The following is a 144,179-nucleotide window of genomic DNA, read 5'->3' as shown; positions in this document are numbered from 1 at the left end:
CAAAAAAATTACTTATATGCCTCACTTAAAGCCAACCACATTGTTGTCCTTTTCAGTTTTCAGAATCAGTACTTTGCATAGGTACAGACACACCTTGTGTTTTTTTTTCTATAATCTCTGGATGAACATACGGTCCCAGCATAGCCAATTTCACTCGACTTGACTACAGAGAAATTTGTTCTTGCCTAAGGGGCTCCATAAATTGCACTTAATACATCCCTAAAAGAAGCAGTTTTCCCAGTTTTCTTACTTGCATATATTTGTATGAGCCTGATGTTATTTTACAGTTCATAAAAGCAATGTAATGATTATTGGATAATGAAACCCCAGGGAAGAAGACAAACTGAGCCAGAATCAATTCGGTGGCAGATTTTTTAATGTTTATTTAGAAATACTAGGTGCATGCAACCGAAGCTCTTTCCCTGTTTTTTTTTTCTCTTTTTGAGTCATATAAAAGACCCGCTGCACCGCTGTAGCGGGAGAAGAATGAGGGGCAGCAGTTTGAGTCCTGCCCTCGAGTGCGGTAATTCACCTCAGCTGATCCAGGCACAGTCCAGCAGCAGCGTTAAAGTGCTGTAAAATGCATTCGATCTGTGGGCCACTCTGGATAAGAGCTTTTGAATGATCTCACTTTTTTTTTTCTTTCTTTCTCGCAGAGGTCATGTCCCTAAATCAATGTGGAAAGAAAAATAGTTTTTTGGGTACGACCACTCAGATCACTGGTTTGACTGTCACCACTAGAGAGTCCTGTTCCTGACTCAGTGTCAAGCAAGGACAATGTTCAGCTGACTTGGAGAAGCAATGCTGATACAATATCAGCACCATCATACCACTCGGTCTGGCAGAAACAACCCAGAATCCTTGTATAACACAGTGACACAAAAGCGTCCTTTTTCGACAGGGGCTGTTTTGTGCTTTGGAACATCAGCATTCACAGCAGTGTTGCCTTGTTGAACTCGGGGGCATTGGTTTGTTATTGCTGTGTACTAATCCTCTGGTGGGAGATGAGAGTGATCCCCCGTGCTTGAAGACGCCTCGGCAGCTGCTGGTGAAAGACAGAGGCGGAGACGGGGGAAAGACTCAAACAGCTTGTTAAACCGTAGCCCCGCAATCCCCCGCAAACAGCGGCAAAGTTCAGACGCTAACAAAGGGAAGCGCTTACTGCGGACGGCTCAGGAAAACATTCCCCTCTTTGGAAGGAATTCACCATCCAGAGGAGCCCGCCTCTTTCAGGGGAAGATTCTGCAGTCTCCCACTGTTCTGGGAGCGTCACAGGCAGGTTCATCCAAAAACCCAGATCAAGTGTTTCTTCTCTGTCAAATCCCTCAGTTTTGGCACAGGCAGAGCATCTGCAATGGCCACAGCATTGCCACCGTGGGCAGTGAATATCCCCCCTCAAAGGGGAATTATTCTGCACTCTGCAGATACACAGAGACATGAGACTGCAGGTTCCGCTGTTCGGTAAACTGCTATGCGCAGGGAAATGCCGTTTCGCAACCTGCGGTGCGTGCATGTGAAGCTGTGGTGTAGCTCTTCGTGTTTTTGTTTTGCATTGTTTTTATTGGAGATCATATGCTGCTGTTCAATGAAACTAAAGCGAATGCAATAAGAATGAGCTCAATATACCTGGCAAAACACACACACGCGCACACACACACACACACACACACACACACACACACACACGCACACACACACACAGACAGACACGCTCCCACACACACACACACACACATATACACACACACACACACACACACACACACACACACACAGAGTCATTTCAGTGTAGGAACTGGCCTTTTCCCAGTGGCTGTGGACTTCCTCTGACACACGATGGAGATGGTGCCCAGTCTGCTTCCAGTCCCAGGTTCGAGGGTTGTGTCCCATAGGTTAGAGTTACTGGGCCTCGCCGTGCTGAAGGACAGCCCCTTTCTCACTGTAGCTCTGTGGAAAACAGCCAAACACAGCCAACGATCAATGACACACACCAAACACAGCCATAGATTAACCACATATACACAGCGAACACAGCTAGTAAATTAACTCACAGATACAGTATACAAAATGCAAACGGTGACCCAAACACACACAACCAAATAAAGCCAGCATCTGTAAATGAACCTCACACACCACGCATAGCCAGCATCTGTAAATGAACCTCACACACCACGCATAGCCAGCCTCTGTAGATTAACTAAAATGTCAATGCCATGAAGACCATTACAAAACAAGTCCTTTAAGACAGGCTAATTTACCGTAGGACCCTACAGTCTATTTCCCAGTCCACCCAGACAGCTTTGCAGAGGCATTAATCTTCTTCAGAGAATTTAACTTGCACTCATCATTATGTTAATATGCTTTCAGCAGGGACGTTAAACGCCACATTAAAGGAGAAGCTGACAGCCATCTTACTGGAAACTAATCAATCAGGCTCCTGGATTGATTAGTCACACCGGAGGAAATGGATCCGTGTTTCCCAATGGGAGCAGCCATCCAAACTGATTCCAGGTCAGCCATTACAATATGAGTGGACAGGACAGAGGCGGTGAACGCTGACTTGAGATCAGCAGGGACCTAGAGGAGTCAGTTTGGCATCCGACACTAGGGTGCTCTGCCTCTTCTGTCGCGCTCTTGAAAATCCATAATCTCATAATAATGGTCTGAATAACCCATAATCTCCACCCCCCACCCCCCCTCCACCACCCCTGTGGGAACACAGAAGATCGAGAGATAGACAGAGGGCCCTGGGAAGCCAGCATTATGCCAGAGTCGAATGCTACTCCTCTCCACTCCTCGTGTCACCAATCTAACACACCCACACCAAACTCATCCCCCATAATTCAACACACACAGCCGCCTGCAGGCAACCCTTTGAAGAATTCTCCCAATAAACAGTGCAAATAAGAGTATGAACATTTCTGAGCTATCGCTCGAAGGGTAACATCAGGTGAGGGCTTTCCTATAAACATTTATTTTGCCTGTAGATGTAAATAATAAAAATTCAGCTTCCTGCGCAAGCTCAAGAGCAAATACATGAAGTGAAGGGTCATTGGCTCATAGTCTGGGTGAATTATCACATATACACATGAATCATTAAAAAATACAAACGATTAGTGCTTTCTTTCTCATAGGCCTGCAACAGATACCGTTGTCTCACCGCCCCATTGATGCAGGACAAAATGCCTTTGGCCAGCATGGCTGCAGAAGGAATTTGGTGTCTCCAAGCACATTACCATTTTACATGAGAGAAACACTCCTATTCCTGGACAAAACAAAACGTTTAAAAAGCCCTGAGATTGTAGTAAATACTGTGTGTGTTTTGTGCCATCATTGTCAGATACTGTAGTTTATTTTTTTGGGAATCAAGTTAGATTTTACACTGGAAAGAATACGCATATTTTAATCAGCTTCAGCAATAAGAAAACAGTTGTAAAAAGAGCAAAAAATTGAGTGGCGGTGGCTGACATTCTTAAGAATTCATAATGTTTTTGCCATAGTGCGCCAAATAAATTTAATACATATGGAGTGACACATAGGAGAAGGAATACCTCAGCTGCCTTTAATTGCCTGTGTCTACCATATCACATAATTCACCAAACTGCATCCCAATCTGTCCAACTATATTTAACAGTAAAGCAGGTCACTCCTTCATGTTTCTACACACACAGAACACACCGCGTTGGCCGGCTTCCTCATGAGCAGAAATTACGGATTGATGCAGAAACTGAAGCAAGTCTGGCCATGAATCAGCCATCGCTAACGATCGGAGCGCTTAGTGTCTCATTTGGGCAGTGCGTTGACACATACTTCGCTCAGAGGGTGAGACCGGCATGATCTTGGCCAGATGGAAGAAAGCCTCCTGTTTGGTATTCATTAACAGATGTTGGTCGTCTATGATACTGTGACACCAGCATTAATCATTCGCTGGCCTCTAATTTGTAACGGATGAACATGATCTGATGGGGATGAAGCTGCCGGAGGGAGGCCTGGAATAACGGCATGCTAACACACATGGGATGCTAACACATATATATATACACATGGACACATACATGCAGGAGAAAATACATGTATACACACAAACATACGCACACACACACACGCACACACACACACACACACACACACTCATTAAACAGACAGCTCAGACACACACAGACACACATGGGATGCTAACACATATATATACACATGTGGACACATACATGCAGGAGAAAATACATGTATACAAACAAACATACGCACACACACACACTCCCACACACACACACACATACATACACACATACACACACTCCCACACCCACGCTCTGGACAGATAAATGAGGGCGGGGTGACAGCGGCCTCCAGCTGCTGAACAGGAAATCAATAGAGCGCATTCTCAGATCACATGTAATCATGTGCGTCCCAGCTTGCCTTCCCAACACCCTGCCCGGTGCACTGTGTGCTAATCCGGGGCTCCCCCCCAACCCCCTGACTCCTGTCAGCGAAAGGGCTCGGTGCCATACACTTCACCCTGTGAAATGACCCCAACGAGGGGACAATCTCCCCCCTCACTGTGGGAGGGCAGCAATTACAACAGCAGTCAGCACAAACTAACCCAGCGGACACCTGAGCACAGCTACAGCAAACCAATCACAGTGTTCCTGAGGAGCTGTGACACATACAGGAAGCAAATCAGAGCAGGCGCCAACTACCCATAAACAATACAGTAGAAAACTGTATGCAGGCATTTCTAAAACCACCACGTTTCCCGCAATACACCAGTCTTCCCTCTCCTCAAGTTTCTCAGTCAGGCATTGTAAAACAGTACCAACTTCATCATTTGTGTCATAGTCAAAGGAGTATTTTTCATTTATACAAGTAATTTAACCATCAATACAAATGAGAAACAGCCAAAAACTGTGCCAACAACTGCATCAAACATTCAGAGTACAGAGATGGATAGGAAAGTTGTCCCTTGTAGCATTTTTAATAAATCTCTCCTGCCAGTTAGCTAGCTACTCTGTGGACATTTGCATAGCTAGCTATCTAACCTAGTAAAATAGAAATAAATGGGTCACTTTGAGATGACGTATAGAAATTGATGGTCACAGAAGCTATTTTCCATGCGTTATTGTTTCTGTGTGATCCGGTGACCTCCATGCCAACTGCTGGAACAACAACAACTGATTATTAGAAATGAAACCATGCAATTCAACAGCAAAGCTCTCTGTGCTGATTTTACAGACCACTTTTTTCTTTATCATTGAATCCACTTGCGATCAATAGGCCCTTTCTTCAGACACTGGGACATTTGAGGACACCCAGAAGAACACCACTGCTGTATCTAATCTGGTGTTGCAGGGAGGGAAAAGAAAAAGGTTTAACGGACGATGCCAGCCATTGTAATTTTCTTCTCCACATGTCTGCTTTTAAGAGCATCTAATAATCAAGTCTGTTGGCTGTAAGGCTGGAGGGTGCCTTAATCTTGGAATCTCCGCAGGCTTCTGTCAAACTGTGCCACTCGGGTCTTTGCCAAAGCACCGTAAGACAGAGCAAACGCTCCCATTTCTCACTCAGTTCACAGGGGATGGCCTCTCTCTGGCGCAGCACAGTAACCTGATCTCGGGTTCATGCGAGACCTGGGCATGGCCAAGACCTCTAGTGCAGGCCAGCTCCTTTTAATATGACATCTCTGACTTGGTGCATGCAAAGTCAGAAATGATTTTAAAATCATTTTAAATAAAACAGGAGGATCGCACCCACAACCCCAAAGCTGAAAGTAGGAAAATGCCACAGTGCTGCTGCCAAACTTTGGGCTGCTACCTACCCCTCCACCATTTTGAGGGTGACCTTCCTCTGACCCCCGTGATGCTGTTTAGAGATTGTCAGTTGGACAATGACAGGTGCTTTCTATGCTGTGCTGTAGAGGAGAGAAGATGCCCTCTCTCCGCTTAGCAGAAGAGAGCTGATGCAGTCTGATGTGAGGAAGATGAAGAGGAACAGTGCTTTTTTTTCCCCAGAATCCCCAGAGAGGGGCTGGTTCAAACAAAGCCCCAGGCAAGCAGAGAGAGATGGGGGGGCGTATTAAGATAATAAAAGTCCGATCAGTCTCATTTCTCCCTGTCACATCCCCTGACTATCAATCCGACACTTCTGCATCTTCCTTCCGATCCTTAGACAAAAAATTAGGAAACATGTCAAAAAGGTGCAGGTGGTAGCTGCAAGGAGGTAATACCACCAGGACAGAAAGGAGAGGACATCACCAGCTGAGCTGCCACAATGAAACACGGTCCTGTACGAACACAACATGAAATTACATTACACATTTGCCCAGCTGGGACTCTCATTAACAGGGATCTGCAGGGCTCACACCACATCCATTCATACAGCTGGATATTCTACCGAAGCACCTGGCCCAAAGCTACTGCCACAGCTCTCCATGGGGGATCTCAACTGTGCGCCACTGAGGTCACAACACCTGCTGCTTACCAGCACAGCAAACTGCTGCTGCAAGAACGTTGGGGGTTCAGCCAGATCATGAAGCAGATGTCTAACCAGCAGGGAGGGTGGCAGATACAGCTTGGCAAGTCCAATCAAATGCTTCTCCCAGTACGTAAAAAGTAAAAAGCATGTAAAAGTACGAGAACACTATTAGAATAATGTCTGGTCTAAACATGCTAAGCTAAAGCTAGGGCACATTCACTGTGTCTGTTAAAAGAACCTTAACAGAGCCAATGTTCCGTCTGGTGCCATGGTAGCAAAAGATAACGGCACCCCCTCAACACATTCACACTGTCACCTGGCAGACACTCTCATCCAGAACAAGGGTACATCCATGTATCAACGGTGCTGTGGAAATGAAGCTATTATTCAGGGTAAAATCTGATCACTCCCAGTTCTGTTCCCACCCATCACCAATATACGGCTTTCTCTGTTTAATGTCTGACATGAATATGAATCATTCAAGTGCTCCTTTATTCCGAAATCCTGAACGCTTGCGCTCCATTCAGACTGGCTCTGAGTCAAACATGACGGTCTCTCCTGCCTGGGTCCCGCAGGTTTTAGTGTGTTGGTATGTAGGTTGCGCACTGCGGACGCAGTCTCACGCACACAGACCGCGCCATCTGTCACATCTGCGTTGCAGTAACACTCACCTTGGCCTGACCTCCGACAGCACACACGCACACACAACCCCAGGGAGGCGTCTGGTTGGACGGATGCAACAGCGGCCAACAGCGTCAGCACAGTTTTGGATGCTGGGTAGGCCCAACCTTTTTCCCTGGGTTTAATATCCAGAGATGAGCGTGTGGAGGCATAGTATTAAAGTGAAATACTGATGTTTTCTCAGGGGATGAACCCTGCTGCCCTTGAAAGCGGACAGATGGAGCCGACCCGGGTGATTAGATTAAATATGCAAAAAGCAGGCCAGAGCCATACTGTCGCCCTGCTAAATTGGGTGTATGCTAATTAATGGAGTGCTTAAAAAAAGGAAAGAAGGAGGAGGAGGAGGGGTAAGCGCTAGCAGAAAAGCCATTACCCGGAGGTCGCGTCTTAAACAAGGCACACACAGTGAGGTAAATAAAATAAAAAAAACAACTAGCAAATGCAGACTGGCCTCAGTCTGATCTCAGGCGAGTTTTTCGGGTGGGTGGGGGAGGACCACATTCATTCCATTTCACCTGTCCCTCTCATCTCTGTCATAAAGCGAGGGAGGGCAGGGGATCCTCCTCTCTGATTGGTCTGTGAAATCCTCTCTGGGTCTGCACTGCACTGATTATCACCATTCACATGCATATCACTGCAGGGGAAACAGGGCTTCACCAGCACTACAGCCTTTCTGTGCATTAGAAAAGAAGAAACATGACATGAATATCATCACCTGACACCGAGTATGTCATTACTCTCCATAAAAAATATCGGAGGGTATTAATGTCATCATGAGGCTGAGAAATAGGCTCGCAGTGCTGAAACGAGTGTCTGAGGCATTCTGAAAGAGCGCTCATGTTTTTTTCAGTGTGAAAAACAGCAGATTAAAAAGCTGATCTCTCTTTTCTTCCAGTCCCGCAGAAGATCCTCTGGGATTAAGTAAAGCAAGAGCAGAGAGCATTAGCACTGGAAAACCTCATCACGTCTGACACTAAGGGTTCCCAGCTACAGGCAACTGTGATCTGATCTGTGTTTTTTTTTAAAGGCTGATAATTTGTCTCACTCACATGGTTGAGTGGGCCTTGCATATCAGTAACACACACACACACACATATACACGCCAACACACTTTCTTCAAAGAACGGTCTCCAAGTAACAAACTAGCATCATCGTCCTACTGTGATGAAATCCATAGTCCCACACCATGGTCGGGTGCTATGCAATGTTACTCTATTAACAACACATACACACACACACACACACACACACATATATAAACACTGAAAACATGACTCTTGTCAATCATTTCTTAATGAAACATTCATAGCACAGCAGGTGTTTTTCACTCATTCGTTTGTCTCTGTTTTTTATTGTAATCAGACGGTCCCAGCAAGACCAAACAGAAACGCTGGAGAGTTGGGATGATCAGGCTTGCAATGAGATAAAACCAGGACTTCAGTTAGAAAGCCGTCTCCGGTGTTAATAATTTACAAAGCACTCAGCTGAGAAAACAGGGGACATTTCTGCACCCCGTATATCAAAAATTCCATTATTTGGTTATTTATCCCCGTTCAGACTTCTCTGATGGAATGATAACTGAAGATGAATAAAATTAATACAGTTTTCATGATTTACATATCCGAGTCTTAGTCTTTTCGGCTTCCTCTACGTGGAAAATTGAGTTGAGGCTTGGCTGTTAAATATGCATAGCAAGAGCTGAGAGAGGAACTGCAAGGCAATTGGCAGCCATCCCAAAATTCAGAAAGAGACAGTGAATGCTGTTTTTTTCATTATTATTATATTACACAAACAGATAAAAAAAAACATCATAAATGCCGTTAAAACTCCCATAATAGCTAAACTTAACAGAAAGAGTACTCCTGGCAATTTTTTTTTTTTTAAATTGAATCGTCATTAGCATCCATTTACAGATTAGGATTAAAAATGGAATTGAACAAATAGTTCTGGAATCTGAAAGATGAATCCAGGTAAAATGACCTCTGTTATGTAAACTGGCACCTGCTGTAACAGGTGTGATCTGAGCCGCTGATCAGAAGGACCAGGGTGAACTCTGACCCCCGCTGGCCCCGGGAGGAGCGGGGGAACACCACAATGCCAGCCGAGCTGACCTCTTCGTGGATTTTTTTCTCTGAAAGCGCCCGCTGACAAACCAACCCCTCCCCAAGATCAGGCCTGGAGCTTCATGAACAGGTGCATAAATGTATTCAGCTCAGATGTTTCCTCCCCACACCTGTGGCGTTCTCCTACATTGCAAGGATGATTGACAGATTGACAGGTGGGCAGACAGCTTCAGATTCATCAGACGTGCCAGATTCATAACGCATCAACATTTAACGTTTTGAAAAGCATGTACTGTACAGATGTATACTTGATATTGCTTCTTCTATTACTAAATAGAAGAATAGTCCCCCCAGAGATCTGAGTAAAGCTGGCAGCAATCTCTCTTTCCTACACACTTAAAACAGAACGGCAGCAGAGCTATGGTTTTCATGCTATTTTCTTGGGCCAAACCCATTTATTAACAACTGTATTAATATGAAAAGGTAACATTAGTTAAAATGTTATTTTAACTCCCCTCCTCTTTTGTAATGGCATTGGGGGAGCCGGGCTCCAGGTTGACGATCCATGTCTGAGAGATAACAGGTCTTCCATCATCAGGAAACCCCGACAACCCAGGTTAGCCTTGCACGCAAATGAGCGATTTTCACCGTGCGAATGCATTTTGTGTGCACTGAATCTGCCACAGCGCTCCACTGCTGCTGTATACACCATGCCATTGTATATGACATTTAAAGGGCAAAGCGTGCAGCAAATGATCTGTTTTTAAAGAATGTAAATACCATCTGATTCCCCTTTCTAAATGCTGCTTCATACTCATTTTAGGTTGCCGGGCACCAGCAAAAGAGACCTCAGAAATGAAACCTGGGGAAAGCATTCAACTGGGAGAAGCAAACACGCTTTAACGATGCTGCAGGGGTCAGATTCGTAAACCTGTGGCAGGTACAACTGATTGCTTTCTCGGGAATGCATTTTCTCAGTGAACAGCACTTGTTGATCGGAATAACAGTGTGGCTCCAGTTGTGTTTAAGTGTCATGATACTTGATACATTACATTAATGGTATTTAGCAGACGCTCTTACCCAGAGCAACTTGCATAGGTTACAATTGTGATGGAGTCTGTCCTCCATCGCTATGAGTTGGTGCATTGTGACAGGGCTCCAGGATATATCCATTTCAGTTCTCTAGCAGTTCTTCTATCCCTGGCCTCATAAGGATGTGATGTATTGTGACCTTTGCATTACATTATTAGCAATTAGCAGATGCTCTTATCCAGACTTACATAGATTACATTTTTTTACATGTTACCCATTTATACAGCTGGATATTTGCTGAGGCATTTCTGGGTCAAGTACCTTGCAGAGGGGTACAACAGCAGTGGGAATTGAAGGCAAAACCTTTCGGTTACAAGCCCTGCTCCTTACCACTATGCTACACCACTTTCGAGCTTTTCAGAAAAGTAGCCAGGACACATTACCTGAGAGTGAAGCGATCCAAGGAGGCGGCACCAATCACGGAGACGGAGAAGGTGGCCACGTCGCTCTTCTTCAGTGGCTTGGAGGATGTCTGGATGACAACGGCACCCCCTAGCCTGAGCCGGGAGATGGGCGCGGCACCCGGGGGCACCTGAAACAGGCGCATGCTGCCGAGCCGTTTCACAGGCGTGGCCAGGGCGGCGCCGGGATCACACCCATCCTGCTCTCTCATTGGCCGGGCCTGGTAATAGAGCTCCATGGATCCAGCCTGCCTCTGGTCCTGCCTCTCCCTGCTGGAGGCCCCGCCCGGGGGGCGGAACCAGCTGGCTGCAGGTTCGAGCTCCGCTACGCAGAACCCCGCGTCCCCCCGCAGGGAGCAGGCAGCCCTCCTCTCCTGGGTTTCCCAGAAACCGAAGACGGTCACGCAGGAACGCTCGTCCCTCACACCGCCGCCCCCGCCACTGCCCCCGCCCCCGCCCCCGCCGCCCTCTCCCTCCCCCTCCCGGTCCCGCCTTCCTGCCGCATAGAACAGCACACGCACTTTCGGCGCCGAGGAGAAGACCCGGCGGGCCAGGACGTGAGAGCGGATCCTCGCACTGAGACCCACCCCCCCAGAGGGGAGGAGGGGCTCCGGAGACTGGAGCAGGTCCAGAGGGACAGCGCCCTCTACAGACAGGGGCCCGTAGCTGGCACTGACGGCGGGTGGGCGGCTGGCCCGCAGGATCACGAAGGGCTTGGCGCTCGTCTGCAGGCTGGAGTTGCCCGTCACGTTCTGGCTGATGTCCCTCAGGAAGAGGGAGTCCGCGTACAGGACCCTGTAACTGATGGGCAGGGCCACCGGGGGCAGCAGAGAGCTCTGGGCGATGTCCGACAGCTCAGCAGAGTCCATCCCTGGCACAGCAGTGTGGAAGAGAGCAAAACCTTCCGTCACAATTCATGCTCAGTAACAGTCAATTTTCATCTACAATGAGACATTACTTGTATGAATTTGATTGCCACATTACTATTGTTTTAACAACAAAATTTCTTTATCTGTTAGGATATATATTTACACTCTGCTTAAACAGATTTATACAGTGGATAGCAAATTCTGATAATTCTGCTGGTGATTTTAGTCACTTATTCATGCTCCTAAATGGTGGGAAAATTCTGTGAATACAACAGAAAGTAACAGCAGCTATGACAAAAATGACACCAGTAACTCAATCAATGCTTAAAAACAGGCAATGACTTCATGTGATACAGCCATTGGTGTTCACAAACTATTTTCAAAACATCCCTCCCCCCATCACCTCAACCACACACACCCTTAACTATGAATTCATTCACACATTAAAATAAAAACATTAAGCATCAGGTGGCCATTGGGTTTATCAATGGCTTTGCTTCCCCTGTTGAGAAATCAAAGTTGAACCCTGCAAGGGGAAGGTGTTTTTTTGGCCGAACGTTTCAGTAAACAGCAACACTGCATAGCTTGTCATGGTTCATTCCTCATATACACAGCTGTAATGAGGAGCTCTGGCGGAAGATTAGGTTTGTAATTGCAGGAAAAAAAGGATAAAAAAAGCTTTTTAAATAAAAATATGTCAAGTTGAGTAATGCTTTCTCATCTGATAAAACAAAGTGCTCTTTCTCTCTGTTGGTAAATGCTTAAATAGAGTACACATACATAGAAGCAGCTAATACCCACACAGACACACAGACATTGAAATTGCACGGCCAAACAAATCCTCCAGGTGTCTTTACACATTGGTTTGCTCATAAGTTGGAGAAAATAATCTAATTGCTGAATTACACTTACTAAACAAATGAAGCCCTTGTGTTATTATTATTATGAATGAACTACCCCTTTGATATTTCTGTGCATCAGTTACCAACATTTGCCAACAGAGTTTGCTCAGGCAATGAAGAATTTTTAATCATACCTCCCACCCGCAAGAGCTCTTCGGATTTTTCGATGAAGAACCTTCATCACTCAACTCGACATTGATTTTTTTTCTCTCCGTTTCCCTCTGGTTCACGTGCCTGGAACCTAACGATTGTGCTGATTGTTTTTAGGCTTGATGATCTGTCCCCACACGATATCCTAGCCCTGAAGCACTTCGGAGTTCATTTTATTTCTCTTTGTGATTTGTGGTTACTGTTGGGCTATTTAGAGTTAGTCTGCCATGTTTTGTGAGTGAATTAGTCCCCCCCGGTGAACCTAGCTCTGCAATGCATGCTGGGATGCAGCTCAGCATAACACAATGTTATTAGGCTTTGCTTGTATTCATACCCAACACAAACAGTAGCTGTCAGCAGAGCACATGCATTAAACACGTCAAAAATGACGAGATAAATAACTAGACAGACAGAGACAGATAAGCTATGACCTGTCTTGAGTGGTTAAATCATTCATCTCACCACATCTCTGTGACAACGATGAGCATGCTCAAAATCAACGATCAGTCAACCAATCAAACCTAGCCAATCATCCAGGTGTAAGCATTTAAATAAACCTCAGGTACCGAGCCTGGGAGAGGCATGCAAGAGATGAGAGCGGACCGCCCCGGTTCATAACCCCCTCGGCCCCCCACTGACATCACTGCCCTCAGATGATTGGAGGAGAGGAGAGTGACAAATCCTTCCGCCAGATGTTCAGAGCCCAGACGCTCTGCATGTCAAGTATGTCATCTGGGAGAGACGCTTAACCTATCCCGCGTGACAGACGAACGCTCCCGCTGCTTCCTGCGTGCTGATTGCTGAGCGAAAGTGCTGGAAATTAAAGGTTAGTCCTGACATGCTCAGCGGCTGTCAGTTTTGACAGTTTGGCAACTGCCAATTTGGGGCTGGATGGATGTAGGAATATGCCTCTTTGAATGTGAAGGGAAAGGTCTACATAAACAACAGTAATGCAGGAAATGTGCAAAAAAAAGTGATAATCACCTCTGGGCTTGAACAGATTACAGACTCAGGGCTAATGAAATCTCCTTTTCAGACCTCCGCTGAGAGTCACCCATCTTTGCCTTCACGTGTCGCACAGATTGGTTTTAGGCTCCCATCTCACCAAATGTTGCCTTTGGGAGTTGAACAAAAATCCTCATCCTCCCATCACTGAGTCAAACCCCTGCCAGGGGACTGCCCTAGCACAGACTGCCCTAGCACAGACTGCCCTGGCACAGACTGCCCTGGCACAGACTGCCCTAGCACAGACTGCCCTGGCACAGACTGCCCTGGCACAGACTGCCCTAGCACAGACTGCCCTGGCACAGACTGCCCTGGCACAGACTGCCCTGGCACAGACTGCCCTAGCACAGACTGCCCTAGCACAGACTGCCCTGGCACAGACTGCCCTAGCACAGACTGCCCTAGCACAGACTGCCCTGGCACAGACTGCCCTAGCACAGACTGCCCTAGCACAGACTGCCCTGGCACAGACTGCCCTAGCACAGACTGCCCTAGCACAGACTGCCCTGGCACAGACTGCCCTGGCACAGACTGCCCTAGCACAGACTGCCCTAGCACAGACTGCCCTGGCACAGACTGCCCTGGCACAGACTGCCCTGGCACAGACTGCCCTAGCACAGACTGCCCTGGCACAGACTGCCCTAGCACAGACTGCCCTAGCACAGACTGCCCTAGCACAGACTGCGTTTCTCAGTCCCAGCGAGGGCTGGACAGTAGACTCCCCTGAGCCAGAGAGAAGATAGCGTTTTGTTCAGCACTTACAGGTGTGATACTGAATGGATAATTGAACAAGGGCGGTGTAAAACTATATGGATTTGGGCAATCATGGTCATTTAGTTTATCCAACAGCCTCCTGTTCCCTGCCCCACGGTGTACTGGGCCTCCTACCCCCAAAACACACACCCTTCCTCAGGCTTCCCGGGACACCAGGAAACAGGCACCAGGACACTCACATTACATATTAAATTACATTAGTGGCATTTAGCAGATGCACTTATCCAGAGCGACTTACGTAGGTTACAGTTTTTAAATGTTATCCATTTATACAGCTGGATATTTACTGAGGCAATTCTGGGTAAAGTACCTTGCCCAAGACTACAACAGCAGTGCTCCAGTGGGTAATCAAACCAGCAACCTTTTGGTTACCAGTCCTGCTCCTTACCACTGTGCTACACTGCCACTTTTTCAGGAAAATGGAAAGTATTATTGTATTCCAATTCTAAGTTTTATTCCAGTAAATATTCCAAGAAAGCCGATCAGTAAAATGGATGACGTTTGCCTTCACTAAGAGAGCAGACTCAGAGGTCATCACCCGCCCCATGCTGACGCCTTTGCGACCAACCCTTTAGCGCAGGTCTCAAAACGGACACAGCAACATGACTGCCCTCTGTTCCCTTAAGATATGCCCCTGGATCGTTATTGACAGGCAAACTCCTAAAAACTAGGCGCCTAATAAACTAATCCAGTCGACAGCAGAATCCATGACGTGTGAAATGACTGGCCACAGTATGTAGGTTAATGGTTTAAGGCCGGACGGGGGTAAAAAAACAAGGCCGTTTCCATTAATAGCCTATATCGAGACAAATGTAGCCAACTGCACGTGAGAATCCGTGCACATTGTGAACCCAAGTTACCACCAACGTTTAATGGCGAGAAGATGATTATTAAATCGTGCAGTAGGCCTAGATTAACGTTTAACTGTACAATTTTATGCTCTTTTCATCGTGATCGAAGGCTGACCACCTGTTGTCGCCTTTACTGGTGAGTGGATGTCAGAAAAATAATAATGGCTTAGAATAGGCCTATTAGCTAATTTTACTGATATTTAAAGCACCATTTAGCTCTTAAAATAGCACACGTTATTAAAAGAAAAAAAAACATTTAGGGGTTGGATTTACCCAAATTAAAAATTCAACCTCTATGAACATGGGGTACAACTGCATTGTACACTCTGTTTTCAGTGTCACACCCTGAAAGTGTGAAAACCTTCAACAAAGGAAGAATTAATATAATAAAATTACTACATAATTTTCCATTTAATGTCTACTATTACAAGAGACATGAAGGCCACAGAATATATTTTGATAATTTGAGGAAAGAGACGGGAAACGTTTGCGATTGTTACCGTGTGGGTGCCACCTCTGACCTTCAGTGTATAGGCTAATTAAGTCTTAAATTGCCAGCTGCATTTTAAAAGTTAGCCTAATGAACCGTGTGTAAAAGTTGTGTAAAAGTTAGCCTAATGAACCAATGTGTACACTATTACAATAGTGTACACATTGCCTGGACCCAGTAACGACCCACATGAAATTCCCTGCACTGAGATGAACATTACAGAGTTTTCAAACCGAAAGTTAGCGTACAGAATCAACGCTGCCGGCGAGGTATCGTGCCCTTTCACAGGCAGGCAGGGGTCAGAAACGGCAAGTTGCAGTTCAGTCCAAATGACCTACCTTGGATGAAAACTGTGAGAATCACCACTGAGAAAAGAGGCATCATCCTCCAAAAACGAGAGAAAAGGATTACGTTAGCGGCGCGTCTGATGATCAGTTTACAGTAAAGGTATCTGGCGGGGAGAACACTCTATGCATTGCAAATGCTGTTCTTCCAACAGAAGACCGAGTCTGACTTCGCGCTTCCCGTGTAAGAAGTTCCAGCCAACGATTCCCCTCGAGGTGCAATGTAAGCACAAAAACAAACTGGCAAAAATCAAAGCTCCAACTGTCAATCGGAATAACCACAATTAGGAGGAATTTCGTGACCGACTTTTCTCTGTACAAAACTGAAAAAAAAAATCCCCCAACTTATTTCGCGTGAAATAGGTCCATTAGAGTCTGAAAAGTGTATACTAATTGTGATATACTCTTTATTTTATTCACCAGGATTCACCAAGTAAAATACCTACATCTATCCTACATCTATGTTAACCATAAACCTATCCTATGTCCTATATCTATCATAAACTAACTGTTACAGTCCGGAATGTTTATAGCGTGTGTGGCGGCGGTGCGAGGAGCGCTAGATTCGTTGCCAGCTGTACTCAGAGCATTGACTACAATTCTCTCCATCCGATTAGAGGACGTCCAGCCTGTGGTCGCTGGGATAATGCGCTTTCAGCAACCCGAACTCACTACAGGCTAATATGAGAGCGTAAGCAAATGGATTGTCAGCATCTGGAAGGGAAAGGATGCGACAGAAAGTCTTACTTAAAAGAATATACATTAAAATAAAAAAAAACCTCAGACGTCGATACAGTCAGTGTCGTGTATTGCATTTGATGGGTTAAAGTTGTGTTCCATCACTGTGCTCATCACTAAATTACATTAGACATTATATTTCATGATACATACTGTTAGAAAAAAGAGACATATTCTATCTTCGTTGCGAAAGACAGTTCATTGTCTTCATATAGAACGAAAAGACACCAAATAGGTTCTGGGGATTTGAACGATTTTTGCCCAAAGCTGGCCCAAGGGCAGTAACGTCAAGCACAGGGAAATGCTGGAGGTATTCAAGAGCAGTCATTTATCAAACCATCTCGTTTCTGGTGGAGAAAATACATACTTGACAGCATAAATAGTTAATGACTTTGCGTTGCGGCTGAATTGCTTTGGAGTGGAAACACTCATTGGCAGGTAGGCTCAGTGCACTTCTGGCAGGATCGTAGTGTGTTGGCGCCCCCTGGCGTGGATGCTGTTGAATAATCGTGTCGGACGGTTGACCAACGGTGGGCAAAATCCGCAATGGACGTGCATGCAGTATTATACAAGTGCCTTTGATTTTTAACGCATTCTCTAAAAAGCAAAGTACTTCCATTCGACTCACTGAAATGCAAATGAGAACATTCAGGCGTGTGATTCAAAAACACGTCAGTCAAAAGTTTTTGAAATCGTCTCCAACAAAGATGTGGTCAGCATTGACACACCAGTCGTTCAAACAAGGAATGTGCATTCAGAGCCCGATATGATCACGAATTCCCTCCAGCCTGCTGTTTACGGAATTGGCTCAATGAAAACTAAAATGATTGGACGCTTCAAGAATGATGCTTGCGCAGCAGGGCACCACCAGTTGCGTGTGCCTTTTAACGGTGGGATTCATGAAGATATGTCGAAGGTGAAAGGACGGATGATCGGAGGATGATTTGCAAACTTGCAAACTCAAGTTCCAATTTTATCCATTTAAAAAGATGGATATTTACCAAGGCAATTGTCGGGTCAATACTTTGCCCGGGTGTACAAGGGCAATGGCCTTTCAGGCAATCCAATCCACAGCTCTTTGATTACAAGCCCTGCACTTTACCATTACTCCACACTGCTGACCCCCGGTGTGTTACATTACATAGTATGTCAAACACGAGCAGTCATACATATTCATGCAAAGCTGGCAGAGCGGGATGATGTCATAATGCAAACATTGCACATGCTGCATATTGCATTGAGCTCATAATCTATAGATCCATTCTGACAGAAGCATACACCTGGATGAGGAGTAATGCATATTATGACTATAGCTTTATTGTACCTCTGCTTCATATGTCAATGTCATTCCTGAATATATGATCAACCCACAAACATGCTCCGCGGCAATAATGAGTGGACCAAAACATCCCCCCATTTTGTGGATTTTGTAGCGAATGCTATCACAGGGACCCGATGTGTGTCTTGTATCTTGAGTCTTGCACTTTTAAATGATCTTGTAGTCCATCTAGTGATGGTCTCACTGGAAAAAAATGTTTTAGTTGTTAGCCTTAAAATTACTATGTATCAATTAGGCTCTATCTACAGTAATTTGGAACTTATTTCAATTTTCGTGGAAAAAAATATGGGAGAAGGAAAGGAATAAACCCAGGGAGCATGTGTGGGCAGACAATCCAAGCCACTGTACCACCCCACAAATCTTATTTATTAACAAAATACTACAAAAATATCTTCCCATGATGCCACATTGCATGTCCTTGAAGCTGTGTGGCTTTGATCAACAGATATCACTTTTCATTCTAGTACAAAAATATGATTCAAATCTATTGTCATCACAGACACTGAAATAGTGTGAAATAAGTCAGGCCAGAATGGGGACAGTTCAGGCGCCAGTGAAGACACATTGACCCATTTGGATGAAGTTGTTGATGTCTGCAAGAGAGACCAAATGTAATGAGGTCTTAATCCCAGAGAATGATAAGCTATTCTGCTGACACACACACACACAGGCGCACACACACACACACACACACACTTTAATGGTTGCTTTAATTGTCAAAGCTCCTTAGTGGGTGAGGGCAGTGAGTTTCAGAACCTTGGACAGAGGCTGCATCGTGAAATGCCAGAGGATACGAGATCGATTAATGACGTCGGACCATTTGAATCAACCAGCTCTCGTTTCGTTTTTTATTATCATTTCAAGAGTCTTTCTTCAGAGACTGGCGTCCGAAACACTCAGCGTGGGGGTCAAACGAGCATACATTTCAGAGATGTGTTCCAAGAATTTCCTTAATTGATTATCAAGATATATGCGTTTCTCGTGAATCCATAAAGGACTTCCACGGATTGTTGCAAATTCCCAGTAGACCAAGTTTCTAAACTGATATTCGGGTACCGGCTTTCCCCAGGGTTTACAATTCCAATGCCATCTTCCTTTTAAAGGATCGCGTGGCTTTTTAATTATCGCCAAATTAATTTTCATGGGGAATTTTAATCATGGGGAAGCGTCTGCTTCCTAAAATTGGAGCAAGGACGAGCGTATAGCACATAAAATCTGCAGGAGAGTGTGAGTTAAGGAATTTACAAAAACGTGGGACAATAGCTAGTGACTAAAATAATAAAGAATTCTCTCACATGGACACAACGATGCTGTCGTATGGAGCTTTTGCCATCTTGTGGAAAGAAGTAGTTATAGCATACATTGACAGCTTTAAAAATCTTGATAACTCCAGTCGTCTGGACAACGAATTCAGTGCATCATCGACAGATTTTTGTCGCTTTACTTATCTTATAGCGATACGTATTTTCCGTTTAAGAAAGGAGTGGTTAATGAAGCAATTCAATACATTCTTGTGCTACCTGACAACGGACTGCAATGGGTGTAACGTCGCTTTCGTACAATATTGCACTGGCGCCAAAATCCTTCCATCATACGAATTCATTCGAGCCATTTTTTTTTCCCGTAGTAACTTTTCTCTCTGGATTAGTAACGTTAGTAACGTCCTCGCGAAAAGGGGAGGGTGGTTGTTGGAGCTGTTTTGGAAACATTTACATTACATTTACATTTATTCATGGCAGACGCTATTATCCAAAGTGACGTACAAGCGAAAGCCACACACGAAGTCACAATATTGGAAGTACTGCATGGCCAAGTTTGAATGGCTGGCCAGACAAGGTATAAGCTATCTGGTAGAGACACAAGTGCATTAAACCATTTTAAGGAAAACAGTTTAGGACATAAATTGCTTTAGGCGGTAGTGATTCTGGTGATCAGGTGAGTGCCGAAGAGCTTCAGAAGTGTCTTTAACATAGTAAGGGATTCGGCAGAAAGGATGAAGCGTGGAAGGTGACCATACGTCCTCTGCATGGTTTAGGTCCCAAAACGAGGACATGTCCCGGAAAAAGAGGACCTACACCCTACATTCCACCGTCGGGGGGCAACGGCAGAGAAAGTTCCGGATTTTGAAACAATGTAACACACGCACTAAACAAATAATTGTTGACAAACGCCTTTCAGCAAGCAAACCTTTGCCAGTGAACCAGTTGCCAACTTGCCACACATACACAGCAGTGTGTAAAGTCGCTAGACACACGACATCATCCAATGTGCTCAATCCTTTATCCAACCAATTTGAACGGTGTGAAGCAAAAATACATCTCAACAAATGTGCAACTGTTGCGTGGATAAAACGAAAGAGTTAGCTGACTGTTGCCATTTAGGCTCGCACGGCAATCTTTACCGCAGTTCAGTGGAGTCACTCATGGTCGAGGGGATTGGCTGTTACCATGACAGCGCTTCCAGGAGATGATCCACTGGGGCGTTGGTGGCCAGTCTCAACAGGAGCATGACGCAGTCAGTTGCACCTCCTCCCGTCTCCCCCTCACAGTGTCAATATATGTTGGTGGCTTTACTCTTTGAAAGGCACATACGTAAGAATGCATCTTGGCTGAAGTGTGCTGTGTGCTGTGGACGGGTTGAACAAACAGAGATATGGGAGCAAGAGACTCACCTGCTCTCACAATAATGCCCCTCTTCCAGGTGGTACTCCAAGTGTGTGCTTCAGAGCTGCGGGCAGTACCTCATGAACGGCCTGAAGGGGGCGCTCCAAGGTACATGCGGCTCCATTACAGCAGGGTTCATCTCCTGGAAACAGATGCATCCCAGAGCCCCGACAATCCTGACCTGGAAAAACTCCTTCCCATCCCGCCTCACCAAATATGCTTTACTGCACTGAAGTGCCACGTTTTGAAAGCTGTGTTGTAGAGGCTGCAGGTAGCAGAGACGAACTTGTCTCGATGACTGAGTTTTCCGTTTTTGCACCGTTTAGCTGCTTAAAGGGCACATTGATTACATTACAGTGCATTATTGCTATTTAGCAGATGCTCTTATCCAGAGCAGCTTACAATTTTACCAATTTATATAGACTGATATTTACTGGGGAAATTCTGGGTTAAATACCCTGCTCAAGGGTACAGCAGTGGGGAATCAAACCTGCAACCTTTCGGTTACAAGCCCTGCTCCTCACCATTGTGCTACACTGGCACCCTCAATTCCATTTAGGAAGGTGCCCCCCACTTATGGCACACATTCTCACCCCCCCCCCCCCCCCCCACACCTACATCTCCACATGAGGCTCGAAGCCACCAAGGCACATTGTTGTGTACAGGGAAGGGGTCACAGATGGCAAGCTCCAGGGCGTGGCCAGCTACGAGGCGCCCCAGATCCTGCACTGCATCAAGCCCGCTGGCCTGGAGTACCAGTGAGTGCCTCCCTGGGCATCTTCAAGAAGAAGCTGAAAACTCATCTCTACAAGCTTTATTTCTAGTCTTCCTTCTGCTCTATCCTAAGCTGAAAACTCATCTCTTCAAGCTTTATTTCTAGTCTTCCTTCCTCTCTATCTATCCTATCTATCCCTATTTTCTATTAAAAAAGCATTCTACAGCAGTTTAGCACTTAACTCAGTATCTTACTGACTTCTTGTACTACTTCTTGATAACTACTCTTAGCATAGTGATGCACTGATTTGGAAGTCGCTCTGGGTAAGAGCGTCTGCTAAATGATGTAATGTAATGTACCTACAGCTGGTGGGGGGGGGGGGTTGCTTGACCTGCTGATCTCGCTGACCTTGTTTGCCCTCTCTGATGTGTGCACTGAGATGTTAAACTTTAAGTTTAAAGGGATATAATTTACAAGCCCTGTTCTACTGGCTTAAACCTCTTTGTATTTCTTGAATAAATGTTCCATTGAAATGAACAGTTGACGTATGTCACTTCCCCACAAACCTGCACAACGTGTGATATTGTACAAAATATCAAATTTATTTTGATTTTAAAAAAAGTTTATACACATGCACACAGTACTGGATGACCATAAATATAGGCCAATGTTTGTTAGTTTCTAGCACACTGTTGCAAACTTATTTTCTTTTCTTGAGGTCAACATGGGGAAAACTTGCACTGTTTAATTATAAATTTGAATTTACAAAAAAAGGCAGTCTGAAAATCAAGTATAAACATTTAAAAACAATTTACAAATGGGCAAGGTACAAAAAGGGCAACAACAACTCAGACTAAAAGTTATGTGGAATCACAAATGCATGGCTTTGACTTCTGGAAATGTACAACTATATTTGAATATTTTAATTTTTCTCTTTCTGGCAGATGAAAGCTCTAAATATTTCATACTTTGGCAGTCACCTTTAATCTGTTGAGTGGGTGTTTTTTACACTCAGAGAATGTAAGCTGTAAAGATCGGAGGGAATGTAAGGGAGATAAAGGGGCATAATGTTCTAATGGCCTTACAGTCTGAGAAAGTGTACATGAGGTCTGAACACCAGGTCAAACAATGGCTTTCCCATTCGTGACCGTGAATGAAATACATCGACACTATTGAGCAATCGTTCAACACTCTATCCTAGTTTTCCTGTTGGGTTAGAATGATGGTTTTATGTTGTCGTTTTTTTTCTAACTACTTTCGGCAAATTGAATTATGTAGAAATGCCTTATTTGTCAGAGGTGGGATTCTGGGTTCTCTCAGGAAAGATCCTGTTTACTGTATACATGCCAAAATGGGTTTGGTGTGCAGTATCATTTGCTTAGTAGCCAGACTTATCCAGGACAGTTTGCATAGCTTGCACATAATTCTTGTCTCAGTACCCTCAAGAGATCCAAATCCCATGTTAGGATTTGTACCCACAACCTTCCGGTTTCCAGCCCAACTCCTTAACCTTAACAGTATTGCACACCGTCACCCACATAAACACGTTGATGATTGCGCTGAAGTTTGGTCAAATCTAGTATCGTTAAAGTAGACCACAATTCTGTGTGGTTAATTGTGCACATCACGCCTAACCCAACAAAATGTTGCTTGAAGTTGTAGTTACAGTAGCAGCACGTCACTAAATCACATGACTCGTAACTTTTTTTTTTTCCCAAGGAATGCACACACAGGAATGCACACAGTACATACAATCTAGTCTTGCTCCATTTACCAGACGAAATGCAAATTTGCATTTAAGGCAAACACATGGAGGTTGGTTTGAATTAAGCATTTCAGGACCAACACTGATTAAGTAGAGTTTTTTTTTTCTTTCATTAAACTACTAAATGTACATTGAGTATTTTTTTTTTTAATTTTTAAGTTTAAGTTTCATTGATTTGGTCCAGAGGTTGAGATGTTTTAATAGAGGACATGCACTTGAAAACTTCTTGGCAGAGATTGAAGTAAGAGATTAAATTAAGAGAAGGAATGTTTTCTTTTTTTTCCCCTTCCAAAGGCAAATCATAATCACTTCAAAATGGAAGTCTCAATGTGCTACAGAAATTAGCACAATACTACCAACAGTCTCGCTACACTGACCCTTAAAGATAAAGTCATTCTGGTGAGCATAAATACAGCTCAAATTAATCACAGCAAGTTTGAGCTGTCCTGGTCGTTCACTGGTGTAGGGACACCACGATGGTAAAACTCTGCTCTTGCCAAACTGACTGCAGAAAGCAAGCTATGACATCCTTTAAGACTTCCCTCCTGCCTTAGCTTTATACTCGTTTAAGATTGCACAGCCCTTTTCGATCACTAGTAACACTTGGCTGAAGACAACAGTTCTTGAATAACTGCTGATAATCCAGTTCCCATAAATCATCAGCAAGCCCCAATTTCATGGCACAGCCTCGCAGCTAGAAATGAGTACCAGTCGACAGTCATGGTGAAAATCCTAGTTTTGACACCTTTAATACAGTATATGTCTATGTGTTGTATATTTATATTTTTGCACCACTTTCATCTGGATGAGAGTAATGGAAGAGTAGGAGCCACCTTGCTCCGGAGAGAGTGCGGTTGAACGCACAGCCGGGCGGGGAGGGTGTCGGGCGGAGAGCCTCTACTTCACCTCGGCCAGCTTCCTTGCTCCGGAGAGAGTGTGTTTGAACGCACAGCCGGGCGGGGAGGGTGTCAGGCGGAGACCCTCTACTTCACCACGGCCAGCTTCTTCAGCAGGTTCCTTCCTTTGGAAAGCAGTCCCTTCTTCTTTTTGGAGGACAGCTCGCGGGGGCCCCTCGCAGGGCTGCTGAGTGCTCTGATTGGACTGTCTGGCGCCGGGGTGATTTGGGGGCTCGGGGTGATTAGGGGTCCCGGGGGGATCTGGGGGCCCACAGCGCCCGCAGGCGTGGCAGGCTTAGGCTCCTGCGTCTGAGGGCCCAGGTTCAACGGTGAGGCGGATCTTCTGGGCTGACCCGCGGTTTCCGTGGGGACCTGGCAGGACGGCCGAAGGGGATATTTCAGGGTGTTATCTCCCCTCCCAACCCCACTTCATAAGCTCCATACTTATTTCTTCCTCCCTGCTTCTCAATATTATACCATACCTTCATGCACCTGCACCTACAGACCACCCATCTCTGGAAATCATAGGATACAAACACCCATGTGCTTCAGTGACCCCACCCCTGCCCATATCCCTGCCCTCACCCCTGCCCTCACCCCTGCCCTCACCCCTGCCCATATCCCTGCACCGTCTGCTTCCTGACCTGAGAAAGAATGGCTGCTTTCACGGTCATACCCCTTTTCCACTGGAGAGCTGGAACCAAACTTGCTCATTATACCCCTTTCCCACTGTAGAGCTAGTACCAGAGTATAATCAGCTTGCCAGGTTGCAGTGGAAAAGGAGTATTCGAATGTAGACGAGAGGCTAACTCCGTAGAGAAGGTGCAGTTCAATGCATTTGACAGGGTGAGAGAGTTCAAGGCATGAAAGCATCTACCACCAGTTGTGAACTATGAGGTGATCAATTCAAGTTGCAATACATCCAGAGGTTCTGGAGTGAAGCATAACAAACTCGTTGCCTTTATTCAGTGTTCATCTTGAAAGGCTGAGACAGTTACATAACACTAGGATACAGTGGAGACAACCAGTATCCAAATAATCCATTTGTAACCATAAGCTAAAAGGCTTCTTTTCAAGTGACACCATGATGGAGAGAGAGAGACATGTCTCTATAGTTAGAGTTCCTTCCAGTTTAAGGATTGAAAGTGTGCTTATTATTTAATACCGAAATATATATTCTGTTGAAAAACAACAACAAAGAATAGTTTGCATTCTTCTGGGAGGTAAGTGTCACGTTACACTGAAGTACCTTAATCAAAGTGGTTGGAACCAATTCAGCCTGCATTACAAAACATATAATCATTTGCAAAGTAAATGTCTGGCTGCAACCTCTGTCATAACAGCAAAGTATAATTAAGTGAATATTAAAGATTGCTACTTTCTCCAGCTGATGGAAAAAATAAACAAGAGCAATATTACTTCTGTCATTCCATGTCAGTCCTTAGCTTGTGTGATGGCCGGTGCTGTATGGGATAAGCTATATCAGACCTGTTTGTATTGATGGATCTTCCAGGTCTTTCAGGCCACAACACAACAAAATGGAGGCTGAAGGGGAACAATAATGAAATCCATCAATCTGGTGAATATGAAAATATGAAATTTTGTCCAGTTTTTTTTCTGGACAGGGTTCTGTACCAGGGCAGGGACTGGCCAGGTAAAATGATAAAACCCTTAGATGAGACGGGCAATGGAGATGTGACTGGAAGGCCTTTTAGCTTACCATGAATTACAGCAGGGATACTCATGGTGCGGATGGAACGTCGTAATGTAAAACATTCAGAGAAACAACAGAGGGATACCACACTTCTCATCTAATGCCCTGGCTGGGGTTCTCGTGTCTGAGCTACTGTAGCACTCTACACTTACTGAGCCAGATCTCTGTTCGAAATGTGAAACAAATCAAAATGTAGTCAAAATAAATACAGTAAATATACAATATAATAAATGATATCAAAATAAAAGGAAGTCAAATAAAAGGGTATATCCTTTTAAGGACATTTACACCCTAAATCAGAATATATATATATATATATATATATATATATATATATATATATATATATACACCTACTGTATGTATGTGTATATGTATATACACTAGAACTAAACTATAACTCAATTCATTCATTCAGAGGTTTATCACAGTGATTGAAAACACGTACTCAATATATATTTTCTGAATGTAAAGTTTAGTTGTACTGTACATATGTTTGTATGTATATGTGTGGACTGTATTCTTGCTGGTTATCATACAACCTGTATATGACCTGCATACGACCTGTATATGACCTGCATACGACCTGTATGTGACCTGCATTTGACCGAAGGCCAGAGAAGTGTGAGTCGGGTATCCTCAGTTGTTCACTTACGTGATGGAAACAGAGTCTTTACGGTGAGAAATGAACACTCTCCTTCTGTTTTGGCACGCGGGTGGGAAAAGAAATGAAAAATGAATCTCCCACTATGAATATGAAAAAATCTGGGTCAAAACACATAGAAACAAAAAAAAACTCAAGTGAAACCTGCTGGCAAATAAAAGCTCTTCTCTCAATTCTGTCTCTGTGGTTTTTTTATGCACAAATCATTAAAGTTATTCCATTGTCGTAACTACTACACTGGCATCCTTGTAATTACTGTTTCTAACATATTGCTTTGTTTTCTTACAAGCTGCAAAACTGGAAAAAGCCTTTCAAGGTAGTGTGTGGTTAAATGAGGAATAAAGCATTTATACATTGTAGTATGGTCTTACGATACATCTGAATAATTTTAAAATGTGAGATTCAACAGGGATTAAACACCTTCCGGATGAATTAACCAGTGCTAAATTTACATATCAATAGCTTCTTTTTTCCAGTGCAACGAAAATGGCAACAAAGAAATTATTCTGTCGGCTATTATACTGTACAGAGAAAATGCATTCTGCTTGGCAATATTTTCTATCTCTCTCTCTGAATGGTTTATGAATATGTCCATTCATAAAACAATAGTGTTGATATTTTCTCTCCTGTTACATGTTCTGTAGCCTGCAGCCTGACAGTGAGAATGCCTCTGTCATGTACGTGACAGTTTGCCTACACAAGGTCACACCCAAGGTTTTAAAATGCCATCTCTGACTGAGCCATCATCACCATGCACACAGACAGGGGCAGAAAGTAAGCAGGTAAAAGTTCAAAATTGAAAAAGAAGTAAAAAAAAAAAAATGCAAGTGGTAGGCGTGGAGATGGGCGTGTACCCTCTGGGGCTCAGTGCCTCCGGGAGCTCCCTGGCTCTGGCTGGGCGTGTCCGTGAGATAGACCTCCACGTCTGCAGGTACCTCTTCCAGGAAGTTGGAGGGAACGAGGCCTCTGTGGCCATTCAGCTCACCCTGTAGGGGGCGACAAAGGACAGCAGGCTGGTCACAACTCGTCTGTAACTGAAACACTTTATTTTGACCTTTGTGTCCTCTTCAGAGTGGAAAAATCAATTCAATTTATAATAAATTTACCAGCAAACAATGTAAAAAATCAGAAAGGTGTAAGTTGGCAAAATTCACCCACACATAACTCTTCAGACTAGTGTCTGCTTCAAATTGCTACTGTGCTTCAAATTAACTCCATAATTTCCATAAGGACATCCGAATAGATTGGCAATGAAGCAGCTCGAAGTGCACCGTGGCTGCAGTACTTACATAGTAAAACCCGTCTTCATCTATTTCTCCAAAAATGGCAACGATGTCGCCCGCGCAGAAAGTCAGCTCAGCCTAAAATGTCCACACAAGACATTTGAGACACACTTCATTGAATGTTCATATGCTTCCTCAAGCAGCATAATCATAAACCTCTCTGGGATTTTTTCAAATTTTCTCAGCCATGAAGTTATGTGTCAACAGAGATTTTGTGTCCTATCTGACCACTAAGCATTTGGAATGCTTGTCATACTTCAGCTACATGTCATGATGACATCACAGAAACATCCAGAACACTGCTGCCATCCTTCTGACACAAATTAACTAAACCAAACCAAACACAACCACACCAAACCAAACCAAACCGCATCCAACAAAACACACAAACCAAACACAACCACACCAAACCAAACCAAACCGCATCCAACAAAACACACAAACCAAACACAACCACACCAAACCAAACCAAACCGCATCCAACAAAACACACAAACCAAACACAACCACACCAAACCAAACCAAACCGCATCCAACAAAACACACAAACCAAACCAAACCAAACCAACCCAAATCAAACCACATCAAACCAAAAACACAAACCAAACTCAACCACACCAAACCAAACACACAAAACCAAACCACACCAAACACATAAAACCAAACCAAACCAAGCACACAAATCAAATTAAACCACACCAAACCAAATTCAACCACACCTAACCAAACACACAAACCAAACTACAGCACTGACATGTTGTGATGTGAGGTCTATATAGACATATTGGCAGTAACTAGTAAATGCATATATATATTTATGACCTTCATTGTGAGGCGTTACTCCATTGACAGTACTGGGGTGACCGACAGGTAATACCAGTGTGGGTGATGGTGTGTAGTACGTTGAATGGAAAAAAAGAAACATTGCAGTACCTCCACGTCGACATTAGGGGAGCTCTCTCGGGGGTCGTAGTCATACAGGGCCACCATCCGTCGCCTGGACACAGGGGGCTGTGGAACACCCCGCCGATTTCGATCTGTGAGGCAGAAGGAGGAGAGGAGTGAGGGAGGTTACACTTCTATTCTGCAGCAGTTCCACCTCTGGGGTCTGTTCAATCTAAACACAAAGTAAAAAGCCACAGGACATCCACGAATGAATAATAATTTCAGCCAATTTTTATGTTTTTGTTGTTTGGTTTCAGTGGGGAAATAAATGCGAACATGTTATATGTAGAAACTGAAACCAGCACAATATTTCTGAAATTTGTTAAACATTTTTTTAATCACATGAATCACATCACTGTGGCTTTTTCGTTTGGTGATTTGTCAGAACAGACCCTATCGCTAACGATGGGACGGCAGATATAAAAGGACTGGTGTAGGGCATGAACACCTGTAAATGCAGCGTACATCTCCAACCAAGCCTTCACTCAGTGCAGCAAAGATGCATACGCATGAACACTGCGAGTCAGTGAAAATGAAGGTGTGTGACTCACGGGGGGCAAAGAACACGCGATGCTCACGACTACGTGGATACGATGGGAGATGGGGAGGTGGAACAGGTGGGGTGGGAGAGGCAGAATGGAGGAAGGGGCGGCTCCACAGAAGCACAGACCTCTCTTGCACCTTCTGGACCTGCGGACTACTGAACGCGAGCCGTCTTTGAAAGGGTCGTGGCTCACTTCGCGGGCAGGGGGGGGAAAAATAGTAACAGAAAAAAAAAAAAACAGGAGGGAAACAGAGCGCAGAAACTGCAGACAGAGGCATTGTAGAACGTTTCAGCAACGTTATCTCACTGTTACGGCAGCGTTTCAGCAACGTTATCTCACTGTCACGGCAGCGTTTCAGCTATGTTATCTCACTGTCACGGCAGCGTTTGAGGCCTTCATATGCAATAGCATGTAATCACAGTGTCTGATAACCTATTGACAGTTTGGTGTTGGTCTATACACTTATACTAAGGTAAAAACAATGCTGCCTCCAGTGGTCGGTGGTGCATACTACACTCATCTGATAGCAAAGAGAATGGAATCAGAGTGGGGCATTTTTGTGAAAGATAGGTTAGGTCTGTTTAAGGTTGAAGTAGAGGCAATTGTGTCAGAGAATTAATCAAATGTCATGAAATGCCAGGAAGTGGACGTGGATGATGACTGTGGTGTTGCCTGGACGTGTACCCTGCCAGCTGAGAATAGCACTGAAAGAAATAAAGACGCATGGAAATGCATCATGGAGGTAAACAGAGAGGTCTGCTTCGATGAAAAAATGAAGAGGAGAGACGGCAAAAAATCTCTTCCATGTGGAGGGGCACAGAGATCTCATTGGATGAAAACTGAGGGGAAAAAAATCTAAGAGATTTTATTGGATTGATATCTCATCGGAGAGATCTCACTAAATTGAAATCTCAAGGAGAAACAATGACAGTCACTTCATTGGACGGAAACTGTGAGGAGAAACAGAGATAAAGAGAGATATCATTGGATGGAAACTGTGAGGAGAAACAAAGAGAGAGAGATCTCATTGGATGGAAACTGTGAGGAGAAACAAAGAGAGAGAGATCTCATTGGATGGAAACTGTGAGGAGAAACAAAGAGAGAGAGATCTCATTGGATGAAAACTGTGAGGAGAAACAAAGAGAGAGAGATCTCATTGGATGGAAACTGTGAGGAGAAACAGAGATAAAGAGAGATCTCATTGGATGAAAACTGTGAGGAGAGACACAGGCCTCACTAAATGGAAGCAGTGAGGGCAAACAGGGATGGATGGAAGCTGTGGGCAGACACAAAGAGAGACATCCAGGGCACACTTGCTGGAAAGGCCTGGGGGAAGGTAACCGCTCCCTACGCACCCCACAGAGCCTTATGGTAGAAATGGAGTCGGAGTTGTGCCAGAGTGAGTCAGGTGGGGTGGGAGGTGCTTTCATGTAGCAGGTTACCTATTTTATCCACAGGCGTGTTGAGGGAGAGGAAGCCCTGCTTGATGAGCTGATCCATCGTCTCTTCGTCCTCCGCCTGGATCTCCGAAACCATGTTACAGGGAATGAGCCCTGACCTTCCTCCGATCTCTCCCCGATAAAACCCATCCGTGTCCTTATCCCCAAACACCTAGGAGACACAGCCAATCAGAACAGAGAAAGAGAGGGTTCCCTCTGCACCTTGCCCCTTTTCTCTCACCTGGGAACAGCAACCTAGCCCTAACCTTCACCCCACCCCACAGAAACAATGTCACCAAGACCGACCTGGGATCATTGCTATGGGTCTGTCTCTACAGTTCCCTGTATGAGGAGCTCCATTCAGTTATGATCAGCACAGAGGCACAGAAAGGGAGCGGAGAAACCCAGACAGAAAGCCCTCAAGCTCACCCTGATGATCTGTCCCTCCTTGAAGGGCAGTTCCTCGTCTGCGGCATCAGGGTTGGGGGACATCGAGAGGGGGTCATAGTCGAACAGCGCCACGAATATCCGGCACAGATCCTCCGGCTCTGATTCGTCCAGGTACTGAGGGGAGGGGCGTTCCCGCCCACCGTAGCCATCTACCACACGGAACCAGAATGGAAGCCTGGGAAACTGAGTTCACTAAGGCCTCAGTTCAAGGCCAGCACCTGTCCTTAATGTCCTCTCACGATTAAATGCAAGTGTTACTTTTTTTTGTCAGAAACATGGTTTGGGAGTTCAGCCTTCACCAAAATGAATGAAAAAAATATTGTAAATAAGAATAAAGTAACACTTGTGTTTAACTGTGAATCAGGATTAAGGACAAATGTTCACTTGATGCAGGTGTGAGTAAAGCTAACAGGAGGTAATGTTTTCAAGCAGAAGAGTGCAAAAACGAATGTGTAAAAAGTCAGTTCTCCCTTTTTTTGGTTCACTGCTACCTGTGCTGTCTTTGTATTTGTCTTTAAAGGTACAATATAAAAAGGGTTTGTTGTTACTGTTTATTATTACATTTTTTTATTGAATGGAAACTCAATGGAAGGCTGCAAGAAGCTAAAACTTCATTTCATAAATAACTTCGGGGTGGCATCATTTTGAGTCTTTAGGTGAAATATTCAGAGACTGAGAGACAACCAGTAAACATTACAATGGCTGCAATTCAATCACTGCAAGTATAAACCAAAAGCATATCGATACTGAAAGCACAATTAACGGTAGTTAATTACTGCAGGTAATTAACAATTTACCTGCAGTGCTTCTTTGCCCCCTAAAACACTGATTAAATACTGATATTATTAGGTCTGGAAATAATGAGTAGCTTTACAATAATCATTTTGATCCAGTTTCAGGCTAATTTCAAATAATTATCAAGGTTCCTGAATGAAGCATCCTCCCTTTTTGAATTTCTGCACATGGACTGATCTGTTGTTGCCAAGGTAATTAATACTTTAGCTTTTCTGCACCCACAGTTAGCTATTATAGCTAGATAATATTAGACACACTTAGACACAAAGTCACATTTTTGACATTACAGTTTGAGTAGCGATCACAATGCAAGACAATTCCAGTGAACGGTGAAATGAAACTTTAGCATGCATGACCTGTGTATTTGACCGACGAGTGGCCTTTTTATTAGAGGAAAAAACCAAATGCATGAATGTGCACGCACAGGAAAGACCCCAACCATGCTTTCGACACACACAACGTTCTGTCAAATGTGGGGAGACACAGGCACACGAGCAAGAGGATTCCGAGACAGAAATAACTGTGTCATGACACGCGCTAATGAGTGAGGTGAGGGCAGACGCCGCAGACGAGGCAGAGACAGCATCTGTTCTCTTATAAACCATGCGCATAATGAACCCCCTTGAGCGCGGAACGTTCCGGCAGCTGGGGTCCTCTTTTGGCTCAGTAGGAAAATGCATGCGCTATCTGAGTCTGAGTGACTCAGCGAGGTGGACGATGCTTCCAAAGGTGTAAGAGGAGTAGAATATTCTGAGATGTCATCAACCTTACAATCAGCAGCATCAAAAAGCAGAGGGGTAACTCTATTCATAAACAGTACTTCCGTTCCTAAGGCGGAACCATAGTTTTCTACTTGAGTTTCATTTTGTTCATTTTTATATGCTAATATTAGATGAATTACTAGTTACTACTAGTTAAAAATATATAAATACAAAAATAATATAAATATAGAATAAAAATATACATGCATATACACTGCCTGGCCAAAAAAAAAAGTCGCACACTCCAATATTTTGTTGGACCGCCTTTAGCTTTGTTTACAGCACGCGTTCGCCATAGCATTGTTTCGACAACCTTATGCAACGTCACAACATTTATTTCCATTTGCATTAATTTTTGGCCGAGATCTTGTATTGACAACGGGAGAGTCGAACCACTCCGTAAAGTCTTCTCCAGCACATCCCAAAGACTTTCGATGGGGTTAAGGTCAGGACTCTGTGGTGGCCAATTCATGTGTGAAAATGATTCCTCATGCTCCCTGAACCACTCTTTCACAATTTGAGCCCGATGAATCTTGGTATTGTCATCCTGGAAAACGCCCGTGCCAGGGAAGAAAAAATCCATTGATGGGATAACCTGGTCATTCAGTGCATTCAGGTACTCAGCTGAGTTCATTTTATTGCCACATAACATTGCTGAGCCTAGACCTGACCAACTGAAGCAACCCCAGATCATTTGCTTATTTAAATGCAAACGGCAACTTTTTTTGGCCAGGCAATGTAGAATAAAATATAAATAAAATATAAATATAAAAATAAGCCTATTAAGGGTCACATTTCCCAAAATAAGGTGCAACCATTTAGGCTGCAAATATTCACTAAATCTTTTTTATATTGCAACATTACAATAACATCATAAACAGACAATACTATAATATATGAGTGAAAGGCGTCAATTTAGTTCAGAGTCTGTGAGCCTTTTGTTTTAGGACAGGCCCCCTCAGAGGGTGGCATTTCCCCAAAGGCCCACCCTTTTGAGTAACCAGTCATGCAGCAGGAAAGTAAAAGTAGTGGGTGTGGTTAGAAGGATGGGCAGGGTGCACAGGCGTTTCCTGGGGGTCAGACCCAGGCAAGAGCATACACATTCATATGGCCATTCCTCAGCCAAGGGAAGCAGCCATCTTGTCTTCCCCCACAAGCACATACACTGAAGTAAACTAATACTAAATCAGGGTTGCCAGATCTTACACATTCCCTATGACACTTCTGCCTTGCTGAGGCCTGTTCTTACAGTTCCAAATCATCAGTGTGACGGTGAAAGTGTGGGAGCTGGCAACCTCAATGAATGATCAAAAGGGGAATTCATTCCGACTGATATGGTACTTTGTCCTTAACTTTGAGTCTTGGATTTAAGTGCTATGATTGGTATGCTGCTTTTAGTAATTGTTTTCCATGTCCCATTATTAGGACATGGATCATTAGCTATTATGGATCATTACTGGGTAATATGTGTTTTATGATATAAGGTAATGTTATTCTATGGTCACTGATAGGCACCATTGTATATTTATTATTACGTACTGTATATTAATGTTTCATGATCATTGTTAGGCTCTCTGCGTATGGTAAAATGTTGCTTTTACAAGTGTGTAACTGTTTTAGGGTTTACTCATTACTTATTTGTTGAGTCAGTGTCCTTAATGTCACTGCTCGTAAGACATCTTACCTCGATGATCTTGTGAGATATTCTGTATAAGAGCATCTGCCAGAAAAAGCTAATTAATTAAAACACATCATGGCTTTAAGAACGGAACATAACTGAAATACTGTGTAAATCCCAACTAAATGAAATAGTTTATATGTAGTGCTTCAAGTTGAGGGCAAAGTATCACAGCAGTTAGATTGAATACTTCTTTTCAGTTTATATCTAGAAATCATATACTGCTCTGTATATATGGAGTTACCAACCCCAATAAAAGTATGTGAAGTAAAACCTATACTTTTGAAGCCTTTTTAGTCATTAATTTCAGTTTAATTACCCTTGCGTTGCTTTGAGTCCCCGGTCTGCAGTAAAGAGCCAATCTCGTGTGGCGCTACATTGCCATAGTAATGATCCATCTCCACTGGAGAGGGCTTCCCCTCACTGTTACTCTCAGTGGTGATCTCTACAGAAAACACCAATCAGAGCGTTACATTCCCAGGGCCCTCCCCACTCTGCCACTCAGCCTATCAGCTCTCCCCTCTGGGCTTCTGATGACGGGGCGTGGCTTTGTGGGAAGCTAGATCTCACCCTATGGTGTCCTGTAATGTTTGATGTAAAACTAACAGTCTCTTTTGGTGAAAAGATGAGGTAATCAATACATGAGGTAATCAATAAATTGGGTTTTACATCAATGAAAACATGCCATTTCTTATTATGTGTGCAAGAAATACTGATCTGACATCTGTGAAATCATTATCTTGATACAAGAGAAAAAAACCATTTGATTTTTCAGGATTATTTGTAATTTTGAGGTGCTTTTGATAACATATTGTGAGGATATGAGCATGGTTCAGAACAACAGACACACACAAGACACAGGATGACACAGGATGACACAGTAAAGCCTTCAGTTAGGAGACTGAAAGATCTAAATTTTGTCTTCAAAGGGAAGAGTGTCAGAACACGTGAAAGGGAAGAGTGTCAGCACACGTGAAAGGAGGCAAAGAGGAAACAGAGAGACACAGAGAGGGCACCTCCCCTACATCCCGCTCTGGGAGGAGGGGGTGTACTAACCAATGGAGGGGACCATCACGGGTCGGCGTTGGGGGGGCCCTCTCCCCGAATCACGGTGATGTCGGTCTCGACGTGCTGCAGAGGTGTTTCCCAAAACCTTTAAAAAAAAAAGAAAAGTTTGTCTGGACATTCCACAAAAAGCGCTCATGGATGGTCCTAAATGGGGTTGCTTTGGACTGACCCTCCTGAAGGAAGGCTGGGGACAGGGGGACGAGGGAGTTTCCCTCACCTTCAGCGCTCCGTGGGGGCCGACGCTCCGCCGGCGACCTTCCTCCAGCTGCATCTCGGAGTACAGCTCCTCCTCATCCTCCTCCATGATGTCGGAGAGGTCGGAGCCACGGCTGCTCTCCGTCTGGTACTCCTCACTGTGGCTGTACTGCAGCTGGGAAGCACAGGCAGAGGTCAGGACAGGAAGCCACAGACCCCTGACAGGCACCCCACACCAACGGGGTGACAGGTGTACCCCTGACAGGCATCTCACGCCAACGGGGTGACAGGTGTACCCCTGACAGGCATCTCACGCCAATGGGGTGACAGCTGTACCCCTGACAGGCAGCCCGCGCTAAGGGGGTGACAGGTGAACCCCTGACAGGTAGCCAGCACTAACGGGGTGACAGGTGTACCCCTGACAGGCACCCCACGCTAAGGGGGTGACAGGTGAACCCCTGACAGGCAGCCCAGGCAAACCCCTATCAGGTATACAGGTGCTGAGGAAGTGACAGATGAACCCCTATCAGGCAGTGCCGCACAATGAGGGAAACTGTTAGCTAAGTGCTGAAGATGGTGATGGGTGTGGGTGCGGCATACCTGTCGTCCGAGCTCAGACCCCCTGAGGAACTCATCCACAGAGGCACCCCTCCTCGTATGAGCGGACTCATAACCTTCCTCTTCCTCCTCCTCCTCTTCCTCGTCTGAGTTCAGGGCGTGAACGGGGTGGACAGTGTTGCTCCTTTCCTGATTGGACATTAGTTATATTACATCATTGTTAATTTGACTGACAGACTCCCATTATCCCTATAGACTCGCATAGCTCACATTATTTTATCTATTATCCGTATATACAACTGGATAATTACTAGGGCAACAGAATGTAAGTACTGAACTCAGTCATTCAGTGGCAGCACCTCACCAGGATATTCAACCTGAAACCTTTCTCTTACTAATAACCAGATACTAAAACCACTAGTTACTAGTACCTTCACCTCTACTACAGCTGGCTAAAAAATGTTTTCACTTCACATAGTTAACTTGTGACACCCTTATTTAGAGAGACTTGTATGTCATGTGATTTATACAACTGGGTATTTTCTGATGCAGTCTGGGTTAAGTATCTTGCCTTGCTCAAGGGTACAACAGCAGTGCCCCACATGGGAATCAAACTAACAACCTGTTGGTTATGAGCCCTGCTCCTTGCCACCGCCCCGTCGCCCCGTCGCCCGGTCGCCCCGTCGCCCCGTCGCCCGGTCGCCCGCACTCACCCGGCTGGTCTCGGCCGCCACCCTCTGTGCTGCCTCCCGGGCGATGGCCTTGGCCACGGTGTCGGGGATGGGGGTGCCCCGCGGCTGCGGCAGGATCCTCTGAGGAGAAGGGGAGCGTCGCCCGGGGAAACGGGGGGCGTCGAGGGTGTGGCCGTGGGGGGCGGGGAGGGGCGAGGGGGACCGCGCTGTGTCCCAGGGCTGGGTGGGGGGGCGTACGCCTGATTCCTGCTCTTTGGTTTCTGGCTCTCCGGCGCTTGCTGCGGGCTTGGGGGTGGGGTGGTGAGGGTGGGGCGGGAGGTGTGGCTGGGGGTGGGGGTGTGGGTGGGGAGGCACGAGGAGGTTGCTTGGAATGCTCGCCACAACAGAGTCCTGGGACTCCCCCTGCGTGGACAGAGTCCTGACGATGACCTCTCTGGCCTCCAGACACTGCAACTGGTTCAGCTCCACCGTGACGTAGTCCGCCATGGGGTACAACACCTCTGCGATCTGAGGTAAAAAGGAAAAAAATAGCCAGAGAACCCTGCTTTTAAACCCTGCTGACTGTTAGCATAGTGTCGCCTCACTGTATCACCGAGATTAATGCTCTTGTTCCGTTCGTAGGCGTATTTTATAAATAAAATGTTATTATGTTATCAGAGAGGGTGGGATTGAGTGCATTACACTCATAGGAAGATTAATTCAGAGACAAGAATTAGACATTCACCCACGTGAATTAAAAACAGGCTAAAGACGCATGTAGCCACCCACATTTAATGGACTAAAACCTCATGCGTTTTCCCTCGGGAGCAAGAGCCTTGCAGCGTTATACCTGCTCACTCATGCTCAATGTCTACCAGCAGAGGGCACAAGAGTGCCACACGTTTTTGAACAATAGCACCACAGCAGATGACTGTAGATTATCTGTGGGTGTTCAGCACTGCACTCACATCTTTTACTAAGCTGACTGCGGGATGTTTTGGTTTAGGATGCAAGGGATGTCACCTTCTGTTCTGTTCACCACCTGTTCATACAGCAGGGTTTTTAATCTGGGCTTTGAACCCGCAACCTTCTGGTGCGGGTTACAGCGCACGCTCACCCTCTGTCCCTTCGTGCAGACAGCGTAGCCAATCACGCTGGCTCCATTGGAGGTTCCCGTGGCGGTGAGGGCGGGAGGGGTCCAGTGGACCTGCAGGACTCCGGGGGCGGGGCCACAGTGCACCTGGACATTCAGGGGCGGGAAGGGGGGTCCTGGGGTGGGAGGGGCCAGGAGGTGTGCATCAGGGAGGGGGAAAACCCACCAATGCCATGTAAATAAGCATTCTCTTTAACCAGTGAATTCCATGGCCCAGTACTGAGCATGTAGATAATCTGACTAAAAACTTTTCTGCTTTGGAAAAAAATACAATTTCAAGATTTATCTTATAAACTGAGAAGAACTGTTATACAGATTTCTTTAAGGCATGCTCTTCAAAGTGAGGACAGCGGGTGTTACACAGTGCCAGAAAGATTTTCACAAAGTTTGTTAAACGACGTACGTCTAACTACAGCCTTCTTGTGTCTGCTTTTCTCATGCAATAAACCCGTGTTTAAGATCAGTGAAGGTGAGAGAAACGGGTTAGCTGTGGTTCACTGACCACACCACACAGCCACAGTCACACAACAAACGAGCCCGTGACAGCAGAGCTTCATCAGGTCTGTCCCACTCGACCCTGTGTCGGTCCCCAAACCTTCACAATGCACCGCATTCCTGTACTGTGTCAATCAATACAGAAGGACTACTGGCAAGACATGACTTTTTTAAACCACCATTGTCCCCAGCAGACTCATCACAGAGACTTTCGCTGAGCGATTATGTGTCGCTTTCTGAATCCGTGAGCCGTTCCTCCATCTCCGCCTACTGCCACCAAGGGACGGGAAGCTAACAGCCAGTTACTGTCGCTGATTTAGATTGAGCAGACACATTTAAAATCATTATTTACTAAATGCTGTTATGTTCTTGCCGTTAGGGGCTACGGGTGATTAAGTAAGAGTCATGAACGCTGCGGGATATCGTCTTTTAATTTCCAGATCTCAGCTTCTATAATGTCAAATTACAGAGCAGAACTTTGTGGTCTAACTGTCCCAGGGCCCGGTGTGAACGTTGTTATCAGGTAACCATGTTAAAAGGCACATCAAAAGGTTCATGAGTCACTTGATTAGATTGACTGCACTGAGTGTATAATGTGAATATTTATAGAGAGTACAACTAAAGGTCACACCTTTCCACAGAGTGCTGAGTTGGCAACACCCCGCCTCATGTAACAGCAAGTGCCTGACACCTGACTGAACAGGACACAGGCCCAGGGCCAGGATGTGTTTCAGAGTACTACCAGCCATAAATTTAGAGAAGTTATTCCCCTGCCGTGAGCTGAGATTGCCCAAATATTTCCTCTGGATTGAGCTCCAAAGATGAGCAGAACGGTAATCTTGACCAATCCCTCCTCATCAAGGATAAGCACCAGAAATCGCCTGTGACTGGACGGCTCTATTGTGATGTCACAGTTGGGGGAGGGCAGAGATTCTGACCTGCAGCCTGGGTGCAGAACTCCAGGGACATCTCCCTCTTCTCCCTCTGCTCCAGGGGCAGCTGCCAAGGCATCTGGTGGGGCTGGGCCACGGCTGTCACCTTGTAAACAGTCATGGGCTGCAGGTCCGAGAAGCGGTAACGGTAGCTGGCGGGCCGGACCACGTGGTGCTCGGCGCCATTGAGGAAGACGGCGTGGCTGTAGTTGCTGTTGCTGGGCATCCAGGAGAGCAGGGCGGAGACCTGGGTGATGTCGTCCACCCGCAGGCAGTAGGGCGCCACCACCACGCTTTTCCCCACCAGCAGGGTGCAGCGCAGCTCGTCGGAGACGCCCCGCTCCATCACGCACTGCACGGAGATGCGATAGGTGCAGGCCGCCAGGTTCAGCTTCTCCAGCAGCGCCTTGGTGGCACTGCCGAAGGGCACACTTGTCCGCACCTCTTTGTCCACCAGCACGTTGTAGGCGCTGATGGGCCCTCGGCCGGGTGGCACCAGGGGAGGCTCCCACGCCACGATCACGCTCTTCGCCAGCTGCTTGATCAGGGTGATCTTCCTGGGGTAAGGCACGATTTCCTCTCCATCCTCGTCCACACCGGCGTCCTCGGCCCCCGTCCCCTCAGGGGAGGCACCCGTTGGGGCTGCCCCTGTGCTGTTGAACCGCCCATCGCCATCCGTGCCCCCGTCTGCAGCTTGCAGGCCCGCGTCGGCATGGTTGAGGTAGCCCGACTCCTTGTCTCCGTCCGCCACCTGGCTGGACGCTGTCTTGTCCTTGTCCTGGACAAATTCCACAAAGTTGGAGGGGACCAGGCCTCTCTGTCCATCCAAAAGCTCTCCTGAGACACACGGAGAAAGAAAACATGACAAAAATCAAAAACGCACCTCAGAGAAAAGGTGACAATAATTGAAAACCAAGCATTTACATTCTCATATTAGATGGCTGAATGTCAATGAGGCAAGCATTTTTTTGTCACTACGGGCAAATAGCACATGCAGGAGACCAGTTTAGCTGTCCCTTAGACATCTCAGTCTTTATTGTCTTTCAGATGTTGGTATTCAGCGGCTCATATCTACTAATGAGTCTGCTTGAATTTCTGCATGAAAGAATGAAGATGAAAGAACAGACGTTTTTTATAGAGTAACAGTCAGATACAATCAAAATTTGACCTACTGTAAAATGCTGAAGATTATGCTGGATGCAAAGTACTCTCATTTGCAGTGTCTATCTCTGTCAGTAGCTAATGAGGAAATCTAGTTTGTTCCCCAAAGCGAATCAATAAGATATCAGTGTGAACTGGATAATTTTGGGGGTGGATTTAACAGAACATTGCAGCCGAGCCGTTCGTGAATTTCTAAGAAATGAGGCAAGTGTCTAGAGTCTATACCTCTCAAAACCATAAAGATTTGCATGAAGTAATATTTGAATCATATTTACTAAATATGACCAGACTTCAAATTAATCTAAATTAATCTTCATGTTATCTGACCAATCATGCTGAACAATTCCAAAGAGTGTTGGAAACCACATAGGTATGAAAGCCGCCCGTGTCATTGTTTGAATTGCAAACGTTGGGTATTATTGGCTAAGAAGACTGTCACTCATTTTAGGCTTGGTTGCCTCATAGTGGGGGGAGGGGCACAGGTTTACAGATCTGTGAAACTACAGCATGTGAAGTAAACCACAATAAGAGCAAGGCCGGGTCTCGTGGCGGTTTGAGCTGGATTCCCCTGATCCAACTGACGTGTCCCCTGACATTTATGAGATTAACAAAAATTAAATCCCCAATCATTTCCACAACTCGTTCCAAAAACCCCTCAAAAAAAGGTGGGGAGGAGAACAAACTTGTGCTTTAGTGTGATACTAATCACCACCATCTGCGGATGAAAAGCCACAATGCTTAAACGATGCCTGCTGTAATGTCAGCGTCTAAAAATAGAAAACCCAATTAGCAAAGATAAAAAATTAATTGGGCTCAAGCGACTCCTTGCACGCGCACGCTGTGTACGGAAATTTCCGTGTGGATCGCATACTTGTCCCCAGGTCACCGGGCCGAGTTTGGAAACATCACGACCCGCCCAGCCGTGGGGAAATATGTCAGTAATTAATCATCATCAGATTGGACACATCATTAAAAAGAGAGCTGAGACTACATCTTAACAGCAGGCTCTGACCTAACCTCTGTTCTGCTTGTGAGGACTATCTCTACTCTACCTCCTCCAAGCAACACACAGTGTTACCCATCAGTGCTATTTACTCATAACTATTAAAATCGTGTGCTGTAATACCATGGGATTATGATATTTGCAGATGAATAATCTTTGACAATGTATTTAAGATTAACTGCAATTAGCCATGCTGTTTGTAATGCAGTAACACTGGGGAGGAGGTTAAGCAGACCTTCGTAGAAGCCATCATCGTCCATTGACCCGTAGACGTAGAGATACTTCCCCGCCACAAGGGGGAGCTCAGCTTCCGGGTGCTCGTTGGGTCCATCGTAAGGGTTATAACTGGACACAGAAGAAAAAGATTTAAGAGGACTTCATACTTGAAACTTACAGATAATATGTCAAAAAAAGACTTAGTAGATTCATGACTGTGGCTGGAATGAGTGTCAGTGGTCAGTATGGAACTCCAAGACCTCCATGCAGCCCCATAAATGATGTCCAATACTAACTGATATCACCTCACAAACATAAAGGTACATACCTGAAATTTTCTTTGTGTGAGTGTTTGTGTCCCAAAGCATTTACAGAGAAGTCATAGACCAGTTTACCAATATGTGGTTCCAGAAACATTAGCCTGGGCCCTGACCTTGGATGTTTCAAAATTCTTGAAAGGCGATATATAGCTATTATCTAATCTTTCATTCACTCAGTGATTCATTTACGTTATGAAAGCAAAACAGGTGGAAGGAGACTAAAAAAGTAGTGGATTGTGGCCATATGTAAAGCAGACTTTAACGCTAACACAAACCACTAGAACTCAATTACCCACAACACCTGGTAACACTAAACAACATCAAAGACCTGGAAGACCACAGACTAAGCTGGAATTGCTGGCACGCTTATGACCCAAACTCAGTGTTCCAGAATGCCACACAGGGTTCCATTTCCCTCACCTGTACCGGGCGGTGCAAAGACGAACCTTTCCTGTGTACTTGGGCTTGGACCTCCGCGTAGGGCTCACATCGCCATCCATCTGAAACCCAGAGATAGTTTCACATTTAACAATGTAATATGTCAGAAAAGTCTGAGCAGTCAGGAACCTCTCAGCATATGGGACTGAAAAACAGGAAATAACACACCACTACAGCCCTCAGATTTAAAAATGGCTGACCTGTGGCAGTCTTGGTGGCGAGTCCATTGATGGGCCGGGGGAGGGGTTTGTTGTGGGATGCAGACCAATCAGACACTGCGAAAGAATGGGCTCTGAGGCTGAGCAATGCCTTGGTCTCCAGGAGGACGTTCTCAAGTTCCTTTGACAGAAGATTGAGCTCTTAAGGCTGTGACCGACATTTCTGCTCCAGGTCTCGGACTGTTGTGACCTACAGGAAGAGAGGTGGAGAGAGAGGGAGAGAGAGAGAGAGAGAGAGAGAGAGAACGAGATGGGAGAATGAAAAGGAATCTGAGAATGACAAACATGATCTCAGAAACGATCTCTCTGTGCCACTGCATGACCAAACTATTAAACAGCTGTCACCAGTAATAACACGACAGCAAATACACAACAAATAACATTATTAAAAAAAAAACAACCAATCTATCCACAGCAAAAAAAACACACTTCAAATCCCACTAAATTTGTTATTTAACAAATCACAGATTTTAAGCCTCACCTACCTGCGCAAAACAAATGCAAGTCTAACTGCAGTATGTGGCTGCGCACAGCGGCTACACTCTATGCCTACAGAAGCGTGCAGCGTTCAAAGCGTGGGCAAAGAACCGAAGGCGGCCAGACTACAGCGTTTAAGCAGCTGTCACTCCTGTAGGAGCTCCCAGCATCCCACGCAGTTGCCGGTTGCCATGGAGATAAAAACAAGGAGAGACCTGACAGCGTGGTGACCAACCACAGCTAATATGTGCAGCGCACATCACAACACAGAGCTGTTATGACTGCTAGCAATTAATGTGGGGTGGAACTAATGACCAGCCAGGACCATCTGTTATGGCTCAGCTGGCTGAGAAACATGTTCAGTTTTATACTGTATAAAAAAAATGTAGAAAGGATAAAGCATCTTATTATTTTTCTTAAAATAAATAAAAGTAAAGTTAAAGCTTGTTTTGTTTACACTGTGGGCCTCATAAAAAACTGAATCATTCAGATTACTATTGAACGTAATTGATATTAGTTTCTTTAATTATTTAGGATAGGGCCTACTGCAGTTCATTAGCTGAACAGCTCATTTATCTGGAGTTCCACATAAATTTGCTTGATCGCCCTATTAGCACAGTAACGCTCCCAACTGCACGTTTCTAATTTCAAAACAGCTTAACTCTCGGGAAATGTCAAATGAAGACGTGTATCCAATTAGTGTCATCAAACCCACAGCAGTCAGACATTAAAGGAAAACAGTTCTGAAATATCTAAATTGTGAAATACCTGCAATACCTCAAATCCTGGTTCTTCATGCAGACACACACACTTACACACAAATGTATGCACAGACGCACACACACACACACACACACACACACACACACACTCTGCTCTCACTTCCCCCCTCACCTCTAACAAGTGGGCCGCGGCCTCCTGATCCTTCTCTGCTTCAACCTGAGCCTTAAAAACACGAACAAAACACTGTTCTCATTTAGCAGAGCGTCAGATTTTAGAGACAAAATATAAACGGCCAAACCCAAACACCACATCCTATTACCTTATCTCTCTTTGAGCAGAGGAGCGCTTTTATCATTTTCCCCAATTATTTTACCATGTCAGAGAGCCCTTCTGACGTGGAGCCGGCACTCCATTCCAAAATAAACAGGTGAGAACAGATTAAACCTAAACCGGGAGAACGTGCATACCGTGCGATAAAACGGAAAATGCAGTTATCCAATATGGAATTATAGGGAGTTGAATGTAAGCCTTATATCGTCAGGCCATATACTGACGTGTATTAGGATGGGCTAAAACTTTAATAATGAACACAGCATGGATGTAGAGGGACAACAACATCAAGCCAAAATCCCCCCCCCGTTCCAAACCCCCGAGGCCCACAGTGTACCCAGTCAGAGCAGGATGGGCTTGCTGTTTGTTCGGGTGCCTCCTCACCTGTGAGGCCAGGCCGACGGCCCCTCCTACCTGCTGCAGTAGGTTGCTGTCCTGCTGCTGGGTGCTGGGTGCTGGGAACGTCCAGGGCGTGCTCATGCTCTGGCTTCAGCTGCTGCCGACGCACCGTGGCCTCCTGCTTACACTGCAAGCAGAGGCAGCGCGTCGGGGAAAGATTACGGCCACACTCCCATCTCTGTGCCTTCCGTCCAGCGCACCGCGTAACATTGCATTTACATTACAGAAATGTTGCAAGAAGGTTTTTTTGCACAAGCTAAATGCAGGCTCAATGGCCTGTGTCACATCATTGTGTGAGCTGGGGGTGTGTAAAATCCACTGTGAGCTGGGGGTCTGTAAAATCCACTGTGAGCTGTGGGTTCTGTAAACCCCACTGTGAGCTGGGGGTGTGTAAACCCCACTGTGAGCTGTGGGTTCTGTAAACCCCACTGTGAGCTGGGGGTGTGTAAAATCCACTGTGAGCTGGGGGCTCTGTAAACCCCACTGTGAGCTAGGGGCTCTGTAAACCCCACTGTGAGCTGGGGGTGTGTAAACCCCACTGTGAACTGGGGGTTCTGTAAACTCCACTGTGAGCTGGGGGTGTGTAAACCCCACTGTGAGCTGGGGGCTCTGTAAACCCCACTGTGAGCTGGGGGTGTGTAAACCCCACTGTGAGCTGTGGGCGTACAATGACAGAAACAGACGGAGATAGATTCCTGGTTGGGCAGTGTGTAGATTTACAGAAAATTATTAGAAATTATATAAAGACATTAATTTAGTGAAATAATTTATTGGGCAGCATGTAGAAAATCCTAAACTAGCTGTATTGGCTGTTCCGCTAATCAGTCTTTCCATTGGAAATATTCTACAAGTAAAATGAGTCCTTAATCACACAAGTTCATCTCAATTTATTTTATCCATAAATGCAACAGCTGCACTTGTATTGAAAGACTGTCGTTATAGTATTGGGCAAGACAATTGATCTGAGTGGAGGGAACTTGACAATACACTTTACCTGTTGGAAAGGCAGATGACAATACACTGAATTTGATAGAATGACACTTAATAATACACTTGACCTAAGAGAAGGGCACTTGATCGTGTCCCATACTTCCCTGCAGCTTTGAGGACCTCAGAGATAGAGAGGGAGGTTAGAGAGGGGCTCCCATACTGACAGTCAGAATGTTAACATGTATTTTAACATGTATTTTAGTGTCAAGTAGAGAAAAGACATAATGCCGAGAAAATGTTACTGGCTCAGGTTAATTTGTCTCATGCGACAATCTATGTCTACTTCCTCAAAACCGAGCTAATCCAGTCTGCAAACTCATCCCAGCTCTGCAAAAATCTTACAGTGCTGAACTACTGTAACTTTGTAAAGGTTACGTAACAGTTTGCAGCCAAAACTTCACCAATTCCGTTGGCTTCTTTAGTGTTAAAAATAGCAAGACATGAAACCCTGAATACACAGTGCAAATAATCTTTCCAACACCTCTCTCACCCTGCCCCCTTCCATCTCTCTCGCTCTCTCTCGCTCTCTCTCGCTCTCTCTTTATCCTCTCTATGGCCTCTCTTTTTCTTTTTTTTTTGTCTTTTTCTTCTCTTCCTTTGCAAGAATTAAACACCACAGAGAGAAGCACAGAGCAGTGCTACAGGGGATGAATTTCCAGAAGCAGTTAAGTGGTGATTGCAGTAATGGACAGTGACAGGTACTAAATGAGCTGACTGAAAATCAATTAATTCATGCGTCCAGGCTGGTGACTAAGCCGCTGAAAATGACAAACGATGCAATCCTCTCGCCTCCGAAGAAACTGAGCTTCCTGTTACTCCCACAATGCACATCCAGTATCGACATCGGTGTCCCGCTCGGAGCCGCCCCGCGATGACAGGATACGGCCGAGTTCTGTTTCGCTCACCCCAGACAGGGCTAGTTAATGTACAGATGCTATCACTTTATCAGACCATCGACACCATGATCTGCCATTTTGTCTCAGTCAGAGTTGCACATCTCTAGTAACGTATAGTAGCACACCACCTCTTTTTAAAGCCATGTTTTTTGGCTTTTTTCTTGTGCACAAAAAGCGTTATCTTCCAAAAAAGGAAGCGTTATCTACTCCTAAAGATAGTACTATCTACCATCTACTATCGACTCTAATATCTACGACTAAAGGCCAGAAACAAATGTCAGAAAAAAGATCTTTGGCATCTACCCATAACACATTGCAGCTTAAGCTGGTAATTCTATCACTGAGGAGGAAGAGACAGGCTCCCTGGTGTTAGACTGCAGCAGGGAGACATACTCTTTCCACTGTCCACATCTGTCTGATTTTTTCCTGGATCAAAATTTGCCTTGGAATGTACTATTCCCACATTCCACTAGAGGGTGATGTCTGTACCACCTGCATGGTGAAACTCACCTTCAGCACCTGTTCCAGGTTCTCCAGGTTGTCTGGGAGCTGGGGCTTCTCCCACAGGGACAAAGTCTTTCTCCTCAGTCGCTGTGCCTAGGGTTTCTCTGAGCTGAACATACTCTGGATTTACCTGAAAGCAGACATGAGAGGGGGAGAAAGACAAGGACAGAGGGGAAGAGAGAGTATGAGTAAAGCCGCTTTCTTGCTCAAACTAGTACGAGACAGCTGGGAGGTGTGTATAACAATCTCCCCGAGATTCCACCTGACCTGTTCAATTCACACTCTTGTCACAGTCTTGTCACTCTTGAGGGTACTGCGCTCGCTTAAAAATCTGGAAAGCAATAGAGCTACCACTGCTGGTGATTAAAGTCTTTTCATTAGTCCTTGGAATTGCTCTCTGGTCATCACCTTGGTGCTCGAAGCAGCCATTGCTACAAAGTCCCTCTGTGATATTACTGGTTAGTTATCACTTGTCTCATGAATGAGGTTTTGCAGTGGTTTGTCTTGTAGTTAATTAGCTGCATTAGCTACACACAGCTAGCTACCTGTCATTTCCAGCTGTGCTAGGAAGCATTTGGCATGAAAAGTATTCCAGTATTGGTGTCATGGTACGTCTGTGCACTGCATTTCTACACAGGGCCAGTAGGGGGCAGAAGAGATGACATGTTTCAAGGAGTCCTGAGAGAAGCCAGCAGAGCCAGGGAAGAGCCATATGCTAATTCCTTTAGCTTTCACACCTACGCCTGTCTGCTGTCTCCTAATGCAACGCTCGTGCTCGTTTTGTGAGAATGAACAAGGTACAGGAGAAAAACACAGCAAGAGAGAGAAAGAGATAGAGGGAGGGAATAAGTAGGAGGGAGAGTGAATAGAGAGGGAGAGAATATAGACAGAAAGAGATGATGGAGAGAAAAATGGAGGGAAAAGTACTAGAGAAACAGAGAGAAAGTAATTTGAGAGAAAGAGAGATAGGAGAGTACCACAAAAACAGAGAGGGTGGGGTAAGAGAGCTAGGCAGAGAAAGACAGAGATAAAGGGAGAGAGAGAGAGGGAGAAATTAAGCAACTAAGTGAACTGCCAGCACACGCATGCCTTCACTTTCATAAAAATAAACACTTCAAAATATTTACCAACAACGTCGGAGTGATTTTCTTTATCTGTCTCTTCACAGCCGTTGCTGTCGACCTCCCTAAAAGGTAGCGTGAAGCTAATGCTAACATCAGCGGTGTTTGACGAAGGTCTTGTTGTGCTCCGTTTGTGGATCCCGAGGTAAAATATGGCATTACTATTGTTCAGAGGCAACATTGTTCAATCCATTTGTTTGTCTGGCATCTGCAGATAAAAGTCTGCACGCTGGCAGCTCCCCAGCATTCACAACTGAATTGCTGCCATCAAACAAAAGCCTCATAAAAGAGATGAGTGGTGAGATTGAGAGGGCCTTTTGTAGTGTAATTACTGAGCAAGCTGCGTCCCACACGCCAGTCTTAAGTTTGACACCGCTATGTAAAGTAACATGTTGGAAGTTTTTTTTTGCCACTACAGGAGCAAAGGAAATGGAGGAGAATCTTGCCCTGTTGAGGGCGAATCCTTCAAATGTGTTACTTCGATGATTCAATAAAGTAACAGCCACTTCATCCGAGCCATCGAATCACACCTGCTCCCAGAACAAAGCAGGTTTAGCGATGAAGCTAATTCTGAGACATCGTTTTTTGTTTCTTCTCTGAAATAACAGGAGGCCATTCATTTCAGATATCGAATTTCCATGTGGCACCGTTTCTCCGCTCTCTTAGAACAAAGGGAGCGTCCTCTCCCCGGGAGACTTGGAGAGGCTCGATGAGCTCGTTAGCATCCAGAAGGGTTCAAAGGCTGCTTAAACACTGCTCTGATCACTGCCCGACGCGGCGGACACCTGACAAACAGCACCAGCTGTGCACGGCTGCGCGTGATTGGCTGTCTTTCATCCCTGTCCCGGCTCTGCCTTTGACAGACGCCTGGCTTTTGTTCTGCTACATGTGTTGTGGGGATGCGGGGAGCGTCGTCTGGACAGTCCTGAAAAGCACGGCTGATAAGGCCGCTTATTACTGGCAGTGAAGCACTGAGCTTCTGCTGCTGCCACTTCTTACACACCTGCGGCTGGATGACAACCATGAGGCAGCACACACACACACACACACACACACACACATACACACACACACACACACACACGCAGATACAGACACACACACACGCATGCACACGCACACACACACGCAGACAGACACACACGCACACACATGCATGTACACGCACACACACACACACACACACACGCAGATACAGACACACACACACATGCGCACACACACACACACACACACACACGCAGATACAGACACACACACATACGCAGATACACACACACACACACCACAGACACTCATGCACACACACACATTGCAAGCACAGATGAACACACAAACACATGATCACACTAATGACACAACTATGCATGAAGGGGGGACTCTACAGAAAAAGTAAAAGCAACTTCAGACAGGACTTATGTCAGAATATATTTATGACAGAAATTGAATATTAGACCAGGTGAATTCTCTAAGAAAAACAACCAGAGTTATTGATCCCTCAGTCACACCTGATTGATACCGTTAGCCACTGTGATGCAGACACCTGTGAGACCTAATACTCCTGAGCTACACATTATCCTCAGCCCAAGGTTCCGTCCAGCACTGATGATGTCATAAAGGGATGATGTCACTCAGCAGCGGTGAGCTGTTACCTGGTCACACTGCGCTGTCCTCAGTGCCTGGGGGACCGGCTGTAGGCTCAGGCAGTGTGTCTGCTGTGGAGCACTCTGAAGCTCAATCGCCTGTGAGGCAAGACATGAGAGAGAGAGAGTATAAAACACTCCCCCGAAACACACGATTAAACCAGAGCAAGCTAGCAAGCCTCTCTAAACCCTGAAACGGGAGACGGGCCATGCATAATGCATCGTGAAGAAATGCCCAGTGATAAGAGAGAACGCCGGGAGGAATCTCTGTTTCTGGGGAAAGAAGATCTAGAGGTGTGAAACCCTGCCTAGGAGGAAGCACGGAAGACTGGACAGAGGGATGAATGGGTGGGGGGATGACTGACAGATGAAAGGATGAATGAGGAATGCTAACACTAAGTAAAGCAATCAATAAATCCACTTTTATTTGGTATAGTGCCTTTCACAATAAAATTGTCACAAAGCATTTTTATGAGGATGTAAGTCCAGAGGTAATCTGGAAAAAAAAAACAATGCAGGATTTGATAGTAACACAGTAATAATAACAGTCATTATGGCATTCATAAGTAATTAGCTAAGAATTCATAGTAACACAGTAATACTTAGCAAGGGAGTGACAAAACAGCTAAACAGCCAGTCAGACTGACTGATCCCCAATAAGCCATATAATCAGCCAATCAGAGGGGCTGACTGAGCTCTGGTAAACACCCACCAAGCCTATGACACAAGGGGGGAGGAGCCCGATTCCACTAGCTGAGAATCTGTGGAGATGGAAGAGAGGGAGAGTCACTATCCCACAATGCACCTGGTGTTATTACAGCCTCACCTGTGTGACTGCTGACAAAGCACTGAACACAGCTGAGAAAAGTATGGTATTGTTAACATGCACCAACACAGCTGAGAAAAGTATGGTATTGCTAACATGCACCAACACAGCTGAGAAAAGTATGGTATTGCTAACATGCACCAACACAGCTGAGAAAAGTATGGTATTGTTAACATGCACCACGGACCTAACTGTAGGAAGACCTGCTTTTAGGTTCACGGCTACTCAGTCAGAGACATGTGGGAGCACTAATATGGACTTCTGTATATTTAATAAATATACAGCGCATTTGCGTCTGATACGCGTTAACTGTCCACCCAGTTAAATCCGAGGAAAAGGATGGAACCAACACCTCTGCAGTAAAATGGTGCCTTAAATTATTTGCCTGGCACTTATCCAGAATAACTCCTACTGTTTATCATCTATTTATGCAGGAGGGCATTTTACTGAAGCAGTAAATATTAAAGACTTCGCTCAAGGGCACAGCAGCACAGCCCTTCTAGGGAACCCAACCGCCATGTCTTGGGTCATGAACCCTTTGGGTTACAATCCCACACCACTGCCTTTATGGGAGACACAGTAAAAATCTGGACACCAGAGCTGCATTTCACAAGCTCACATGACCACAGCTGAGGGCTCTATTAGGAAAAAGATGCCCTAAAGATCTAGTTCGCAGGATATTGATACCAAAGTTCACACATTTGTCGCAGAGCTGGGAGTAAAAGCCTGTGTGAGTTATGTGTGGAGCTGAGTAACCTTAGGCTAGCGCTATCTAAGTCTTTGGTTAGCTAACGTCATTGTGCCAGGGGCAATCTGCATTTAGCTCAATTACTAATAACAGTAGCCATTGGGTTGTGTGATGAGAACAGGGGTCTGGGTCTCACTCGCAGAGTTGCAGACCTTATTTCATGTTCATTACATATCGTCTTTTATGTAACTTTGCAAGGAGACTACCATGTCGACAGTGTAGTCCAAATATATGGGTGATAGTGTACAAAGACATTGATAATTGCACTGTAAAACTTACATTATAGCCTTGTAAACAGAAGAAACAGAGGTACCACACCAGTACATGAATTAAAACTAATTCGACAGACCAGTAAAAATGTATGTTACAACCTAATTAATATTATAGCGTTAATAGCACTATAAAAGTTTGCAAAACAACCGATTCAACATGGTGACTACAACCCAGTCAGTAAAAGGTAAAAATCTGATCCAGAGTGCTTTATGTTCTGTGTTCAGGAGTGTTTCTACAGGGTGTAAGGGAAAGAGATTTTGGGACTCTGCCAGCCTCACTGTCTGCGCCCCCCCCCCCCCCCCCCCAGAAGCCGAGAGTGGATCTCTCTGCGTGAGCATCTCTCTCCCACACACAGCCCGAGGGGTTAATCCGGGAATCTGAGGTATTTCTGCGCGGTTCCAGCAGCGGTGGCACAACAAAACATCTCTCCCTCTGCTGTCTTCATCCGGAGGCCACAGACACATCATGTGACCCAGAGTGAAACCATGTACGTGTCCTGCACTACTGTTTCTGTTTGTTGTAACGCTGTTGTTGTTGTCACTTTGATGTTGTATGCAAGCACTATGAGATACACTGGAACCAAGTCAAATTCCTGGTATGTGTAGAAACATTCTTGGCAAATAAAGTCTGATTCTGATCTACAGGATCTAGGGGAGACATTTAATAAGCAAGCTGTTTGGGGTTTCAACAGTGCAGCCCGGTGAAAAGGTGACGCCTCCAGAAATCCACCGAGAGCCTGAAGGTTAGACCTCTTCCGGAAGTCGCAGCACGGTGCTGCACAGTGGCGGTGAGAGGCTCACTCTGTCCCTGCTGGGAGGGAGACTCTTTTCAGACCTGCAGGTGCTGAAGCGGACAGCTCCAAACTGCTCCGCCGCGGGGGTTGTTATGACACCTGCTGAACGCAGAGAATGCACCTGGGGGGAAAATGTCACAGTCTCAACAGGCTCCGAACTATGCCGTGACACTGCGACTTCCCCTCCGGGGTCAGGAAAGAGGGGGTGGGAGGGCTGGACTGGTTTTTATTCGCTATAGTTACAAACACAAAAGCACTGAAAGTGTGAATAAGCACCACCGATAGGTGGGAATGTTTTCATATGGATGAGCTGCGTGCTACCTCCAGGCCTAGCACTCCAACAATTCAGCCTTTTTATTCTGGCTCATTGAGTGTAATCAGGGCTTCAGCGTGAAAAATGCTCTCAAGCAGCAAGATGCCACACAATCAAACTAACAGGACCGCTTCAGTTAATCCTCCGACATTACCCTCTCTCAAACTCACGATGAAGATGTAATCGGGACAAATCTCTGAGGGGAAGAGCGGCGTACCTGAGGAATGCGTCCGCCGACACGTGGCGCTGAGGAGGCTGTTTACGCATGAGCGGGCAGAGTACATGAGTCAACAGCGTCTTACGCTGCGCCCCAGCGGGGCCCAAACTCCGCCGAGGCCGTAACCGGGGGCGACGGCAGCGCAAGCGGCAGTGTTAGGAAGAAAAAAAAAATCCCCGCGTGGTGAACTGTGAAAAGATTCGGTTAACCCCGCCTCTCGTTGCCCCACGGGGAGATGCAGAGGCGCGTAAGCGCAGGGGAGGGGGAAATGGACTGTGCAACGCGCTGTCTCAACGCGCCTCGCTCAACGCGCCTCTGTCCCCCTGCCGAGGACGAGGCAGCTGCTGTCTGATGCCCCGGAAAGAGGCAGCCTCTCCTTGGCACCACCTGCGTCCGCCTCCATCCGTCACACCCCGCCCCCCAGGGGTCTCACGCTCACCATCGGCAGCATTTGATCCGGATCCAGAGACTTTCGGGGTTTGAAAAGCCGCCGCCGCCGCTTAGAGGCTAATGAACCGCGGCCTCAGGAACAGCTTTTTGGGACAAGGGCCCTCCTGCGGGGTCCCCTTTTGAACACCGCCGGGGGGGGGGGGAGGTCACAGTAATGATGACACCCAGTGAAGATTTACAGTAGCTTTAATGAACAGGGAGCCGTGGGAAGTCTCTGATGAGCTCCATGCCCTTTTGATGGAGTGTGTGAAGGGCAAATACACTTAGCAGCAGGTGCCGTGGAGATGCACCAGTTAGGACAACAGGGTTACAACCAATTAACACTGTGGGGTTAAAATGTCAAACGTGACGTTGTTAATGTTAATGTAGCCTATTTGCCCAGAACCAGAGCAATTCATATACAGAATTCAAATCAAAATCTTTTTTTTTTTTTGCTTATCATAATCAGCTGGAGATTAACCAAACTGATTAAGGTTATACGCCTTCCGCAAGGATACAACAGCAACACCCTGGGAGTCAAACCCGCAACCCTCTGGTGACAAGCCCAGTTCCATAACGTCTGTGTGACATTGCCACTCCCATTCAGTGGAGGAGTGAGACAGGGGAACACAATTCATCTCAATAATTCATCACAATTCGCCTGAACGTGGGCGTCAGCAAAGAGAGTAACAAAAAGAAGGTAAAATAAAGCGGAGCCGAGGTGAAATGGGGACTCTGGTGTCAGCAGGCTGCCGGGGAGCTCTGGAGCTCCGGAGGAAGCCATCTTGGATGTGTGTTGTGTAACTGCCGCCTCTGAAGCACCCCAGTGTCTCTGATTTTTTTTTTTTTTGTTTAGTTTCCTGTCACACAGGCTGGCATTTCAAAAGCCTGTTAGTGAGAGTAAAAACTCAAGGCAAATCTCTGAGTGAAGATACTGTACGGGCACAAAGGTCTGCATACACTCGTCTTTACACACACACACACACACACACACACACACACACACACACACACACACACACACACACAAATATTATGGAGTTACTCAAGGATTACTCAAACAGCACTGCAGAAGCTGTGTCCAAGGCATATAAGTGGCAATATTTCTCCTCAGGAACAGACTCAGACTTTCATCCAACTGCCAGCTGCACTTTCTCCAACCTCAGTTTAGAAGCTGCTTTTTTCAGAACGGAACATTGCTATCTGGACACTAGAGTTTGGGGCTGATGCCATTACAGTTCATTCAATGCCAGAAATGGATCAAAATTCAATTTGTGAATTGAAAAATCCCCCCGTGATCTTCAATGAAGATTTTTTTTTCAGCTCCTGAATTGAATTTCAGTTAATTCCTTGACTGACTGAATTGAAAGTGAATTGACCCCAGCTCTAGTGGGCACTCCTTACTCTCACAGTGTAGACACAGTGTACCGTCATAGCGGCACTACATAGTGTCATTCACACACTACTAAAGTATTCTATAAACATCACATAATGTTGAACAGGCACTAGCATGGCGTTCTATAGACATTGCATGGTGTTGTTCAGGCACTACTATAATATTCTACAGACATTGCACGCTGTTGTATGGGCACAGTATGTAACATAGCTTACAATTTTATCCATTTATACAGCTGAGCAGTTACTGAGGCAACTGTGGGTTAAGTACCTTGCCCAAGCCATTTGGTCTAAACCAGCAACCTTTTGATTATGAGCCCTGCTCCTTACCACTGTGCCACATTGCTACCCTTATGCAATGCAGCCCAATATGTAGAATTCTATAGTCACTGCATAGTGTCATAGAGCTGCTACACTCTTTCATCTTCTGTGGGCATTCCATGATGTCATAGTAGCATGACATAATGCTGTATAGGCACTACATAGCACCATACGAGCACTACATAGCCTTTTGTGGGCACTTCATAATGTTGCTGTGGCACCCGGTAGTCTTCTATAGGCTATTCATAGTGTTGTATTTTCACTCGAGGGTGCTGTATAAAAGAGGCAGCACCATGGAGAGGCTAAGTGTTCATTTCCTTTGAAATCTGCTGGGCAGCAAGGCTTTTCGGCACTTGTTGGATCATGTTTCCCTGGAGCTGCCCACATCCCCTGCTATTTCTGTGCAATCCTCAGACAGCAGAAATGCCCACTCTCGCTGCTGCTGGAGACACAGCAGCCGGGGAGGACAGGGCCAGTCCTGTGAATTTCTCCTGTTACTCTGCTGAGGTGCAAGAGCCGGAGGAAATATCTGCTGGCCAAAGACTGCCATAGCCTGAAGAGTGGAAGCTGAAATATGATCCCAAGGAGGCTTTTGGCCTCAGAATTTGACCTCTGTGCAGCAGCACAGTTTTAGCAAACAGGCCACATTTATTACACGGCGTGCGGCAGGGCCGGGTTTTGGGGTCACCTGTTTTCAGAGCAGCACCTGCGAAGCTCTCTGTAACGCAGAGGATGAAGTACCCTGGGCCAGTTTCACCATTACAGCGAGGAAAAGCCCGCTGAGCTGAGGCAGTCAGGAGGGATTATGTTCTGCACGCTGCCGTCATTTTCGCCACCCCCCCCCACCCCCTCCTCTCCTTTTCCTGTTCCTGGGGGAGCAGGCTGGCTGAGGGGCACCCGCGGTGGCGATGACGTTAACACCCCCCCCCCCCCCCTCGCAGAAAAGCGCCCTCGGGATGTGGAGGAGGCGCAGTGAAGCAGGAGAAGAGGGGGTGTGTGTGGGGGGGGTCGGAGCGCGGTAAAAAAGAGCAGCATGCAGTAGCAAACGCTCACATCAGGATGTACTTCACAAGCCCAGCGCAGGGAACCCGCGCATGAGCAGCGCATTCGAGCGGTCGTCTCCTTTCGCCGCGTACCCGCAAACATCTGCCAGCGCAAACAGGAACCAAAGCTGGGGTTTCCGCGGCTAATGCTCCTTTTCCTTTCATTCCGCTTCCTCTTCTTCTTCTTTGCAGACGTTCCCTGCTCGTTTCGAAGGTGGACAACCCGTCACGTGTCCCTCATGAACGGACAGAAAGAACAGTTCACAAAACTTGACTCACCGGAGTCTGCCATCTTCCATTTGTCTCCCTTGGCTCTTCTACGAAAGTGTCACTTGTTTATCGTTGACTTCTCTCCTGCGCAAAGCAAAACAAAGATTCAGCCTGGGCTCCCCTGTGGAGCAATATCCTCCTGCCTCCAGGCTTCTGTAGGCTTATAACGTGACTGTGCTAATTTTTTAGAACTTCAAATATTTTTCAGTTTGAAAGGAAACTGTGTTTTCTGTCCAACTGCTGAAAAGAAGTGATATGAAACTTCTAATGAAACACACTGTTAGTCCATTTCAAATATCCATTTTGTAACAAAGAGCATTAAGGCCTTCACATCTTCATTCACCAGCAATGACAGAAAGATGGTGCTGGTCTAGTTTTGTGTCTCTTTGTAAAGTTGTGAGCTTTTGGTGCATTCTCTCTAATACTACTACTAGACTGGCAGCCTTATAATGTGAATGAGGGCAAAAAAGTCACCCCCTCTTTCACCCTCATCTGGAGATGGGGGAGTGGATGCCACCTGGGGTGTCAGGACAAGCCAACCCCCACCCCCCTCTTTCTGACTGAGCTCTGGTACCACTCTATCTGTTTGTCTGTCTGCATGTGCATATGTCTCTGTCTGTGTGTCTTTGCAGAAGAGGCAGCTGCATGAGACAGCTGTGTGTCTATCTCTCTGTCACAGAAGCCTGTAAGTGTCTGCTTTGTCTATTTCAATTTCTGTTCTACTCTACAGCCTATAAATTAAACCCCACTCAGCTCAAACAGTGCTTTATTGCCCGGACAAACCAAAGCCATGTTGCCAATGCTGCCACATGCAAATCTCTCTCTTTTATTTTCTCTCTGCCTCCCGCTTCTTTAGTTCTCTCTGTCTCTGTCTGTGATATTTTAAAAAGCAGATGGTGGCTGATTCTCTCTGTTCCTTTTCTCTTTTCCTGCCCAGATCTCACAAGCCTTTCAACCATTAGATCCCATGATGCTCTGCCCCAGTGTTGCCGTAGCGATTGATTTCTTGTCAGCACTGAGAGGAGTGAATACAGACACACAGACATATCAGCACGAACACATACGTGCACGCACGCACACACACACACACACACACACACACACACACACACACACACACACACACACACACACACAGAGGAACAGGACACAGGACCCTCTGTTCTGCCCTCCAGCTTATCTCGTTCCTCCTCTTCTTCTCTCTGTTTAACACCTTGTGACCCCCCCCCCACCAACACCCCCAGTCCTAAAGGCATAGTAAAACTTTGTATCAATGTCCCCTTAATGAACCAATTTGAATACATTAGTTTACCAATTAATTAATACACCCATGAAAACCTCTCCTCATCTTTCTTCTCAACAACTTGCTGTTTCACAGCTCCGGCTGGTAATTGTACAGCGATGTCTGCCCTCAGGTCAACACAAGCCACCCTCTCTAACTGTCTCAGGAAGCCTCATCGAACATCAGCATTAATAACTCTGTGAATTATTTGCCCAGTTATTCTGCTGGCTACAGTACTCTCACTGCTCCGGTGCCTCTGTAAAACAGCATGACATAGATGCCATTACTGTGGCGCAGTGTGGCATGGTGGTAAGGTGCAGGGCTCATAACCCCTGAGGTTGCTGGTTTGATGCCCAGGTGGGACACAGCTGTTGTACCCGCGGGCAAAGCGCTTAACCAGAATCACTTCCGTGAAGATCTGGCTGAGTAACGCGGATGATATGCAAGTCACTCTGCATAGGAGCGTCTGCTAGGCAACGTAGCACCCCGTAAAACAGCAGATTTAGACACATCCAGTGAATCATAAACCCGTGGAGCTGAGGGTTTATCCCTCAGAGGGAGGCTGAGCGCGGGCGCACTCGAGCAGAGAGCAGACTGCAGAAGAAAGCGTGCAGATGGGCCGTCTGCGCTGGAGGCTGGGAGGCTGGTAGGGCGTCGGGGCGCTGCTGATGTGGCCCTGATGCCGAGCGAAACTGCGTTCACAGCAGCAGTGACGCGTGAGGAAGCGGCGCCGATGGGAGAGGCGATCCCGTGCAGGCTGTTCCCAGATCAGTGTTCAGCCCGAAGCATCGGAGCCCGGGGGAGTTTACAGCTTCTGCAGAGCCACACCGAAAAAGGCCGTGACTTTCACTGTCATTACCAGCGATTTTATTCTGACCGGAAACATGAGTAAATAAGGTCTGTCACACACCCTTTCGGAGAGAGAGAGGAATCTGTAAACAGCTGTGTCACCCGGAAGACAACAGTAAGTGCTTTTCCCGAAACCCACTCTCACCTCTCACAACCCCCTTCAACTGTTGAAGGCCTGGAGTGGAGGCTAAACACAGCACACTCACCCTAAGCAGACAGCCCTCTTCCACCTCAGGACTGGAGCCTGCAACCTCCCACCCCAGCTGCCACAAAATTTCCCTGCCCATGTTACAGCCCTGTTTAAGCACAGGACCTTTATCTCCCACAACAGCCACATAAGTGAGTGGTGGTCACAGCCACTTCTGCTTGTAGAAGGACTCCAGGACACAGACAGAGTTGCGGTTTCGATCGATCGCTGGCGGGTATCAGGTGCCACCTCTGAGCAGCGAGGGTGACACCCCCCCCCCCCCACCCCCAGTGTTTCCATGGCAACCACGCTGCCAGCAAGCTGCCCTCAAAACACAAGCTCCGCTCCTCGACCGTCATTACCACGATTCAAAAATACACAAAAATTAAAAAAAAATTAATAAAGACTGATAAAGTGGTTTCAGGCTGAGAACGGTCTGTGCCGTGAATGAGCCGGTGCGCGGCACCATGTGTGAGCGGGCAGAGGGAGCGAACTCCCCACGCCGTGCGCCGACCGGTGACAAAGCACCGCCGGCAGCACCCTGCACTGAGTCTGCACTGAGTCACGGCGGAAAGCTCCTATCTGCCGGCCACGGCCGCCCACTCTCCCAGCATGCACTGCTTACCCCTCAGACAGCCCTCGCCACACAAAGCACAGAGTCACGCTTACAGAGATGGGCAAAGGGGGAGGGAGAGAGAGACGGACAAGGAGACAGAGGAACGCAGGAAGAGCAGACATACACATGGGGGGAAAGAGAGATGCAGACAGAGAGGGAGAGGGAGAGGCGGAGAGAGAAAGAGATGTAGATGGAGAGGGAGACAGGCAGAGAGAGAAGGACAGCGAGAGCGGGAGAACGTGAGAGAGAGAAAGAAAAGGGGAGAAGAGCTGGCTTTACCGTCTAAGCTCCCACGCTCTGCATCATTTTGACAGGAAAGATGATTGTATTTCTCCCTCCTCCCTCTCTCTCCCTCGCTCTCTGTAAAATGTCAGGCAGAGGCAGTGATAGTGGGAGCCGCGGCTCGCAGACACGCGTCTCCTCCTCCTGCTCCTCCTGCTCCTCCTCCTGCTGCTCCTCCAGCACAGCTGAGCTCCTCTGGGGACCGAAGCTCGGCAGCACGCTGCAGATCCGCCATGCAGAAGTAACCTCCCCGCTGCCAGCCGGAGCCAACCCTGCAGCGGCTGCCTGCTGATGGCTGTGTGTGTGAGTGTGTGTGTGTGTGTGTGTGTGTGTGTGTGAATGTGTGCATGAATGTGAGTGTGTGTGTGTGTGTGTGTGAGTGTGAGTGTGAGCGTGTGCGTATGTGTGTGAGTGTATGTGCGTGCATGCATGCGTGTGTGTGTGAGTGTGTGTATAGGCACAGGGGTGTGTGTGTGTGTGTGTGCATGTGTAAGCGAGGGGGGTGTGTGTAAGCGAGGGATGTTAGTGAGTGTGTGCGTATGTAGGCATGGGGTGTGTGTGTGTGTGTGTGTGTGTGTGCGCGGGTTGGGTTGGGGGCAGGGGGGATTTCCCCCTAGCCCCGCGTTGATGCAAGGCAGACTGGAGGCAGCTAATTAGGCCAAACGCTTGATTAAAGCTACTTGCCCTATAGCCCGTCCCCACTAAAGCTGCGCTGGAAACGCTCCACATCCCCAACGCTCTGCCCTGCAAATATCTAATCAGCGCTGGCTTCCTCCTGACTTCCCTCCTCAGTTGATCCAAAGGTGTTATGAAATGAGTAAGGAAGGTGTGCGTTTTTTTCTCAGCTGAATCTTTTTTTGATTTGGCACTCCAGAAGTCTTGAGATTGGACTCCTCCACACATCACACTTCCAGCCGCACAGGCCCAGCTAAATGAGCTGGTGAGGACACAGCTCTGTGGACAGTGATGCAGACGGTAACCCCATGCTGTCAGTACCAGCGCACTCTTTTCCTTGGCATACACACTGATCCTGGACCAGTGCTCATTACCTCTGGCAAAGGAGGGTGTAGTAGCAGTGGGGCAATAGGACCCTGGGGCAAAATCTCCAGTCAGCCTGACATGTGAGACCTGGTCACTCAGCAGGGGATTACTGCTGCTCCAGGCAGGGGTTTGCCTCAGACCCAAATCTGCAACACACACACACACACACACACACACACACACACACACACACACACACACACACACACACAGACACTCACAAACACACACACACACACACACGCACACACACACGCACACACACACGCACACACACACACACACACACACACACACACACACACAGACACTCACAAAAAAACACACACACACACACACACACAGACACACCTGGACACAAATGTGCACATACATAAGTGAACACCTGTGCACACACACACTTACACAAATATGCACACATATATCCAGACACACAGACATACACTTCATGTACTGTATGTGTATGAATGCACACATACACACAGCATGACACAGAAACGTCAAGCGTTGTATTAATTTAATTTTCTAGATGTGAAAAGCAAGCTCCATTATCATATTCTATGCTGATTACTCAACCATTTTCTGATAACAAAAAAAAAAATCCTGGCAGATTTTTGGCCTGGAGCTGAACTGAATATTGTTCCTTTCCAGGAAGAAGGAAATATCGAATAAACTCATGCAGAGAGAGAAAGAGAGAGAGAGAGTGTGAGAAAGAAGGGAACGAGAAAGAGAGAGAGAGAAGAGCAGCCAAAAGACTTTCCGCCTCATCCAAACACAACCACCACGACCACTTCCGCTGTAATACAGGAGTGAACACAAAGTCCTGCAGTGCGCATATTAATGCAGACAGATACATCTTCATAACGGAGCAGAGCACGGTGCATTATGTGGCATACTTTCTATGAAGAATATGTATCCCAGGGCAATAAAGCCCTGCACGTGAGGCAGCATTCATCATCAGGGTGACATCATCATATGGCGTGTAACCGCTAACGAGCCGTATCGGGGTCATAAGGAAAGAGTTAATGCAGGCTGGAGTGATCATATAGACACACTGTCATTAGGAGGGAGTATTACCTACACACGCATCCACACACACACACACACACATACGCACACATACTCACACATACGCACACATATGCACACATACAGCATGACACAGGAAACTCAAACCCAATAATAATAATAATATTTACACAGTGCCTTTCAACACTGTCAAAGTACTTTAAACAACAATAAAAATAGCATTTACCTTTCCCATTTACCTTACTTCCTTTCCCTGTCAGCTGTTCACAGCATCCCTCCTCCAGCCCATCTCCCCACTTTCCTTTTTCCTGTTTATGATGTCCGCACCGGGGGTCAGCAACCTCAGCCTGCGGCCAGGTACGGCCCCATCATCAGACTCCAAGCCAAGTAAAGCACCACTATGAGCCCATCAAACGCTACCTTCAGGCTTTGATTATGTTGAAACGGATAATAATAATTATAAACTGCAGGGTTATTAGATGGCCAGATTGAAAGAGCACAATTGGGCATTAAACCAAGGACTGGGGAACTCCTGCTCTTTGCAAGAAGTGCCACAGGAGTAATGATACCGTGAGGTTATAGGGTCTTATCCCTGATTGTTGATTATAACCACTGTCCTTCATACCTACATACCTACATTCTACAGTACTGTATCCAATAGTGTAGTATAGTATAATACAGTACAGTATAATATTGTATCCATGGGCCTTTCTGTGAACTGCATTGATTATATCTTGTTTATTGTCACAAAGCACTGGACTTTACACATTTTCTAGACAGAATCAATTGAAGGAAATTGGAATTATTACCATGATATTTAAAACCTTTATATAACCACTTAAAGATGTCCTGGCCAAGACAGTTCTATGGCAGCTACACAGAGAACCAAAGACCGACAATAAAATGCATAACAAGATACACAGATTGTCCAGGAAAAGGCAGCAGAGAGGCACTCTCAGGAAACAGCCAAACAGACACAAAGGAAAGCGTGACTGTGACTCGACCTTTCGGGGGACAAAGCGCCCCACCCCCTCTGAGCAGCACCCCGCCACCGCACACCAGCGGAAGGCCAGGCTAATCCCGCATGCAGTGACAGTAAGGTCCCCTTTCCCTTAAAGACGGGAGGCCATCCTCCCCCTCTCTCTCATGCTTCCTTTTTCTCGCAGGTTCAGAGCACTCAGGGGTTCAGAGCGGCGCGCTGGCCTCTCCACCTGCATACAAATGCAGGCGCTGAGACCGATCCAGACTCAACAGGCTGCTCCGGCCGGCTGGGAGGGGCGGGGCAGCGCTTTGTCTTCTCAAGTGGATTGCTCAAAGTCAGGAGTGCCAGGGCAGCATGAGCCACCGGCGGTACAGTAATGATTGCGCCCCATTTAATTTTTAACAAGGCTGATATATTTTTGTTTCCTGATCCATTTAATCACTAAGAGCCTTTGCATGGTAATATTACAGATGCTGGGCAGAGACAGTGCACAAATGTGCCAAATATTATATTAAATATAAGCATTCTGAATGTAACTGCATGCCCAGAATTTTTCTGGCCTAGCGTGCTTTAGGAAGGGGTGCTTGGAGAGAGCATGCTGCATATGGAGAAAGAATCTCCCGTAAGCCTGAGCACCTATGCAACTTCACCAATTTAGCATTAAACAACCACTGTTAGACTGTTTCTAAGTTACATCCATCAGAGCTTGAACAGGGGTACAATGCATGCTATATTGATATTTCTTAGAACCAGCAGGAGAGCTCGTTGGGGGATATTTTTCTTCAATTTTTACATGTTGCCTTTCATTGGTTAGAACACTGGGCATTTTTAATACATGTCCTGCATTTAATGGGTCTTCTCCTCTGACCCATGAAATGACCCTGAACCTGCACGTGCACTTCAGCGTACATCTTATTAAGCAGCTCTGTGACCCAGGAAGTGATTCCCCTGAGATGCCATGGTAACACCATCTTCCTCCCCTCAGGCAGTGTAAAGCACCGCAGTAAAGGAGGAGGAAGTCTCTCTCTCTCCGCTCCTACTCATGTCCCGGTCTTAACGCGGCCCTGGAACATTGAGATCCGCCATCCGCCTCGCACTCGTAACCACGGAAAATTCCAGCAAATCCTCTTTAAGACTAAGGATCGTGTGGCCAGGGGGCTGAGAGATGACCAATCAGAAGCAGCTGTGTTTCTTTTTTCTTCCCTGTGCTTTTTTTTGGAGGTCAGCTGTTAAGCAGAAGGAGGTGGGTAAGGAGGCGAGCAGGATCTGAGTGGCGACACACCCTCACCTCCCTTCACCTACACACAATCTAATCAGGCACTCTTGCATACTGCGCACATCAGTCTCTGTCATCCACCTCACTCCGACCTCATATCAGTCTCACTCTTTATTACATTACGTTATATTATCGTCATTTAGCAGACTCTCTCATCCACAATGACTTACATCGGATACAATTTTTACATGTTATCCATTTATACAGCTGGATATTTACTGAGGCAATTCTGGGTTAAGTACCTTGCCCAAGGGTACAGCAGCAGGGACCCAGCGGGGAATCAAACCAGCAACCTTGCGGTTACAAGCCCTGCTCCATATCACTACGCTATCCTCTTATCTCACACTCGACTCTGGTGCTCAGTGTAAGAAGCAGAGTGTGCCGGGGAGGAAGGGGAACACAGCGAAAGGGCGGACGGCCCCGGCGAGCGGTGCGGATCTGCCCAGATGCCCGCGCGGAGAGGAGCAGGCCGCGGTCTGCCAGGGCTCACACTGAGAGCTAAAAGCCGAGGCTGTCTGTGACAGAGCCGTCCCGGCACCGCTCCGCGCGCCGGCAAACGATTTGGCAGGCCCTCCCTCTCCGCGGGCTGCACCCTTCTCAAGCCACCCAGCAGGCACGGATCAGAGGGGCTGATAATCTCCCAGCATGCTCCAGGCCAGGGGGAAAGGTGCAGGCGATAATTTGGATCATGTGGGCTGGGTGTGTTTCCAGGAGCCAGATGCAATCGTAGAAGGATTCGGCTAATAACAGCAGCCTCTAAATCAGGTGAAAACATTAGAGTTTGCCTCTTGGGTCTTGTTTTACACATTTTCAACATCTTCTTTTCTTCCACGGTTCCATCCTGACAGAGTTGGATCTTTTATATTCATTCCAGTCCGCAACAAGCTGTTAATGAGGAATCCAATCACTGCCTCCATCCCCATGGCAACCCGTGGAATTACCGATGCGGGAGGCTGGACCAAAACACGGTCACTGCTGTTCTTCCCGGCCTGGCCTCTTTACTGTTCCAACTGCGCATGTAACGGGCTCGGAGACTCAGGAAAGCCTATGGTACAGTCAAGGTGAGAAACTATAGTAACACTACCTCTGTTATAGAAATACTAACCTCATTACAGTAATACTAACCCCACAATAGTTATAATACCTGACTAATAGTAATACTGCCCCCACTATAATAATACTTACCCCTCTAACAGTAATACTACCCGTGCTAATAATAATCGACTCCTGCTATATTAACACCACTGATAGTAATACCAACCCCACCTTAGTAATACTAACCCCAATATAGTAATACTAACCCCACTACGAGTGATTCTAACCCCGTTATAGTAATATTAACCCCACTACGAGTAATTCTCACCTTGTTATAGTAATACTAACCCCACTACGAGTAATTCTGACCCTGCTATATTAATTCTAACCCTGCTAATAGTTTTAGTCTTTTCCAATTGCTTCCATTGTGCTATAACTGAAATAGCCCTAATACTGTTATTGACATTCATCCTATCACACAGTCTGCATCGTGTGTTTCCTGCAATCGATATAATCACAACCCGAGAGGCGAGCTTTCTGTAATCAATACAGCCAGAACATAAAGGCCTGAATCTTTCTGCCCTTTCTGTGCCAGAGCAAGTACAGAGTAAAAACATCGAAAAAATAAATAAATGTGATGCACTGCACAGTTCATACAAGTATAGAGCACTGCTGGAGCTGAAGACACCGTGTTCTTTCTCCTGTCCCTTCCCCTGTGCGCCGAGGTACCAGAGACGGCAATTTTATAGATTTGCAAGACCTTTTCGAGCATAGGCAGAGGGCCCAGGGCGGGCCCCTGAGGGACTCCGCCTCGTTCTCGGCCAGATCTCCTCGGCTGCAGCTGACATCACAGCTCCGAGTGACACGGCCGTCCATCTGGCCTCCCGGAGGTCCCAGAGGAATGCCGCAGCGCGGAGACGCCAATCATCCCGTGACTGACTGAGTGACTGAACGACGAGCCCTCAGAGGCGTCACCCGGGTCCCGTGTGACCGACACGTGAAAACGCGCCCCCGGCAGCCAGGCTCGGGAGAGGGGACACTGCCAGACCCTCTCTGCAGGTGACATGAGTCACATGACCATGTGAACATGCCCATGGCAGTGAGCGGTGTAACTACCAGCAGGAGAAACTTCGTGTCTGGGACGATGAGTTATTCTCTGTGAGCATGCGTGGGCACTCTGATCCGCTCTTCTTTGGGCTGACAAACAGAACAGGCACCCACTCGTCAGTAACAGAGTGACAGGAAGTGATGTCATGGGAGCACGGACACAGCACAGTGATTTTAAACTTTTTTAAAAGGGGGAAGGCCTCTCGCACTACCCTCCCACTCAAGGGCACCTGGGATGGCTGGCAGCTACGGACACAGCGAGGGCGCTCATTAAGAGGAGGTCTGAACCGCAGCGGCGGAGAGCTAATGCCCCAGCTCTGAAGGGAAGCAATTATCTCCACTTCCCAGGTGGTCAAACAGCAACTGAATTACTTCCAAAAAACGGCCTTTAAAAATGACCAAAAATGATGAAAAATTAATAGCGGCAACTCAGGGGGAACTCAGGCGGGCGCTTTTCTGTAATTTCTCGCCTCCCGTCTTTCGTTTCAGTCACTGCGAGAAGGGGATGGTAACTCCGGCAGAAGCAGGCTTGGCCCAGATGCTGGGATGTGTGTGCAGCTGCTGGCCACTGCCCTCACAGGGCCTGTCACAGTGTATCTCATCAAACAGCCTGCTCTTCCTCCGATTCCGGTCTGCTACTTCACTGCTGTATAATAATTATCAATAATGTGTTTGCATACCTAGCGTGACAGAATGGTTTTTGCGATTTTTATTGTCTTTTTTAATCACAGTCCTTGATTATATGGCCTCAGGAAAATTGGAAGAAGGAAAAAAGGGAGAGGGGAGGTAAAGCGCATGCTCTAACAGACTCAGTCATACACACATGAGTGAAAACATGGCACACACACACACACACACACACACACACACACACACACACACACACACACACACACATACAGCACATCCACACACACACATACAGCACATCCACACACACACACACACACACACACACACACACACATACAGCACATCCACACACACACACACACACACACACACACACACACATACAGCACATCCACACACACATACAGCACATCCACACACACACACACACACACACACATACAGCACATCCACACACACACACACACACACACACACACACATACAGCACATCCACATACAGCACATCCACACACACACACACACACACACACACACACACACACACACACAGTAACAGAGAGCCAGAGACTGGCTCAGAACACCGGCACAGAGAGGATAACAGAGCAGAGAAAGTCCATGGAAGAGATAAGAAAAGCACTTAAACGCCAGACTCAGGAAGTCCCTAACTCAATCCAAGAGCTCAGGCCGAGTCCATAATCACCTTGATCAAATTACTGCCTTCTGCCTGCCTTCTGCCCAGCCATCCCAGATATATCACTGCTAACAAAAAGCAGAGACAGACAAAGGAAACCACAGATAGAGTTTAATGCAGCTAGTGAGATCACCACACCCTGGCTTTGGGGCAGACAGCCAGGGCCTGCTCAAGGTACAGAGCACTGACCCCCCCCCACCCCCGTTCTGCAGAGTCGGGACCTACAACATGTGGGCAGCTGAGGACCAAGTCCCAGCCTAGCAACTATCTGTATGTCCCGACCTTCCTTACAGCATGAATCAGTTAGACACGACACACTTAAATATGCAGTGTCACAGTCCAAGTATAACAAATGTGACACAAACCCCTGTTTTCATCATACCACTGACCCTAACGGCCAGCCTCATTAACAGCTGAACTAAAGGCAATTTGCCCACAGCTCCATAGGCAACAGTGCTAGCTAACCAGGTCTCAGGGAGTGACATCACTGCTGAAACCGCTCTGCTACCTGCTACCCTATTGGCTTTACACAGCATTCACACAAGCTCCAATTCTGTGAAGCATCAGTTGAAGCAAGGAGAAGCCATGTTACTCCAGAGAGGGGTAGGAAGAAGCTGTATGAAGCTGATCTATCACAGAGAGTCATGGTGATGTCACTTCCTCCATCCCTACCCCAATCCCCTGCCACTGCCACTCACTGCACACTCTGCCCCAAATGAAGAAAGGAAAAGCTATTTGGCTTCATTATGGCATCAGCCAAAAGTAGCTACAACCCGTTCTCTTTCCTCAGAAGTCTGGTGTGAGGCGATCAGGCAAGTGGACCACAGACTTTATGTGTTTAGCCATTTCAGAGGTCTCAGGCTGGATTAACTAATGGATGCACCCAGAAACGGTGACCTTGGAAAAAACTGCCACTCAGGAAGACCAAAAGACCAGTCCCATAGGAAGCTGACCTTCCCTGAATGTCAATTTCACAAGAACCAGTAAGAATGACTCTCTACTATATGTTCCTCTCTGGGCTTCATTAGAGACGGTCTCTGGGTCCAGAGCTTTAAATCGGGCATCGCTGTCCACTGTGATGATGGAAAATTCCGCATGACTCCACACGCTGGGGGCAGAAGGCTTAACCCCTTCCCCCATCCTTACACGGCTCCGCTACGCCTCCGCGTAACCTTAAAGCAAGTGCTGAAACTCCGGAGACGGCCTCGCGAAGTTTTAAGCCGCTAAACCCTCATCTGAAGGATGAGGGAATGACTCATGTGGAAATCTTCTTCCTGCCCGATTCTCCACAGGCGGAGGACTTGGGGTGATGACATCACAAAGGCAGGGATTGCGATGGTCTCCAGGCTCCTTCATCAGAGACGTTAGATGCAGGAGCCGCGCTGAGCCGCTCCCCCTCACCACGTCGCTCATCGGGACTGAGCTCTGAGAGCTGCACACTTTCATCACCATCTTAAATTCCGGATGACACGCATGCCACAGCAAACACACACACATGCGCATTCTTACACACGCACGCGCACACACACACACACACACACACACACACACACACAATGTAATATAATACACTGCTGTATATTTCTCCTTTTTTGAGACAGAATGCCAATATTTATGCTCTCACTGAGTTCATAAATCTTGGTAACTGGTGTAGAATAATCAATGTGTGTTCATTACATCGCTTTAAACCCCCCAGTGAAGGTATCCTCCAGCTGGCACTGTGAAGCCTTCTCACAGTAATGAGAGCGAGTTCTTACACGGGGAGGAGAGGAGGATCTGCCAAAATAAACAGTCATTCAGCCACAAATCACACAGCAGATCCACACTGACAGTGTCTGAGATCCCAGAGCGCACGCCTTTAAATACTTGATTACCGAACAAGAGGAACAGGCTTTTACATTATAACCCAAGATCGCAGCACTTTTCCAGGAGATCTCTGACACTGAAACATTTCCAACGGCTGTTGCATTATGCATTGTGTAGTAAATTGCTTGGGTAAAGAGAGACGCAGGAGAACAACAAGTTACCCAAAGAATGGAGCCATATTTATCAAATATACAACTGAAGAAATGGAAGAAGATGATGTATCCTACGTCAGTTATATAGTTCTTCTTTTGGGTTTATTTTTTGTGTGCATTTATTTGAAAGGGAGCCTCCAAGCTGCTGGTAAAAAACACAAACAAGAACACGGCTAACAAGATCATACAAAATTTAGATGAATGTCTCAAACCCTTGCTAAAACAACCTGCATTATTAACAACCACATTCATTCAAAAAGATGAGGAGAACCATGAGCCGATTTAAATTTTAATACCCTCAATTCAGCAAGGAGAGAGAGAAACAGGGAAAGGGGGGAAAGAAGGTGTATATATCTGTTTATGTACTATTTATGAAACATGTTTCATACAGATAAATCTTACTGAATTGAACTGAATCAAAATAAAATGTGAGAGAAGTTTGTTAAAGAGCAATTGTAAGCCTGCTGTTCCAGTTCCTCTCCATCATCAAACATCAAAAACCAACACTGAGCTCTCACGTAGCCAGAGGGTTGCAGGATTGAGTCTGTAATGGGGCATTGTTACCGCACACTCGAGTAAAGGCACTTGACCCCGGCTGCTTCAGGATACACCCTGCTGCATACAGAAATATACACAATGTCCGCAATATGAGTGACCCTGAATATGGGAATTTGGAGAGTCAATTGCCAAGAAAACATTAACAATAATCTATAGCCTGTTTCTCTTGTCCAGGAAAGGAGAAAGTTGAGGCTGAGAGCTGGATTGCTCTGTGTAGTGGCGCGGTGGGTTCACGCTGAGGAGAAGCCTGCATTTCATCTCCAGCTGATCCCATTTTTTCTGGGAGGACGTGAAAACACAGCTGGGGTACCCCATGGGGGACACTTCATTAGCGGTCCTGTCCAAGCACGACTTTCAGCATGCAGAGGGGGACAGACATGACAAACTCCACTCTGTCCAGGTGTTTGTGGGATTGGCGTGTTGGCCCAGAGCTGAAGTGAAGGATCAAGGGTAATACTGAGGAAGTGAAGGCTCAGTTACGGGTGCTTCTTCATTACATGTTGGTTATTGCAGGGATGGTGGCATCACTAACAAGCCCCTCCCGTGTATCAGCATGATATTCAAGGCCTGACGGTTACAGTATGACACAGACCACCACTGACACTCCACTTCATAAATCTATGTGTGTGATGCTGGCAGCAGGACAGACAGAGACACACTGAACACTTGCCATGAGAATGATATGGACAAGCCATGATCATTCCTTATTTCATTTCACTGAGCTGTTAATTGAACACTAATTTGAATTTGACATCTGACATCTGTTTCTGACATCTTTGATATCTCTTGTAAGAGGCCATTTGTAAAAACAATACTGTTAGAGGTGTATATAAATCAAAAGTGCAGGTATTTCACTCTTCAGTGAATCAGGTCCTATAGTGACCCATAGTCAACTTCAGACAACTAGAAAGTAGAACTAGGAACTAGGAACTAGAAGTTTAACTGAGACAGCCACACCATCAGCAGTGCAGTTTTTGCCCATGTTTACAGCATATAAACAGTGCACATAGGCACATCAGTGCCTGCTCAAAAGCCATAATGACAGCTGGCTTTCCAATCACTCAAGATGATGCAAAATCAGTGACAACTCAGCCAATTTGGCTGACAGAGCCAGGCTGGGCAGCCCTGTCTATCACAGCTCCCATCTGCAGGGGGACACAGTGCAGTATAGACCAGTCTCTGGTACTGCGTGTAAGTGGGATCTCTGATGGGTGGGGCATAATTCACCAGACAGGGGCCTGTTGCGGAGGGGACCAAAAGATGAACCAGCCCAAACCAAACTCAAACATATTTCATAACACATTCAGGCAAGGGTACTCTCCTCACAGCGCATTGCTAGCATATTAATGACATAATTTGCAGAATGAATTATTAATGCAACATTTGCGTACTTCAAAGTCGACGCTCTTCCACGACATGTCCACAGAGCAAATTGTGGAAATTTGTCACAGGCATTTTGCGAACGGACCAATACCCATTACTTGGACAGGTTAAGAGTGAACAGAAGACACTGGCTTTCATCAGTGTGTAAGCAGACACTTAAGACATGAGGAACTCGAGTACTGTCCTCATGTCGCAAAGGTGGGAAGAGATGTTTAATCACGTCCTGTATTAGATGCAGGATGGGCAGGTAACACCTGTGGAGTGTTAGTTGTGGAGTGTTGATGTATAAAACTAAACTGCCAGCACTTTACAGCTCTGATAACACTTGGTTCCGGTGCATCTATGTGACAATCCACAAACTGTGGAGGGGTTTGAGGTAACTGCAAGATAACGCTGTGATGTCACCTTCACTCTGAGCTGTAAATTAAAATGCAACACTCAACTGAGACCCCCCGCCAGCATTTCCTTTACAGTAAACGGCCGTGAGGGGAGTTACGCCTGCGATGGAGACACCATTACTGCCTGTCAGCTCTCCATTACCAATCCGCCCCCCCCCACTCCCCCCCCCACCCCTACCCCTCCCCGCATGTGTGGGCTTGTTGCCGGGGCAACGCTCCCAGCATCCATCCGTTGTTCTGCTCGGATGCTGCGGATAAGCACGGCACGAGAATTCTGCACGGAGCTGTCATGTGTGCCCAGTCCTCTCCTACTGACTACTGCTGGCAAGAACACAGACACCCCCCCCCCCCCCCCCCAACCCCCTCCTCCTCACTGCCCCCCCTCCTGCCCCTCCTCACCCCTCCTGCAGCCGATGCTTTGCTGACTGAATGTGCCAGAGCACGGACCCCTCTCACTCACACAGGGCTGAGTCGACATCACGGCAGTGCCGTCTCCTAGCAACCGGCAGGTAGGGGGACAGGTCCGGGCTCGCACGCGCCGCTCCTTCGGGAATACCTCCGTCCGACAGGAAACGCGATCCGACGGAACAAGCGGAGACAAAACGGCAGGGCGACGGGTGCTGAGCTGAGCCAGCCCGACAAACAGGAGCTGATTATGCATCATCTGTCAGCTCTCCTCCCGCTCACAGTCACACAGAGCCACCGCGAGGGCCCGCAGCCTGTCGGCAGTGGTCCCCTCATCTGCGGGCGCAAGCACTGACATCCATCAGGCCAAACACCTGCTGTGGAAACGGCTCTACAGGGAGGGCAGTCTGTCCGTTTGCCCTGTGACCGTTTCGCAAGATCACGGCCCGCGGTGCAACGCAGTGGAAAGAGCATGTCTGTATTTGTGTTTTACTCCTATGTGGTTGGACCTATATTCCACACCGCAGACAACTGTTTTCACAGCACGGCCTCTGTTTGCCCTTAAAGCACTGCTGAAAGGATCTGAGGGGAAGGGGGGTAGAAAAAAAAAGCAGAGTACAAGGAGGGAATAGAAGTCAAGAGAGGAAAAGAGGAAAAAATCAGGAGCGGGAGAAGGGACGGGAGCGGGAAAGTGGGGAGCGCAGAGAGGGAAAGAGCTAGTTAACAGCATGTCTGTTAGCAGCAATGCTAACACACGCTTTAATTTGCACGTCAGTTTACACGACCTGAACATTTAAAAACACGCTTTTCACAACGTCAATATAATTTATGTCGGCTGTCTGTTCGCAAGAGTATCACACCAAGATAAACCGGGAAGCAGTTCAAGAAATGATCTAAATCAGGCTGTAGAACAACATTCTGGTGCATGAACTCCAGCCAAAGGCAATATCGCAGATGTATGTTTTCTTTTACGATAACAGATTAAACCTTATCCACCAAAATGTAACAATATTTAATTGATTTAAAAGTGGCTCAACAAAATGATTGCATTATGCCCTATTTCATTCAAAAAGATACACCACTTTGCATGAATAATTATTGCATACTTTTACCAATCACGCATACAATTCCTTAAGCGCAGTAATATAAGTACTGTATCTGTCCAACCCTTTTTTTTTTGATCATGATGTCCAATCATGACTAGTCATCTGTTTTAGAGTGGTTGTTATAGCAATTTCATTTTTTGTCAGTTATCAATAAATAACAGGTTGGTATTGAAAAGAATGTACCATGCTTTATTATAACTATGACTATAATGACCTTTTGTTATGATTACTACAGTAGTATAATATAGTAATTACGATAGTAGTATGCGACTACAGTAGCAGTAGCATAAACAGCAGCAGCAGCAGCAGTTGCTGTAATAGTTTTTGTTATTGTTTATTTGGCACACACTCTTATCTAGATCTCTCCATAATCTTATCTTATTTATAGATACCAAATTAGTTAAGTGATGTTCTACAATGATTGTGTCCAGGGAAACAGTTTACAAAACCATCACTACAGAACAAAATTGCTTTTTCTTTATTGTATTTCATAACTGGGTCATAGATATGATATTTCCCACCATTGAAATGGGACTGTGTGACGCAGAGGAGCAGACAGAATAACCTTTTTCCAAACTGCAGATCCAGCTCAATGTGGATATTGTGTGTATTCTGTCCTCTGGTATTGAGTTTCTCCTGGGCCCAAAAAAATCTTTCATTACATTCTCCTGTTATGTTGTAAGTTTGAAATAACCCACCGTTGTATGATGAAAAAAAAAAACCCCACTAAAGGCGGTAACTACTTGCCCCTCTGTGCCGTTTATGACATCATCGACTACATCATAGGAGCGCCTGGGGTGCTTGTAACCTTGAAAAATCCATTTTGATTGTTAAATGTATCATCAGCCACCGAACAGCAAGCAAGACAAGGAAAGAGGGCCGCAGGGCACTGCTCACTGCCTGGGCTTTCCTGGGCACGGCAGATCTTGCACTGGCAGCAAACATGATGTGCCGGCAGAGAAAGTCATGCAGGTGCAGAGTGTGACGGGGACAGGTAAGAAGACCCCAGGTAAAAACCAGGAGACCCCCCCCCCCCCCCTCCTTGAGACCTCTTGGTCCTGGCACCTGGATGAGTGTGCCTCCCACACACACTCCTATCCAATCATTGCACCAGGAGAGGCCCAAACACATCCCCCCCCCACCCCCCAAATACAAACCCATGCAGGTCTTTAAAAACAGCCTAAACCTCCTTCAGTAACTGGCTGGAAAAGCTGGAGGGCCTCAGACAAGCAAGGCCTTTTTGAAGGAGGTAATGAACCAGTACCCTGGTGTCTCCCAGATAGCCATGCTGATAGTGGGAGACCTCTACACTCACCTGAAATAGGGTATGGATTTTGAGCTGGAGATGACAGCAAGCACCAGTCTTCACAAAGCTGACAAGTCCAGCGATCTAATCCAGCAACACCCAAACTACACCATAAGTGCCCTGCTCACAGGACAACTGAACCATCTGGACTTCCCAGGGTGTGTAAGTGTGCTCTCCAGAACCTTTAACGGCTAGCGGACAGGATGGGCATGGGTGAGACCATCACTAATAAAGTCTTCACCGCCTGTTTTCTGAGTTCAGCCTGCCAGCTGTCGCGGGACTCTTGGACGGAAGTTAGATTCTTCGCCCATCGAATTTTAAGAACTCCGGCGTCCCGCTGCGACTTTGGCAGAACGGGTGGATGGCTGTGTCCCAGAGGCAGACGAAACCACCCTTCGCCGTATCGTTTGCCGTTAGGGAGCTGTGACTGACAGTGATGGAGATGCAGGAGATCGACGACCTTGGACTGAAAGGAGAAAGTCGGAGAGGCGGGAGAAAGTTATGTGACAGCTTTTGCACCGTGTTCGTTTTCATCTCTCCAGGATGCAATAAAGTTAAGGACTTACACGCTTTGCATTTCATTAAGACGCGTATGATCTAACGGCTCACTGTGCTGCAAGCTAATGCACTTCTGAAGTATATTCCCCCGGGACAGGGGGGGGGTGGGGGACGACGACACACAAATCAAGCCGCCTAAAAGTGTTCATAGTTTGCTACAGCAGGGTTCACTCTTTTCCTTTCACGTCATCGCCTTGTTCTGGTAATCCCACCTGACAGACAACCGCCTCTAGGTGCTATTGGTGGCCCATTACCCATAAGCTGTGAGCAATGCGGTGTAGAGGATAAGTATCAGGAAGGCTCACTGCTATTCACAGACCCCTTTCATTCTCAAATCATTTCATGCCCCTGGAGTATCAAAAGGTTGTAAATGAAAGGTTCCTAGTTGGATTCCCTGCTGGGGCACTGCTGCTGTTGTATCTTTGGGCTAGGTACCCACAGTTGCCTCAGTAAATATCCAGCTGTATAAATGGATAAGACTGTAACCTATGTAAGCCACTCTGGGTAAGAATGTCTGCTAAATGATGATAATGTAATGTAAAAGTTTTTTTCATTGGAGGATTTCACAAGAGCTGTTTGCATGGGGCACAGCAGATGGGCCCTACTCCAGTCAGGGCAAGATGTCGCTCTTCAGTACACTACATTACATTACTGTCATTTAGCAGATGCTCATATCCAGAACAACTTATGTACATTACTATCTTATCCAGTTATACAGCTGGATATTCACTGAGGCATTTGTGGGTTAACTACCTTGCCCACGGGCACAGCAGCAGTGCCCCATTGGAGAATTGGACCAACTTTTCGGTTATGAACCCCTGCTCCTTAGCATTATGCTACACTGCCACCCTGTGCGGTCTCCCTGCTGCCCAAAACACATAAAATGTACAAAGTGTACAAAATTCTGAGACGAGCTAAGTAACGGCGGTCTTAGACAACTCCAGGCACGTCAGAGGACTTAGAGAAGCAGCTTTTCAGCAGGAACAGGCCACGGGACACCCGTCTTGTGACAGAGCACTACGGCCATGTTGACAGAGGCTTCAAACCGCGGACGTGTCTCGGGTCGACAGCGCGGAGTCATGCGTTTGCCAGAATCACCGCGAGGGACAGGACTGGCTCACTGCAGGATCCCACAGGACGGGCAGTCTGTGAGTCATGTTTCATTCCACACAATGCGGCTGTGCATTGGGACGGTCCCGTTCAAACGGAAACAAAACCAAACCTGACCCAACAGATGACCGCAGCCGCCAGCGCAGCCGGCGTTGTCTGAGCAGGAATCGAACCCGTGACCCCCCTGACCACACAGTGCACAGCCCAGACAACAACAACAGACATGATTTTGCTAACAAAACAACCCTCCAATAGAGGGCTCGCGGTGGTTCAGCTCTCTTTGAGGTTACAGGGCATGACCCCAGAGGCCCTGACATGCTCACAGACATACCAAGCTCTGCCACACGGATCAGAGCCGAATCTCCAACCAGCTCATGATCAGATCCTCACTGGCAAAAGGAGTAGTGAGACACTGTAGAGAGCCGTGGAGTGAGCTGTACTCCCGACAGTAACGAGGCTCACTGCTAACCACAGAGCATTTCCCCTATAAAATCATTCCATGCTAGTGGAGTATCAATCTAGCGCCCTCCCAGCCATGACCCCAGAGGAAGTAACTGCAGATTTGGATGGCTAATCTATGGCCAGCTATCTGAGGCTCCACACAGCAGTTACTCACAAATTAACAAGAACAGCTTCCTTTGTGTGTTTGGTCCCTTTCGGAAACCATAAACTGTGGTTTATGAGAAACAGATATCTGGATCCAGGGCCTCAGAAAATGGTCTCCAAGCTTCCCCACAGGCGATAGCAGTTGTGATTATAGCACCATCTCTGAATACAATGTGAGTGTTCACGCATCTTCAAGTTAAATATTCTTCCATGAAACAAATGTGCGGTTCATGTCTAAGGCACATTTGCTTTTATTTCTTTAGCAGTTTTTCTAATTACCCCCTTTTTTTCTGAAGTCTGAGATCCCTCTGAGCCAGCCAGCCTTCAGAGTTCAAGCAGAAGCACAAACTGACGTAGCAGGTGAAACGATGTCACTCTGGTCCTCTCTGGTTCTGAGACGAGATCTGCAACCACCGGCAGCCTGGTTACAAGGCGGACGCCGGGTCCGTGGATCAGAAGACTGGGCGTCACACTGAATGCGTACCCTGACCATCAACCCCCACCTTCCTGAGAGGACAGGCCAGTCCTGCCACCGTCCACAAGGAGGGAACAGCTGATACAGACGAAAGCCCCTGTCTCCTAAAATCAGCTACTCTTCAGCAAAATCATTTCCTGCAGTCCGCTTCTATTTCCTGTCTCTGTCATGCCACAAGCAAGCCTGAGCGCATTAAAACTCTGCTTTAACGTGCTGTTTCTGAACACACCACTGAAGGAAAAAAAGGATTCAGATTTAGTGTGCATTCAGACAGAAAATGCAGATTCTCTCCCCACCCACCAGGGTGTGCGGACGCTGTTTATACAGTGGGCGTGAGACAACGGGCATTTTTAGCGAGCAATTTCAGCAGCAAGCCTTCAGGCAGGCGGCTGTTTTACAATTCTAGTGCTTAATGAGAGCACATTTGCACATTTGAGGCTAGATAATCACTTGCTAATCATGACAAATCAAACCAAAAGTACAAATTTTTGTAATCAACTTCAGGGAATGATTTTTTTTCTCCCCAGAAGAGGTTTATGCTCGTAACAGCACACTGCCTGCTGTTTAACGAGATTTGATCACACTCTCATGTGATTGGCTTTGCTGGGCCCGGGTGGGGTGTAGGGTGGTCATGAGGCAAGAGGGTCTCTAAGCCCATGCACTCCTCTGATTGGCTCTGTGTATCTCGGCTACCAGCGCCAACAATAAAGCTCATTGCCCAATCTCGCAAGCCAGTTTGTCTGTGCAAACATCGAAATCAGTGTGTACCATGTGGGGTTCAGCTCAAGCAAGGCCATTAACAGCGTCTCCTTTGCCTCCACTGGCTGGCCTTGCTATGTCCTTCACCACACGGTTTTTTCCTCTTTGACTGTAGTGCTCCTTATTTTCTTGAACTGAGATGCCATAAGTGGGCCAGTCCACGTTGAACTCCATTTAATCTGACCGCTGTGTGTCCAAGGCTGTGAAACAGCATTGATTAAGTCTCGCCAGTACACCAGTCTGGCAGCCTGTTATCGCTGGCTGTAAGAGACCCCATTGACGGAGCTTATATGTGTTCATCTCCTACTTTTTCCTCTCTTTTTCCTGTCTTAGTTTTAAACTTTGCCTTACTATTTGTACTGTTTTGTACTATTTGTCTGCTTTAATCAGGAGAGATTTGGCTAAGACAGTTTGGTTTAGTTGGGATAGTTTGTTTCAACTAGGATCATTTGCTGTAGCTGGAAGAGTCCGTTTTAGCTAAGAGAGTTCATTTTAGCTAGGATAGTTTGCTTTATAGTTGGAAGAGTTTGTTTTAACTGGGTGAGTTTGCTTTAACTGGGATAGTTCGCTTGAGTATGGTCTGTTTGATACTGATTCGTCCTTTCAGTAAAAGTTGATTAACTATTAAAGATGGTGAAAAGAAGAAGAGAAAAGACCTCACATATCTACCACTGAGCTGGACAAACCGTTTGTGGGATCTTTGAGATACTGTATGTGCTGCATGAACACCACACATGGTGTTGGGCAGCCAAAATCTAGTATTATTTGCTGACTCACGTCCTTCAGTTCAGTAAACCACCAATAACACATGAGAGCATCATATACATACACCATATACACCATACATTTTAGAGCTCCTGGGGTCCTCAAATTTTTTCTACTGACCCCAAACCACGTACTCCGCCCCAGGAAGGGTGTAGAAAAAGCAGGAATAGCTCCAGCACTATGTTCAAAGGTTGCGCTGGTCTTTCTAATCTTACAAGGAGCAGGTCTGCCTTGGCTGTGAGATTCATTGATTGCAGCTTCACAGCACGGTCAACTTCTTACACTAATGGTCTGGTTCTGAGCAGTGAACAGACGGGCCTGGCTGGCAGAGCGAATCTGCGATACTGCCAAGACCACCATAAAAAAGGCACACATCCAATTAACCTGCAACGAGGGACAAGGATGAGACTGTAAGTGACTACCAAGTGTCAGCATCAGTGCTGAGTCACTCTGAGTCTGGGGGGGTGAGCGTGTCTGGGGGATTACAGTGTAGCCTGGTGGTTAACAAACTGGAGATGTAATTGGCAACAGGAGGTTGCAGGTTTGTGCCCTGCTGAGCAGCTGTACAAACTGGCTGATGTCATAATAAAGAACTAACCAATCGTCTCGCACATTCTATCCCACAAATGCCAGCAAAGTGTTCGAGGTAGACAGAAGTTTGTGATTGGTTGGTTGTTTACAAAACAGCAAGCTCCCAGAGCAGTGAGGTATCCAGCGGTTCCCTGCTAATGAAAAACTGGGGCTTCACATAGGTTTTAGGACTAAAGAGCTACTTCCTTAATGAGAGAAACAGGGTAAATCCTAAAAAGACATGAAAGACAGTGGAAATCAAAGCACAAACAAGCAGAGCCCGAGAAATCCCTGTGGCTCAAAAGCTAATATATTCAAGATTTCAAGGAACTCCTCCAATGTTGACACATTCCTCTCACTGTTCCATTTAGTCTTCATTAGAACACAAAACCACAACATCCCAAGAGACACGACGGCAATAAAATTCACTCAGCTTCCTTTGTATCACTCACATAATTCATATAGTTTCTGAATCTGAAGCTCGTCTTAACAAAACAAAATGATGTTTTCAAAAAATTGTGACTGCAAAGCTGAAAATAGACAATGTTGTTTTTCCCCCACTGTCTCTTTCACGGCTGGGGAAGGGGGATTCTCCGTGAAACATGACACCTGGAAGGGCTCAGTCCCTAGCAACAAACACCCCAGCATCACTTTGAGGGCAGTGAGTTTAACAGAGGCTCGCAGACCTCAGGTAATTAAACAGAATTTTTCCATGTCTACTGGCATCTTCTGCAACAGGTAGCAGAACTGGTTCCGGATTTAGGTTTAGTTTAAGTATATTTTGCCACCATAGCCAACAACCCAATACTTAAGCTGAGTACCTGCAACTCCCAATCCCCACTTCATGGAAAGGTTTTTACCAATGGTGACCCCTGCACCACCCCTTGGCACCCCACATTACAAGAGCTGGATTGGTAGTGGATTGACAGGGTGATGTCTTGTGCATGGGGTTAGGCTGTACCTCAGTCTGCTTTATGCTCCAGGAATCCAGAGACATCCAGGTCCAGATCTTATGAACCACCCAGCACAGACCTCCAAGATCCAACAGACAGCCAATGGGAGCAGCGCAAACAGCTGTCTGACTGGGCATATGATCCCTTTGACTCCCACTGTGCAATGGGGCTCATTGAGCCAAAGAAATATACCCTCAACCCCAAAAAAGATCCTCTTTAAATTCAGACTTTCTCAGTCTGTCTGACGTAGCACAAAATTTCATGAAAAGATCCCAGTCTGAGCAGTCTGATATTTTTTTTTTCCTGAATCAGGATATATTTCTAAATTGATTACCTAATTGATTTCTAGTTTCTTAGACTTCCTAGTTTCTTCCTAGTTTCTCGTACTGGGTGTTACAAACAACCGTTAAGTTAAACACAATGATCAGTTTCCATAATGCAGACATAAACCATGTCATCCATGCTTTTGGATCACTTCCTGTCACCGGCCTCTGCCAGTATATTAACTGGTTCATCGGTCAATCAACCTGTCAATCAAATAATCATTCAGCCAACCAATCAACTGGCCCCCAGACAATCAACCAATTAGCCACCCAAAATGCCAGTGAGCCAGCTCATTGGCCAAAAAACCAACAAGCCAATGAGTTTTTTTAAATAGTCAGTAAGTCAGCCAATCAGCTAGTGACCCAACCATCAAGCCAACTCTCCAGTCAGCTGGTCAGTCAATCAGGCAGCCAGAAGTCAGGTAATCAGTTAATTAGTTAGCAAGTTAATCAACTTTTTAGTCAATCAAATACCTGGTTAATATGTCCGTCAGCCAGCCAATTAGTAATCAGTGTGTGTCCAGCTTCCCAGCTATACCTCTTTGGCATGATCTTAAGAAAAGCACCGTCAGAAGACATCACTTTTCCTCTTTTTCTTTCCTTCTTCTTTTTTTTTCTCTGCCATGTTGACTCATATATCCATTCACAGCTTTTTTTTTCCAAAATAACTTTTCATGCTGTGTGCTACAGTAATTAACCAGATACAAGACTAACTGTATTCAAACTCTTGATGCCTCTTTTCCCCACACATATGAATCACCATTGCACTCAACCTAAGATCAAACAACATGTTGCGACTGAGCCCAAAATAATCCTTACAGGCAGACTTCTTACAAGTGTAACACTTCAGCATTTTAGTATAGAATTGATTCTGTCCCAATATGTTTGATCACTATATGTGATTGATTCCTATATCAGTAATTTTCTGTAAAGGGAGTGCGCTGTATATTGAGCACAATGGCTTGGTATGCAGCGGCTCACAGAGAACAGCTGTGTCAAATGCTCCGCTGTGTCTCGGTCACACCCATCGCGTGGCCAGCGTCTGCGTTATAGCGCGCAGAATGTCATCATAACGGATTCATAATCAATACCTCTGCACTACTACGGCGGTCCTGCATTCTGTCAGAGCCCTGAGCAGCACGCAGGAGTGGAGCCGCTTTGTAGCAGATGTAAGTGCTTTGTCTTTCCCTGGGCGTTCACACGCTGCGCTCAGCGGGGGGAGAGGGCCGGCCCCAATCCCATCACCTTTCCCACCGAGAGTGACCTTCAGCCTGGACTAACTCCTCCTCTCTGGCTTTCTTCTGCCCTCCCTCTCTCATCCTCTTTTCTCACCTTCTCTTGTTCTCTGTCTCTAACCCCATAGTGTAAGCTCTGCTTTCATTCTCTCCTCCCTCTCTCTCTCTCTCCCTGAGAGGTGTTAGAGCTGTCAGTTTAAAAACAGTGTCCAGGCCACAGAGTCCAGCCTGGGCTTCACTCTGCTTCACACAGCTGCGGGATATGCCACTCACACACACACACACACACACACACACACGCACTCTTTCTGTGATTAGAAATCTTATCAGGATCCTGCATAAGGCCATTTCCCCCACCCAGCCTTGCCTAGATCCCAATCCTGATGAAAACTCATGTCTGAGCTCACCAACACACACACACACACACACACACACACACGCACGCACACGCACACACACCAACATATGCATACACCTGCACACACATACACTTTCACACACTTACATAAATACACTCACGCACAAACACCTACACGCACACACACACACACACACACACACCTACACACACGCACATGCACACCTACACGCACACACACCGAGCACAGTGGCTCCGCTGAGCGGTAATAGGAGCATGGCTCCTGCAGTGCCGGAGATCCGGCGGGCGGGTCTGCCGGGACTGGCGGGTCTGGCGGTACCTCGTGTTTAGCGCTGGTGTGTCCCGGGAACGCTGCTCCCTCCTCCGGCGGCACAGACAGGGCGACGGCGGTGTGTCAGCTGCACGCGGCTCCGTGCCCAGGCTTCAGAAGCCTCAGCAGCTTCGCGAGGTTCACAGCTGTGGCAGCGAACAGAGGCTCTGCCAGGCGGCGAGCAGAGAGAGAGAGAGCATCTCTCCCAGTGCTGAGGGGAGGACACCAGCAGCCACGCACACACAGCAGATCCCACACACACACACACACACACACACTCTCTCTCTCTCCCTATTTCTCTCTCTCTCACACACACGAGCGCTCTCTCGCTCTCTCTCTCTCCTTCTCTCTCACACACGCACGCTCTCTCTCTCCCTCTCTCACACACACGCACGCACGCTCTCTCCCCCTCTGTCTCCCTCTCACACCCACACGCTCTCTCTCCCTCCCTCTCTCACACACCTCCACTCTCTCCCTCCCTCTCACACACACTCACCCTCTCGCTCTCTCCCCTCACACACACACATACACGTGTTCTCTCTCTTACCACACGCTTACTTGCTGTCATATACATCCGCATGCTCTAGCTCTCTCACACACCCACACACTCACTCTGTCTCTTACATTCACCTGCTCCCCCTCACACACACCCACATTCTCACTCTCTCAGAATTACACACTCACTCATTCTCTCACACGCATACTGAGGTTTACTCTCTCACACACGCGCACACACATTCACTATCAGTCTTTCATAAATACACACACACACATTTACTCATTCTCTCTGCCACACATGCATGCACCCATAGATTTACGCTGTGTCTCCCTCACATACATATTTGTAAACACTCTTCTCTCTGTTTGCTTCCACATCCATCTCTTTCTCACTCAAACACACCCACTCGCTCGTGTGTGTATGTACAGACTAAAGATGGGGCACACGCACACTGCCGAGGCTTCTGGCTGTTCCCTCTCTCGTAAAGCACATAGTGTGACTGTTGAGGTTCTTTTTTTTTTACCTTTTTCCTTCTCTGCCTCTTCTTTCTTCTGAGGTGCGACTAAAGTAGCAGAGATATTTCACTGTCCCTGTCTAACCTGCTATTCGGCCATTTCCCGGTTCGGCCATTTCCCGGGGGGTGGGCCCCACCCCCCACCCCCCACCCCACGGTCCAGCAACCCACAAACTAACATCCCAATCAGCTGTCCCCTCTCCCCATCCTATCCAATCACAAAGCGAGATCTTAAGTGCAGAGGTGTAAAACAATGGTGTATTTGGGCAGGGCAGTTGGTACTGCTGGCTGTTGGGGGGGGGGTGGGGGGGTGGAAGAGGGGAAAAATGCAACGCGATACTCGTAACACTTTCCTCCACTCTGTTGCCTAGCAACTGGCAGGGCTCTTGCATAAAGCTCCCAGCTTCACAATCCTGGGTCAGAGGGAGGCAACGCAACAGATGACATCACCACAGAAATGACAAAGCCACACCCTGAGCACCACTGTCAAGCGCTGACATCAACCAGACTGGAAGGAACCGGTCTGAATCGGCATTGGCCAACGGGGCTCTGAGTGACGGGGTGTTCTGGCCTCCTGATTGGAGAGGTGGTGTTTAAAACCTACATTCTCCTGTCATTTCAGAATCCTTAAACAGCACACACAGCAACCACAGAATTACCTGAAAGACTATCCTACATTTGATCAAAATGACCCTGAATCACAGCCAGCTTCGATGAGTCAGTGTGGACTTGGGTAGCAAGAGATTCCAGTGATGATCAAGCCAAAGCCCATTCAACTCATAGGCCATTGCTCAGTCCCCGTCTGTGGCATCCTCTAAAACAATGCCACACCTGCTGTCAACACAACCCAGCCAATCGCAGCACACCACAGCTGGCTTCCAACAGGAGAGACCACGCCTCGCACACTGCCTGTCCCAACCACACACACCATGCATTGCTTTCTCATTAGGGAGTCAGACCTTTAACTAAAGCTGCTGTAGTTTGAGCGAAGGACAGCACTTAACCCCAGCTGCACAGGGAAAGCATCCATCTGAATAAGTGAGTGGCGTTTAAAAATGAATGCCCCTCTTAAACTGACCTGGAATCAGCATGAATAATGTGATGTGACAAAGCAGGGCAGGGAAAAGCCTGACTCCCAATCAGGTGTGGTCCAGAATCGGGCCGACCATTTCAGGTTCCGTTTTTGGCATTACGGTCAATAAGCATGGCTGACCCTCAAGAGAAAGCGTCTTCCCCTATCTTACTGGTGAGCAGAGAGGAAAGGCATTCTCAGCACTGAAGCCTCTCCAAGGCTGCAGGGTCCAGCTGTCCGGGGGCAGACCGCAACCCCATCAGGTTCAGGAAAGAGAGAGACACAAAAGCAAACTAAAACAATGACATTAACAGCTCTGAACAACTTGTTAGAAATATAAAATTATGACTTTATTTGATTTTGCAACATTTCAGGTAACCAATTTAAAAAGTGTAAACAAGACTCTTAAGGAGACCTCTGTAAAGAGGGACTAAAACCAATTTGCAACTAAACAAAGCAAGCAGAAACCAGTTTGATTCACAACAGCTCAAATATATGGCAGTCTCTTTCTTTTCTGTCTACAGAAACAGACTGGCAGAGGTCCAGATTTTTAAGGCACTACAGGCACTAACAGTAAAAAAATGATGTTCCCACCCTTTCAAAAAATACTAGCTGTTTTTCAGCACAGACAGCTCTGGTGTGCACCGCTGAAAGTGATGTGCTGTTCCAGGTAAAGCCCTGACCCAGATATACCACTGAACCAGGTGAACCCCAGATTCGCCTCAAATCCAGGTAAACCTCTGATGCGGGCAGACTACGATCTGGGTAAACGTCTAGTCTAGGTGGACTTCATATTCAGGTAGAACTGATTTGGCTTTGTCTTATTTGTGCAGGTATAAGACAACACAACTAATCATTTGCTCCTAATCAGTCCACATGTAGGGCTGATGTACGGTCTTCCTGACAGCTTATCCAGCTGGTTTTCTTTCTTTCTCTTAAATATTGGCATTTACCAGCAACTCAGACCAATCATTACTAAACACCTCAGGGCCCAGATGATTTTCTATTAAGTGAACAATTACATTTCTTTTAAATCCATGAATAACGAACCATTAGATAACAGATATTGAATCATATTTGCATAAAACAAAACCAGAAATAATATTGATGTATGAGTGTTATGAGTGAGGTATGTATGTAATTTTTTATACAAATACAGGGCAATTCAAAAAAATAAATCTGTTGTTCTAACAATGTGTTTGCATTTTTAAAGTTCATGGCACTCTCTATATAATAATATAACATATCTGTTATAATACAACTCTATAGTTTTCAGTCAATCTAAGACTTTCTTCTGGTCAGGCTAAGCTTTCACAACACGAGACACATGAAACAAAACCAAAATTTCTGTCAAACAAAATAAGCCTTTACATTAATTTTTACAAATAAAATTACAAGCTGCAAAATAATATTACAATATAAACATGGGTCTAATATTACACAGGAATAAGCTTAGAGTGCGTGGGGAATAAAAAATATTAAAAAATACGAGTGACTCAGACTGCAAAGAGCTGACATGCTGCTTGCTCAACAGGATCAGTTTAGAGACAGATCCACTGATCTTCATATCCCGTGGATGCCTTAATCTAATTATTTAGTCCATCTAATGACAAAAAGATCAGTGCATACATGCCAGCATCTGCTCTAATCTGACGACTGCGAGCAAGCAAAGGAGATTGCTCGTCCTGGGCAGGCCTCCACAAAGCTGGTCTGTATGATAGCTGTGCCCCCTAGTGGAGCAGGTAGGCAGCACATCACCAGAAAAAAGAAAAATGTCAACTGTTGTTTACTAATCCAAATCAATCAGGAAAAAAGGAAAGGCATGGTGAACCAGACAAAGGAAATCACATGCTTGGTGTGTGTGTGCGTGTGTGTGCCTGTGTATCTGTGTGTCTGTGTGTGTGCATCATGTTACTGATTTTTAAAATACATTTTCAAAAACCCTGCTAACTGAACACGGTTCTGGTATAGCAGAGTGAGTGAAGCGCATGAGATTACAGACACTGAACACAGATGCTGTCCTGGGAAATCTCAACAGGAAAAGCAGGAGCTGGCTTCTCCCCCAGGACCCTGGCATCCCATTGGCCAAGAGGATTCAGGTTAGCGGGAAGGGTCTGTTCTTCAGAGCTGGAGGAGTACCACTGCACTCTGCGCACACACCACCGGGCACCCCACTGAGCCCCCTCTATTTTCCGCTCCTCCCGTTTTTCCTTATTTTCCTCTCTTTTCGTTTAGCCAGAGGGGACCGCCACTACGACACCGTGGTCCCAATGATGATGGCTAAAACGATGACACCCACTGACACAAAAATAGCGAGAAAGAGAGCTTTCTGCAACACAAAGACAAAAAGGGCAGGAAGGAAGAAAAGAAAAAAGAGAGAAAGAACGGAAATCAGCTGGCTCTGGGAATGGACATGCTCACAGCTCACACCCTATAGGTCGCTCACATCCTGGCATTATGACATCAACTGTCAATCATTCAGCTTATCCAATGCTATCTGCACCTACTGATGTGCACAGAATTTTCTGTTACATTCATGTGAGGCCAGGTGGCCAGTGTTTAGTGACATGGTAGTAATTTAGTGTTAAGTGATGCCGGGGTAGTAGTGTTAAGTGATGCAGTGGTTAGCTGTGTTTAGTGATTCTGCAGCACTTTATGTTAATTAATGCAATGGTAGTGGGTGTTAAGTGCTGTAGTAGTTAGTGTTAAGTGATGGTAGATGCGTTAAGTGACAGAGCAGTCAGCACTGTTAAGTGATTCTGTGGTAGTTTGTGTTAACTGATGAGGTGGCAGCGGTGTTCAGTGCCGTGGGAGCTGGTGTTAAGTGATACGGGGGCAGTAGTTACCTAGGGGAGGGTGTCAGGACTATGGTTTGGGAAGCCCCACTGACAGACCAACGATAAGTGCAATTACACCCAGCAGGACCAGCACAACTATGGCAAGTATTATGTATTTCTGCCAAAAACAAAGAGCAAGACACGGGTGGTTACTGAGGGGTTAAACACGGCACACAGCAATGCAACAGCAGCGAGTTAAGCCTGCTCACGCAACACCTGGGCTGCACTGGAAAGATCATGCACACGTTCCAACACAGTCAGTGAGACAGCTGATCGGTTTCTTTTCATTGCAAATCACATTTATTTTGAATTTCCTTTACAGCAGACAGAGGTGAACAACACACAACTACTTCTGTAAATGCTACAGTTGTAGCTGCACAGTACGGCCACAAGAGGGAGATAGAGAGTGTCACCACAAGAGGGCAACACCCAGTGTGACCACAAGAGGGCACTGCAGAGAGTGGCCACCAGAGGGCGCCCCTCTAGAGAGACGTGATTGGTGGGAACGCAGGGGCCTTTATGAGGTGGGCTCGCTGCTCTTGAACAGACTGGGGAAACTGGGGAGGAGCCTTACCCGGCGGGCATTAGACTGGTACCTAACGGCTTTTTTGGTCTCCTTTTCGGCCCGGGCGACGTACTCCGCTGCATTGTTCACGTTCTTCTCGATGTTGTTGATCATCTCGCCCTGGGGGGAGAAAGGCGGGAAACGAGAACGTCATCGGTCATTAGCCCTGCCGTGAGGGCGGGAGAGGGCGGGGCGGTGCAGCGGGCGGTACCTGGGTCTCCACCAGCATGGCCATGTCCTGGAACATCTCGTGCAGCTCCCTGATGCTGGACTCCAGCCTCAAGATGTCCTGGTGTCGCGACTCGATCTCGTTCAGGGCCTGCCGCGTGATCTGGGAGTCCGAGATCACCTGCGCCGGCACAGGGGCTTTAAAGAGCTCTGCCAGCCTAGCCACAGCCCAACCCACCGGCTGGATAACAGCTAACTTCATACACCAATCCCACATTTGAGATTAAATTCTCATGAACAAGGACGGAGGATTCATTAAATTTAGTACTGACAACTGGCATCACAATATTAAATACACGTAAATACACCACTTTTATTTATGCTGAGAACTGTAAAAGAGTGCGTATCAAGTGAAAACTCTCTGGGGCGATGAGTTCTAAACCTCCACCAGAGGGCGCTGAGAGCCACTTAATGGCTCTGGCTTTCCTTGCAGCTAAGCTCTCAATTAATTAGGTTAGGCTTAGCAGTTTAAATAAACATTTACTGGGAAACAGTCATACAGCAAATAGTAATGATGGGCCAGAGGTGCAGTTCCAGGAAGGGAACACAGCATGCCTGCAGAACAATAATGGCACTACATTTCAAAGATTGTGCTAACAATTCAATATCTGTGCGGCTACTTGCCTAAGCATTGCTGTGCGCTGTTGAGTGCAATTTTCGTAAGCTGCTGTGGAGAAGACTGTCTGTTAAATGAGTGCATGTGGAAGAACTCTGCTGACTCACATCAGAGATAAACACGGAGGCATTCCCACTCTCCAGCATATTCTCCAGCTCCTCGTTGGTGGTCGATTTTCCAGCTTTAAGACAGAAACGATTCAGATATGTGGGCTTTCAAAAACCGAGGCACAGATTTCACAATCCACTTTAAAACTACAACATCAAATTGATTATTTTACATTTGGGAAGAAGGGCAGCGTACCAGAGTAATGTGTTGAAATACAATATTGAAACCATCATTCAATTTTAATAAACACATTAAATGGAATTCAGTCTTAGCCTGAGACCGGTCTACACTGTGGAGACACAGAAACAGGAGTAGAGGCTGGAGAAGGAAAGCTATCCAATCATAAAGAGTATGTATTTTGTGTGTGTGTGTGTGTGTGTGTGTGTATGTGTATGTGTTTATGTGTGTGTGTGTATGTGTATGTGTATGTGTATGTGTGTGTGTGTGAGCATGCATGCGTGTGAAAGAGAGACAGATCTGTGCTACTGACTGCACCCAGTGAACCACGAAGGCCTGGGGAGGTAGGAGGGGCAGTGGAAGTGAGATACAGTAACAGAGAGAAGAGCCAGAGGCCACATCCACCATGCACACTGAGTTTACTATGAGAGAGAGAGAGGGAGGGAGAGAGGGGGAAGGGGAGAAAGAGAGAGACAGAGAAAGAGACAGAGAGAGAGACAAAGAGAGAGACAGAGAGAGAGAGACAGAGAGAGAGAGACAGAGACAGACATCGATAGTTTTGTCCAGGATCGAATTCAGCACAGCCCCTAGCTCTGCCCCGCAGGCGTAACGCTAGCAGACAGAGAACAGCAGCCTGGCGAGACTGAAGGGAACGTTTCACACCGCATGTTTGACAATGAGGAGGAACATCAGACAGAGACGGTTAAAAATGCAGGGTCACGTGACCAGATTCAGGTGTAACTGTCTGTGGTTTACCCTGGGAATTCCCTATCTGGGCACAAACCGAAGGAGAGAGACACAAAGCCCACAGGAGTGTGTCTCCGATTCCCCTGCCTTTTAAACTGGCCGCACCAGGTGTGAGATAACCACTTATAGCATAATTAAAGTGCTATATAATAATAATGCTATCAGTGTTTTAACATAAGAATAAAGGGACAGCTCTTTGAGTCTGGCTGAAAGGAGCTGTCGTCAGCTTTCAAACACAAACACCCTGACACAGACAGCAGTTTCCCCTACCAGAACCAACCCTACAAGGACACGCCCCATTAGTCATGTGACCTGCCTCTCTCCATAGCAACCTCTGCACTCTTGCCTACTGTTTCCCAGGCAACACCACCAGGTGTCACCTGCTGCAGGCAGCAGCATTTCCTCTGCTCTTCTCAAGGTCAGAGGAGGTGGTTAATGACACTGAGGCAGGCAGGTAAACACCACACCTGTTCTTAAAGGGGAGGGACTCAGGTAAACAATAACTGTGCCCAGCATGCCAGGTGCAGACAGGGAAAAACAGATGCAAGGCCATGTATACCTGTGTATTTAAATGACCCTCACCTTCCATTCTTATATGGACAAATGAAGAATGAAAAACTAGGTAACACAGCTTTGGGAGGGTGCTGGTTAACTTTACGTGGGGCACAGTGGCCCAGACTGTTTATTGTAACCGGGGCTTTATTGTGGCTCATCCACCACCCAATTTAATTTGGTGTTTATTTCCAGCCTCATAGAAATGTGGTTTGTAAGTGCCAGCGATTTGTATGCTGGAAACATTTATTGTATGTGTTGACAGACCCAAGAGAGATGGGAGTGGTCTCTGTGATCAGAGCGGATCCGTGCGAAACTCACTGATCTCCAGCTGTCTCAGGATGCGGCCTTTGCTTTTCTCCCTGAAGGCCACCTGTGCCTCGCTGTACAGGGTCATGACCTCCACGAACCGGCGCGACAGCTGTGAGTGCTGTACGGGAAACACCAAGCAGAGGCACGCGTCACAAGAAGAAACTCTCAACTCGGGAGTGCTGGTAACAAGTGCGGTGTGTGTGTGTGTGTGTGTGTGTGTGTGTACCAAACAGACTAAGCAAATGCAGAGCAGGTCCTGACCTGAGTCTTCTGGATGCGGAGATTCACGGAGGCCCTGATTGCGTCCTCATCCTGGGGCAGACCCTGCTGCATGGCTGGGAACACAGAGTTAGCACCTCAACAGCGCCCCCTACCTCTGCCCTGCCTTTCACCCATTCGCCTGTACCACAGCCACAGCCAACACCGAGGGCAAGGCTCCAGTGACCTCACCACCAGGAAGAAGCACCATGACGAAACAATGACACTGTCCAACATTTGACTGCCAAATCACACTCGGCCCGCCCCGCGTCCCTTTCTGTGCTCCAGGTGAAGAAAAGGTGAGGATGCAAATCACACCTCCGCCGCATGTCATAGAAACTTCAGTTGTCACAGAAACTGGGCCTTATACATGCAAAGCCTGAAAACAAGGATCTGGGCAGCCAAACTAAACACTTTCATAAATGTGAAAGTTCATTTAAAGCGTAAAATGGAAGAAAGACCAGCATTTTGAAATATTTTGAAGCAGAAATGGGAAAGCTAGACTCCCCGAAATCAGGCCAAAGAAAACACTGACATGCAGTTCTGATTAAAGATAAGGACCTCACTGAAGATTTTAATCTGTCAGAATATCAGGCTCAGGCTCAGGCTTCAGGCACCCCCATGGGATAGTGACAGTACATAAATGAATGGGGGTGAGCTGCCATTACCCATGAGGCTGTGCTGCTGTGTTTGTATTGTATATTGTCTGTAAGGCGCAGGGTAGGCAGGGCGTGTGGCTGAACCCCTCCCCCCCAGGTGAGCGCCCCTCACTCACTCTTCAGGCCGGCCTGCACGGTGCGGGCGTTCTTCTTTATGTCCTCGCTGAGACGCTCCAGCTCGCCCTTCATCCCTGCGAGAGACGAGACACACAGAGACACATGCCTGTCAGCCGGGGACTGCCGGGGTGAAGTACAGCGGCGTCCCCGGACCTGGTGACATCCAATTACACTCACTCAGACACTCTCAGACACCGAGATATCTGAAGCGCGATGACCAGGCTAAGGGCTAGGGACACATCATGCAAATACCATTTCCTAACAGCGTGGGACATGGTCTACACTGAACACCAGTAAGAAACATGGTCTCTATTGAACACCAGCGCCAGGACATGGTCTACAATAAAAAAAAACAGTACTAAACAATACTAAACACTAGTGAGGGATATGATCTACACTGAACACCGTGCTGGTTTCAGAGGAAGTACTGAGTACTACAGTATTGACCCCCCCCCACATCACTCAAGTGTCCCTCTCCTTCAGCAATGACTCGACTGCACAGTCAGGATCTGTGCGCAGACGGGCAGATTCCCTGCTGGGTACTGCGCAGATGCCTATAGTGAACACTGCCAGCCAGGCAGCCAGGCAGACATTCCCCTTTAAGGCCTGATTCATTCTGACCACAGTGCACTTTGCCCTTAACCTAGAGTTATTACTTCAGCAAATATGATGTATATTTATTTATTTTCCCCCCCCATAGAGTTCTGCTCATTTCAGAGTGGATGTTCTGCAAGGATGGAAAACAGTTTCTTAAATCAACTCAATTTTGGCAGATTTATTCACATGAAGCGGGTGGAGGCGATCCTGAATCCAGCCATGACAGCACGGGGGAATCTGTAAGAAGCTCACGCCTTCATTTAAAAACAGGAACCGCTGGTCCATCCCAATAGCGTTACAAGAGGAAATTCGGCTTCCCACACCGGATCATGTGACTCTTTCGGGACAGCCGCTAAATTTTGGCTGTGTGAAACTGAATAAAGGACCTCTCTGTGCAACATAAATACACACTGGCCGATGTTTGTGCTCTCGGGGGTGATGGATTTTTATTGCTGTGATGCTGCGGGCCCCGAGCCAATAGGAGCAGACCTAAGCGGCCGTGTCCACTGAGCTGAGCCGTGTGGCTCGTGGGGAGGAGCAAACAACCACACACACACACAGCTGCAGTGTGTATGCGCCTTCACACACTCTCACTTCTCCCTCACAGTGTCAGTCTCAGCGACACCCATCCACTCAGGCCGAAAAGCTCTGTATTTATCCTGAGGTATGAGCTCAGGCTGGGCCACTGCAAATCACGCTGTTTATATGAGTACTTCCGTCGGGGGCTCTATTCCTGCAGGCACCCGGTTAAACTGAGAAGCTGTTAAGCAGACTGGAGGCACAGCCAAACCCCTGATTCTACTCTCCAGGGGTGCCTGGGGGTCCAGATTAACCTCAGGTTCACATCCAGCCCTCTCCCGGTCTCAGGCTGATTTGCATTTAGGCCGACCTGACATTTCCTACAGGACAGAACAGAGGTGTTTGTTCTGACAGAGCCCCCGCCCTGATCTTCGAGGGCCGTGGCCCGGCCTTCAGCCCACCAGGAGGATCAGTGTTCTCATTTCAGGTCATTTCACTTTTAAACTGCCAGCTCTCCAAAGCTGCACATGCAGCAGGTGAATAGTGAACCTGATTAAAAAAGGATGGTCATGCATTTTTCAGACAGTAACACAATGCTGTCCAAGGCCTGCCCAAGGCCAGCTGGTTACTCCAGGCTTTCGAGTAGATCTGCTACCATCTTCTGGGATGAGCTGACATGCAAGAAGACTGATAACGTGAAACTCATGATGTTCCTGCCCTGGTCACTGCTGGACAGAAGGCCATCCTCATAGCCTGTCTGGATGCAAAACTGTCTCTAGACTCCAGCTGATGCAGTGATCTGATGGATATTTCATGCCATTACACTGTCTTCCTACAGTTACCGGTTTGCCTTTTCCCAGGGTCAAGGAGTAATATGCCATTTTTTTTCTGGTTTTTCAATTCACTCTTATAGGAAGCTGACGGGAGGAAAAAAACTACATCTCCCATGAATGCACACCCAGACATGGACATACATTGTCAGTTCCATCCAGTAACATGTTCAACTCTCTATTGGAAATAATTCTCAATAGTTAGTACACAGAGGAATGAACTTACATTACATTACATTATTACATTAGTGACATTTACGTAGGTTATAATTTTTACATGTTATCCATTTATACAGCTGGATATTTACTAAGGCAATTCTGGGTTAAGTACCTTGTCCAAGCGTAGCACCCAGCAGGGAATCGAACCAGTAACCTTTTGGTTACAAGTCCTGCTCCTTATGATTATGCTACACTGCTGCCCCTGTTAATTTAACAGTCATTAAAAATGACTAAAATGACTAAAAATGACAAAACATCATTTTAAAAAATCCATTCTTTCCTGTATTTGATAATTGTGTTGACTTTTCACATGAAGACAATCGCCCAAATAAAACAACTTAGTCCACAAGTGGTGATCGAAACAGCTCTGTCCCGTTGCAGTCCTGGATGCATTCATGGTGAGGTGCCAGGTATGGTGAACAGGTAGACCTAGGTGTACAGGTGTGGATGTAGGTAATACATTTCAGACTCACTGTCATCGGGGTCAGGGGCTGACAGAATGCAGCTGTACTTCTTCTTCACCTCTTCCACCTGTGAGGCGATCTGATCAATGAGCCGTCGAGTCTCCTCCACCTGCCAGTCCCAAAGCAACATCCATATATATTATCCATACATTCACACAAACAGCATCCATTATCCATACATTCCCAAAACTAGCATCCATTATCCATACATTCACATAAACAGCATCCATTATCCATACATTCACACAAACAGCATCCATTATCCATACATTCACACAAACAGCATCCATTATCCATACATTCACACAAACACCACCCATCATCTGCACAGACCCAAAACAACACCTATTAACTCTGCTGTTACACAAAAAGCATATACTAGCTTTACGGTCACATTACATAAACATCATGTGTTATCAGCATTACACACACACACACACACACACACACACACACCATCCATTACCCAAACAGTTAAACACTTTTTTCCATGTACAGTTACACATCATTCACAGATTCATTCATTTAAACAATTAAACAATTACGCAAACCAATACAAACAGCCTCCAGCTGCAACAGCAAGGCAAGCCCAGATGTGAGTCTGTTAGACTCAGACACTATGAGCCACACACACGCACGCACGCACGCACGCACGCACGCACACACGCACACACACACACACACACGTGCGCGATACCTTTCTGAAGAATCCCTCCATGAAGGACTCCCTCTCCACCGGGACAGTGACATCATCTCTCCCATTCTTGCTGCTCTGTGGGAAGAGAAGCAGCACCATCACTATGGTGGCTTAATAAACCCAACCTCTGTCCCCAAAGAGGACCCCAGAGAGAAGACAAGAACCACACAGAAAAGCTACCCTTAGAGTCTAGGCCACCCTCAGAGACATCACCCTGAATGGGCCGAGGAATGAACAAAAATCCGAACTGTTCACAGCGTAGACTCACTGACAGCCGACTGAGGGGATGTCTGCATTTTAAGGGCCGTGTAAATCTCCGCCATTTATCTGTTGAGCAGCTCTGTCTGCGTTACATTTCAACAGTGTTCTTCCCTGTGCGGTGAACAGACAGGAATGCCTCCAAGTGACTGACCCACATCACCCTCATGGCTACAGTGTTGTCAGCTTCCACAAACAGAGTTCAGCTGTGTACTGTACCCTGAGTGTATGGACAAAAGCACGACATGGCGGGAGCGTCACTTCATCTTCTGCGCTTTCCACTGAATGTTTTTACAGATATGCATCAGGGAACTTGAGACATTAAAGTAATATAGGCCGACTCTGAGCACACATATTAAATTGCAATGGGAACAGCTGAGACAAACCGCTGCGTTTACAGATAGCACTGACAAAAATACAGCAGAAGTGGAAATGTGAAAGCTAAAGCAAGACATCCTAGGCTGTAAAAACACCTTCAAGGTAGAGATGAAATGTTAAGCACGGGTGCATTGTGTTGGCGGAGCTCGTGTTCTTCCAAGCCCGTACGTGCCACATTTCCTCGTCGGATGGTATTCGCCTGCTATAGTTGCGACCACTCTGTGGTGTCTGGTTGGATCTTGCAAGGGGCTGTTGCAGCAGCCCTGTGAATTGTGCCTCTCTGTTGCAACACGTTTTGACCGTAATCCATCAGACATTACCTACAAGCCCCGACTTGGCCGAGGTAGCGGGCCTTGGAACGCAGTCTGTGCGTGACTGCGAAAATACGGCGATAAGAGGAATCTGAGTCTTCAGGCTGTCGCCCCCAACCAGCCTCCCACTGTCCTGGGAGTTCTTCAGATTTCCGGTTGCATGGAGTCGACGATGAGAAGTTGGGACTTCAGAAGCGAAAATTACCAACTCTAAATTAACGACAAATTGTCTTATCAACTGACCTGACACGCAGTGGCGCACATAGTCCCCCGTTAGTTTCCCACAGAACCTTAGAAAAAATATATGAATCGGCAAAGATACATATTGCCCACAGCCTACAAGGGGAACGCTTTCAAATTAAGAGTGATTAATGTAATAAAACTGTGAAATGGGAAAGGGGTATGTGGACTCAATATCACGGCAATCGGATATTATGTTTTCTTTGTCCAGCAACATGACGCACCGACTTCCTCAAAGTCGCAAGTAGCCATCTGCCTTTGACAAACCGGGAAATATGATACACATCACTGTATTGACACTTCACATAAATGCATTTATTATTCTGTTAATATCAGTATATTTTACTTAGCCATATTTAGCTAGCCAATCGCAACTGAGCTATTTTTCCGTTGCCTAGAGAAAGGTTACCACCCGCAAGCGCCTTTGGGAACATGCCACACCTGAAACCGGGTTATTAACATCTATGATAACGTTACCATGTGTCATATTAAAGTGCGCCATCTAAAATTAATCTTTGACAGGATGACGCATACATTTACTGTCTTAAACCCAGATAAGTTTATTTAAGTTTAGCAAGGATTTGGTAGTTAGACGGTTGGTAGTAAGGTATTAACGCAAAGAGTTCACGTACCCAGCTAGCCACTGTAGCTAGCTAAGGTATAGCAAACCTAACTAATGAAGTAAAACTAAATCATTAACGTTACTTGACAAAATGATACATAAACAAATAGCCTATAATCAGAATGATCCCCGTCATGACTTAGCCAATTAGGTAGCTTACTAGCTAACGTTAGCTAAGGCTAATAAAGCACAATAACTTAACGCTACTGTTTTAAAAGCATGAAAAAGTGGAATCTAAAAACTAGCCGGTTAAGAAAGCGCTTGATACCTACAATCTGCTAGCCAGCCGGCAAACTAAAGACAAACAAAAGTGTACTCACGACTGTCAGATCGGCCAACCGGTCCTTCATCACACCTTAGCTGGCTGAGTTTGCTTGCTACGTCTCGGTGAACTGATCCGAAAACATGTATATCGCAGAGCCCCACAAACGCAACGATTATCAAGAAACAGCGAACTGGCTTCAAAATTCAACAAGTTTCTGATGGACAAATCGATCCGTTTGTTGCGGCGATTTTCCAGGCGATTACACGTTTGAGCGACTAACGTTTACGCTTGATTTTTCCCCCGTGGTTGCGTCTTTTCCTCCGGAGACGCTTTTTTACAGCAGGTTAACTCCGGATAACTCCAGGCACAAACTTCAAGGACGGATGCTCGTCCATGGAAACGCCTCTCCGCGGTAAGGACCATGTACTGCACTCTCGGATCGAGTGCATCCAGGTTGGAGAGGAAACTGAACCTGTATGCATGATTCCGCTGATCTGATGCACACAGGTCTACTGGTGTGTATTTGTAACTGTTTTTTTTTTTTTTTTTTTTTTACCCGGAACAAGGTAAATATTTGCCCCTAACTTGACATGAGGGGTTCAACGTACTGATTTTATGAAGTATATAACTTTTAATGCAATATAAGGACCCCTAGAATGTGTTTCAGCGAAACGTTTGTCCTTTTTCCCAGTTTGTACCTCGAAGTGTCGCTGTTTACCTTCTCTTGCAAGCTGCTCTACCGTAGCCGCAACGAAGCGCGGTTTAGGTTACTGCTTACATTATATTACTTACTGAAGTTTCATCACTGGTGCGTACAAATGGGAATTAATTGTGTTTGAGCGTATTTTGTTGTGCTTCAACTCTAGCTTTACGTCTAATTGACTTGATATTTGACAAAATGAGACCTGGTTTTCGTGATTTAACCTGAAGACGCACAGAATTGCCATGGCAAGTTGTTTTTCCTAATTATGGGGACACAGCATCGACATTCTGGAATGTAGTTCATCTTTCATAACCTTTATGAAAACTTAGAAAGTCTGAAACAGGGGTTCTGCTCACGTTAGAATGGCTGATATGTCATATAGCTACGTTAGCGGTTGGCTGGGCACACCCCATACCAGCACAGCACCAGTTAGGCCTGATAGGTTTCGTTCTGAAATAACCACGGTGAACACAGTGACGATGACCTGAGAGTCATGTGACCTTATAGACCCTTACAGCAGCAGCAGTCGTAGGTGCAGCAGGTAAGTGCTTAGCAGGTTTGTGCTTAGGAACTTGTAACCCAGTGACCGTCAGTTCTGTTACCTGGTATCTTCCCTTGGGCGAGTAACATAACCCACATTGCCGCGGTAAATATCCAGCTTTGTGAATGGATAACATGTTGTAAGCTATGTAAGTTGCTTTGGATAAGAGCATTAGCTAAGAAGCTGTAATGTAATGTTGAAGGGATTAAGGTGTGCTGGAAGGACACTTTCCCAAACCCATTGTTGACAGTCACAAGCGTAAGGATTGTGCTCAAGGATTTTTAAAAATAATTATTTTCTTGGCGTTCACAGTTGCGTGAAGGTTTGTGTTAGTGGTCATAGAGTGGAAATGAATGTTCATGTACGTTCATGTTATGAATGCTTTATGTAATGTTCATGATAACATTGTAAGTTCTGCATGATGCGCATTGTATAGAATAAAGCACACCTTTTTCACGATTAGCCATCCTCCTCTGTCCTTGTTAAACATTGATATAGATCATTATTGGGCTCTTTGTACTCATCAACATGATTTATATACCCGTTTGTTAAAGATAATTGTTAGGCAACGCTGTTGCATTGTTGGTTTTTAATTTATTTACAGTTTGAGACTGTTCTGTGCTGATGCAATTGCTCTTATTGCTCCAGTGAATTGTGTTTAACATATCTTGTTGTGAGAGCCTTGTGAGTTGCCCTGGATAAAAGTGCCTGCTATAAAAACGCATAATAATAAAATGTAACTTTAATTACCTTAACAGAGGATATGACAGTTAATTACACAGTGGACTCCCTAACTATCAGTGTTTGTGGCTAATGTGATAAACTGCATCGTTAGCGTAAGGAGCTCCTCTGAGAAAGAAAACGGGTAACAGAAGCGCTTACAGGGACGAAAAGCATTCCTGCCATCGATCATTTTCTCAACGTATTGACAACGTTTCCACAGCTTTGTCTCTCTGCTAGGTGTACGTGTTAGACAGTAAAAGATGCCTTTGGGCTTGTGGTGAATGACAGCTTCGCATCTAGATGGTGTGACTTCATTTGATCTCATTAACCTGGCTTCGACCAGCCCAGACAGACACCCTCTACATGCTACACGCCAGCAACACGGAACAGGAGCTGTGCATACATCCCTCAAGGATCAACTGTAAAACCAGGGGGGGCTGATTACTTGATCAAAGCTGCCCACAGATGCGTCCACCGTGAGGTCAAACAACACGAAAGGCGTCACTGTGCTACGCTTGTTCTGCTAAGCTCTGCGCTTCGAGCGAGGCAGGATAAAAGGGCCTATTGATTGCATCCACAAATGGATCGTGATGTTTGTTAAGCCACCATTTGCTAATTGCACAGACGTAAAGGGGGCTCTCATTGTTCAGCCACTCGGAATGTGTCCTTTGGGGAGGGAAGATTCTCACATCATCTTAAATCAACAAAAAATGTTGGTAGAAAGCTTACATTTCCTTGTTATCCTTCTCCCCTGGTAGGTGGAGTGGAGTTTGCATGACTGCTCGTGTATCTGCTTGTCTGTCTGTTTCTCTAGCTAGCTTCCTATCCATCTATCTAGCTGTCTGTCTTTCTGTCCATTGATATGTTTATCTGTATGCGCAGGATAATCACAAAATATGAGTCGATTTCGATGAAATGTATGAAAGTATGTTTTACTCTTTTGCAGCAGCAGTTCTGGGAAGTGGAGGTGTGCACTCTGCAGAGCACCACTGATTTTTGCTTTTTCTTTTCTTTTTTAAGTGCTGCTGCACCGTGCCCATCTGCGGCTTCTGTACCTGATCTTTATCTCCTTTTAGGATTCCGGTCAGGGATCGGGATTGGCTGGTAGAGTTTCGAAAAGCTCACAGGAAGTGCTCCGTCACATGCGCTGGTGATGCACTGGGAGGAAATGCGGTTCTGATCCAGTACAACAGCAGCACAAGGCGAGGAGAGGAGAAGGATGCCGGTGTCCTGGTAAGCACCCATCATGCAACAGGGCAGCTGTCTCAAGAGTCAAGCCTGATTGGTTCCTGACCACATGGAATGTTCTTGTCATGGAACTGTGAGAGGGTTCTGTCCCTAGGAGGAGGTGGAATTGCAGCTTCACTCTGATGCCATTGTCCTTCTTTCTGCCATTTTCTCTGACTTTCCCACAACATTATCACGCATCTCAGAGCCCCAGGGTAAATGAGTAACACATGCTAGCATTCCAAGACATTCCCTTGGTGACTTAATTGGTGACTTGCCAGATGCATTGCAACCGGACAGCTGCACATTAAAGAACTTGGCCAACTATTAATGAATGTTGTTAGACTGGGGTTAATTGGTTTAGGAGGGAGGTACCATGTGCAGCAGGGCCCTGGAATCTGCCAAAGAAATGAAGAGAGGGGGAGGGGTGCGGTGTGGAGGAAAGCGGAAGCACGCTGATATCTAACTGCCTCTGAGCGGAGGCTTGTCCGCTCTGTGCTGAGCACCGTTTCAGGTGTGATACGTCAGGAGTCCACAGCTCACCCGAACAGATTTATAGCACAGTCTCTGACTATGTGTTATATTCATTTTATTCAAAAAAGAAAAGGGAGATGTGGAGGGGGGCAGATAGAGAGGAAAGGAAGAGAGAGAGGGCTTGCCAGAGGAAGGAGGAGCAGACAGAGGGACAGAGAGAATTGTTCAGCTTCTCGAACAATCGCCTCTGAACGGCATGCCTTCTCTGTCACTTAGTCACATCGTTAATGTAAAGAGCTCCTTTGAGAAATGAAACTGTTAACATAAGTGGTTAGACAGATGATTCCTGCCGGTGATCATTTTCTCAATGTATCTGCAGCGTTGACACAACCTTGCCTCTCTGTGCCTGTGTCTGCATTGTTAAATCGCCTCTGAAAGGCATTAGTCGAGTAATTATTTAGTCTGAATCATTATTTATTTTTTTACACACAAAAATGATATTTATGCTGGTTTGTTTTACATGAATAGGCCAGTAATTACCTTTCAGACTTTATGCCACACTCAGATTCCTTGGCTGCCCCTGGCTTCCAGTTCCTGAATTTGTACTTCAGTGTCAATATTCGATTAAAATGCCTCTGTGTTTCTCCCGGTGAAAATTCATCCAGCGCTATTGTAAGGCCCAGCATGAGCTGCACTCTGCATTCCGGCTCAGTGGAGGATTAGAACACAGCTAAGCCCACAGAGAACAGCGAGGGCCTTTATTCTCCAGGCCCAAAGGCAATTCCAGCAGTCACAATGGTTTATGTCTTTGCTCTGGGCAGCGGGCAGCTGGACTGGCAGCCCAATTGGCCGGGCTGATTAGAGAGTGAGGGTTAAACTCTCAACCTCATTGGCTACCATCCAATCACAGGAGAGAGCCATATACGGCTCACCTCCAAGACGGCAAGTATCAGCTCGCTTGGGTGCTCTATTGAACTTATTTTAAAATTTCTTTAGGGTTCAGGTCCTTTAATTATCATGATGTTTCAGCTGCAGGTATTGGGGTTAAATTACAGTATTCTACTGGGGTTAAAAACACATCTGACATAATGCAGTACATCCCCCCACTAGTTTCCCCTTAAGGAGACTGCATATCTCCATTGCTGCAGCACCACTGCTGTTAGTAAACGTAAGGAGCAGTTCACAGCTCTTGGCAAAACTTACAGACTGAAGCCAGAGGACACAAGGGAACAGAAATCTATGGAAGCGGATCAATTTTCATTCAAAACAGGGTCTCTCCCTGCTAAATCACTCCCCGAGACAATCAGACACAGGGCTGAGGCCTAGTTTTCAGACATGAGGCGGAAGCTGGGGTGGCACATGGTAAAGTGAAGTCACCTGTGTGGTCGGTTACTCGGCCCCAGTCCTGATGGGAGGGTGACGAGCTCCGTGTGCTCCATCAAATTGGGCGCATATTCCTTTTCACAACATTGTTTTCTCCATGGGGAAAGCAGGAGTCCTGTCTATGGTATGGTTAGGCTCTCCGCTGGTCCCGCTCTCTCAGCTGTTGCTGTTGTGGCAGTTAGCTTTCCCATCTGTTTCCGCTTACCCGAGAATCGAAATACAGAGGTGGTCAACCCTGTTGCTCCCTTGTAAGTCTGCCCAGAGCCTTTACAAGGAGAGGCCACCAGCAGGCTAACGCCAAGCATGTGTGCAGCTGTGTTTTATGGGAAACCCCCAGCCCCCACCAACCACACACATACACACACACACACACACACACACACGCACATACACACACACACGCACATACACATATGCACACTCACACACATGCACACGCACACACTCGCACACATGCAAACATGCATACTCAAACACACTTACACAAGCACACACTCACACATGCACACATGCGTGTCGTAATGTGGCTCTCTGACTCTGCCACACCCAACACCATGTGAAAAGGTTTCTGTATTAACCCTAATCACTGAGGAAAGTAAGCCATGCTGCAAAATTGCAAATCTGAGTATAAATCAAATTTAAAAAATCTGTATTTTCTAATCATCCTAAAAGCAAACATTTTGTTAGCTTCTCTGCCATCTTTCAGTCCAGCAGGGATTTTCTAAATGTTTTGGAATCACCTTCCGTGAACGAAAAAGGTCAAGCAACTATTTATTCAAACTTTGGCATGTCTAGTGCTCCACGTGACAGAGCAATAGTTTTTTTTTTTTTTGCTTAAATGCTTTCCTCCCTAGTGAAAATGATGTTGTGTGCTTCACTTCGCACAATTGCACACGTGCTACAGACCAAGAAAGGAAAAGCACTTTGAATCAAGATGTTGCTTTTGTGGTTGTGTCTTGGTCAATGTCACTCAAACTCATTGACCAAACTCTACACAGCATGGGTCATACCAGAGGTCCTTCTCCGTCCTCTGATTTGCCAGTATGTCTGCACGCCTCATTTTCCGATACCCAGTCTCAATTTTCCACCTCTTCAAATCAGAGCAAAGCCCAATTTCAACAGGGTGGACACTTGAAGCTACAACAGAAAGCTCTCAGTTGAAACCGGCAAAGCTTGTGAGGAATCCGCGTGAATGTGGATTCAGAAGAGCCCTTCCCCCGGTGAGGGTGAAACTGGTGGCGTGATTTGGCAACCGGCTGCGCTATCAGTCTCGCTGCACTCACTCAACCCTCGCATTTTGCTCCAGTGAGAAGCCAATTAAGATTATCTCACGTCCGTTTTAATCCGATTTCTTACTGAAGTGGTTTGGGAAATAAAAAAAAAATCTGGTGGGGGTGTGTGGGGGTGGGGTGGATGGGATAGGGGGAGGGCTGTGTCATTTTCCGCTCTCTGAAATCCTGTTGTTGTTCGGGAATTGGAGCATGCAGTCTGGAGCAGAAACCCAAAATCCTGACCAAGCTTTAATCCTCACATTCATATTCCCGCAACCGATATCTCTGTGACCCTGGGGAGGGAGGGGGGATGAGGGGTCGCTAAATCAGATTAAAGGAATTACACGTTATAACCAGTTCTGGAAAAATTCAATACTCAAAATCAGCAGAGTTTTCCTGTACGGCTACAGCATGTTTTAATCAACTTTATAAAGAGCGGAGTGTAATGACTATGTGATGCAGTGAAGATGAATTCCATGTTAGGCTTTTATTGCCTAAGTGGTAGCAACTGTAAAACATCCTTACCTTTCATTAAAGGAAGGATTTTTTTACTGCTTGTAAGTCAAAGACAAATTCTGTAATGACTGTTAGCTGAAAACGGGGCCTAATTGTTTTGTTTTTTCTGGGAAGTTGGGGACACAAACCTGCTCAGACAAAACGAGCAGAAAATTTCCCCTTTGTTTGCTAAGGAAGCACAAAAAGGTTCAGAAAGTTAGACTGGTGGACAAAAAGGGAATTCTGGGTGAGTCAACCAGGGTCAATCCCAGTAGTAAGGATGTAGAGCAACAGGGACCAAACTATATCCACTTTCCACCCGCATGGAATTCACATTCCCGCAATGTACTGATCACTTTAATGTGCACTTTCTCCAATTTGTGGCCCCCATTGGACCCGGATGTGGTGGATTGCAGTCCACCGCTTCCCAGAAAGCCACCTCTGATTTGCTGGGATTGAGGAGCAGATCGCAGTCAGTCAGAGCAGAGTCGCTCCCTCTGAAAAGTCTTCCCACCCATCATTCATAATTTTCACAGCCGGAGGTCTTTGTTCCAAAAGTCTGGCACACCATAGGTTTTTCTTTCAGACTGGTGAATGTGTATGTCTTTCCTGGTGTGAATATAGGCTCCCGAATGCTGCCAGAGAGGCAAGGATGGATCAAAGACTGAGAAGTGCTTTAAAGAGGTGTGACATTTACACATGTGGCCCCCTGTAGCTCCACACCGCTGCATAAAATCGCATACCTTTACTGTATAGTGAGTGGGTGACCCTGTTTGAATTCCAGTGACTTTACTTACTTCTGTCATTTGCATAGTCTGGTTAAATGCACGTCGCAACAGCCTCTGGTATATGCCGTCGTCAGAAATGGACTGAGTTGAATTTTCTCCAGTGTGCTACTAGGAGGACATTTCAAAACTCTTCATTTGTAAAAACATTTTGCCACTGAGTCACTGCTGTACCTATGGTAAATCGCTGTGACAGAATGCAAGAGGCTTAACTTGTTCAATGAGAATAGGAAATACCAAAGGAGTACGTCTTATTTAAAGAGTGAGCTGTGTTTTGAAGGGATCATGTCTTAATCTCATTATGAATGCCTCTTTCTTCCTTGTTTCAGTGTTTAGTCTATTTGCACTTGTCTCAAACTGTTGGTAATTGGTAATTGAGGGTGATCCTGTCCCTGTTAAACCCATGAAGGAGACTGAGAAGCATAGTGGCATTGACTCCTGTCTGGGTCTGTTTTGGTAATCTGCTAAGGTGTGTTCACATGTGGAATTCCTAGCTGTCTTTGGATTCAGAGGGCAACAGGATGGTGTGAATTCTTATTCCATGTTACTAAAGAGTGTGGACATTGTTGATGCAATGTCCTTATCTGTCATCGGTCAGTGTTGTGACTGCAGTACCAAAGACCACAGGGAGAGGGCGCACCTCCAGCCCAGAATGTGGAGCTCAGCTTTAGAAATGTAACCCTCCTTCTGTTTCTATTTCCCTAAACCATGGGCTGTCAAACATCAACATCAGACGTTCATGCATGCCACAGAATCCTTTAAAGCATTTGCTGGAAAACAGAAGTGTGAAGGGTGATGTATTGTTAGGCATTGAATAGTGATGTAGTGTTCACGTGTGGTTGGTGGTGACAAAATGACAATGACAATAGTGGTGTACTGTTTGTGCAACTTCTCATGCCACTTCATTAGATGTACTGTGTAAGTCTCTCTGGATATTCGCCTGCTGAATGACAGTAATGTAATATACAGTATGTTAGGCATGTCTTTGTGTGAGCATGTTTGTGAATGTGTGTGTGTGTATGTGTGTGTGTGTGTGTGTGTGTGTGTTTAAGTGTGTGTGTGTGTGTGTGTGTGAGAGAGAGTGACAGCAGGCAGACAGGAGTGGGGTGCACCTGTCCCACGATACCCCTGAGTTAAACTGCCTGTGCCATATTAATGGGATGTTTTCGGTGCGCCCCCCCCCCCTTCAGCATCTACATGAAAATGTGTTTATAATTCCCTCATGCTGTTCTTTAGTGTGTATTTGATCTGTACACAACCGTGCGTGAAGCTCCGTGTCCAGTTATTCTCTCCTTACCACAGGTTGGCGCTGTTGCTTAATAATTTTGAAGTTTACGTAAGCCACGCATGCAAGCGCCCTTAGGACAGAGCCTTGGTTTCAGCAGCATTTTCATCTCCCTGTAATTACCGTGAATCGCCATATGTGTGTCACTCTGTGTGGACGTTATTTAGACCTTGTCTGACTCATGTAAATGAACCATCTTTTTTCCTTTTCCTTTCCTTTTTTTCCATTCTATTTTTGCCTCATTTTTCTCTCTTACTGTCAGGGAGAGATAGTGAATTGAACCCTGCGTTATTCCATTATATACTTAAGATTTGGAATGAGCTTCTTGAAAATGACTTGTTAGCAGCAGGAAAGTGGTCCAGATGACACCTTTCTTGTAGTTTCCTCCTAGTGTCCTTTGACAAAGGTGTCCACAAGCAGTATGCATCTCCCAGTCTTTTTTTTCATTTCTGATTTCATCCCAGGGTTGATGTGTGCTGCAAGCCATGTGTTACAGTAAGCCATCAGGCAGTGAAATGGACACCTGTCCATCCTTCAGGCCCTCTGTAACATTGACAATTTTATTTTCATTTTCACATTCCAATACTAACCTGAATATTCAAGTACTATGTCTATAGCGTGAGCCATGTCAGCACCTTGTTTGATAACTGTAACCCAGGTATGATGATGAGCTTTGGGTTATGAGAAACCGGATTAAGACATGCGGGATATGTGTGTGTTTAGCTGGAATACTGAGTCACATGAACACCTTCTTCTGAACATTTCTCCTATGCACATGCACATTGCAATGTAACTTGGATCATAATTCACTTACTAGCTACAGTAGCTGTCACAGCTGACAAAAAGGATGGCAATACTGGAGTGACAACTAGACAATGCCTCATTTGCAAAATGCTATTTTGAAAAAGAGCAAACAACAGAAGATAATGCAAAATCAAGCATCTTCAGAGCCATTCTCAAATAAGGTTTAGGATTAGAGAGAAAATCCACAGCTGTCCTTTAGAGGGCTTATTGATGATACTGTGATTAGCATGTATGCTGAAATATTAGCGGTGGTTGTATTTCATGGTGCATTTAAACAGCTTATCCAGGATAAGACAAAAAAGGAGTCTGCTTTCACAGGAGTGGTAAAAGCACAGTGTGAACCACAGTGGATGAGAAGAATCATTATGCACACCAAACTGTGCTTTACAGGTAATGATGATGTAGCTGTTCCCGCTCTGTTTTTGTGTGTGTGTGTGTGTGTGTGTGTGTGTGTGTGTGTGTGTGTGTGTCAGAAAGAGGAGAGAGTGTTTCTGTGAATGTGACAGAGTGTGTGTGTGTGTGTGTATTGTGTGTGTGTGTGTGTGTGTGTGTGCATGTGCATGACAGGGTATGTGTGTGTGTGCATGACAGGGTGTGTGTGTGTGCGTGTGTGACAGGGTGTGTGTGTGATGGGGGTGTCACTTACGCTGGGCAGTAGATCTGTGTGTCTGGCGGAAGCTCTGACTCTCTGCTTCCTCAGGTTGGAGCAGTTCCTGTCAGAGGCGTCCGCTGTGACTCGATGAGGTAATCAGTGCTTGCTGCTCTGATGCTGTGCCTGGCTCCAAAACACTCTAATTAGTGGCAAGCGCTGTCGTCCAGCTCTGTACAAATACCCAGGTTTGTTATTTTTCTACATGCGAGGGCTCCCATTTCAGGGCCTTCCTAATTACAAGGCAGAGATCTAAGTTTATATAAAATCCGACCAAAATCTTGACATAACTTCCTTTTTAAAAACACAATCCATCAACAGAAGGCAAACATGATCAAATGTTCTAATTTTCTCCTCTGTTTTCATTCCAACATATCCAATCAAAGCAAAGCTGGAAAAAAGAACACATTTGTCCATGTGATTCTGTCAGCACTGTCCTAACATGATGATGACACTGCTGTCTGGTTTTAATCACATGACCTGGGACCTCATGAGCGGCAAAGGGGAAGCCCAGCTTGACCCGTTCACTGATCGAGGTGTCATGCATCCAATCCAAATGTTCCTCTTCCTGTTGCCTAAGAGCCAATGAGGCGGTTTCTGCCAGCTGGGATCCAGACGATACAGCCGCCCAGTGTGGACCAGGTTGTACCGCACACTCCCTAACAAGCCAGGCCAGGTCAGGCCCAGCGGTTTAAAATCAGAGCTTTTCACTTGGGTGCAGATCCATTCAAAAATAGCATTGATGTTTATCGGTCAACCAAATCTCAAAAGCAGTTTTGGCCAACCGAGTAGCTTTTTTTTAATTGAGTCTGCGCTTCATAAATGTTTCGATGACAACAGCGCGTGTGGTGTAGTGGTTAGAATGCTAAACCGGAAGGTTGTTGGTTTGAATCCCAGCTGAGGCACATGCTGTTGTACTCTGGGACCAGGTGGTGCTCATCAGCTCACGGTGTCTGAAGTGGATCCGGCAGGAAGCTGAACAATGCATGAGGCCGCTGGAACCGTGGGTTGTCCTGCACGAGGACCTCCGCAAATCAAACAAATTGAAAGTGATTTCGCCGCTCTGAATAAATGATCACAAGTGCTGCACGCAGAAAAGCAGCGAGAACCTGCCCCAGGCAGGGTCATGGAATATTCATGACCAATGGTTCTTTCAAATGCGTCGTGACTGGGCATCGTGAGGCAACGTTCGCCATGGTTACTGTACCGTGTCCGTCGCAGTGTTTGATTGACATCAGACCGCCCACCTCTCTCCCTTTCGTTTGGGATGCTCCTGAAGCCCCCTCTCACTGTGGACTCAAGCCCCAGAGATACGATGACATCACTGGACATCCCACGACACCACAGTCAGTCTGACTCATCGTTTTCCACAGAAGATCAGCAGCGGCTTCTAGAAACCTCTCATCCTGCGACAGAAATGGCTTCCCCGCAAGCGCGACCCCCCACACCGGCCACAGAAGTTATGCATTACAGGTGGCTTCTGGAAGGCGATGCTATAACTCTACTGTTCTTTTCTTGGTCACCCCCCCCCTCCTGCCCCCCCAGCACCTGCTCCCAGTGATAGCTGCAGCTCCAACAGGAAATTTACAGCGCTCTCCTGTTCGGCAGAACCGGTCCATAAAGTGCAGTCTCTGGTGCACACACCAGCACTAACAGGGCCTTTGAGTTTTGATGGGTTTAACTGCCTGGTGTGGGTGTGCAGGCAGAGAGCACTCACGATCCAGTCAGTAAATCTTCACACGCCAGAGTCACACCTGGGGCTGTCAGGTGATAAAATAAACCCAGGGGGAGTGCTTGTTTGCACTTCCTTTCCACCCTCACCTTTCCTGAGGGTTTGCGCTTCAGACACACTAAAGACTGGGCCAGCAGTGTAGCATAGTGGGAAGGAGCAGGGTTCATAACCGAAAGGTTGCTGGTTCAATTCCCCACTGGGGCACTGCTGTTGTACCCTTGGGCAAGACACTTATCCCAGAATTGCCTCAGTAAATAGCCAGCTGTATGAATTTATAACATGTAAAACTGTGACTTACAGAAGCTGCTCTGGATAAGAGAGGATTGCGAAATGACAAAAAATCTCATGTAAATGTAAAGAGTCACAATGTCCTGACAGCGGTCAGAAACATGGCGGCCACATGAGACTGCTCAGTCCTCCCCAGCCATGCATCCGTTCTGTGTGCTTTATCCGTCTCTCTCAGGTGCTCACAGGTAGAGCTCCTCTCTGATCTTGTAAGAATAGCTTAGAGTCCATTGCTGTTGGATGCGTGTCTATCAGTTATGCTAAATGTGCCTGTGTGGCAAACTGTGCTCTATTCTATTCCGATCGATAGGCCCCTAGTCCTTCCCAGCGCGGCCCCAATGATTCATGGGTAATGGCAGCCAGAGACCCAGGTACAAGGTGAGAGAAAATATTGTCACCAATTTCCCTCACTGTTGCCAAGACAGTTTCATTTTCTCCACACTAAAAGGATTGTTTTTCGTTCAGAAAAGACACTGCATTAAGGACCAGATGGGTCCCGAGCCAAACTATTCTTCTGGGAGAGAAAAAACCAATGGCAGTCACTTTGAATCGACCCTTCTTGTTAAGCTGGCTTTTAAGAAAACGAGAATCCAGATTGGTTTGCTGCTGGAGAAATGCGACCTTCCCAGAAATTCCTGCAGAGGGCGATGTTTGTCCTAATGTACCTCTGCATAAAAAACTTCTCACTGTTCATCTAAAATTGATTAAGAGCACACTCTATTAGCAAATACCTGCCACTCTGTCACTCATTTAAAGGTAACCTTCATGCTACCAGGTTAAAAAATGTCCATGTAACTCCATTTAGCTCCATTTAGCTGGAATGGAGGTATTGAATGGGGCTGAGGGGGTGAATGATAAACCATTGACTGACAGATAACGCCCTGTGGAGAGATGTTTCTGAGAAGCCCACTGTAAAGCCCATTGAAATACACAGCTGAGGCTCCCCTTGCATTCTTATTTTAATCTTCCTCCTCCTCCTCCGAGCACATGCAGGAGAGAAAGAGCGTTTTCATTTCCACTCAATTACCAAACCAGGTCACTGCTTTTCCCACCTCTTCTCTCAAGGAGAAGAAAGGAGCCAGCAGGTGATGTGCACAGCGAGCAATTATCCAGGCAGCGGGGCTGAATGCAGGGCCTACATTCAGAGCCTGCATGTTTTTGATCATCGCCAGCAGAATGGAGTTGTTTTGTGGCGGTGATGTTGTTCTGCACCGTCGTTGGAGAAGCTCACAAAGTAGGTAGACTTCTCTACAGGTAGACTTGTCCCTTCCGCCATTTTATGACGATTGGCGAGTGTCGCGATGGGACAGCAAAAGCGATGGAAGTACAAATGGACACATGACCTCTGTGGCGGTTGCGGATCTGCTCTGACTGGACTGCGATCAGGTAGAATTTACACTCTGAATTCTAGTGACTGGTGGGCGGTTTTGCTCATAGGGCCATGAGTGAATGAAAACGGACTGGATAGTCACTCACAGGGAAAGGCATGTCAATCGAAATTAAACATTGAATTATTGAGGCTGAGCGCTGCGGTTTCCGCCACCGCAGCTAGGTGGCGTGGTCATGTGATCACGCCAGAATCTTTGTCCGTCTGATTGATTGTCTGTTTGCGATAGGATAAGTGACAAAGATTTGGGTGGGTTTGGGTGAAACATGGTGAAATGATTGCATGGGAAACAAAGAAAAGGCGATCTGACTGTAGGTCTGCTGTGGAAACTCTGAGGGCTGGTAGAGGCTGCTGTCCATCAGAGCTGCTCCAGGTTTATTGTGTGCTTTGTGAGCCGGTGTGAAGGGAGGCATAAAAAAACGTCAGCACAAGTGAACAGACACCGGCGTGTAAAGCCAGATTCTTCTTATCCCTTTGTGGCTCTGTCATACATAAAACTGTGCTCCTGTCACTCCAAACATTTAATCACCTTTTAGCCATTCCAGCTCCAGCGCAAAAAGCTTACAAAGCAAAGGAGTATATATATATGTGTGACAATCCATCAAAAAGTGCTATAGCAATGGGTCCTGTGGTGAATACCCAAGAGCTACAGTAGAAAATAAATAACAAGTGCAATAATCCCCTGCAATCATAGTTATGTGACTGCGTGAAATACAATTGCCTTACATATTCATTATTGTGTATAATTATGTATACATTTGATAAAAAATGTATTACTTGGTCTATAAAAACATTATTCATTATATGTTTCCTCTTCATATTCAGTGTAATATATACATTGATAGAGTTGTGAACCCGGAGACCTAGCAGGAAAAATGCATCACCTGCCTACTTACCTGTTTGCCTACTCTTTTTTTGTAAGTTGCTCTTCAGAAGAGCACCTGGCGAATGAATGTAAGTGCAAGCCTACTCATCCAAACCGTTCGTCTTCAAATGTTTCTTTTGTGTCCTCTCATCCTTTCTCCTCGATGACACCTCAGTGACCACCTGGCCATTCCCTCTGCGCATTCCACCGAAAGGTAGCGGTCTCGCTCGCACCTGAGCTCCCTGTGGGTCTGACACATCTTTGTCACATCCTTGTCATCGCCGCACCTGAGTGCTATTTCCTGTGTCCCCAGAGGACTCGCTGAGTGAGCGGGTCAGCACAAACCTGCCGCAGGGTGCCATCTCACGGGCGCCCCCAAAAAAATCCACCCACTTGCCCACTTTAAAGAAGCCTGAGGAGCAATAGAGCCTAGTGCTGATTGAAGGAAGCCCTGCATTAACACAGTCACTAATTACACCTTCATTAATGCAACAAGAGCGCGTTTAGACAGCCAGATCCTTCAAGTGCTCATAGGGAGGACCATTGTTCCGGCAGGGGCCCGTGATTGGCTCCGAGGCTCGCTCTCTCTCTCGCTCTCTCTCTCTCACTCTCTCTCTCTCGCACCACAGAAAGCAAGGCTCATTAAGAGAGCTTGTGATTCTGCAGTAGCCTCTGCCAGGTACCAGGAGCACTGGCCATGCTGAAGACAGCATTCCACCCCAAAAAAACCCAGATTTTGGATCAGCTAACACAACCCTAACCCAAACCGAAACCATCTGTGCAAAAAAAAAAAAAATGAAAAAGAAAGAAATGGACTGACCCCAATGTAATAGTGTGTCGTACTTTTTTGGTTTGGTCTGGTGGCGTGTAAGCAGCAGGAAGGAAACTGAAAGGACACACGCCACAGCAGCTAGAATGAGGCGTTTCAGACGAGCCGGCTGCCACCGCTGTGATTGATTTGTGTGCTCCGCTGGGCACACACGGGTGGGGGGGGGGGGGTGCCGTGGTAACGATCGGGCGAGTGACCCGCTCCTCTCAGGCCTCACAGTTGGGGTGTAAAATCACCTGGCCTCGACGAGAGGTCACACCTGCACGGTGCTGTCGTGCGGGGGTTTGGCTCACTTCTGCTGGGATTGGCTGATTTGAATGGCATTGGCGGGGGCGGGGAGCAGGGGGGTATTTTGGGGAATCGTGTGCAGGACAGCTGTGGGTGCTGTAAAACATTTGAAATCGACAGAGACTTGCTTTAATTACGTCTTTTTCATTTATGGCTGTATTTTGATATACTCTCACTTGGAAAAATACATTTTGAATAGACTCTGGGGCACATAGCAATAAATCAAAGACTACAGTTGCCGCTGTAACTGAAAGGAACTAGTGCTTAAACAGCGTGCAGAAGGGAAAGAGGACTGATATATAGGGACGTCTGTTGGGATTTGAATTCCACAGACTGCTGTTAGCCAGGGATTAGCAAGAGAGGCCAGGCCAGGCCAGAGATCGGGTCCTTACCGAAGTTATAGAATTTCATATTTCCAAGAGTAGGTCTTCGCCGTGCACCCCAAATGCCTGCAGCAAGATTAATATGCATTTACATCCCAGCAGGAGTCTTCAGTGGAGTAGATCAGTCACGCAGGGTTTTCCTGTTCTGTCTAGTGTAATCCACTGTGAAAGCGTGAAATTGCTCAATACGTAGTATTTAATCAGAGAAGCCACTACATGGCTTTGATACAATGAGCACTAATTAAACTAAATGGAGAGATACTTTGCAGTGTTTGCCTTTATACTCGTCTTGAATGGTGGTTTGGAGTAGGGCTTATGGCACTGGATTTGTGAAAGGTTTACAGGTTCAAATCTAGGGATGGGACACTACAGCGGAAGATTTGTGGGTTAAGGTGGCTAACCTGTATCGACTCGGCAAATGTCCAGCAGGTAAGATGTTCATCCTCCACCTGTGTCTGTACGGTTTCCACTCTCTCACGGGGCTTTGCCATTGTTTCGGTATAAGTTCAAATCCATGACAAAGCACACTATTAACACACACACACACAGGAAGAGCCAATCAAGTGTGAGGACAGAGTGAACCTTCCCCAACCACATAATGAGTGGAAGTACCTTGTGATTCCGTGCGACTTCAGTAAACAACCAATCAAAAGATACACTGCCAGGAAGATTGGTTCAGATCAGTGAGTCACTGAGAATATTTGATGGCTCCGTCGACTCTTGGTGGCTTTGCTGTCCCATCACTACCAAACAGGAAGTCTGGATGGCTCCACCATCCCACCTGGAAGTGGCTGATATTGCCTGTTGAGGTTCATGGTGCATCAGGTGAAAACACCCATGGTTTTGCCCTACAGTGCCATAGACGTCTCGCACAATGATACAGGGTTGATTTAATTTGAGAAAGCCTCAAACAGCCCGTGGCGTTACGAAATCTCACACACCCAGCCGGTCCGGATAATCACCGTGCATGCAGAACGGTGCCTGCCACAGTGCGCAGTCCCCGCACACCTGCTCTCTGTCTGTCTGCCGCCAGCAGCTGTTTGGTGACTGTCTCTCCGCGGTATGACACGGTGGAGAGGATGTCTCTCAGACAGACGCGCCGTCACGTCCGCCGCGGGGCTGAGCAGCTTCTGTCTGTCTGTTTCGCCTCGTTAGACGATGAGATGAGAGAGAGCTGCAACAACCAGGCCGTGCCTCCGATTATGAGGAACGCGAGTGTGTGTGTGTGTGTGTGTGTGTGTGTGTGTGTGTGTGTGTGTGTGTGTGTGCGCCCATGTGTCTGACAGGGTGTTGGATTTAAACTTTTGGATTCATCACTGGAGTTTGGATTGGTTGTCTAAGTCTGTACGCTTCCAATAATTACACTTTCTCTCTCACTGACCTGCCCAGCATGCTGTCCTATAACGCCCTTTTATCTAAACTGGCCCCTGAAGGGACAGACAGAGCTTAGGTGAGGTAACGGGACAGGTCTGCGAGGGGAGAGCAGCTTCCTCTGAGAGAGGGGGCGGAGACTCCTCTTCTACACGCTCTTAATCAAATCTCAGATCCGCAGTGCAGTGACGACGCCCCAGAGTGTGTTACACACGCCGGCGGAGCCCAACGGCCTACGCCGTGCCGATAAATGCAGTTATTAACCAAGCCGTGGCATCACATTCTCCACGCAACGGGAGAGGAAAAGAGATTTAAAGGCACAGATAACGGGGGTTTCGTCTGTCTGAAGACTCCCGTTTCTGAAAAGCGAGGGGAGGAAATAGCTCTCTTTCAGAGTAGGTGAAAAGTCTGCTTTGTAGTTCATTGTGAAACAAAAGACTATCCGTTAAATGTCCACGGGGATTGGCCTGGATTAAAAGAGGCGTGGCTCAACTCCAGATGGCCCTTTGGAGTAGGGTATGAAAGGACAGGCGCGCCTTCACAGCCAGTCTCATGGGCCTCATGGGTCTGCTCTCCTATGATCAGCACTGGAGCTACTGCCCAGCCCAGGTCAATAGCACTGCTGCTGCAGTCAGCCCTTTAACACTGAACGTTGGATAATTGCATACTCTGTTTTACTGCACACTGCAAGTTTTCAGATGGCCCCATTTTTACTACGCTTGTATTGTGCATGCCTTAATCCTGAGCATTTGCAATTATGAGGAGTCAACTGCACCTCTGATGATAATAACAGTAATAGAGTAACTATTTACAGTTCAGGTACCAATTATTTTTTACTTCTTTTTTTTTATGCTTTTCCCACTTTATGCAGCCCTATTTTGGAATAGCCAGCTGTATACTAAACTCGTCTCACAGCAGAAACCTGTCACAGGAGCGCTGAGGTGAGACGAAACCTCCATACACACACATGCAGCTGATTTTCACGCTGCGCACTGCAGTGGAGTGGGCGCCCGTTGGAGGATAGCTGCTGCTCCACCAATCAAAACCAAGCAACTCGCGGCTGCCTGATGAAGTTCAGGGACTCTGAGACTGGTGAACCAAGTAATAGTCCACACACTTTGAATGGAAATTCCACTTTTGACATTGTTATAACCAATAATAAAAGTAATTAGTGGTAGCAATATAAGTATTAGTATAAGTACTAGTATTAGTAAAAATCCTTATCATTATTGTCTTTATTTTTTGGCACAGTCTCTATGGCTTCTGGGTAAAGCTCTGTCACCCTTGCTGTTCCAAGCACCTCCAAGCTGTGGGGGTGTAAATAACCACCTGCCACCAGCAGTAATTACACCAGAGTAACATGGACAAGGAATGAAATCTGCGGTAGTAAACCGGATTCTCCCGAACGCATGACAAAGAGCTGGGATGAAGCTGCTATTTCTGCAGAAGAAGACAGCAGTTTCAGACAGAGTGGGATGCTGCCGTTCCCACTGTTCAGCCAAGGTCTGTGTCTGTCACACCGTTTCATCACCAATAACAATAACAGTGCTGACAACTCGCCTTTTGTTTTGGGCTTCCATAAAATGCCCCTCTAATTGTTCCTCTGGGAAATAAACGAGGGTTTGTACAGGGGCAGGCTTGATTTTTTTTATTGGGGGGGGGGGGGGTTAGTTTTGTTTACAAGAACGTTTTCTTTGGAACAATGTTGGTTGTGATGTACTTGGTTATGTCTTTTATGCACCACAGAGGCACTTACTGAAACATTCCACTGGCCCTGTATGTGTGTATTGCATATAGTACTTACACAGTACATGCTGTTTTGGAACAGCCCCTGCATATACCTTCACAGTGTGTCCATAGCATTATAGCATTCATATGCCAGTGTGTAAGTACATGTAATTACACACACAGGAATCCCCACAAGAGCACACACACACACCTTACTACCCACACCAGAACACATTACATTATTGTCATTTAGCAGACTTGTACAGAGTGACTTACATAGGTTACAATTTTTTTATACAGCCGGATAGTTACTGAGCCATTTGCGGTTTAAGTACCTTGCCCAAGGGTACAACAGCAGTGCCCCAGTGCGGAATTAAACCAGCAACCTTTTTGTTAAGAGCCCTCCTCCCTACCACTATGCCACACTGCCGCCCACACATGCACATGCACACACACACACCCATATCCGTTACAGATGGGACTCCACCTCTACCAGGCATGAAATGGGTCTGTGCTCACCGCAGTGCCCTGTCTGTTACCAACCCTAATCTATGTGCACCCGCAAGGAGTCCCCCCCAGACAACAACAGCTATCTTTATTACGGTCCCATTATCTTCCGTATATTGAATCCCCCACACTCAAAAAAATATTTCACACTCTGACAAACAAGCATGTCAACCGAAATTGGTAGCTGGGTTACAGAGATGGGTTTGTGGATAAGAATGCTGCTTTCATGTCATTACCATACAAGCTGCCGCCCCGGATCCTTCTTTTAATAAGCAGATAGCCAGGCCAGCAGGGGTGCGGGAGAGACGGGCCTCACTGCTCAGTGAATGTGTCCCCTGTCCTGCGTTTGTGCTAACAAGCCTGACAAACACCGGATCTCGATTAATTCCTCCCTGTTCATCATATCACTGCTCTCCATCCCCGCATCTCTCCTCACCCCTCCACCTGGACACCAGCTAGTTCCCCCGCTTACCTCTGGTAACTTTACTGATAGGATGACTATAGTTTTTTTTTTTTTTTCCCATGCACCAGGTTAGAAGTTATACTTGCTCATGGTTCCTCTTTTGGACGACTTCACGGGTTCCTCCAGATTTGTTTTCAGGAAAACTTGAAAACACTACAGTTCTTGGTGTCGCACTTGACTGGCACTTTTAGCATTTCCATGTTGTCATTAAGCTGTCGTGCGTATGGATAACAGGTCACCTTACCGATAAGGTAAGGTATTTCCCTACTCACCAGGTTAGAAGTTTTCCCCATATATACTATATGTTTAAAATACATTCATGCTTCATAAATAAATATAATCATAAATAACACATTATTTGTTTGCAGAGCAGACAGTGTCCTTATCCAGCTCAATATAATTACATTTTTTTGGCTTTGAACATTTACTGAAGCAATTCAAGGTTAGACCCTTTGCAAAACTGAATAGCAACGGTGGCCCAAATGGGACGCAGCGGTGGCCCAAATGGGATTTGTAACCTTGTGGTTACAAATCTACTTTGAATTTGTATCCCAGGTGCCTACAAGAGGTGGTAAATGAACATTGCCCTCTATATTTATCTGTTTCCTTTCCCTGAACTTGTTAATCTGAAATGGTGGGGAGAGTGGTGAATAGCCAGATGCAGTAGTAACTGATATAACCCAAAGGAATGGGAGATGCCACAGTAACAGTAAATATAATACATAAGTATATTGCATGAACTGAATCAGATGCCAGTTGCTGTCACTGTGCCAGCTGGACAAAAGTGAGTCACATGACCCTCTCTTCCTGCGAGCCGGACACGAGCTAGCTTTGCACCTCGGATGCCGTTTCTCAGTCTCCCTCCCGCTGGGCAAACTCATCCCAGCTTTCTGCATTTTCAATCGCCTTCACGGTGAGGTGTTTCCGTCCGACACCCGAGGGGTAGGCCGGGTTCACCCCCTGTGTCCCTCACGGGGAAGAGACAGAGAGATAAGAAAGCAATCATGTCTCCGATGACCCACACAGGGGTGCAGCCGAGATACTCTTCAAGGGCAGACGACAGAACGTCAGTCACGAGCACTGAACTCAGGCCTTTTGGAACCGCATGCTGATTTTACGCTCCACTTTATATCAGAAAAAAACTGAGTAAATGTGAATGAACACTTTTTAGGTGTCTGTCTATTGCATATTAATCCAGGAATATGAATATGTCAGAATTCCCACTTTTACACAGCTACTGGAGAGCATAACGCTCTCAGAACCATGACGCACTGAAACTACAATGTATTGTAATCTTATTACAATATTGCAACAGCTTCAAGAAACATTACAGCATGGGAGGCCGGACGGTGTGATTATGCAGGCAGTGAAGGCGTCAGTTTGAGGTTTGATTGACTGTGGTTATGGCACTGTGGACTGATATCAAGACAGATGTGCATTAATGTGATGATCTTTCTAGACGTTGCTTTCATACCCTAACTTCAACATGCCTCTTTCACTGCTTAATTGTCACATTGCAAAACATATTTATGCCTCTCGTGAGATGGGGGTTGGTTAGCACTTGATATTTTATTATGAGAGTAATCCCGAAGTCAGTAATGAGCATTACTGCATTCAAATCCTCTTACCTTCCCACCCCAGTAAACAAGTTCTACAGCCCGCAATAACCTTAGGTTCAGCTGGCTGATCAACCATGAAATAGACCCTGAACTCTCTGCAATTACTGTATGATGAGTCTCTTGTTTCATCCCTGTACAGTTTGCAATGATAATTATTAAATTAATGTTCTCATTACAGAATCCAGAAAGGGTTATTTATGCATTTATGTGCTAAGAGGGATTAAGGAGATTTGATGAAACTATGACTGAGCAAAGTGAGGTGTAACCTTGTCAATTTTTTTCCAGTCTGGAAATGAATTAGAAATAAAATGCTTGAGGTTATTCTTTGGTTGAATAATGAAAGGAATCAATATTTTTTTCATTGGGCAAATCATCATGCATCATAAAACACAAGTAGAAAATATCCTTGAAAATAAGAAATTGGGGAATAAATCCTTGAATTATTTAATATCTACAGTGTCTCGATGGGAGACTTTTTTCTGCTCTGAAGATGACCATGAAACACATTTTAATTAATTAACTGATTAATAAAGAAAGTAAGTAGTCAATCAGTTTAGACTGAGCTGTAAGGAAATTAAATTGAGTATCGTGTTCAAGGATACAGCAGCCACACAACATAACTTTCAAACTTGTAGGCCTCCAACGCTGTACCCCTCTACTCTTCCCTACCAACATGTTCCACTACACTCACAGAGAAGTCAGAGAGCACAACAATTATCATTCTCATTCACCCATAAGCCACAGCCTGCCTCACCAACGACATCCATCCGCCAAGGCCCAAGTTGTTATCTCATCATAGAGAATCTACCACCCTGAGTTAGCCATGAAAAGCAAGCCCTGATTCACAGCACCCTACCACCCCCATCTCCACCCCCATCAAGGGGCTTTGATTGAAATACAGAGATCGTGAGATCAAATTGCAACATTAGCCTTTGGACCAGATGGAGTCAGGCTGGGCTCTATAAATATCCTTTCTCCGAAACTCAATTGAACTTTTTCCAAAACATCCAAATGTAATTACCGGGACTATTAAAAAAATTCTGCATCAACATTGCCACTCATTGCTTCAGACTTCCCCATCTATTTCATTTCTCCCAAACCCTGTTTTCTGTTTTTTTTTTTTTTTGTTTTTTGTTCACTCAGTCTCCCAGACGTCAGGGATAATTACTCAAGTTTCAAACAATAACATTTTCCTGGTGTGACATGGGTAATGTAGTGAATCACATTTGTTTCCTCTGGGCTTTATCTAAGCCTACCCACCTCTGCCATTTTACACAGGTCTGCTCTGTCTGAAAACTGTCTTGAGAAATAGCCTTTTTTCTCAAAGCATATTTATGTTATGTATTATATATATTATATATTTACACCCTCTGCAGCCCCCACAGCTTTTTAGACTCTGGTTCAACGTTGCCATGGATTCCAGATCTGCAAAACAGGACATGCCATAGAGCCAGAGGAGAGAGAAACTGAATGTGAAACCATCGGCATGGTGACATTGAGTAATTCCACTTCCTTCCTTTTGGCTGAATGGCAATGTTTCTCTCTTTCATATATCCCTTCTGTTTTGGCAAAAGCTCTGTTGTCTCTGCTTTGTCATTTAATTTTTCCTGCTACTGTTGTAATGTTCACATTGGTAAACTTCGCATATAGCTCCCTATGCAGTATCTGGCCAAATGTCCTGGGAAAGATGGAGATAAATATGTAAATGTAAAAATATACGTATATGGAAATACACACGTATTTCGAAACATCAGAAGCCCAATCAACATTCCTGTAGCAAGCAAGCAAACCTTTGGCTTTATTGATCCTGAATACTTTTTTATTTTACTATGCTCTCTGTGATGCCTTCACTACATTCTTCTCTAATTTTGTTTTTCCAGTGGACATTTACTCATTGGTATTACCACATTTCAGGCCTTGCTTTAAAAACAAATAACACTAACTTTGCATTATTACAGTAATTGCATTTTTTCCGGCGTGCTCAGAAGAAGAGTGTGAAAGACAGGAATGAGGACCTGCTCATGCCCCCCCCTTCATCGGTCGTGGGCCTATCACACCTTTATTTTTAGCGGGTCCGTTAAATTAGCTCGTTTTCACCCGGTCCTTGCTGTTTTGCATACGGATCAGACGGACCCCTCTCTGATGTGGTTTATTGACTAATCAAACATAATCGCCTTTTCGCCTCCCTCGTTAGGTGCTTTGATGTGTGCTTTGATGGGGGAAATGGCGTGTTGGGTGCGCGTGTTGCACTAATGGGATGTCTAATTAAGAGGGAAGCTATTTCCAGACCCGCCGCGCAACGCTGCAGAGTAAGAGAGAGCTGGGAGAAAGGTCTAGCTGTTTGTGCTGTTGCAGGCCAAGCAGGAGACCTGACTTCAAAGGCAGTGAGCGGTGGTTCCATAGCAACATCAAACCCAAGAAACAGGTTGGGTTGAACTCGCAGTTCTGAGTGTTTGTAAATTTGATTTGGAACGTCCGTGATATGTCCAACTACACACTTGCTAGAGATGTTTCATTGAAAAAAAAAACGAGAAGCTGCCATTTTCAGAGAGTGGCTCTGCGTGCCCTTTGAGATCAGTGACTGAAATCTTTGTGCGCACGTCCCTGCAGGGTCTGCTAAAAAGAGAACGCTGACATCGCTCTGATCAGGGCTTTGCCTCGCTTCCTGTTGTCGATGTGCTGATTACGCTCCTGGTGAGTAGGAATCGATAATCAGCGGAGACATTTGCTGGCAAAACTCGCTCAATTTCCTGGGAGCCTGCTCGGCCTCGACTTGCAGTGAAACGCTCTCTGAAGGCGTGTCCATTTACCTGCAACGGTCAATGTGAGAGTGATAATCCTGCGTCCAATCAGATTGTGCTGTTCCGTTCCAGCCTTAACACATAGGAATGAGAGTGGGGTTTGGTTTGTTTGTGGCCAAATGAGAAATCTTGGCAGCAACTTGTTCCAATCAGAATGTGAATCAAACAGAGATTGCTACAGAGTGGATTGCTTAGTTATCTTGGCCTGCACACTTGTGGAGTCTGAAAGGGTGAGCATTCCAGAACAGCAGTAAATGAAGCCCTCAGACCAGACACCAGACTATTGCCTTGTAACTGTAGGACCTGTAACCCTTTAACAGTTTTCTTTTAAAAGGCAAAGCTGCGTTTGTGAACTCTGACCAGTAGGGGGCTCCAGCGTTGAGTGCGTCAGCCAAACGTGAGGAGAGTGACGTGAGTAGAGAGAGGAATGGAGTTTGGGAGAGCGTTTCCTGAAGTTACCTGAAGTTTGCATCTTGCCTTCGGGCTCCTGCCCTTTGTGACATCAGTGAGTCCTGTTCCACAGACAGACACAACACTGGGCCCGTTCTGACCATAGTTTATAGGTGAAAGAACCAAGCGCCACACAGGAAAAGCAGGAGCAGAGACGAGGTGTTTCTTCCGTCTAACCTTCTCCGGAGAGCTTCCGCTGCAGGTAACCAGCAAGCGCAGCAATAGCAACTGAAAACAGTTTAGTTCTGATACAGTTCTTCCAGGCATGTGCCAGCAAGCGGATTAAACCAACAGACTTGATTTTGTTTGGCAAGTGAGCTCAGGTTTGATTGCGTTATCCTGGCAGTGCACCTAAAACGAAGCAAAAAAAAAAAAACCTGTAGCTGATGCAAATGAATTGCAAGGGCGCTTGTGGCCCTTGCAATGTGTGTGAAAGTGGCGTCAGATTGGTGATGCTCTGCGCTGTCTGGTGCCTTCCAGGTTACTGGGACAGTTCAGATGCTCTGCATTTGTGTTTTTTGGCTTTTCTTGAGCAGTTGATTGATTGCTAAGCAGGAGTCCGCTGAGAGTGTTACCACCTTAAGGAGGCCCATCTCCACACAATATGCTGTTATTTGCTGGCGTGTTGCTAGTGCTTGGCATTCATTTTTTTGGCAAAGCCATGTGCCGAAATGTCAAACAACTACACTGGCGTCTGCTGTTTGAAAATACTTTGAAGAAAATGAGATAAAGTGTATAGATGGCTATTCATCTTAGTTTGCCGTGTTTAACCTGAGCAATTCCTCTGCCCTGACAGACGCTGGGTATTTTCGTTTGGCCTTTAGTGAATCATGGCGACAGACTGATATTTTAGACGGATACTTCAGAGGAAATGTTTTGATGCATATTTCATGGGGACGGTGTTCTGTGCTTGTGACAGTTTGTGTTCCGCAGGGAGTCTGATAGGCAGACTAAACTGTGATTTAAGGGAACGCGAGGGGAACAGAAAACCAGCCGTCCGAAATATTTGCCAGGTCCAAGGGGTACAGAAGAGGGGGGAATCATTTTGGCTTATTCCCGCCAGGGGTGAACAGAATGCTTTTGGGTAGCGGGTAAAAAATGAATTATATATAATATTAGCATGAAGGATGCTAGCATCAGCTGCAAGCAAAACTAATTCATTAATATGATATCTGTGTCTGCAGTTCAGCTCCGCAGTTCAGCTCTGAGAAACTCGGCTCTCTTTTATAACCCGCGTGCACTCGCAAGGGCCGATGTCAGAGAAAAAAAGCCGCGTTCGGAATCATAATTCGCCTCGGGGAAACACTCTCCTGTCCTCAAGGTGGCTCCTCATCTGCATGAAGAGTGGGGAAAAAAATGACCAGCACCCTTTTCCCGATCATTATCAGTGCTCCCCCCCGAGCCAGAACACCCGTAGAATTATGAGCAGGTATCTTTTATTTACACTCTCCACAGCTGAGCTTGTCGAATTGCTTTCTGTATCTGACAACGTTATGACGGCTAACTGTCTGATGCAATCAGATGAATACACCCCCCCCCAGGTACACCCACCTTGACTGTGTTTGCGGGGTTACAGAATGTGGGGCCCTGTACGGCATGTTACGAAACAGCTGTGTGCGAATTCAGATGATGGACACTGTTCCCCCCCGTGTTCTCTCTCCTTTTTCTTCCCTGTTTTTTTTTCTTTTTGTTCGAGGCACAGCATCGCTTCCCGATCTTGGCTTTACCGCTGCACCGCCGCGCTGGCTCTGGCTGAGTGTCGAACAGATGGTGATGGAGAGGCAGCGCTGGCCCACAGATAATTTTTAATAAGCTTTCAAACTGCTACATCTGCTGTATTGTCACAAATCGCACTGAAGGAAGGAGCACCTTTTGTTCGTCTGAACAAAGGAGAGAATGGAGAGATTTGGTAGACAATGGATGGCATCAGTGCATTACATTGAAGTGGATAGCTCTGATTCCCGGCAGTAGGCTACAAATTTCCCACCATGAAATTGAATAGTTATTAAAAATTTCCATTTTTATCTTTATTACTCTGACCTGAGTTACACCTTCCGGTTTTTTAGAAAAAAAGCAGTCACTCTTTAGATTAAGTAGAACATTTCCAGCATAGCAATGTAATGACATTGTAACTCATACAAATTTAAACCGATTACATATTACTAAGTGTTTAATCATGTCTTATTACAGTGTAATTAATGTGGAATAATAATGTGGAGTTTTTTTGAACATGTTTATCTGATTGACCTTTGTCTGATCCTTCATCCCAGCTCCATCTAAACCCTTCATGAAACCTGATCCATGTGCAAGAACACAGGAGTGAGCAAACAGCTGTTCCCCCTTACTTTCTCTGTAACATCTTTCTAAGAAAAAGATTATTTCTCAAAGACTAGAAGTCACAAGAGTCAAGAGTTTTTTTCTCTTGTGTGTGTGTCTGTGTGAGAGAGAGAGTGTGTGTGTGTGTCTGTATAAGTGTGAGAGAGAGAAAGAGTGTGTGATTGTGTGTGTGTGTGAGTGTGTGTGTGTGTGTGTGTGTGTGTGTGTGTGAGTGTGTGTGTGTGTGTGTGTGTGTGTGTGTGTGTGTGAGTGTGTGTGTGTGTGTGTGTGTGTGCATGCACAGATGTGAGGGCTTACACCTATAAACTCCACAGGTGCATCCCTCTCTCGGTAGGAATCTCTGGACATTCGCTGTCCCAGGCAATCGCCATCACTCCCTGCTCTTGTAGTACCTGTGTGCTGTGATCACCTTTTGGCAGGTAAGTAGGGTCACAGTGCCCCCACCCCTGGGGAGAACAAGGCCCGGGTCTGGCCCGGGTCTAGTGTCTGAGCCTGGACCCCATGCAGTTCCACACTCCTGTTCAAACCAGCTACAACGGTGTGCGCTTGTGCGCTAGGAGCAATTTGGTCTTTTAATGTTAAAACGCATGAAAAGAAGAAGCACATCAGAACTGCTCCGAGGGGAAGAAAACAGCATGCAGTCTCTATCACAGCGCTGGAATTAACCAAGGGGAGAGGAGCGCGTCGCTGCTATCGCGAACGCTGTCCCCCCAAGCCATTAGGCAGGAAATGACTTTCCATGGCGTAATAGAAAAGGACACCATATGCCTGACGCTTAACCTCTGCATTTAAATTCCGTCCTGTTTTGCCTGCCCCCTTTGGTATTAGAAAACGGAAAAAAAAAAAACAAAACCATTTTCAGCATGGTTGCCTTTGATCACACTGCAATGTAGATTAGAGCCCTGCTATGAATTGGGTTAGTGTTCGGAACATTATGGAAATTGGTGTAACGGCAAGCAGGAGGGGAGGAAGCTCTCCTTAGACACGCCGAAGCTCCGTGTGCACACAGGAGGAAGCTGTTCTCCTCTTTCCACGGCGGCCTGGACAAGCACGCCGCAGCAGGTCTGTGTTGTAGCACAGGAGGTATGAGTGGATTAGCCAGCTCATCTATAAAGCGACATGCCTTCAGAGGAGAATCATGTAACACTGATGATGGCCGAGTGCCAAAGCGCTTGTCAAATCTTCCCTGAGTGAAATGGGAAAGGAAACTTGCCTTTTGCCTTTTCAATGCAAGCCGCTTTCGTTATTTGGTAAATTTGGGTCTACTTACCTGTTCTGAGTTCCTTGGCTTTATAAACTGGATTAGCCAGCAGCCACAGTACCCTGTAGCTTTGTCCTGCCAAACAGTTGGAGTTAAGTGCGGTGGGGCTAGGTTAGTATTTGGATGAGCCATTTCCTGGGAAAACCAGGTTGCTTCATCATGTGGTGTTGGTTGGCCAGTAGGTGGCGGTCTTCCCTGTGAATCTGGTAGACAAACACATATATTACAGGACAGGGATGGGAACACAGTGTTGTGGGAAGTGGCACCTTTCAGATGAGATGTTAAACGAGGCTCATGACTGTCTCATTATCATTAAAGATCATTATAGGATGGCACTGGAAAGAGCTAGGGTGCTAAATTCGAATTTTCGGTTGAGTACCCACCCTTACCTGCTCTGCTGGACGCAACCTCTGGCTTTCTTCACCTAGGTCATCTCACCTTGTCGTCACCGCAAAAGCAAAATGAATCCTCGGTTCTCAGTTCCTGGTTCATATCTCGACCAGGAAAGCTGCAAATTGTGGCCATGTCAGCTTAACTCATCTTCCGCTGAATAAGCAGGTCATTTTTTCCCCATAGATACCACCTGCTTGTTTTGCCGTTGTTGTCGTTTCAGTGTGTTGGATATATCATCAGGAGGCTCTACAGCAGTGATGCAGTCTGCCTGTATTTCTGCCTGACCAGCAGTACTCGCGTTCGCTTCAAAAAGAACTGCAGTTCATCTCAAGCAAAAACGATTTTACCTCATACACAAGAGTAATTCAAATTCTTCATGTTATAGTAGCATTTTCTCTTTTGTTCTGAACAAAATGATATATCATGGATTCATAAACTCAGGGGGGTTCAAAACAACATGAAACATAAAAAAATAAAGCAGCTTTCATAAGGTTAATTATTCCAATTTGATGACAGTGAATGACACTGTTGTTCAAATGTTTTTAAAACAAATTATAATGCATACTACACTTTTTTTAAAATTCAAACCTAATATAATTTGGCCCTAATTAGTGTCAATACTGTCTAGAGGTGTGAATCTTCACTGGTCTCACAATTCGATTCGATTACGATTCAAAGGGTAGCGATTCAATTACAAAACAATTCTCGGTGAATCGCAATGCATCTTGCCCGCCATGTTTTTTTTTTTAATTAATAGAAGAATACAAGCCCTCAGATTTAAACAGTTTTTACATTTCAACTTTTTGTTTAACAGCCGTTTTCAAAAATCATATCAAGTCATATAACATAAAAATCTTTTTCAAGTAAGATTACCACAAGGTATATGTAAACAGTAACACAACATTTTTGTTTTTAGTGCATTGTAAATATATAGTAAAAAATAATGGTTTTACATAGAAGATAAAATTCTTTTACAGCTCTATAATACGATAAATTTCTTACTGTCTTGTAATAAAAATATAACTTAAGTATATTAATTAAGAGCACCATACAGGTAATATAAACAGAAAGACTTTTTGTGTTTGTGTGAAAAATCAAAATGTGATTCCTAATATTTGTTGTATTGCCAAAGTATTTAATCGTGGCTCGGCAGGTCTTAAACACAGCATATGTTTTGTCAAGCTCGTTTTTGCCTATATTTTCATAAAAACCAAAATGTGCCCAAATATCTGCTTTTGAGATACTGGGTGCATTTTTAATCTCTGGCTGCTGGATATGTTGTTCTCCCCCTGTCATGTTTCCAATCACACAGGCAATAAACGTAGTATCCGGGAAGGGGGGGGGGGATACTTTTTAGTTACTTAGCCTACTTTATTTACAATAAAAACAGGACGCTAGCATGTATGTTATTTAATTACAATTTTTAAAAATCGATTATTTTCTTTTTCTGCATCGATGCAGAATCTTTCTCTTTCGCATCGCAATGCATCGTGAAACCGATTATTTTCCCCAGCTGTCTATTTAAGTCTTTACTGTCTATTTAAGATTAAAAGCCCAGTAAGGGAAGTGTATGTTTTGGCATATATCTTGTTCTAACAAGTCTCTGTGTAACTTTTAGATTTCCTGTGTGGCTTTAAAAAGGGGTTGTTTTTTATGGGAAAGAACATTTTCAGATGAACTAACAGCAAACACTTTTTAATGAAATGATCCCACCCCCCCACCCCCCCCCCCCCTTCCTCAGTGCTCTGGGAAAGCATTGTGTTTGAGAATGCATTCCCTGTGTTCTGATCAAGCTGACTAATTATCCATAATAGGTTATATGACACTTCAGTTGCAAAATGATAAAAAATTACTGCATGTCAGAGAGAAAAAAAAGCCTCTGAGAATTATAATTGTATTTCATTAAGCATTTTAATTTGATGTGAAAATAGAAGTGATTAACTGCAATAAATGAGACTTTTTTAAAAATAAATTAGCAGGGAGAAAGAGATAAGTTTGTTTGTAATTATTAAGTTTAATCAGTGTATTTGTAAAAAAAAAGTCAGGGGCAGGTAAATTAAAAAGGCATGTATGTAGGTGCACACACCACACACACACTCTTAGACGCGCGTACACACACACACACACACACGCACACGCACACAAACACATACACATGAACACGCAACACACACACGTGCACAGACACAGACACACACACACACACACACACACACATGCGTATCCTCGGTATGTGCTGCTTCATGGACACACTGCCATGTGTTCTGACTTTCAGGACAAGGAAGAAATGTAAACTGGCTAGGATGTTTTGTCTAAGAAAACATGAGTGGATTTGTGCATGGTCCTGCTTATAGCAGGGTGAAACACTGCGATTCCATAGTTTTAACCTGCGACAGAGGGTCTTCCGTCGAGCAGCACCAAATGGAGCCTCTCGGGTCATCCACCGAGTACGGCGGCGCTCCAGCGTCTCCACACGGCACTGTGCGTCTGCCTGGAACGCCCTCGTTTTTCATATCGGTCAGAAAAAAAAAAACGAAGAGTTTTTTTTTTTTTTTTTTGTTAGGGCATAAATATAGCTGCTGATGTCACAGCGATGACTGGCTGGAAGGAGGCCGGGTTGTAGGCTGGTGTTGGGGGGGGGGGGGGGGTCTGGTGAGCGGCGGGACTCCCCAGGGACAGGGCCCTGTGTAAAGGGCAATAGCTGTGGTGAGGGCAGAGCACATCAGCCTCTCAATTACCCACAATGCCGTTTTTTCTCTGAAGTCAGGGCCCTGCAGGATGTGATTTGATACGAGCCGACAGAGGCCTCCGCCATGGCGACGGGTATCCTGGCCAAAAAAGGGGTAGAGTGAATGGAAACGATCAGTGATTTGTTTGGCTCGGACCCCGGTATCGGACACGGGCCGCGTCCCTGAAAAATGTGGTCCTCGTTTCTCGAGCTGCTGCCTGTTTCAGATCTTAATTTAAACCCCACTCTGCCCATATTTCCCTGAGCTGGGGTTAGTACTTTTCCATAATGTTATAGCTATTTGCCTCAAGCCTTTTGTGACTTCAGTTAGTGTGATTTTGAAGAAGCTAGTTTTTGGTGAATTTTGTTGTGAATGTCTACGTGGTGTCTCCTTTTCAACAAAGCAGAAGAGACCCAAATGGCCTTGTTTTTTTAAATGAGGTTGCTGCTTTTTAAATACCTAAAGGTCACAGCCTTAGCTTTACTCCCACAACCCACTGCGGGTTGTAAACCATGGTAGCATTGATACAAGACAATTACATTCCACTACGTCTTTACTTAAGAGATCCCTAATCCAGGGCCATTCAAGAGAGCTTATTTTAAAGGCTTACTTTTGTACTGCCTGAAATTTACACAAGCTGTTTAGATTAGGAACCTTTCTCCACAGCTCTGACCTGCTCTGATTAGTGTTATTTAGTGTGGCTTTCTCCCTTCAGTTGCTGCAGAGCTTTGTATTACTGTCTCAAACAAAACAAAGCATGATTCATTTTATAACATTCAATTTAAAAATATTACAAAACAATTCTGTTACAGAAATAATAAGCATATGAAAAATAATGACAACTGGAACCATCTGGCCATTATGCAGTTCCTGTAAATAGATTTATGTAATTACCTGAAGGATGGTTTGACAGCCAGGATGGCACAGTTTAACCTCATTGCAAAGGCACAGCAAAGGTCTCCATATAGAAGTTAAATTAGCAACACAGTACCCGTCTAGATGAATTAATAAAGCCAAGACAGCTTTCAACTTCTTCAGACAGTGTGTATGCTGCAGTAGATGCAGTCGTGGATGGTATGGAGAAATGAAAAAAGTCATAAACAGGTATCACTAAACTCATTTTCTACTGAAGTCTCGGGGACATCGTATAAATTTCATTTCACTGCAATGGGGCAAACACAATCAAACTTGAGAAACTGATTACGAACTCATAAAGCCATCCACACAGTGAGTCGGGACAAACTCAGAGAAACGTCAGAGACTGTCTCTGGTCCTTTGACCTCATTTCTGTAATGAAATAAATTACGCTAATGGTGTAATCAGATAATTACTCTACCATACCTATCTATTAGCTCTCTGAGACTGTATTAAATTACACTCAATTTGCAAGAAGGTGTTTTGCTCTCTAGATTTGGTTTAGGTGAGGTCTTAAAATGAGGAACTTAACAACTTAAAAGCAATTTTGAGTGTTATTTCATTTTGGCTGTAAAAAGTTTAATGACGCATCTATTTTATTTTCATTTTATTGTTGTCTTTCTTTTTCTCATAATAGGTATGACTTTGCTGTCTTGAAAATTACAGGACTGTGAAAGGCCCAGGTTGATGACATCCAATCAGACATTAAATTGACCAGCCAAAAAGCTCCAGTATATCCATTATCCTCTTCACTCTATTTGTGCAGGCATGATCTTAGAACGTTAAAGTATGTGAGTTTTGAATACTTGTAATGAATATTCATTTATGAATGGCTGTGTTATGCTCAAGTAACTTTCACTGTTGAGTAGGCAACTGGTTGTGTCTGGCCTGGTGAAAATAAAAAAGGACACCGAGAAAGAACCAGACATGCCCGTACCACTGTACCTGCCAGCTCCAAGCTTTGAAATATGATTCCAAGAAATCGATATCCCCGCTGTTGCATCATTCTGTTCATATCTCTGGAACCGAAACCATTATTACATCACAGGATATCAAAATGCTGCCATTACAATGGAACATTGGAAAGACTCAGTGCAAGGCACTGTATCAGAACCGAGAAAAGTCTGGCACCCACAAGACAAAATGCTGTTTGGAAAGGTTTTTGTTGTGAAAAAATCTGCCAATTTATCCATCCAGCCAGTTCATAAAAGTACAGTGTATTATCAATAATGCATAATGAATATGCTGCAATGGCTTTTAAATGTATTGTGAATTGAACATGCGTGTCTGTTGTGAGTGTATTTAAAGCACAAAGGTGATTGCCTGCTTTCAGCACAGCAAGGCTGAATGCATACAGAGTAATACAAAAACTACCACAGAAGGAAGAAAAACTGCTTGTCACAAACACTAGTACATGTTAGCTTTGGGTTTTAAAAACCGCTACTGAAAGCACAGGTCAGGTGACTGGACTGCACAGTATACAGGTTTAGCTTTCCTAGAGGTTCAAGTCAAATTATTTGTGTACATTTGACATTCTGACTGTCAATGATGTAGCTGAAAGCGAGAACAATTATGTATAAGTATATGGCTATGTATTCATGTCTCCAGCAGCTGCTTATCTCTGGCCTTTAGAAGCCTGCTCCAAGCAGTGAGTGTACCCCCCCCCCCTTTTTAATCTGTCTTCATTTCTAAACCCAGACTCTCCTTTCCCCTTGAACGTGTGCTCTCTTTTCAATCCCCCGCTCTCAGAAAGTTATTTTTAAAGTTAATCCAAAGCGCTGCTTACAGTCACCTGCAAATTAATGGGTTTATGCATGGAGCTGTCTGATTTGCCTTTCTCCCTCTCTCTCGCTCTCACTCTCTCTCTCTCTCTCTCTCTTTCTCGTAGGGATCAGGCTTCGATGGGTACCTGAGGTCTGTCTGCTTGCCTCTGCTGCCATGCGGTTTTGTTTAGGCGGGAAAAGGCGCCGCCGTTTCACTGCATTGTACGAGCGGGAGCTTACACCTACTCTCCGAGCCGTTAGATCCCTTCTCATGCAGCGACAGCACGCTCGCCTTCTTTCTTTCCCATGTTCGGAACATTTCCCCAAGGACGGTTTTTTCGAACTGCGAGAGGCAGAAACAGTTTATTAATGTTACCATTTATTTGACAAGCACCCTCAACCGTATCGAATTAAACATCTTAGTCCGTCTCTTTATGTTACGGTTTCCGAAGCCTGAAACGGTCCCTATTTTCCTTGGAAATGCTGGTCTTTTCCTACACAGATGACAGTGTTGTGGTGTTGTGGGTAGTGAACTGGATTCATATCCTGAGATTTGTGGGTCTGAATATTCCATAGGGCACAGCAGCTATACTCTAGAGCTTATACCCTGAACTGCCTGTACAAACGCTCAGCGGTAGATATGGAAAATGTGAAAACGAACAGTATGGGCTTCATAAGGCACCCGGTGTAAGTGTGACTGGTAAATAAATGATGAAACATGCTGAGAATGAAAAAGTAAACATGTTGGGGGAGGGTGTTGGATTGGGCCCATCAGCAGGAAACCTCAAAACATGTAGTCATAGGGATGCAGTGTAGCAGTGTAGCATAGTGGTAAGGGGCAGGGACTGTAACCAAAAGCTTGCTGGTTCGATTCCTCTCTGGGGTACTGCTGTTGTACCTAGAACTGCCTCAGTAAATATCCAGCTGTATAAATGGATAACATATAAAAAAATACTGTAATCTGTGTTAGTTGCTCTGGATAAGACCATCTGCTAAATGTAAATTTAAATAATGTAATGTATTGTAACGCACGAGAGGAATGATGAACACAAACAGCTATGACATGGTGGCTCCACACGTTGCTCTCGGATCACAGCGCTCAGAACTCAGTCCACTGTCGGTGGCCTGGGTCTAAGCCCCATGCCAAGACTCCACAAAAAAGAACTCCTCTTGCCTCTGGTGGCCGCTGAAAAGCAGGGTAGAGCACCCAAACTGGTTTGCGTTTCAGTGATTCATTAACTGCATGCCCCTGAGAATTCAGATATATCACTGTTCTTTGTTTTTGGTTTTTTGTTTTTTTTTTTTTTTTTTCCACACAGCATCTGACTTGGTTCATCCTGAGGCGTTGAAACTTTTGTTATTATTATAATATTTTTCTGAGCCGTAAGACCCAATATCAAATAAACACAAAAACAAAGGCTAACCTTTGGCTTTGAGTTCAGGGGCTTGATACCACCCTCCATGGCTGCAGCTGCCATCCACTTGTATTGGCAACATTTGCAGTGGTGTGGTGTAGTGGAAAGGAGCAGGGCTCACAACCAAAAGGTTGCTGGTTCGATTCTCTGCTGTGGCACTGCCGTTGTACCCTTGGGTAAGGTGCTTAACCCACAATTGCCTCAGTAAATATCCAGCTGTACAAATGGATATAAACTGTAACTTATGTAGGTTGCTCTGGATAAGAGTGGCTGCTAAATGATAATAGTGTAATGTAGCCCGTAAAGGTTCTGACTCAGAACTCTAATTTCAGGTAAAGATATGGCAGAACAACACAAACACCGGTAGGATTATCTGAAAAAAAGACAGTGCTCCGGAGGACGGCGTGTGTGATTTGGCAGTGCTCCGGAGGACGGCGTGTGATTTGGCAGTGCTCCGGAGGACGTCGTGTGTGATTTGACAGTGCTCCGGAGGACGTCGTGTGTGATTTGACAGTGCTCCGGAGGACGGCGTGTGTGATTTGGCAGTGCTTCGGAGGACGGCGTGTGTGATTTGGCAGTGCTCCGTAGGACGGCGTGTGTGATTTGGCAGTGCTCCGGAGGACGGCGTGTGTGATTTGACAGTGCTCCGGAGGACGTCGTGTGTGATTTGACAGTGCTCCGGAGGACGGCGTGTGTGATTTGGCAGTGCTCCGGAGTACGTCGTGTGTGATTTGACAGTGCTCCGGAGGACGGCGTGTGTGATTTGGCAGTGCTTCGGAGGACGGCGTGTGTGATTTGACAGTGCTCTGGAGGACGGCGTGTGTGATTTGACAGTGCTCCGGAGGACGGCGTGTGAAGAGCAAACACATCACTTTTGTGTTTTTCTGTTGTGTGTTTGGCCCTTTAATGGATTGTCTGTGACATGCTCGGAGGACATGGACCTCGGAGTGAACATGCTTCATTTCCGTGGTCAGGGAGGCGGTTGCGCTTTCATCACCAAACTGTGGGACGGTATCTGGCCTGAGGCTAAGAGAGAGCTGCAGTCTCTGGGAGACAGTAGACACCGCGGTGCACATGGCAGGGGTCACTCCTTTTTTGATTTGCCTGTGCAGAATCCAAAAAATGAGACAACCTTCTCATCCGCAGTGACTGGAGCTGGGTGCTAACAACAGAGATGGAGGGAGAAAGCCACAGAATGGAGCTCTTTGCCCAGAAGTCAACCCATCAACCTAGATCTTCCTAGTTTGGGAAGCTAATTTGCGGGCTGTTCTTTTTGTTGATGTCCCCCTGGCAACACAAGGTCCGGTAATGAGGGAAAGATTCACAGTGCAGGTGAAGGTGGTTGAACTGAGAGGGGAGTGGAAGTTAAAGACTTTTACCGTCCATTGCAGGTCCCCAGGCACCAGCTACACTATATCTACTCTTACAAAAAAGTAACATACTTAGATCTGACTTTTAGGATTGAAGTTTTAAATAATTAAATAAATATATGGCAAATGTAACTGTGTTCAAAATAACTTGATTTAAGGTGTAACATGTTCTCTGGTGTTTGAACACGTGCTTGTATATGTGAAAGTGGGAATGCTTTAAATAATTTGTAATGCATATCCCTTTTTGTTGAAGTAATTTTATTATTAAATAAAGCATATGTTTGCCTAGCTGATGGGGATGATGAGAACACAGGGACATTATTTTTACGAGGGAAAAGTAAAAATAAATGTGCCCCTGCTGCAGTTAATTAAGGCTTTAAACTGTGTAATGAAAGTGTGATTTGAATGTGCCCTCCAGCAAATGGCATTTCGCTAATTTTATGTGCATTGGAAATGTGTTTTAGATACATTGGCAGGTCTGGAATGTGTGTGGCATCTTAAAAATGGAACAAGCTTTTTTTTGTCCTTTTTCCTTTTTTTGCTTCAAATGTACTGGCTTCTGTGAAAAGAAATTATTCTTCTGTAGACAGCAATATTTCAGCATCACTTCCAGCAGTTAGATATTTCAGAGCTAATATTCACGCTGGCAGACAGCAATGATATCTGAGGCTTTTTTTATGTGTGGATTTCACTGTTCAGTATTCTTTATTTTCCGCTTTTATTTTTCTCTTTTGTTTAGATGTTTATTAAGATCAAGTGTCTGCACACCATTCAGCAAGAAGCAATTTGAAGAGTCAATCTGTTCTGGCAGTAAAAAGTCTAATCTCTCAGGAAAGAAGCAAAGTTCATGTCGGTCACGTCAATGTAGCCTTATTAAACTCCAAAGGCTCACATTAATATGAGCCGATGGTGAGAACTAAAAAAAATGTACCATTGACTTCTCCCTTTCCATTTTACCACCTGAAGGACTTTCATATGGGAACAAGAAAGATCACTTATTCCCCCAAGATGCAAAGGAAATCTTGTGCTATAAATATAATAGCTTTTGATAGCTCAGCTGAATTTTTAACTGCTATTAAACAATGCAATTTATAATTGATATGTCATAACTGGTGAAAGGGGTGGGGTTTGTGTGCTGGCAGTGGAAAACACATAGCTGCTTCCTGCTGACAGATCATATTTGCTCAGATCAAGTCAACTGTCTATGCGCACTTTCATTTTACAAGCCTAAAATAAGCCTAACCTGGCCAGCCCATTGGCGTAAACAGCAGGGTTTAATAAATGTCAGTTCCTGTGTACTAAGCCATCGCTTAGCTCCTCCAAAGTCTGATTCGGAAAGTTTAGCAGTTCCCTCTATGAGTTACTCTTATGGCATGAATGAAATATGTTTTTTGCATACCCCATATTAGTTACTTCATACTAAAGTTTTCAGCTGACAGTATGCAAACACACTCTTCATGTCTTTATGTCCATTTATTTGTTGAAAAGGTGAAGATGATATAGTGCTATTCTTGCCACTTCTCTCTCTCTCTCTCTCTCTCTCTCTCTGTCTCTCTCTTTCTATCTCTCTCTTTTTATCTCTTCTGACATAACTATGGTTTTAGACAAAGCCCTGAATCTGATGCCGATCTGAGCTCACCACCAGTACACGCCACCACGATTGCTGTCAAACACCAAGTCCATGGGCCAAGATTGGGATTTCACTTCAGAATTTTGTCCTTTTCCAAGCTCTTAGAGGGCAACCAATATCAAAACAGAGAGATGTGTACGTGTCCCACACAAGACTGGATGAATTATCCTAAATCCAGAGCGTGTCTTAAGTCCTCCACAGCAGGACACATCCTTCCACATACACTGTACAGTACACTCATCACTCATCACCTCAACGGGCTGAGGAACAGGAGCCCGGAACTGTTTCACTGCTCAATATTTATGCCTGCTGGCATACAGCAGTATCGCTTCGCATTGCTTGCGGTGTCCGGGATACTGGGGGCTGTTCTGGGTCGGATCGGGAAGGTGTGTTAGCTCCTGAGACCAAGCCCCAGGTCCATGCTGATTCCACTCTCTATCCCCGCTACAATATCCTCAGGGATTATCTGTGTTTGACCTGCCAGTCATCCCTCGTACACGATAAATAATTTAGGTGACCAAATAAATGCGCAGGCCTTTCCGAGCACTACTTTTAGGTCGGGCATTAATTATTTACGAGCAGCGTTTCTGCGGCATGGATAAAGCCATCGCAGGCTAGCGCATTTAAATTCAAAACAAGCGTGGAAGGAAAGGCTGCCATTCGCCAGGTCTGGTGAGCGCTAACCAGCTCTCTCAGCCTTATCTCATGTCTTTCTCTTCATTCGTTTTTAATGTCTGCCGCCCAAAAGGGAGGTTGTGGTTTCAGTACACAAAGTGCACAGAAGGAAGACCTAATAACGTAACATTGAGTTCTTACATTTGAGAAGTCACAAGGACTCATGTGACTTATTCTCCAAGCTTTTCCCCCCGGTAAACAAATCTACTAAGCAATGACCGATTTCGGCACAAATACTAACAAACAACATCTTTAACTCACTAAATGCTGCTCACAAAAATGATGTGAATTGTCAGTGTTCTTTCAAACCGTCTGTCTAGCATCTGACTTGGTTCTATGGTAGTACTGTAGCCCATACGATGGGCCAAAGGAAGGCAGTGTAGCATAAAGGTAGGGAGCATGACTTGTAACCAAAAGGTTGCTGGTTCGATTCCCTACCGGGGCGCTACTGCTGTACCCTTGGGCATGGTATTTAACCCACAACTGCCTCAGTGTATATCCAGCTGTATGAAAACAGATAATGTAAAAATTGTAACCTATATCGCTCTGGATAAGAGTGACTGCTAATTGTCAATAATGTAATGTGAAGTAGGAAGGAGTGTGTGCTTGCGAGACATAGACAAACACACTTTTGGAGAGACACACAAAAGAAACACATACTCACACACACACACACACACACACACACACACACACACACACTCACACCCACAAAGGATTTTTTGTGGACAATATGAAAGTAAAAATTAATAATGAGACCTATGTCCCCTTTCCCTGCTCTGAACATCTCTGCCAGCTTAAAGGACTAATGACCTTGCTTCAGTTCAACCCTCCATTAAACCCTTTTACCAGTATTGTTACAGCTGCAAACGCATATCCAAACATATCGGCATGCTAATCGTGCCTCCACGGGGCAGAACGGACATTTTAATGCACTGTGTTAATTAGTATTAGTGCTGATTTCATGCATGCCGTTTTGTGTAAATGTCAATTCCTGCGGAAGAAAATAATAATTGTCTGAGAAAACACTGTGTCGGGACAAAAATGATCTGCCTGACTGAATGTTTCATCTGATAACTGAGGTATTTATATATGAAATGAAATCAGCCTCCTTTTACATCAAAATGTCATTTTATGTAGTATTGAGCATTATTGATGCTCAGTATTTTCAAAATATTTAGAATGAGTACATTTCACCATAAATTAAAACTAATGTATGTTCTATATGTCATATTATGAAATTCTATATTTCAGTTTTATTAGAGAAAGCATAAGTTAGCAATCATCCATAACTCTGCCAGGACCCGCACAGACACTTACTCCGCTCAAACTGATATGGACCGAATTCATTTTCTACAGGACTGTGTTTTATATATTTGTGGTTATAAATAGAAAGGTTCTGACTGTTATTAACACATTATAACACCAAAGTAACAATATTATAAACTCCTGCCATGCTAATACAGCCAGTATGAGTCCTTTAAGGATAAAAGGAAGAGATACAGTGAGAGTATAGGGGATGAGGACAGAGATTCCTCCAGTGAATCACAGTGGAAGAAAGGGACCAGGCGTAACCTCAGGAGAGTTCTGCAGCTGCACCTGATTCTTTTTTTAAATATCTCAGTCTTCCATTCCACCTGTGCTGAAACGCAAATGTGAACCTGCGACCCCAAACGCAGCGAGCCGTTAGAAGCTAAGAAGCATCTGTCCGCCTTGATCACAGGCAGGTGGGTGTCTGTGACGTCCACCTCCAAGCAACCAACTAATCAGCGCGCTGTAATTTATGTGCCGACACATTCCGTTTATTTTAAGTGGCGTCGCTGGACCTTTCAAGTCTGTGGGTAATGTAATTATGCCAAGGGGCTGAATGCCGATGAGCCAATAATTGATTGCATTAATTTGAAAATCTGCATATCTAAATATGTGCTTTGGAAGGTCAGCTCAGTTTCACTTACATAACAGGTATGTAAATGTTCTCCAATATCCTTATAAATGACCCCCCCCCCCACCTTCCCCTTGCCTTATCAGTCAGGTCAGAGTTCATTTCGATTACAGTGTTAATGATTAATGAGAGCGATCTTCATCGTGCCTTAAATACTAATACTGTGCTTTTAAATGCTTATGGGTAAAAGTAGTCACAGAATAAATTATGTTGAATATACTCCAGTCCAGAAGTGATAATTAATGTATTTATATATCATTCATAACATCTATACAAGGAATATCTAAGCTAAAATGTATTACATGTAATATCAGGTCCATTCCAAAAAAGTTGTGTATTGTCTTCTGTGTTCTCTAAGCCCCCACTTACCAGTGAAAAAAGTGCATTTACAGAGGGTCTTTTGTAAAAGCTGAAAGATATTGAAGTTAACTTTAATACTCCTTTAAGGAAAAAAACAAAGATATTCTAAAAAAGAAAAAGTTCTAAGCCATATCTAAAAACATGTACATATTAGTGTTATGATTGTGAATGTGAATGCGTTACGTTAAATTGGTTGAAGTATGGTTCGAGGGTTTTGGAGTGAAATGCACATGGTGGTGTAAGACTCCTTCGTGAGAAAGTTGGTTTTGACATTCATTGACAGCCTGTCACTGGCATCTTAATGTGTGCCTCCGCCCTGCAGTGCTGAAGAGTAGGGCTGTGCAAAGGAGCACGGCTCCTAACACGGAGGTTGCCAGCGTGATTCCCCGGTAGGACTCTGCTGGTTCACTATTGGGCAAAATACTGTACTTACCCTGAATTTCCTCGGTAAAATGTCCAACTGTATAAATAGATAACGTATAAAAATTCTAAGCTGTGTAAATCCCTCTGGATAGGAGTGTCTGCCAGGCTAATCTTTCACCCTTGGTTATTAGTATTTTTCAGTTTGGATGTGGCAGTATTTTTCATACTGATCTGATGCGTTGGAGACTTAGGGAGCAGGAAAAGGCAGAACGTCTCGGTTGTGAAAGAGACGGTGGTGTTGGGGTAACACTGAAAACATGTTTATAGCTTCATGCCTCTTTTGTTGCTCAGAGTAGAGTGATTTATGCAAGTGAGTCACTCCCATTTATAATTTACACTTGTTATACTGGGAGAGTCTGCTTTTAATCTAACGCTTTTAAATATGTAGTTTGGATTCTTTTTACTAGCAATATCTTCAGCATTGCGTAAAAAAAAAACGCTTTCGATGTATCTTTAATGAGTGTTTTTGATTCCCGCCATGATGCAGCTGCAGCAGCCCGAACTCTGCTAGACAGATGTTTTCAGAGGACCAATTTCCCATCATGCAGTGCACCTGGGGAATATGCCCACGCCGACTATTAAACTCCTTTATTACGGTACAACAGTGACCCAGCGGAAGCCGTTCCCGCGACGGAAATGAGCAGCAGCGCTAAAGTTTTCTGTGATTCAGAAAGAGGAGATGGTCCGGTTGCTACTTTCCGTGTGGTATTCATTAAACTTTCTTTTTGGCTTGGCTCGAAATCGATTTTATTCTCACTTCAGGATTAATCGGCTTAAAGTGTGTGGACTGCTTCCAAAGTGTATTTTTTTCTTCTTTTCCTCTTCTTTTTTCCCGAACTCCGCTCGTCACACCATTAGTCCTACATAACTCTCAGACATCAGTCGAGGCGCCACATCCTCGACACATCTAATTGTGCAAAAGTAACTGCGGCCCGACTCCTTTCATCCATTTTACATCTGTTCACAAAACCAAAGGGCCTCAGAAACAGGCCTCGCTGTTCCGTCAGAGCGACACGCTCTCGCGACTGGGGAATAAGAGATGCGCTTAATTAAATACAACGGGGAGAAAAAGGTTTGAGGTTCTGCAGCGGAGCGGGTGAATTGCATTCTGGGAAGGTGCCAGCCAGCCGCAGAGAAGAGGAATCCGTGTTCTAGAACATTGGGTCGCAGGGGTTCCAGAGGTGGGCAGAATGCTGCGGGTTGAATCGGTTGAACGCTCAGGCCCAGATGACTGGGCTGGCTGCAGGAGCAGGTGATTTTACTGTAAGATGAGTAAGGTGGGGCATGGATCACAGATTCCTCCCTTAGGAGGGACTTCAGTTCCACTCAGGAGAAAACCAGGGTGTGCCTGACCGTTTACGTTGACATCTCTAGGATGGGGTTGACAGGAGGACTGGTCCCTGTCAGTTTTCTTCCTGTGGGATGTCACCAGAGGAATATTAATAAGCTATTTAACAGCTCAGGGTTAAATTCTCTTCTGAGATCAGCAGTAGCAGCGGGCGTGCCAACAGCACTGCCCTGAGAGGCTCCCAGAGGAGGCGAGCAGCGCTGCCCTGCCCTGGTGATTTACGGCTGTAATACCGGCGGGCTGAAGCTCCACAGCTGCTCCGCAGCCCGCTCACAGCGTGGCTGTCGGGCGCAAATTGAAATCCATCATCCTCCCTTCCATAGCAGCTGTTTCCAGGGCTGTCTGGTGACACGTTACAGCAGCGGCATCAGGCAGGACACGGCCCGGACCGGTGACTCTCCGGCTCAGCTGTGTTTACCGTGACGACGGCCTCTCCAGCAGGCATTGTGACATCACAGTGTCACATCCTGCACGTGTCACAATGAGAGGGTTTACATGCATGCAGTGTTCCGCATAATCGCCCTCACTCTGGTTACAGTCACATTCCAAATAAGCTGTTTACACGTACCATGAAATACAACCGCCACCAATATTCCTGTATATATGGTAATCAGAATATCCTGAATAATCCCTGTAAAAGACAGGCGTGAATTTTCCAGCAGAATATCTTATTTAGGAGAACAGCTGCAAGGGTGCTTGCTTTGCATTATCTTTTGTTGTTTTCTTGCCACTTTTGCAAAATAGCTTTAAACAAAATGTGAGAATTATAAGAGCCATAAATACTGTCCTATTTGGGTTATGGTTATCAGAATAAGGTTTCTGTGGTTCATGTCATAGTTGTTATATAGAATGTTGTTATACATTGTTATACAGATGTTATATAGTATTTTATATATGTATTATACATACATTATGCACATTACACATTTATGTACAATAATATATTACACATGTAATATCATACGTACATCTGAATATGTTGTTATTGGTTGTATTAGTTATAACACATAGAATGTTTGGGTCCTCAGGTTATTATCGAAATATTAACATGTCTGTAAACATCCCGCATTGATGATGATGATGATGATGATGATGTGCATGGGAGTGCGTTCCCAGTTTAGGAGTGGTTTGGAAAGCTGACTTGCAAGCCATGGGTTGCAGGTTTGAATCTTTGCGGGAGCCCAGCTGTTGGGCTGGGAATGTAGTCTGGATTGATGACGTTCACATTTTAATATTTAGCATTAGCCTGGGACTCAGGGGGCCTGGCCTGGACTGCTTCTCCAGCTGGGCCTTTCAGCTGGGAGCACAACCTCAATCACTTCTGTAAATATCCAGCGGTATTAATGAGGAAACAATGATATCAGCTATCCTACATGGAGGAGGGTGGCGTGTGGAGCATAAATAATCCAGCGCATGATAATGTTGATTAGTTTCCCTTAGCCACTGCAGAAAAGATTATCCTGGATCCAAAAATGGATCCTTGTGTGTCATTTTGGGTCAGCACCTCAGACCCAAGACCTTCAGGGAGGGCATGAGACTGTTTGGTCCCTTTGTTCTGCCAGTGATGCAGAACTTGGGTTCGAGGATGTGGTGTATCAGTCATAAGGATGTGCGTATTAAACAGATAATCACTTGATCCGTGGAAATCCCCCCGCATAATTACTTTGGCGGATTGTGGTTAGGAGGTAATATGTGTGGAATGGCCCAAAGCCCTTGGGAGGAGTGTTTCTGAGCCAAGTTCTGGCTCCTGTACTAGTGAGAGAAGAGCATCCCTTCTTTCTTCTGTCTTGTTGTCCTCCTTTCAGCTGGTTCAGTGGTTCCTGTGCAGTGAGTGTGCTGCAGCATATATATTTTTCATACACAGTGTACTCGTACTTTGGGAAGCGGACATCTTATCAGATTTTTGTGGCTTCAAGTCCCAGGTGGGGGACTGTTGTCGTGCCTTTGAGGAAGGTACACACCCCACATTCCCTCAGTAAATATCCAGCTGTATACATTGATAACATATCAATGAGATCTGTACACATATTCTCAGATCAGGGTGTCTGCTTATCATGTAAATGAGATAATATGTTACATTCTGTAGTGCATTACAATAACGGAAAGCATTACATTACATCGTGTGCATTCTGTAATGTGTTCAAACATTACAAAATTACGTGTTGGTGAAAGTAGCAGACCTGATCCATTTTAATTTCATCTGCCAGGGTTGTTGCAGCATAGAATATCAGAGGACCATTCCAAGGCGAGAAATGCGTCTCGATCTTCTGAGTCAGTGAGAATATATAGCTGTTATTACAAAGCAAAGACAAAAACAAAGCTGCAAATAAAACCAGCAAGGCTGTCAATCCCTTGACCCTGACCGGGAACAGAGATAAAGCGGAGGCTGGCCTGTCTCTACCCTGAGTCACTCCCCTCCCTCTGTAACCTTGAGGAGACAACATGAGTCCAGGCAGCCAGGTCCTCAATCTGGATTTTTTTTTTTTTTTGCCGTTTGTTTTTTTTTTTTTTTGCCTGCCTTCATTAACAGTCACATTTCAATGGATTACAGAGAAGCACACCAAGTCCTAACAGAGGAAGCCAAGGACCCGGTGTCCTAATGATCCTCCACAGCACTCAGTCACAGCCAATAAAAGCTGTGTCTGCCGTGATATGCAGGAGACCCTCGGTGCTGGAGGATTCGCACTTCACGGTTTTGAATATCCGCCTGTAAGCATGCAACTACCACCCCAGCCCACAGGCTTTTAAATTTGTGTATGTGTTGCATTTTTTTAGCATTTATACATTATAAAATAAATTTGTATTTATTATTATCCAGAGAGATTTACAACATGTGCATTTATTTTAGTTAGACATTTTGATACTGAATCATACTGAATCATTAGTTATACAGATATTGAAGTACCAAAGCTACTGAATCATTAATAATACAGATACTGAAGTATCAAAGATACTGAATCATTAGTGATATAGGTACTGAAGTATCATAGATACATTGAAACATTAGTGATATAGCACTATTGTAGGAAACATTGCCACAGTGAGTGCTGTCATAAC

The 144,179-nt window shown here is 45.7% G+C and overlaps 3 protein-coding genes across 7 annotated transcripts in view; all 3 read right to left on the bottom strand.

Annotated features, from left to right (window-relative positions):
* The window catches only part of LOC118778462 (transmembrane protein 132D-like), a 26,806-nt gene extending 15,229 nt beyond the window's left edge, over positions 1 to 11,577 (bottom strand). The window contains exons 1-2 of the mRNA XM_036529994.1: positions 10,691 to 11,577; positions 1,801 to 1,947 (exon numbers count right to left, since the gene is read on the bottom strand). Coding sequence (XP_036385887.1) covers positions 1,801 to 1,947; positions 10,691 to 11,577 — 1,034 coding nt within the window. The remainder of the gene's footprint in view (positions 1 to 1,800; positions 1,948 to 10,690) is intronic.
* Positions 11,578 to 23,497: 11,920 nt separating this feature from the next.
* On the bottom strand, positions 23,498 to 83,100 carry LOC118778055 (RIMS-binding protein 2-like). Of its 3 annotated transcripts, none has more exons than XM_036529374.1 (20): positions 82,862 to 83,100; positions 50,004 to 50,093; positions 47,237 to 47,360; positions 44,856 to 44,967; positions 44,283 to 44,333; positions 42,894 to 43,101; positions 42,676 to 42,755; positions 41,955 to 42,064; positions 39,562 to 40,392; positions 38,093 to 38,244; positions 37,018 to 37,503; positions 36,347 to 36,493; positions 35,769 to 35,921; positions 35,540 to 35,636; positions 31,229 to 31,398; positions 30,803 to 30,971; positions 28,804 to 28,907; positions 27,877 to 27,948; positions 27,442 to 27,573; positions 23,498 to 24,581 (listed from the first exon to the last, which is right to left on the bottom strand). In XM_036529374.1, exons 6-20 carry the CDS (start codon positions 42,918 to 42,920, stop codon positions 24,297 to 24,299), a joined length of 3,015 nt encoding a protein of 1,004 aa, XP_036385267.1. In that variant the 5' UTR covers positions 42,921 to 43,101; positions 44,283 to 44,333; positions 44,856 to 44,967; positions 47,237 to 47,360; positions 50,004 to 50,093; positions 82,862 to 83,100; the 3' UTR covers positions 23,498 to 24,296. The 3 variants fall into 3 exon arrangements, with proteins under 3 accessions (XP_036385267.1, XP_036385268.1, XP_036385269.1); XM_036529375.1 differs by lacking the exon at positions 82,862 to 83,100 and adding an exon at positions 59,836 to 60,053; XM_036529376.1 differs by lacking the exon at positions 44,283 to 44,333.
* A 3,214-nt stretch (positions 83,101 to 86,314) lies between these two features.
* Positions 86,315 to 97,838, bottom strand: LOC118778254 (syntaxin-2-like). Of its 3 annotated transcripts, XM_036529696.1 has the most exons (11): positions 97,569 to 97,838; positions 95,440 to 95,514; positions 94,752 to 94,851; positions 92,113 to 92,187; positions 91,341 to 91,414; positions 91,089 to 91,197; positions 89,291 to 89,364; positions 88,551 to 88,688; positions 88,349 to 88,459; positions 87,784 to 87,892; positions 87,229 to 87,266 (listed from the first exon to the last, which is right to left on the bottom strand). In XM_036529696.1, exons 1-10 carry the CDS (start codon positions 97,596 to 97,598, stop codon positions 87,803 to 87,805), a joined length of 876 nt encoding a protein of 291 aa, XP_036385589.1. In that variant the 5' UTR covers positions 97,599 to 97,838; the 3' UTR covers positions 87,229 to 87,266; positions 87,784 to 87,802. The 3 variants fall into 3 exon arrangements, with proteins under 3 accessions (XP_036385590.1, XP_036385589.1, XP_036385588.1); XM_036529697.1 differs by lacking the exon at positions 87,784 to 87,892 and having other exon boundaries at positions 86,315 to 87,266; XM_036529695.1 differs by lacking the exon at positions 87,229 to 87,266 and having other exon boundaries at positions 87,296 to 87,892.
* Positions 97,839 to 144,179: the final 46,341 nt, after the last annotated feature.

This window comes from Megalops cyprinoides, chromosome 5 (genome assembly GCF_013368585.1).
Source record: "Megalops cyprinoides isolate fMegCyp1 chromosome 5, fMegCyp1.pri, whole genome shotgun sequence".
Classification (NCBI taxonomy): Eukaryota; Metazoa; Chordata; class Actinopteri; order Elopiformes; family Megalopidae; genus Megalops; species Megalops cyprinoides.
Note: the sequence above shows the minus strand (reverse complement) of the source record. Positions and strands in the feature narration are given on the sequence as shown.

Coding starts and splice junctions, on each gene's coding strand:
- LOC118778055 (XM_036529374.1), bottom strand. CDS start 42,920: ATGGACTCGCCACCAAGACTGCCACAG. Junction 38,245..39,561: donor GTTCTGCACCCAGGCTGCAG/GTCAGAATCTCT, acceptor CTCCCACCCCAG/GACCCCCCTTCCCGCCCCTG. Junction 28,908..30,802: donor CACGCCTGTGGATAAAATAG/GTAACCTGCTAC, acceptor TCTGCCTCACAG/ATCGAAATCGGCGGGGTGTT.
- LOC118778254 (XM_036529696.1), bottom strand. CDS start 97,598: ATGAAGGACCGGTTGGCCGATCTGACAGTC. Junction 95,515..97,568: donor GGTTGGCCGATCTGACAGTC/GTGAGTACACTT, acceptor CTCTTCCCACAG/AGCAGCAAGAATGGGAGAGA. Junction 88,460..88,550: donor CCATGCTGGTGGAGACCCAG/GTACCGCCCGCT, acceptor TTCTCCCCCCAG/GGCGAGATGATCAACAACAT.